The sequence below is a fragment of the Dipteris shenzhenensis genome, chromosome 17 (assembly GCF_047967505.1).
Source record: "Dipteris shenzhenensis isolate YYH24624 ecotype China chromosome 17, Dip_SZ_1.0, whole genome shotgun sequence".
NCBI lineage: Eukaryota > Viridiplantae > Streptophyta > Polypodiopsida > Gleicheniales > Dipteridaceae > Dipteris > Dipteris shenzhenensis.
This window is the reverse complement of record NC_141612.1, coordinates 53568194-53700974: the sequence shown is the minus strand read 5'-3', so window position 1 is coordinate 53700974 and position 132781 is coordinate 53568194. Positions and strand designations below refer to the sequence as shown.

At 44.6% G+C, this 132781-nt stretch overlaps 1 protein-coding gene across 2 annotated transcripts; it reads right to left on the bottom strand.

Annotated features, from left to right (window-relative positions):
• Nucleotides 1-22857: 22857 nt before the first annotated feature.
• Nucleotides 22858-127809, bottom strand: LOC147892298 (uncharacterized). 2 transcript variants are annotated; one of them, XM_087388875.1, is made up of 5 exons: nucleotides 127562-127809; nucleotides 110354-110643; nucleotides 89132-89387; nucleotides 48634-48825; nucleotides 22858-23132 (listed from the first exon to the last, which is right to left on the bottom strand). In XM_087388875.1, the coding sequence occupies exons 1-5, from the start codon at nucleotides 127784-127786 to the stop codon at nucleotides 23049-23051; spliced, it is 1047 nt and encodes a 348-aa protein (XP_087245001.1). In that variant the 5' UTR covers nucleotides 127787-127809; the 3' UTR covers nucleotides 22858-23048. The 2 variants fall into 2 exon arrangements, with proteins under 2 accessions (XP_087245001.1, XP_087245002.1); XM_087388876.1 differs by having other exon boundaries at nucleotides 110354-110633; nucleotides 127562-127734.
• Nucleotides 127810-132781: the final 4972 nt, after the last annotated feature.

Sequence of the window (132781 nt, the reverse complement as noted above, 5' to 3'; positions counted from 1 at the left end):
TCAGTAATTCTCGACAATGTCCGAGTAGTTAATGGATTGATAGTTTTATTATAATTTATCTGCAATGCAAGAGTATCTGATAGTATAGCAGTATGCATTGAAAGAACTTTCAATAGCAAAATTAGTGAAGTAACTTTCCTATCTCTACTTATCAATGGAACATCCATGATTAAGAAGCTCTTTGGAGGAGCTTCGCCAAGCAAAGAAGTTCTCAAGTAGAGGAGAACTTGCAACAACCCATGCTCTAAAGCATGAAGGGCCACACCTGCTAAAGAATATGGGATTTCAAGCACCAATTCTAGAAGAGAATCATGAGTAAATGAGCCGCGCACCAAGAGGTGTGAATGTATAGTAGAAGCTCCAAGCTGAAGTCGGAGAGGCAACATAATGGAGTAGAACATGACCATGAAATCTCCGCCTCTCAAGAATCTACAGTCCTTCGCAGACCTTAAAGAGCCATGTACCTTAAGTGAAACATCACCGAGAAGAGACGATATAACGTCTAGCAGTGGGTTGGTTAGACATAAGTGAGATATACACAGTTCGCAAGCAACTAGGGAGGCTGTGCATGTAGAAAGGTCATAGCACCATAGATCATCCACCAAAACTGGCTCGCTAGCTCCTCTTTGTCCACTAAAGAGCTCATGGTCATTAGGGAGCCATCGGAGGACCTTAGAGGGGGAGCCCTAGTAGAATTGAGACATGCTACAACAAACTAGTGGTTGATTATCCACGGATAGAGATCTTGACTTTGTGTCAATAGTCATCATAGACTATTGCTTCGTATGGGTTGCAAGCCAAGCCAGTAAGCCGTTGGAATGATGTGTGAGAAGGACCTAAGGCTTTTTTTTTGGGTGAAGAACTTAAGCAAGGCGAGCATGTAGTCATATAAAAGGTAGAACCGTGGTCGAATCCTACTTGTAGCTAACCACACTGCTCAAAAGGGTCATAAGCACACACATGAATGTCTTGAGACATGAATCTCGATCGTGATCCTTGACGAAGCAGAAGCAAAGTCACAGAAGATGCTTATGGAGGCTTCAATTCAAGCATTCCTGGACTCGCATTGTGAGTGCAGGCATGATCATGAGCCCTCAATATGGAGTATACCAACGTTTAGCGCATGTCAGTGAAGGATTCTAGCTGTTTGACTCACATTGATGTACCATGCAGGCCCTTGCTGCACTATCAGTACTTGAAACAGGGCTTGAGGTTGTGGGTAATAACTATCCCCAACAGCTCTCTGCCCCTTCCCTCATGTGCCCAATAATTATGAATATACACCCTTGGTCTGCATTGATGTACCATGCAGGCCCTTGATAGACTATTAGTACTTGAAACGGGGGTAATAACTATGCCCCAACAGCTCTTTGCCCCTTCCCTCATGTGTCCAATTATGAATATACACCATTGGCTCTTGATATTATCTTAGCCATGGTTTTGTATCAACTTGGGTAAGTTTTTGGCCTGCCCTTTGGGTAGCCTAAGCGTTTGCCTTGATTTTGCAAAGCAAAAATTAGTGGAATTCCTATTTTTTATTTGCGTTTGTACACGTGGCAAGCGCTGTAGTTGCATGTGTACATGTGGCACGTTCGCATGGCGCCATTTTGGTGTTTTTATTGTTGGGAGTATTGCATGCTTCGTGTTTAGGCAGTGCCAGCTACTTTGCTAGTGCATTATTTATTTGTGTCTGGATTTAGCTTTGTGAGCGACGAAAGTTTGCTATTATTCCGCTCATATCAACAAAACCCTGTCCTTTCATCTTTAATCGTGGATTCATCTCTCGTCTTGCAGCAAACAAGCTAGCCTCCTCTGTTCGGCTGTTCATATTTAATCGCAGATTCATCTCTCATCTCGCAGCAAGCACACATGGGCAAGCCAGTGTCCTGTAAAAAGCCGGTTTGCAGGCGTTTGCAAGCATAGCTTTGTGGCCCGGACTTGATGGTGGAGCTTTTGGGCTAAATATTGTCTCTCGTGTAATTCGTAGCAATTGTTCGGTGCATGTTTCTCTTCTCCAGACAAATTTGCAGAGCAATTCAATGCGATTCAGCGCATGTTTGTCTTTATGCATTGAAGGTTGTGCGCGTGGGATATTCAGAAGTTCCTCGTGATAAACGAATGTTTTCTCTGCACACTCCTTTAATTAGGTGTTCGTTTCCCTTATACAAGTGATTATATATCATGCAAGTACGTATCCGCTTTTGTTCGTCTGCTGAAGTTTTTTGTCTCTGTCTCTCACAATGGATGCTCTGCAAGCTTGCTCTGATTAGATGGAGACTGATAGCAGGACTTTTGAAAAAGGTCTTCAGTAGCAGCGCTTCTCTTCCTTCTTTCTTTCGTTTAATCCTTCTCGTTTTCTTTCGTTGTTGAATATGCAGATTTATTTAAATCCTTAAATTACTCTCTTCATTCATTCCCCAAAGGCGGCCTACCGCAACCTAGTTTGTTTAAGTGGTGAATGTTGCAATGGTTGATACACATTAGAGGATAATTTGTAGTGTTAATCATTCAAACACATGTTCAACTACAAGAGGCCACTATGCAATTAAACTCACAACAATGACACCAACTTGCCATTCACCTCTTCTCTAATGCATTTTCATAGCATTCCACTTTCTCAAAGACCTTACACTTTTAAAATTTGTGATCATAGCAAGCAAGCAAATTGTTTCAAAGGAAGAGAACGATGAGATCAACTCATACAATGGACCTAATGAGGGTAACTGTTTGCAACAAACACCCCATAACTTCCCATCTACCACCAAAGCTTTGATTGCAACAAAGGATAATTTCGTAGGGGGTAGAAATTCCTTAGTCCTTCTAAGCATAACTCAGCTATCGGAGTGTGCACCACATCGTCTTGTGTTCTAAGGAAAATTGCTTGCCAAGTAAGGCACATATAAGGTCCCAAATGCAAAATATCCTACATATTTGAAAACAGACTTAACGACAAGTTCTGCTCCTGCACTGTTACACTGCTCATTCCTTCTACCTACATACACCAGTTTTTTCAAGTTGGAGATTCTATAGGATAGAAGGAGAAAGTGTAGTACCCAAGGGGACAAAGGAAGGTGGTACTTCTTGGTTCTCTCTATTAGTTGATGCAACTATATGCATCATTAGAGGTGAACCTTTTGAAGGAAACCTGCGACTTGTTCCAGACCACTCGCTCAGTACCTATGTTCCTTGGGCTGCTACTATTGTGAACTACAACAATGGAACCGTGTCTCAAGTCATGGGCACAATTGCTATTGTCATCATAAAGGTTGCAAGTGAGGAGGGCATGGTTGCAAATCATCATTGCGAATGGCCCACGCGATGAGGATAGAGTTGCAGTAAGCCCACTTTTCCTTCTCCTCCTTGGTTTGTTTTTGTTAGGCAATGTGCTTCCACTCTAATTTTTCATTTGGTTTGCCTTGAAGCTCTCCTTTATCAAATGAATGAAAACCCACTCTCACTCAATTGACTCAAGAATTCAATGAAGAAGGTGTGGTCATGTACGTCCTCAAGAATGTATCATTTTTGAAACCAAAAGGCACTATTTGTGTGTTTGACTTCACAATATTGGCCGAAGTTCTGAACTATCTAGTGAAGGATGACTTGCAAGTTGCTTTCATGAGCCAAGTCTCTCGCTTAGGTTATGGGAACAAAGTAAGCATTTTACCTTCCAATTTGTTGAAGCTTCTTTGTACGTACATATTCTAACTAATAAATGTGTGTTGTGGTGCAGGTCTTCAGCATCCTCCACTTCACCAACATCAATGCATATTTGATTGAGCACGAGTGTGAGACTTGTGGTGGCACCTGCGTAAGCCGAGATCCTGTGCAATCTTACTGCTTCTCCTGCAAGTGCGCACAAGCTATTGTGCAAGCTCCTTGCTTGTGAGAGTTGATATTGTCAAATGTGGGGGTGACCAGGTGCAAGTGCTTATTAGCGGACCCTATGTTGACATTGTACTTTGCTTGGGGTTTCCATTTCTTCAACTATATGAAGAAGATCTTATGGTGGCACCTAGCAAACTAAAAACAATCAAACCTAGTGGAAGCTTCACCGTATAAATAGCTCTGGGTTTGTTATTGCTTTTGAGCCCAATGCTTGATGTACATATTCTGGCTCATAGCATGTTCTTTGCAGCTTTCATGGTTGTAATAAGGAATGGATTAGGGAATGCTTGGTGGGCTAATGCAAGGGTCTTGGAGGGTCCCAAACAAGCCTAACCAACCCAACCTAGGTGGGTTAAGCCTACAATTGAGCCCACCTCTCCCCCCATCAATGAGGGGAGGGGGCCACTTTTTGAAATTTGAATTTCAACTTTTGAATCTCCCTCCCTAAACAACATCTAGGGCCTAAGGGAGGGATTGGAGCGGATGTGCTTAGCGAGTGCAAGGTCCTTGTCCATCACTGTTACTCTTTTAGTGTGGATAGCGCATAAGTTTACATCTTCAAAAAGACCTACTGCCATCTACTCTATCATCTCCTGAATTGCTCCCATAGTGCCTAAAGTGAAACACATAGTACAACACGCTGAAAGGGTGCATGGGGAGGAATGAGATTGTCCATAGTGGTATCAAACGTGTGGATCTCTTGAAGTGCCTTCATGCTTAATTTCTTGTGCTTCTTAATCTTTGGGGGACCTTGCACCAGCCGAGGCTCCATGGCCGTTTGCCCGCTTTGAACTTCTTTCACCTCTCCTCCCTTGCAACCTCCTCTTCAAACTCCTCTTCCTGTGTCTAGTGGGCGTGTCAAGGTGGCCTCTCGTGCTTAGGGGTCTACTTTGTCCTTGTTCCCTTTCCCTTTTGCTGAGGGCTGTGAGTTAGGGTTGAGGCTCTTGTTTTTAATTTATACCAGAGGCTTCTCATATGCGACAATCTTGAGGCATAGAGGGTTGATGGTGCTCTTCCATGTGGTCTGCTTGGTTGGAGGATTGGGGCCAAGGTTCATGATATCTCCGAGCCCGCCAAATACTTCCTCTTGTTGTGGCCCCTTTAATCTCTCCATCTCCTCGCTTTGCCTTTCTTGCTCCCCTTGTTGGTCTAGATGCTCCATGCCAGGATCCCACGGAGGAGGGAGGGGGAGTTGTGTAAGAAAACAATACGATGTCTGTGCTCAACAGATAATAGGATCTCGTATGCAAGAGAGAAAAGCAGATAGTATGGAGAATCAAAAATTTGATTACTGTAAAACTGATACAATAGATGGCGCTGCCTCCCAGTCGTGTGCTCCTGTGTGAGAAGCTTCGATGGCGTGCTGGAAACAGTAGAGGACGGAGGCTGGATGCTAAAGAATCAAGGTTGCTATAGCCAGTGATGATATGGGCTTAACGGGCTTGCTCTTATATAGCCACCAGTCGTAGTCGGTTAGACCCAATTGGGAGACCGACCCAGTCGGCCCAAAACGACCGACTGGAGGTCGATCCTGAAATAGGCCACCGACCACACGTTAGAACTCTGGCGCAGAATAGAGCAACTATCCTACGGTCTCCGTTCAGCCCAGAGCCATCTGGGATCATATGGGGCTCCAAACGGGCCCCGTAACCCGAGAGTGCACTGCCTCGAGAAATGCTCCGTCTACCCTCAGTGCGGTCAGTCATGGGATGCCTTCCCGCACTTGCATGTAGCCTAGTTGGTAGTGTGCCAACTCTATCTAAAGCTGTCCAGCCATTAAGCCACACATGGCCCCATCTGATGTCCAAACCAGGACCTACTGGATAACCTAGCTACTCAAATATGGAGGGCTTATAAGTAGATTTATCTGGTTCCCGCGTAGTTACACGAGAGTGGAGCATTGATATCTAACAAGTTGATCATGATTGATTGGACTATTTTGTCCCTCTTGGGAGAACTCTCTACTTCCACGGTTAGTTGTGTGGAAGGACTGAGAGGACCCCTCATCATGCTAGGATCCCTCATTGTGCTGAGATCCCTGGGATCCCCTATGAGAGTTGGATGGTGGAGACTCACATTGCTAGGACTCTTGATGATGAGAACTGCCTCAGATCCCTACTGATCATTGCCCTGTTGGCCACTGGGGCTCGTAGTGTGTTTGGAGGCCATGGAATTGTGAGGAGGAGAGCGGGTAGTGTCTAAACGACATCCAGTGGGTCTAGTAGTTTGTTTAACTCGTGCCATAGAAATGAGGGATTTTAGGGTTTTGAAGTGCTTTATATAGTCTTTTTTTAAGCACTTTAGGGTTTTTATTTATAGACCCTTTTAAATTAGGGTTTTTTGAGTGCACCCCCTTTCCCCCCCGTCTTTCGTAGCCAGCTCGGTAATGCTAGATCTTCACCACCCTACCTCCCAACCCACCCACCCATCTGCCCTATCATGTCACACATGCACATGCAACTCTGCAATTTCCAAACAAATTTGTGAATTTTGGAAACTGTAATTGACTCAAAATAGTGTTAACTTTATTCATCAAACATTTTACATTTAGGGTACTCTTAGGACCCAACGCCTCCCTTGTCTGATCCTATGTTGCAACCAAAGAGCAACCCCTTGACTCTCTGTTGAGGACTTCCAAGCAGCACATCTCTGTCTCTTCTTGACATGTTGAAACTCTTTTGTGAGACTGGAGACCTCTACCTTGTCACGCTTGAGAGTCCTGGCCTCTAGACATCTATAAAACTAGTCGAACATTTCATGTAGTGCATTGCTTCACGCGATACTACCTCCATGCCTTGTATTCTTGAAGTAGGTTGCCTTTGATTTGTAGTGCAATTTCTCCATTCCTTGAGTATTCCAAATGGACAAAGGGCCCCATTGCACCACAAACCACGGTGCATGTGCATAAAGAATATGCTGTAAAGAAAAACATCATATTAGAAACATAAACTTAGTTTAAAGCATAAAATTTCAACCTAAGGAGGATTACCATGTAATTTGTAATATGTGACTCCCCCCATGCTTTTGCCACCATCAATGATATTAATTCTCCCAATGATGTCCTGAATCTCTCATAATAAATCTCATCTATTTGACCTTGTCTAAGAAACTTTATAAATGCATCAAGCTTTATCCACACTTTTGCTCTCAAAATAGCAATTTGCAGATGTGAAGCTTGATTCATAGTGCACTCACACAAAGCTTGATTCATAGTGCACTCATACAAAGCTTTCCAGTACTCCCAACCTAAGGTGCTTTGAGCTAATGTATGTTTTTCTTTATCAGCATTGTGATTGGACAAGAACCTCGTTGCCTTTCCTCCACCCATGGACACTTTAGCAGGAAGATTTTGTGTCTTTCTTGATTGTTTCTTGTCCTAATTAAGCTTCACATTGCCTTCGTGAAGTCCCATTAGTGAGAGTAGTTCTTCAGCTTTTGCAATGCATTGTGCAGAGACTTGCTATGCCCTCAAATTCCAAGCATAAAGTAGATGGAGATAGAGTAACTTATCAAGTATACATAGTTTAGCATGCAAAGTACACACGTATGCTTGCTCCAATAAAATTGATAGAATGGGGTCCCACTTAGGATTCTTTTTGTGACGATCAGGGGTTATACTTTGGTTGAAAGAAATTTTCCCACTGTAGGCTTCCCTTTTGCATCTTTTGAGAGTGGGTGCAATACAAGCATGTCCATTTTGCATCTACACCTGTATCACAACCATACAAGCACTTGAGGGTCTCCAAATCACCAGCTAGATGCCATTCAACTTGAAACGTGCCCATCCACTGTTAATGTTTTCTCTACCTCTCATCTTTGTATAATCAACAAGATGCCGGTTCTCTCCAAAACCCACTTCAATGTCTCGTGGCACTCCTTTGGGGTCTCAAAGAATACAAGACACCATATGTCCTTCTTAAATTGGACTGAGAAACCCTGATCAAGTTCCTCATCCCCTTGAGAAAAATGAAAGGCATCGTTCAAATACAAATGCTCACCCTCTCTAGCTTCTGCTCTTTAACCAACTGAGCTTCATCCATTTTTATAACAAATACTAGCTTGCCATGTGTACAATGAAAGAGAAATAGTAAGGATATAGAAATGAGAAGAAGTAAAGTTGAATGCGAAGATGGAATTTCTCTTACCTTCTTCTCTCATCCCATAGAGTTTGACCATGGCTCTCTGCAATTTCTCTACATCCACGTAAACATTATTAAAAGCATTTATCTCAAACGTTTAGATGCTAGATTTCTTTTTACTCTTCCAAGTCATTGTGCCACTTACACAATTGTATCCTCCAAGCTTTCCTCTAGGATATTGGTTGGTTTCTTGACACGCAAGCCTTACAGACCAGGGTGTTGGCAATGGCATTGTAGATATCTTATACTTTTCCTCCATAGCAAACTCGGAAATTTTAAAAATAGAGTTGTAAGCTTCACAACTTACACTAGCAGCATCACAAGCTCCAAGCACCTCCTTTGCTTGCACGAGGCCCTTAAAGTCCTTCATTACCTCTCTAGCAATTTGTTCACGTAGCCCTTTTTGTCTAGGGTCCTTTAACACTTCAATGACATCACTTAGCTTTATTAAACTTCTTAGAACATATGAAGGATCACTATCATCCATTTCCATTGTTCCCATCACATCCTCCATGAAATTCCTAAAGTAGAGTACAAATGAGTCTTAGTGGAAACAATGTAGCACCACGAATATTTTAGAGTAAGAAATTTTATTGAAAAATTGGGGAACTAACCTTGCAGCTCGTACTCTCCTCTTTCGGGCACCACTATTGGTTGACAATGCATCATAGATTGTAATTGTCTTTTTCTCTCCTTCAGTCCCAAAGGTGTTCCCTTCAACTTTTATACTCGTTCGATCGATTTCTCTCGTTGCTTCTCCACAACACGTTGAACCAGGCCATACATAGACCTTTCCAAATCTTGTTTTCTTTCAGCGAGCTTATGGATTGATTCTTCCAATTCATGCTGTTCCAAGTCCAGTGCACGTGCTTTGTCACTGAGTTCCTTCTTTTGCAATTGGAGATCCTGCATACTACTATGCATTGCTACAATAATAATATTTTCCAAATGTGCTAGTTCTTCTACTTGGGCTCTCTGCACCTCGCTTGCTTGCATAGCCAACGTCTGAGAATGGTTTAATCGATTGCAATATCTGAGCAATCCAACATGTCCATTGCCAACAAACCGAACAACATCATGCACTGTATGAAAAGGAGGACTCTTTTGGGTGGCAGGGTCTAAAGGATACAAGGTTCCATCCACCCAAAGGTCAAGATTCTTCTTCCCTTGCAATCGAAGACTGTGGAGCACACTTTGAGGAGTTCCACTAAATCCCAAACAGCGTGTGCTTACATATTTAGCCTCCAATTGTAAGTTCACATGGTACTTGTTGGATATGTCCTCGAATGGTGCCATGAGTACTCAAGGAGAGGTATCAATGATGCAGATTGAAATGTAGGAGAGAGCTGGTAAAGATGGAGTAGTGAGAGGGAGAGAGTAGCAAGGAAGAGGGAGGAGGAGAAGCAGGACAGGGAAAGAGGAAGAGGAGGAGGAGAGTAGGGCAACTGGTGTAGAAGGGAGTGAAGGAGATGATGTAGAAGGGAGGAGGAGGGGAGAGCTACTGTTGCAAGAGGGAGGAGTAGAGGAGAGGGAGTAGGAGGAGGGGAGAGGAAGGAGGGAGGAGGAGGAGCCAAAATGAGTAGGAGGAGGGGAGAGGAAGGAGGAGGAGCAAGACGGAGGAGGGGAGAGGAGGAGGGAGGGAGAGGGAGAGGAAGAGGGAGAGGGAGACCCCAATTAGCGTGAAAGTAGGAGCCAAAGAGTGTCCCTTAGACACAAGGTCCTTGGTCCACCTCCATATGGGGAGATCAAGGCTTAAGAGGAAGGCTTAAGAGGAACATGATTCCTTTCCAAGAGTTCCCTTCTTAGGGACTTTATAGGGGAGTAAAGGCACCTTGATGGATCGGGACATGTAATTGTGGCTTTCACGAAGCTTCTACTAGTGGTGGTTTGATTCTAACATAGCAAAGGCTGGGTTCTAGGGAAGCCTCATTTTAGCATTAATGGTTCTTGTTGGTCGGATGGTTCAACATCTTCCAAGTTTAGTTGTTTGCCTGTTGGGAGAATGACTGTGCCCCAAAAGTCGTCCTTCTCATCTAACGTGAGCAGCTTTGGGTTTCCTCTTAATCTTATCTTCCCATTAATGTTTGCTTAGTAGGGAATCCCTTGTCAGGGATGGCCATATCCAACCATCTCCACTACAGTAATTGCTCTTTTCAATCACATGTAAATAATAAGGGCCTCTCACAATTTGAATTCGGTTACAGTTATACCCAATGGATATACAACCTTGGGAATATAGAGTCCTCATCCCTTCTTAAATAATATTCCCCTAGGATATTATAGAAGTCATATCTCATTGTGAATTCATATGGGGTTAGCAAATATACACCCACAAGAAGTGGGGTCAAAGTGAGAGTCTTGTCATCGACACTCTCTTTTCTAAAATAAAAGACAACTGGTGCATTCTTTATTAATCTATAGGTGCATCGTAAAGCTTGTCCCCCTTTATCTTGGGTGTCATTCAATAATTCATGAAATACATCTACATGTCTGCTATACTCTCAACCCCTTTCCATGCATTACTTCTAGCACCTTCAATAATATATTCTAGGGAAAGCATGCCATTGACAAAAAAAAACTAAAATCCCCTCAAGGGGCCTCTCCATTTATACGTAATCCCTCTTTGTAATGCAGGTCTAAGTAAAGGGGGAAGGGTTAATTACTCTAGAGCCTTCCTATGTACCCTTCTTTAAAAAATATAAGTTAATGGGGAGATTATTTCAACTTCTTTATGACAAATCAAGGCTATCAGGAGAATCTTTTCCATCCATACTTTTTAATATTATAGTTTTCACTAGTACCAATGTCTTGTCCTTTTTCTATGCATAGGCTCCTAAATGGCCCTATGTTTGATGTTTACTCCTATAAACACCTTTTTGGGAATATTGATACATACTCTCGTGTGTGTGTGTGGTAGACAAGACAACAACCCCTTTTGCATAGTTAAAAGACAAGGAGTCAAGGAAAAGGATAGAAAGAGAATATTATGGAGTAAAGGAAGTGCTTGAGTGAGTAGGTAAAACACCTACAAAATTGTATAAAAAAGTATGTAAGAGTTTAATTAAAAAGGAGTGCCAGTAATGCTTTAGCAAAAAAACAAAAAAGCCGGTGAAGTCCTGATAAGCATCTCTTTTATTGAAGAGAGGAATATGCATACCTGCCAGCATCTAACAAGAAAACATGGTAAGAACCAGCTTAGCTTAGGTTGGGAAGACAAGGGTCATAAACAATCCTCCCTTATTATCGGGGTCACAATAAATTAGAAGCATACACCAAGAACTTAAATCACTTGATGTAGTAAAAAGTGCAACAAGATGTGTTTTATAAATTGTGGAATGAAGTGAACCAATCTTGAGCTTCATATAAAGTGAAGGGGAAAGAGTAAAAAAATAAACTAAATGGAGGGTGGGGGGAGGATTAAAAAATACATCTTTACTTAACTTAGGAAAGGAGGGAAATACATCTTAACTTAGGAGAGGAGGGAAATTAAGTGGGAGAACTAGGAAAATAAAAAGTGGAAGTGAAGTATTACGATTAATAAGAGGAAGAAACATTGGTGGAAAAGATGGGGACATGGGGGGGTGAGAGGGGGGGGGGTTTGGCCTAGAATCATAACTAAATAAGATAAGGAAAGGAAGAGGATTAAAGTACGGTTAGGTTTAAGGTTTAAATTAAAAAATCAGAAAAAGGGGAATGTATGGTGAGAGAATTTGCTTGGATTGGTAGGTTTATTTAAAAATTGGGTGAAAAATAAAGGAATGTGGTAAATGGAAACCTGAGAGGGAGAGAAAAGGAAAGAGGAGGACAAGAAGGTCAATAGAAGGGAAAATTAAAGGGGGGATTTTTGGGAGTTTATATCTATAGAGATCTAAAGAGAAGGGGAGGAAAAAGATATAGAGAGATCTATAGAGAGGGGAAAAAACTTTTGAGAGACCTATAGAGAGGGAGGAAAAACTTTGGGTTAAAGCAATTATATAGAGAGAAATTTAAAAAAACATTAAGGGCCATATCTTAAGAAGAAAATTAAAAAAAGGGAGAGGGGGGGGGGGGGGGGGGGGGGCGCGGGGGTTTGGTATTGTAAGAACGCCTAAAGAAATGAATGAACTTGAGAATCCATGGTACTGAAGTCAAGTGTGGGGAGAGAAGGTGGTGTTGACCATCGCAGACTGTGTGGCAGCTCCCAGAGATCGAGATGTACTGAATCTGCAAACTTCGAGGAATCAAAATGGGTAGTTTGTCAGAGCGCTACATTAAGGCAGGCATGAGGCGGTAAGGAAGCACAAGATATGGGAACGGGTACAAAAATCGAAAGTAGGGGCAAAGCATGCACAACGAGTGTAGATAGTTTTGCAAGAGGAGAAGTGCGCAGCTAGTTCGATGAGTGCAAGTAGAGGGCTGGAGAGGTAGGTAGGATAGTACAAGGAGGAGGGGGGCATATAAATCACCAGAGTGTAGGTAGTAAATGAGTAGTTGGGGTCAGTGAACAGCCAGGGGGTCAGGAGATGGACACAGAAGGGCAAGCAATGCGACACCAGTCCAGGAGGTGGAAATGTGGGGTAGTCGGGGATAGCGCACATGTGGCAGTGGGTTTCGAGAGGGAAAGAGGTGAGTAGCTTGAGGAAATAGAGGCGGTGGGCTATGTACAAGGTGGCGTAGAGTGCGTAACGAGGCAATGACAGGTGTAGAATGCGGTATGCCACGTGGGATCAATTAGTTAAAGAAGGGATAATTACATGGGTAGAACCAATAAAGATAAGGAAAATAGGATTGTAGAAGATAAGAGAAAATAAGTAGGAAAAAAATAAGTAAAATTGGAAAAAATTAAACAAGGAAAAAATTTGGGAAAGGAGATAAGAAAAATTAAAGAAAAAATGAAAAGTAAGGAGAAATTTAAAGTAGGGAAATTTTAAACTTAAGGATTGTTGCTTCTAGCAGGAGAGAATAGGTGTAGATGGTATCTTGAATCAACATCAGATCAAAAGACTTCCTTAAACAGTGGTGGGAGTTATATAAAAACCTGTTAAGTGGGCTCCGTAGAGCAGTTATATTCGTGCTAAATTCAGGTTTGTAAAATGAACCGTGGAGGACTAAACTTTTTTTTGGCGAGGGGGCAGAAACAGAATCTTACAAGCACAGCTTGTGAGATGGATCTCCCACTTATAAGACAGAACGTATCCAATGCTACATACCTAGGGGTCTTGAGGAAGAAATGTTTTGAAAGGAAATAGAAAAAAGGGGAGGGGGGAGGAATTTGGTCGGTGCTGAAGATTTGGTGGGACTGGCTAGTTTGAGTTGATGGTTGGTAACCTAGGGGTGCTTATTGTGATTTTGGAAACTGCAAAGTTTGTCCCGTTGTTTGGGCACATTGCCCCATTCATCTTCACTTTACGACCTCCTTTGCATGACACCTTCCTCCTGCAGATCAGCACACAACTTACAGCCCAGTTTAGCATAAAGGCAAAATTAGGGAGAAGAGAAAATGAGTGATGATAGAGCAAAACCAGAGATAAGTAGGGATAAGGGAAATTACAAGGGATTAATGAACGAAGGTCATAAGAGAAATAATTAAAAGTTAGAGAAAGGAAAAATAGGGAAGTATAATGTGTGTGCTAGTGGAGGGGGGGGTTGTAAGGTGGGAAGACAAGGGATCCAAGGTTTAAACAAAAGGGAGGAAGGGGTAGGAAGCGTGTGTGTGTGTGTGTGTGTACCCGCCTTTGCCCCAGTAGGGTACATCACACTAGGTGAGACAGTAAGTCATCACCTAGTGTGATGACCTACTATCTACCTAAGAGAGAAAAAAGTGTCAATAAATCAAGTTTTAGTTGAGGGAAGGTATTGGAAGATATGTAATTATGGATAATATTTCTAATTCTAGCGAGTTGGAAGCCATTGTCTTTGCAAATGTCTATGAGAGTGGAAATGTGGAGGAAAGCTTTGAAACTGTTAGAGCAAGAATAGAGAATGGGAATGAGGAAGGTTAAGCAAACTTTATATGAGGAGGCGAAAGGGCTGTTACTATGACAACAATTGATGAGGGAGATAGTGGGAAATTTGAGAAGTTTTTTCTTCCAAACGAAAGTGGTAAAGAATTCTCCTAGGAAAGGAGGCGAAAGGGTAATGTGTGTGTTAAGAAAGGTGGTAGCAAGGCCGACAAGATTTTGATTAGAGTCAACAAAAGAGGAGGAAATACTACATTTCAGGGAGATAATGCATAGTGGATGGATGGCAAAGGGGTCATCATCTTGGAGTGGTCTAGAAGGATCAAGAAACTTGGTGATGTAGGGATTATTTATGAAGAGGATGTCATCGAGATATCTGAAGGTATGGAGAAAGTGAGAGAGGAAATGGGGATGACCAAGATGTACAAGTTTTTTTATGAATTTGAATTCGAAAGAAGTAAGATTAAGTGGCACCAAAGTGGTGAGCATGAGAAACCCATGGGAATGCCTTTAGATTAGATCTAGCAATGTGGTCCAACCTAAATGACACAAAAGTCGAGCAAGAAGTGGTTGTAACTCAAAAAAGTAGTAAAGGAGTAAAGGGTTTTGACTTTGGTTGATTTTGTGAGACAAAAACAATCGTTTTTTCGGAAGAATCCTTTGAAACCTAGTTTTGTAGCAAGTTTACATAAATATGATAGGGATGCCATAAGAATGGAAGAGCCATGGTGAGGAATGGCTTCATAACAATTTGCAATGTCAGCAGAGTAGAGAGAGTGGATTTCATGGGATAAATTGATAAGGAATTGTACGTTTGAATCTATACCCCATAGTAAATTGGTGCTTACATTGAGGAAATTTTTATAGGTAGCATGGAGTTAATCTCCATAGATGGAGATGACATTTTAAAGCTCTTTTAGTCCTGAAGAAATAAGGTTAGTGAGAGGAGAGAAGATGCAGTCTCGAGCATTAGTGAGCCAACGAAAGCTGTGTTTGTGTGCTTTATAAGTGCACATGAGATAAGGTTGTTGGAATTGTAGGGAATTTTAAGGGTGTCAAGCATGTTTGCAATGGATATTAGTATATCAAAAGGTAAATCAGTTTGGGGTACAAATTCGAGAGAGTTTATTTAGTTAAGGGTGAGTTTTTGAACTAAATATTTGCAAAGGACAATGGGAGTTTGGGATGCTTTGTCCAAGCTAGTGATAAACACATGGTTAGAAAGCCAGTTTATTTCATCAAGAAGAATTTTGTTCTCCAAAATAAATTGTTGGGTTTTTAGGTTGGGGAAGTGAATGAGGAATCTTTTCCAAAAAAGGTGGGAGAGAGAAGCTTCGTAGGTTTTGTGGTCTAAATTAAGACAGAGGCAAATTTCTTGAAAGATAATCGTAAGTGCTTGAAGTGCTACATGAGGGTCTAAGGGGGTAATGGAAATGTGATTGAGGTAAAAAAGGAAATGAGATCTAAGACAAGGATGATGAAAGAAGTTGGGGTCCGAAGTGCAAACATGCAATTGATCATCAAAAGTTTTAAGAAAGGGTTTAAACCTCTTAAGTGAATACATTGTTTTATTGAGCAAAGGAGTGTTCTTTGCAAGAGCCTCGAGATCGTGCATTCTAATGAATGAAAAGAACTCAGGTTTTTGGAACCATGAGAGTACCGCTTGAGTCGCGGGAGAGGGAGTTGGGAGAGGAGTGTTGAGTGACTTGGACTGGAGTGTAGTATCCCAAGAGTATTTCTGCAAAGATAAAAAATGAATTAGTAACAAGAAAATTGTGTACAATGTTTAGGGGAAAAAAACCAATTTAATGAGAGGAGTCAAGAATTCTTGATAACTAAAGTATACTATGTGCAACCATCTAGAGTTGCAAGGGAAATAGACATATGTGTGGTAGACAAGACAACAACCCCTTTTGCCTAGTTACAAGACAAAGGAGTCAAGGAAAAGTATAGAAAGAAAACATCATGGAGTAAAGGAAGTGCTTGAGTGAGTAGGTAAAACACCTATGAAATTATATAAAAAAGTATGTCATAGTTCAATTGAAAAGGAAATTAAAGCCAGTGGAGTCCTGACGAGCATCTCTTTTATTGAAGAGGAGAATTTGCATACTTGCCACCATCCAACAAGAAAACATGGTAAGAACCAGCTTAGCTTAGGTTGGGAAGACAAGGGTCATAAACAATCCTCCCTTGTTATTGGGGTCACAATAAATCAGAAGCATATACCAAGAACTTAAACTACTCGATGTAGTAAAAAGTGCAACAAGACGTGTTTTATAAATTGCGGAATGAAGTGAACCAATCTTGAGATTCATAAAAGTGAAGGGGAAAGAGTAAAACACTAAACTAAATGGAGGGTGGGGGGAGGATTTAAAAATACATCTTAACTTAGGAGAGGAGGGAAATTAAGTGGGAGAACTAGGGAAAATAAAAAGTGGAAGTGAAGTATTAGGATTAATAAGAGGAAGAAACATTGGTGGAAAAGAAGGGGAGATTGGGGGGGGGGGAGGTTTGGCTTGGAATTATAATAACTGAATAAGATAAGGAAAGGAAGAGGATAAGAGTAGGGTTAGGTTTAAGGTTTAAATTAAAAAAAGTGAAAAAGGAGAATGTATGGTGAGAGAATTTGCTTGGATTGGTAGGTTTATTTAAAAATTGGGTGAAAAATAAAGGAAGTGGTAAATGGAAACCTGAGAGGGAGAGGGAGAGGCAAGGAAAGAGGAGGACAAGAAGGTCAATAGTGATGAGGGAAAATTTAAAGGGGGTTTTTTTTGGGAGTTTATTTCTATAGAGATCTAAAGAGAAGGGGAGGAAAAAGATATAGAGAGATCTATAGAGAGGGGGAAAAACTTTTGAGAGACCTATAGAGAGGGAGGGAAAACTTTGGGTTAAAGCATTTATATAGAGAGAAATTTAAAAAAACTTCAAAGGGCCATATCTTAACAAGAAAATTAAAAAGGGGGGGGGGGGGGGGGTTATTGTAAGTATGCCTAAAGAAATGAATGAACCTGAGAATCCATGGTATTGAAGTCAAGTGTGGGGAGAGAAGGTGGTCTCGACCATCGCAGACTATGTGGCAGCGCCCAGAGATCGAGACATACTAAATTTGCAAACTTCACGGAATCGAAACGGGCAGTTTGTCAGAGCACTGCGTTAAGGCAAGCATGAGAGGCAGTGAGGAAGCACAAGACATGGGAGCGGGCATGGAAATCGAAAGTAGGGGCAAAGCGTGCACAATGAGTGTAGATAGTATTGCAAGAGGAGAAGTGCACAGCTAGTTCGACGGGTGCAAGTAGAGGGTTGGAGAGGTAAGTAGGATAGTACAAGGAGGAGGGGGGCATATAAATAGCCAGAGTGTAGGTAGTAAATAAGTAGTCAGGGTTAGTGAATAGCTAGGGGGTCGAGAGGTAGACACAAAAGGGCAAGCAATGCGATAGTCAAGGAGGTGGAAATGTCGGGTAGTCGGGGCTAGCGCACATGTGGTGGTGGGTTTCAAGAGGGGAAGAGGTGAGGAGCCCGAGGAAATAGAGGCGGTGGACTATGTAGAAGGCGGCGTAGAATGCGTAACGAGGCATTGATAGAGGTGCAGAATGCGGTACACCACGTGGGGTCAATTAGTCAAAAAAGGGATAATTATGCGAGTAGAACCAATAAAGATAAGGAAAATAGGACTGTAGAAGATAAGAGAAAATAAGTAGGAAAAAATAAAGTAAAATTAGAAAAAATTAAACAAGAAAAGAAAAATTAGTAAAGGAAATTAAGCAAATAGTAGTAAAAAAGGAAAATATTAAGGAGAAAAGGAAAACATTAAGGGAAATTTATAAGGATTTAAAGAAAAAAATAGAAAAAATGACTAATGAGAAGGGAAAAAGGTTTTTTTAATCCTAGATAAAAAAGGGAGAGGAGTAGAAGATGGGAAAAAGGAAAAATTCGTGAAAGGAGATAAGAAAAATTGAAGAAAAAATGAAAAGTAAGGAAAAATTCAAGGTAGGAAAATTTTAAACTGGAAAGCAATGAAAAAAGTAAATTTGATAAATAAGAAAATTAGGGAGAAGAGAAAATGAGTGACGATAGAGAAAAACCAGAGATAAATAGGGAAAATAAGGGAAATTACGAGGGATTAATGAATGAAGGTCATAAGAGCAGTAATTAAAAGTTAGAAAAAATGAAAAAATAGGGAAGAATAATGTGTGTGCGGGGGGGGGGGGTTAGGTGGGAAGACAAGGGATCCAGTGTTTAAACAAAAGGGAGGAAGGGGTAGGAAGTGTGTGTGTGTGTGTGTTAAGTGAACTCGCTTATGCATTCCTTTATATTACCAAGGGGGAGCGTGAAAGTAGGAGCCAGAGAGTGTCCCTTGGACACATAGTCCTTGGTCCACCTCCCTAAAACATAGATATGGGGAGATCAAGGCTCAAGAGGAACATGATTGCTTTTTTAGAGTTCCCTTCTTAGGGTCTTTATAGGGGAGTAGAGGCACCTTGATGGAATCAAGACACATAACTGTAGCTTCTACGAAGCACTGGTTGCTGATTCAAACATAGCCTCGTTTTAGCTTTGTTGGTCGGATAGTTCACCATCTTCCAGCGGATAAACCAAACGCATGCTTTATCGATACAAGACTGTGAATCAACTTGACTAAAATATCATGTGTGAAGAACCAATAATATCACGCATTATAATGGATTTCGCTAATGGACAAGGAAACTATCCTGCTAAGTTGTGGATGACTCACATACTCCTTCTCATATGATTTTTCCATATATCATGTCATCCAGTAAGTCCATTAAGATTGAGGATCTTAATTCTGTTAGTTTTGTTGTGCTTTATCATGTGCATATCTACAACTCCTCTAGCCATTGGACTATACATAAGTACATAAGCCCAAGGGTTTCCATTATGGTATTTGATCACCATGTGTTAATCAAATATCTATGGATCAATTGTCTAATTAAGCTAATTTCATAGCTTTTATTGTCTTATGTTCTACCTATCAAATGTGTCTATTGTGTAACCATGACTTATTTTTATACATCTACATTTGAGAAGATATTATGTAGACCCTTCTGTAGACCCTTCTTGAATTCTTTAATTTAGAAATCCTCCCCACTCAATTGACTGGTCCAATTGCCTCAAGTGACTATGGTTTGTCTTTCCTTTGACTGCTATCATTGGATAAGAATTCACATAACCATTCATTAAAATGCAAATGACTTTTATTGTCTATTTAGTTGGAAGGTTGGGGGGGGGTGAGGGGAGGGGGCGTAAGGGTGGGTAGCACATGCATAGAGATTAAACATTTGTGATAACATGGGCATAGAAGGTCTGGGATGCCTTTGATTCAAAATTCTACCTCCAATCACCTATCAAAGTTTTCTTTTCTTGTTTTGTAAAATGTTTCCCCTTGTCAGAGTCATTGATAAATAACTTTCTAGGCAAGCATTTGTCTAGGCAGACCTAATGTGGATGTCTTGTAAACAATGATGTCAATTTTTCTTACAAAACTGGAAGCTTGTGGGGGTCATTTAAAGAAATAACTAGTACATTTTCTACCCTTTTGAGGACCCATTCCATCCACCTTTTGTAAAGAAATGGGGAGTGGGGGATGGGTTAATAAATATTCTCTTTGGCAAAACCAAATCCTTTGTGGGGGCCTTGAAAATCTAGGACTTTTATCATGTGCATAAAGTGATACTTTCAATCTTGGTATTCTAGATTAAAAAAGTAAGTTTGGATAGAACAATCCAAAACTAAAGTTTTTCTTTGCATACTCCTAAATGAATGAATGAGATGTGTATTCACTTGTACTTTAGGTGGAAAAAAGCTTGGATAGAGCAATCGAAAATTGAAGTTTTGCTATTTATAGTCCTAAGTAATAAATGAGGATGTATTCAATTGTACTTTAGGGACCTCTACAATGTGCATGCTTGGACCACAACAAAACCATAATGTGTATGGAGTGACTCTTTAAAAAGAATACCACGTTAGTATATTATACACATAGATATGTGGTAGGAAGTTGGAAGAAGTCCCCTTGTATATAGCCTACTTTGAGCTCAAAACCCCTTTCCTTTCAATCATCTTGTTAGTATAAAAGTAAGAGGGAGCCCTAAAGTTAGTAATTAATCATGCCCAATTCGCAATCTAAAGAATAATTGTGCAAAACAAGTTTACTTCGACAGAATGATATTTTCTTTTGACGAGTAAACTTTAGGATGAAATTGCAATGTTGCAAGTGGTCCTCATGCCAAAATAGTGCTTCTTATGAGATTGAAATCTGACTTGAGTGGCATTAAAGATACAACAAAATAATTAATTAAAATAAATTTCCATATATTAGCACAAGAACTTCTGAGGATCTATTTGAATAGTAGAAAATCATAAAAAATAATTGTCAACTTCTATTATTGGTTGTGGGATGATGCACATTGAGAGAAGCATTTTATAATATACCAAACTTCACCTATATCTATGGAACCCATCTTAAATGTGTTCTTAAATTGTCATCATAGGCAATGCCCTCTTCATTTTATTACCTAAATTTATGCTTGTTCCACCTATAGGGCATAAATGAAGAAAGAAAAAAGGATGCAAGACAAAGGTCCCTTCAACTATAAAACTCTCAAATGTAATTATGTAGAGGGGGTCAAAAGAGGCATGGATTGGAGTGTTGATATTCAATGACTTTTTGAGGAAACGTCTCAAATCTTCACCTCATTTGTCAAGGACTAATTTTGAAAGGAATGTAGGATTAGCACAGACACACAATAGTGAAAAACTCTTAAATATGATTATTAACTTCATCATACAAAATCTCACTACCTCGATGGTTAGGCCTAAGTCAAGAAAGTCAAAATCTCATGAGCTTCATCGTACAAAATGTCAATACCTTGATGGTGGTTAGGCCTGAGTCGAGAAAATCTACATACTTGTAAGTTAAAACACAAGTTAGTTTTTAAAGCACTTTACAAGTGGAAGCCACACTAATATTACAAGCTTAGTAACAAAACTTTGATACTTCACAAGTTACATCTTCTTAAAGCACTAATCTCTATCCCAAGCGCTTGTCCATCAACTAGTGACCTCTAGGCATGATTAGAAAAAAAAACCTGTTTCCAAAATGATTTAGGCAACAAATTTTGATGCAATGTACCCTTATTAGGATCATGGGGGAGAATTTCCTTGTGGCATTGTAATGTCAAAAAAATTCATCTTCACCTCTTAAGTGTAGAGAAATCCTTATTTTTCAAACGTCTTTAGTCCCAAATAGGACTTTGTTGCATGTACAAATATCATCTCATGATTGATATTGGTATAGTTGTGTGTGATACTAAAATGGCAATCATTGGGACCTTCATGCACTTGAAAGTATACTGTAATGCATGTTTTGGTACCAAATAGAGGCTATTGAAAGGACACCCAACCAACCACTATGTGGCAATGCTATGTAATACACTATCTTATTTGTCTCAAGTCGATTAAGGCAATTGAAGTTAAAAGGTATGTCTGAATTATTTGTGCATAATTAAGATGGAACATGGAAGTTTGATAGATATGAGGAACCAAAGAGTGCACATTCGAGATTTGAATTAGTGCCCATAATATCCTCAATTGTTTGAGACAAGGGTGTTAATATAGACAACAATATCCATGTTCTGGTGAGATAAAGATTGAAGGCTGCAACACCTTTGTTTCTCTAAGATTAGGATGAAAAGTAAGAATCTTATGGCTGATTGGCCAAAACACATTGATTAATTTAAATGAATTGGTATGTCATATACCCTTTGAGGTGCACATGCTATTCTTTGAGATCCTTTGTGATTTTTTCTTTACTTTTATTCCCAATAGAACCATAAGATAATGGATTGACCAACTTTTTGGAGAGTCTAGATAGATAGATGAGACTAATGAGTTGTCGAATTGATCCAGGGATGTTACATATAAGTTGTTTAAGAAAGGGGTTTTTGTATGTAAAATGGAAAATTATACAAATAGAGCCATGTGTAAATTGAAGTGCATGACACAAAAGTGTGTATACAATTGGAATAGTAGCTTAAGCTAGAGCAGACTCAATTCATTTTTTCACATTTGTTCTCCGCACTACATGGAGTTATAAAATTTAACAACTATAGTGGGTAAATGAAATGAAAAAAAAAGTTTGATAACTATAGAGTCATTAATAATGCCATTTGTTCTTAGAAATGCTATTCCTACGCTTGGCATGTTGAGGAAAGATGTCTTATAGCCATATAATGTCAAGTTCATAATACATTTTGTTGATAAAGTTCTTTCTTGTGCATGGAGAACACATGTAAATTTTGTTGCATGCTTTAAGTGAGGCCTCCCTATATGCTATATGAAGAAAACTAAGTTATCATTGGATAGATTAAGAACCTAGACTATATGATAACAATATAAGGGTGGAGATGGATCCTCAAATAGGTAGCCATTGTTACTATCATGCCAATTTGAACATCATTGATTTAACATCATGCTTAGTGTTTGCATAATTTTGATGAATCCCCAAAAGTTATGTTCTAGTTTATTACTTGATTTTGGATTTGAGGTTCGACAAACTTAATGAAATATATTAAAGGTATACCAATGATAGTGCTAGCATGAAAAAGAGAGCTTCTATTTGGGAAAAGAATCAACAAACAAAAAAGAACTGTTATTTCAGGATAGAATGTTAAAAAAAGATTTGAATAAGGAAGGCAATCATTGAAGTTCTTTCATTAGTTATTTGTTGATTCTCTCAAATTATTTTTTAAACGATTTGTGGTAGTGATTCTGTGATAAGAGTAGTGTTAGTCGGAGAGGAAATGCAACACTTTAAGAAATTCTGTCAATGAAATCGGTGACTCATGAAAGAAGTTTTAACACGTTGTTCATGCTTTAATGGCATGGATATTTTATTTAGTTTTACATAAACGTTGATCACGTTACAATGGAGCATCTTTGCAACAACCTAATTGCAGGCCCTACAAATTAGGTGAATAGAGTACATGCAAAAATTTCCTATTGTAATAACATGAAAGGTTGCTATTCATACTTTGCATAACATGATGTGGTACAAAGCAAAGCAACCTTATTTTCCATCAACACGTTGATCATTTCCATCAAAATGTTTTGCCAATGGAAAGAGAAAAGAATCAGTCAGGTGCTCACTCCACTGGTACAGAAGCGACAAACAAGAGGTCAGCTTGTCACACATGCAAATATTGATACCAGAGGTATTACAGGTCTCATCTGATACAAAAACTATATCTAAGAACGTAAAGAGTGCCCTTATTATTCAAATAATGTAATGCATGTTATACAATGGGCAACCTTTTAACTTATCAGACTACTTGATGTAAGAGTATTGACAATCATGCATTATTAATCAACATTTTATTCACTTTTACAACAATGTATATTTCTAGACTGAAAATCACACTGTGGACTGCAGCCTGGGCTCTCCTCCAACCACTTTTAGTGTGCTCCCATGAAAATATTCTTTCAAGATCCAGCCCATGCCTTAAGGCATATCCTACAGAGAGCCCCTGTGTGTGTTCTATTACCAAGTCAATTTGATGATTTCAAAGGAAATCATTACAGAGTTTGGCATTAGTAAAGTAACCAGGAGAAATAGAGAATGGAATGCTCTTATAAAACAAGGCACTGCACTTATCATCAACTAGGTTTTTGGATTGAATACAGCTATTTCACTAGACTGGAGAACTCCTATTGCAATAGCTACATAGACTTCATTGTTTGAGTAGGTTTCTAAACTAACTAGCAGGCTAGATGTGGGATAGGAAACTTGAGCATATGGCATTCCCATCGTGTTGCTTTCAGCTGAAACTGAACAAATCATCCCCCTCCCCAATAAAACATTCTTACATATAACTCTTTTGGGCAAAGCTACATGTTACTCCCCTGTAGATATTCTTACTGCATCACATTTTCCCTTCTTAGAATCCATTAAAAAAGATATTGCCAGCTGCAGTTTAAGAGCTGACCCTGAGAAACTTTCTATGACATGTACGACTTGTCCAACCGACTGTCTCAGCAGTGCACACAGATCGTGTCTTCAACCTAGACACATTTCAGTAGGGATCTTATGGCGCTGCACTTTTTGGAAGACGAGTATGTATTTACACAGGTTGTTTGAAAACTCCAAAAGCATCGTTAAGTCACTAGCACAAACCTCCCTGCACAGGTCACCACTATCACTAGAGGTGGTCTTGAAAGATGAGAGACTAATGTAACTTCACGTCACGTTCCTAATGATTCACCACCCAACCTTCGAGTTCTTTTCATGTGTTTGTGTTTGTCTAAGAATCTTAAATCTCGCTGCTCTTTCTCTGAAAGAAACCTATACTTGTGTTCCCTTTTGAGTGATATTGTTTATATCATTTTTATACCATTCAATTTGCAGTATTTCCTTCTTGAGGCATGCAATTTTTCCATCCAATTATCCCTCCTCATCACCAAAGCAGCCATCTTGCAGCCCCCCAATGCATAGGATCATCTTATTGTTTACTCTGGCTTCCTACTCCTTTACTTCCATATAAAGATCAGCTTTATTTTACTTTGTTGCTAGCATCAGCAATCATCTCTTGCTTGATTGAACACAATTGATTGGTGATCATCTCCTTGACTATAGAGACAAGCTGTGGTGCTGGTGGAGATGCATTGCATTTGTGTAGTATTTCTTCAATGAATTCCTATTTTCCACTGCTCTCCATTTCCAGCACTCTTCTTGCAAGTTGGAGTGAGCTCTCGTATTTCCTTCTGTAAATAATAAATATGCTCCTGCGGATCTGAAATGACCTTCAGCATAGGGAGTAGGTGCCAATGCAGCTTCAATGGCTGAATAAGAGCTTGGGTCGAAGCAGCAAAATTTTTAACCTTTGGGAGCTCCATGGTGGCCTGCATAAACTAAGGACCCCTTTGCTGAGACTTAACCCCAGGTTGGGCCAGGTGATCAACCCAGCCTGTGGTAAGATGATGAAGATGTGACCCGAGGTATGGTGACTGAACAGCAGCATGCAAACTCTCTGTGTGTGTGTGTGTGTGTGAGAGAGAGAGAGAGAGAGAGGCGCTGCCCTTTGGCCTGCGACCTATGACAAAGTTGGAGCAAGAGTCTGAAGGCGGTGTTGTACCCGCGAGCTAGACTAGGGGCAGAAAGTCACAACGGCGACCTGGGGCCTGGGGAAAAGGGCTGAGTGGCGATGGCAACCTGTAGAGCTAGCTGAAGCAACTATCTGAGACTAGAGCTGGCATGACGTTTAGCGACCTATGAGCTCGCGCGAGAGAGAGAGAGAGAGAGAGAGGTACAAGTAGAAGTAGAATTTATTATTGTCCTCGGGGGGCCAAAAATGACCCATGGGACCTAATCCTCAGTACAAAAAATCTCCTCCGATGTGGAGGGGTCAAGAGTTTTCAAGTTCTTGACGGTACAAAAAAAGACGAGTGACAAAAGACCCCAACGCTGCCGAAGAGGCAGTGGAGAGAACTGATGAGAGTTGTGTGGTGTCTACCAGTATCTGCTGGTAATCATCCCTGATCTGTGCATATTTGGGGCACTATAGGGCTACATGTGCCTCTGTCTTGACTGTCGGTGTATCACAAAATCTGCAAACTCTGGCATGTCGTGGCAAATTCAGCCAAGCTCCTTTCTCTATGGCCAAGGTATGTGACCGTGTGTGGAATCTGGCAATATTCCTGCGATAGAGAAGAGGGATGGGAGTGCTGATGTATGGCTGGGCAGAGGCATCTTATTTCATGAATGATGGCCAGCATAGAGGCTTTATTTGATCTTGGTAGTATTCTAACTTGGTCTTCCTTTCTACTGTCAGCCAATGAGCCTGTAGGGTGCATAGTAAGCACAACTGAAATTCCTGTAGTTTCACCTTTTCAGATGGCATAGTTAAGTATGGTTCCACTTTCCATCTGCTGAACCATTTCCTTATGTCTGTCCCCCATCCTGTACATATGATCTTGCTTTTATGGTTCTTTTGAAGTTTCATACTTGCTGTCCATGCTTTGTGTGGTAATCTGTCTGTCGGCATTTGTTGCACGTCCACTAGATATTGCATCACTCTGGTCAATGCATGAAACTCAATTGGCCTCCTCCCTATTTCCAAAAGGAGCACAGAGTACGGGGTAGTAGCCTTGACTCCTAGATGTCGTCGTAGCAATGCTTTTTGCATTTTTTCAATCTCATTCCATGTAGATGGAGAGATGCTGCCTCCCCATACTTCTACTCCGTAGAGCACTGTTTAGACCACATATGCATCAAACAACATATTCCGGATCTTCCAATTCCAGGTGTCAGTGTGCCTGCAATCATTTTCAAATTGATAGTATTTTCCCCAACCTGTATCCAACCTTCTTTGTACACATTGCCACCATCTGTGGTCGGCTGGTACGTCGATGCCTAAATATTTAAAGCTGTTGACATATTCAATGGGCTGCCCCGCAAAGCTGATAACAGGAAGGTGTTCAGGTTTAGTGGTGCATACTGCCATCATTTTGGTTTTGGTGACATTAACTTGCAGCCCACTTTCATCGCAAGACCTCATGGGTCTATGGGACAAAAGCACACTCCAAAAAAGAACCACTTACAACATCTAGATAAACCAGAGGGTCAAGAAGTGCACATGGCATCTCAGATCGAGGTTATTATAGCACATATCTAAATTCTAGTACTATGATAAAGTTGGCCTTCATTACATCAGTTTAAGACTGCGGGTCTTTGGGTTTGGATTTGAAGTCTCTAATGAGTCTTCATGGTATCAGAGCAGGTTGTATCTGCCCTAATCTATCCTACCAAGTCATCTCCCTCTTGAGCTTTAACCCTAACTCTGCTTAAACCTGTCCTATGCTGTCTTCTCCTAGCCGGCTCATTTCGCCTCTAGCCGCATTTCGCCTCTAGCCGCCTCCTTTCAACCATTGACATCTCCTTAGAGCCTCTCCACAGCCTGCCACCTCCATTCGGGATTTGTTGGACCTCTAAGCGCTCTTGGCAACCTCGTTGCTTGCTGGTCAGCTCACTTCCCAAGGCGTTCTTCACACATGTGACCACTTGGGGCTTCTCCAAGCATTTTGGTTGCAAAAAGACACCTTCTTGGTGCTCCATTTGGGATTTGTTGGAGCTCTAAGCGCTCTTGGCAACCTCTTTGCTTGTTGGTCGGCTCACTTCCCAAGGCATCCTTCACACGTGTGACCACCTGGGGCTTCTCCAAGCATTTTGGTTGCGAAAAGACACCTTGGTGCTGCTGCTGCATAGCCACCTACATCAGATGTGCATTTCGAGTGTTTACTGATCTGCTCTAGCATTTTGATGCCCTAAGTCACATCAAAGCTGCATTTCCAGCCACCTCCAAGCTGTTTCAAGGCCTCCAGCACACCTATACTAGCCAATGTTCACTTTGGTGACCTGCTGCAGCAGTTCGTAGTGCCTTGGACAGCCGCTTGCACATTTCGGACCTGCGTTTGCATTTTTGGAGTACCTGAAGACATCGACTAGCTGCTGGAAACAGCTACAAGAGCATTTCATTACCCGCTTTGCACATGGGAATTCCAACAAGAGTCTCTTTATGATAGAAAAATTCAATGGAAGCAATTTTCCCACATGGCAAACATAGATTGGATTGCTTCTCATGCGCATTGGTTTGTGGAACATTGTCAAAGGCATGGAGCCTTGTCCTCATGGGGTGAAGACAAATCAGCACAAGTCAAAGCTAGGGATTAGAAGAATATACCTTTGTAAGACTAGAATGTACCCAATCATACAAATTTAGATTTTTAGTTGTTCTAAAGTCCAAAAATCTACACAGAAAATAAAAGAGAAAACGAAAGAGAAGAAAAAAGAGGTAATAAAAACTTTTGGAAAAACAAATGGAAGACATAAAGCAAAGCAACACTTATGTTACCATCAATGCCCAAGCATAAGCAGCTAGCTATACTGGGTTTCTAAAGACCCGCGGAGTCTCTTGGGCAAACCCAGTGCTTACTAAAATATGTCAAATAAACAAAAGAGAAAGAAAACAAGAAAGGAAGAAGGTGACTAAGCAAAAATAAACAAGCAAATTAAGAAACAAAAACTTTCAAAAAACAGGAATAGAAACTCTCTCTCTCTCTCTCTCTCTCTCTCTCTCTCTTAAAACAATACTTGAAGCAAAAATCAGCAGTTGGGCAGAAGAAGCCAAGAAAAGGGCTATTGGGCAAGTAGGCTTCCGTAAAGAACACAGAACTGCAGACCACCTCGTTACACTGAGGGTCCTCATGGATGAAAGCAGATTACACAGAAACACTCTACTCTGTTGCTTTGTTGATTTCAGAAAAGCATTTGATACAGTACCACGAGGAGGTTTATGGGATAGAATGCACATCCTGGAGGTCCCTCTGACACTCAGAGTGGGCATCTCCCGGATATATGAAAAAGTTCTATGCCGATTGAAGCAATCTCAGGGACTATTGACTGCATTTCAAAGCAACATGGGAGTCAAGTAAGGCTGCCCACTCTCACCCACTTTATTTGGGATATGCATTGACAGGCTAGAAGAACTTGTAAAAGAAGCTATGTCAACAGAAGACATACAAGGCCCCAAAATAGGAGTGTGGGTAATATTGTTACTGCTATATGCAGATGATATAGTTCTTTTTGCATATGATCCCGACCACATGCACAAACTATTATAGATATTGAAGACCTTTTGTCTAGAGAGCGGGCTGCAGGTAAATGTCAACAAAACCAAAATGATGGCAGTGTGCACCATTCAGCCTTTACATCCCCCACACATTATATTCGATGGACAGCCCCTCGAATATGTCAATACTTTTAAATACCTAGGAATTGATATTCCAGCAGATCATAGATGGTGGCAATGTGTCCAAAGAAGACTAGACACAGGCTGGGGCAAATACTATCACTTTGAAAATGACTGCAGGCACACCGACACTCGCAATTGGAAGATTCGGAACATTTTGTTTGATGCATATGTGGTTCAAACAGTACTCTATGGAGTGGAAGTATGGGGAGGCAGCATTCCCCCATCGACATGGAATGAGATCGAAAAAATGCAGAAGGCTTTCTTACGCCGCCACTTAGGTGTAAAGGCAACTACTCCATACTCGGTGCTACTATTAGAAACAGGCAAGAGACCTATCGAGTTCCATGCTTTGGTTAGAGTACTGCAATACTTAGTGGAGGTACAACAAATGCAAACAGATAGATTACCTCACAGGGCATGGATGGCCAGCATGAAACTTCAAAAGAACCATAAGAGCAAGATCATTTGCATAGGATGGGGGACAGATATAAGGAAGTGGTTCAGCAGATGGAATGTAGACTCATACCTGACTATGCCACCCACAAGAATTGATATCCAAGAGTTTCAGATGTCCCTACTGAGCACTCTACAGACTCAATGGCTAACAACAAAGAAGAGGGTGAAGCTGGAGTATTACCAAGATCACATCAACCCCACATGTTGGTCCACATATATGACAAAAGAGGCCCCTGCTCAGGCATACATCAGCACTTCCATCCCCTTGCTCTATCGCAGAAATACTGCTAGATTCCGGACTAGATCTCACATGCTTGCAATTGAGAAGGGAGCGTGGTTGAATCTTCTGCGACATGCCAGAATATGCAGATTTTGTGACTCTCAAACAGTGGAGACAGAGGCACATATAGCTCTGCAGTGTCCCAGTTATGCACACATTAGGGAGGACTACCGGAAGTTACTGGGAGACTCCACACAGTTAACATCAGTCCTTTCCACTGCCTCGCCGGCAACATTAGGATCTTTTGTTACTCGCCTCTTTTTGTACCGTCAAGAACTTGAAAATTCTTGACCCCTCCACACCGGAGGAGACTTTTCTTGTACACCGTTCGGGTCCCATGGATCGTTTTCGGCCCCCCGTGGACGATAATAATTTCTACTTCTACTTCTACTTCTTTTAAAACATAAAAAACTAAATGGACCCCTTACACTTATGTACCGCTTCCTACAAAGAATGACAAGGCATTGGCGCATATTGGTTTGAGGCTGGCTCACAATCTAATTCCTCATCTTGACTTCAATAGTTCAGCCAAGGAGCCATGGGACAAGCTCGAGAATCTTTTCGCCACATCTGCTGGACTTGAGGAGCAGCCCTTTTTTCATGTTCTTGTACATCCTCATATACTTGTGTGAGAGAAAGAGAGAGGTAGACAAGCAGAGGGACAAGAGCCGGAGTGCAAAACATAGAAGATGCAATAGATAGGATAAGATACAAAAACAAGAGTGGAGGTGGTTTGGTCTAAGTGACAAAACCACACTAAGCTACTAACTGTGGTTAGGGGGGAAAACCTCTAGTAAGGGGAAAGTGCCCCTAACTCACTTATGGATTACATTGGTCATTGCCTAGAGTTTTGACAATAATTCTAACACCCCCCTGCAGTGCCAATATGATGATGTACAAGGAAGTGATCAATCACCAAAAGGAGATAAGTTTAGGGCATTGCGAAATGCCTGAAACTTCTCACGTGGAAATGCTTTGGTGAAGATGTCTGCAACATTGTCATGTGTTGACACATAGATCATACTGATCGCCCCTGCATGCAACTTCTCTCTGACATAATGATAATGAACCTCAATGTGCTTCGTGCGAGCATGAAACACATGATTCTTTGCCACTGCTATAGCACTCTGACTATCAGTGAGAATTGGAGAAGGACCCTCCAATGAGAGATGAAGATCAACAAACAAACGACGCAGCCAAACACATTCAATTGTCGCTCTGAAAGCTGCCCTGTACTCAGCTTCACATGAAGAAGTAGCCACAGTAGATTGTTTCTTGCTCAGCCAAGAAATGCAAGCTTTGCCCAAAAAGAAACAATTACCACTTGTGTACTCCCTAGTGTCATAGTCTCCAGCCCAATCTGAGTCACTGTAAGCATGCATCTGCAAGTCCCCCCTCCTTGGAAACATCAAGCCATAAGACTTTGTGCCTTGCAAGTAACGAAAGATGCGTTTTACAGCCTGCCAATGTGTTGTCTTTGGGTTGTGCATATACCTGCTCACCTGAGATACTGCATACTGAATATCGGGCCGTGTATTGCACAAATAAATGAGGCATCCAACAGCCTGGCTGTAAAGTGTGGCATTCACCTGCATCATACATAGTAAGCTTCAGCCCTGGCTCCATGGAAGTGGCTGTAAGCATACAATCTTGCATGTTGAATCTATCCAAGAGCTTTTGCACATACTTGGATTGAGACATAACAATGCCACGCTTGTCTTGTATGAATTGAATCCCCAAATAGAAATTAAACATGCCCAAATCTGTCATGTCAAATTCAGCTTTCAATTCAGTCTTGAAATCTGCAATTATTTCTTCATTTGACCCTGTGAGCAGCATGCCATCTACATAAAGAATGATGACTAAAATACCCCCCCCCATCCTTCTTGATGTAGAGGGTGCTTTCAGTGGGACTATTGTGTAGCCCCTTGCTTGCCAGGAAGGCATCAATCTTGGCATAACATGCACGTGGGGCTTGTTTCAGCCCATACAAAGCTTTATTCAGCTTGCAAACTTGATGTGCATTGCTCAAAATTTCAAAGCCAGGAGGTTGTTTGACATAAACCTCTTCTTGCAAGTCCCCATTAAGGAAAGCTGTTTTAATGTCCAATTGATGAACATTCCAAACAAAAGTTGCAGCCATGGCAATAACTGATCTGATAATTGTCATCCGGGATGTAGGAGCAAAAGTCTCCTCATAATCTATGCCTATGCCCTTTTTCTGAGCATATCCTTTGGCAACCAGCCGTGCCTTGTACCTATCAATGGACCCATCAGGCTTCCTTTTCACTTTGAAAACCCATTTGGTACCAATGGCATATTTTCCTGGTGGTAAATCCACAACATCCCAAAGTCTGATTTTTCTCAATGTACTACAATTCATTGTGCATGGCATTCATCCAGTGCACATTATCCTTGGCTTCTTCAAAAGCATCAGGTTCTTCTTCATCAAGAAGAGTACCTGCATAATCTGATTCAACAGAAAGAGTCCCCCCTGCGTGCCTTGCTGCGACAGGCTGTGGGTGTGCAAGTACGGATGTTGGAGCAGGTGGTATGGACGTTGGACGAAGCTATATGGCAGAATGAAGATGTACGGACGAATTAAGCGACCATCTGTACGGACTGACAAAACGTATGGCGCGGGTCTGACAGAGTGAACGGACTGACAAAACGTACAGCGCTGTCATGTAGGACTTGTGTAGGAATGTACGGACGAAACCCGCAAGCATGTACAGACAGTAGAGTTGTATGACAGAGATGATGCGCAGAATTGTACAGTAGTGTAGTTGTACAAGCGCATCAGTTGTACAACTTGTCGATCATACAACGTATGTACGTAAGCAAAGGGTTGGTGAAGAAGATAATGATGGCGGGCTGGAAGGGCAGTGAGGGCTGGTCCAGGAGCTGCCTGCTCTGATACCAAATTTGAGAGAAAGAGAGAGGCAGACAAGCAGAGAGACAAGAGCTAGAGTGCAAAACGTAGAAGATGCAATAGATAGGATAAGATACAAAAACAAGAGTGGAGGTGGTTTGTCTAAGTGACAAAACCACACTAACCCACTAACTGTGGTTAGGGCTGGTGAAGAAGATAATGATGGCGGGCTGGAAGGGCAGTGAGGGCTGGTCCAGGAGCTGCCTGCTCTGATACCAAATTTGAGAGAAAGAGAGAGGCAGACAAGCAGAGAGACAAGAGCTAGAGTGCAAAACGTAGAAGATGCAATAGATAGGATAAGATACAAAAACAAGAGTGGAGGTGGTTTGTCTAAGTGACAAAACCACACTAACCCACTAACTGTGGTTAGGGGGAAAAACCTCTAGTGAGGGAAAAGTGCCCCTAATTCACTTATGGATTACATTGGTCACTGCCTAGAGTTATGACTATAATTCTAACACTTTGCATTTGTTGATTTCATTGTCCATTGTTGCTGTAATTCCATGCTTCACTAAATTTGAGCTGAGTGGTGACTATGTCCTAGAATTTGGTCACGAACTGTGGTGCCTTTGTGTATTTGCAATACTTCTGTATTATTTCCGGTTTTCCCTTGTTTTCCATGTTGAAAACTTTCATTTCCAAGGAGGCAAACCTAACCTTAACCTCTCTGAGCTCCTGCTGTAAATAGTAGACTTCTTCTTGCGGGTCCAAACCCATGAATCTGCTCCTTTGACTTTGGTAATCAAAGCATAGGTGGAGGGAGTCACGGTGAAGGTGGTGGTGATGGCAGCATAATATGGTCTCTCTATTTGAATTGGGGTGGCAAAAGAAGAGATTGGTTGCTTCTTTTCCGTATTGGTTGAGCTGCAAAGTTACCTCCCAAGCTGTTCTTAACCCCCTAAGTAGGACTGGGGGATCAGCCCTATCACAAAGTGGAAGAAAAGAGGGGTTTTCCCCCCACAAATATTCAAGATGCCCTAACCTTCCTGTCATGCAACCTTGCTGACGGTTCCTGCGCGCGACTCCCCCAAATTGAGGTGTTTGTGCAACGGACTGAGGTTGAGGGTGGCTGAGGCAAATCTGAGGCGGCTGAGGGGTCTAAAGAGTGGTGGTGCTGACCTGCTGCTTGTTGAGGCGCCAACCTACTGCTTGTTGAGGTGAGAGGGCGGGACTACAAGTGAATACAAGCCAGGGCTAACGCGGGATATACAGCAAGAGCTATGTGGCGGGATCCACATGGGGAGAGAGAGAGAGAGAGAGAGAGAGAGAGAGAGAGAGAGAGAGAGAGAGGACACAGCAAAAAGGGAGACTCCCTTGCCATCTCGAAGACGTCCACCCTTACCTTCATTACTTCTTGAAGCTGGGTTGAGATTGCCGAGAAATCCCAAAAAGGATTCTCAGAGAGAGAGAGAGACATAGGAGATTGTGTGACTTTGGTAGAACAAAGGCAATTGAAGCAGTCGTCTAGGGCCCTATGGGGAGGAGGACTTAGCACTTTGCACACACACAACTGATACTCTTTGGAACGGGCCAAGCAACTTGGCCAAAGCAGAACAGGGGCGATTGGGAGGGTGACATTCAGACATAGGTCTCAAGTGAGGAGAAAAAGTTGACTGCTGACTAAGAACTCGTCCTCACTTCTGTGTGTAATGCATTCGTTTCCTTGTTCATGATTGTAATTCGAGGCAGGTTTTTGGCTCAGCCCAAAAGTTTGTGGTGGACTGGGTGCTTAGATTGCTCTTTGAAGATGGATGAATTGATCCAATTATATTTTCACTTGTTGAATGAAATTGTAAACTTGCAGGATGCCTTGCCTAGTCTCCCAATTGGGGGGACCAAACTAGGCCACCATGGAAAAGGAAGATTTTCATTACTGTTGTTTGCAAAGCCTCTGTTTGATAGGTTGGGGAGTAGAGCTAGAAGGGTAGTCACTTGCTAGTCGCCTTACCTCTTACATGTGTTAATAGTACAACCAAAGATAAACTCGAGGGTGCCACTACATGTAGAGATTACAACAAGCTTCATTTCATTTAAGACCATTGTTGAATCATTGATGTGCTGGAAAAGGTGTAAAGGAAGAGGGAGATAGTGGTGTGGGGCTTAAATCCCAAAAGAGAAAGGTATTATATGTAGAGAAGTCATCCTCACAAAGAACATCTGCATGCTTGGAAAATTGGACAACTAGAAAGCTCATGATTTCTAGAGTGACATCTAATAGGCGGCATCATATCTCCAGGACAATTCCCTTGACGGTGTGTTATTAGGACTGCATGATTAGCTAATATTTATGCATAGGTAAAGAAGCAATGCCCTAAAACAGTGATCATAGTAAAGAAAAAGCGCCGTACGGGTACGAAAATTAAATGCAGGCTGCACGAGAAACGAGAGGTGGGTTGCCTTCCTCGCTAAAGCCGTACAACAGTACGGACGGGTACGACATGCGCAGTCAATGCATTGGTACGGATTATTCAGGCTACCTTCTACGAGCTGTACCGAGCATGCCATCCATTAAATGCAGGCTATACGGAGGAGTTTCTTGATGTTGTACGGGCAAGTAATTACAGGCTGTACGAGCTGCTTGACCGTCATGGGCTGCAAGACCTTGTGGGCTGGTACGGGCTGCTCAACGCCCTTTCCGTTGTGTTTGAAGTGGGCTGCTGCCAAAGAGGCTGAGTGAGAAGATTCTCATCAGCTTGAGGACACCCACTGAGTTCGTGACTGGTGTGCATTAGCTCGTTAGTGAGCTTGGCTGAGGTTCTGGCTTGTTGAAGAGGACACGCAAGCTTTGATGGGAATGCCTTCAGCTATGAGCTGTTTTGAAGAGCCTTGCTTGGCAGGGTGATCAAAAAGTATGCTTACAGATATTGTTTGTGCTTTTGAGCATCGAGGGCAGCTCAGTTATGCTATCACCCATTGTTTGGGTATCCCAGTGGATCAGTGAACACTTGTGATTGATTGGGGAGCGTGTGGCCTTGCTTGGGCTGTAAATAATGGCTCCCATGTTAAGTGGAGGTGTTTGCACTGAGTATGGATGCTTATGGTCACTGGGGGTGATAGCAGAGCCCCGTAGGGCTAATGTGTTGTGATACTGATGCATACAAAGTGTGGGAAGAGCTCTGAATGCAAGTGGGTTTGAATCCATTGTGTCTCTTATTTGCTGGCTTTGGCTGGTCACATGTTCCATGGGGGAATATTGTTTTTTGTTTCTCTACGAGATGGGTCACTTGTTGCAGGCAGTGGTTGCTAGGCAGACGGCACATCTTTGGTACATGAAGGGTATCACGAGGACTTGAAATTATGGGACTTTTGATTTGCGACTCCCGTAATTTGTGTGTGACTGCCTTGAGTCTTTGGGGCGCGAGGCTCCGGCCATGGGACGGGACTTCGAGAATTAAAATTCCCTAGTGGGCCCTTGGAAATTGTGAATGTGCACCCAGTTACTAGGAAATTAATTCCTAGGCCCAAAGTGTGCAACAGGGGGCCAAAAGAGTGGTACAATTGAAAATTGCTATTTTAAGCACAGGGTTCTAAAAAGAGGGGCAGAGCCCTTCTTTTGGACTCAGAAGACCAAAATCAGTTCCAGAAGGAGCCAGACCAGTAGTTGTGAGATGCCAGAGCCTACCAAGTGCTGTTAGAGCCAAATCGTCATCCGCCAAGAGCTTCAAGAGCCTGCCAGGGAAATTTGCCATCAGCCAAGGCCAGTTCCAGTGCATCCAAGGCCTGCCAGAGGAAATCACACTTAATCCAGGAGCCTGTTGCAGATTGCGATTTCAGCAAGGGTCTCTCTTCCAGATTGCAATTTCATCTGCAGGTCTCTCGGGCTGTGCTAGGTGACAGCGTCTTGTTCCAGGGCTGTTCCAAGTGTTTCCAGGCTGTCCAGGCTGCTACAGAAGATTGCGATTTGCTTCCAAGCTGTCCAGGCTTTGCAAGGAAACTTGCGATTTAATTCCTGGAGCCTTCTGGGAGTTGCTGCTGATTTGGTAACTTTCCAGGCGTGGGTGTTCTCTTCTAAGCTGCTTTTGGGGCTGTGCCAGAGCAGAATCAGCTTTTCTCTATAGGATCTAGGGTTTTCCAGCCCTGATGACCTATCTTCTGTGGATACTGGGTAGAAGAAGGCTTGTGTTTTGCCTGCTTTTGCCGTTCCCTGATTGGTTGCTAGCTAGTTATTGCGTTTGGGTTTCTTTCCTCGCAAAGAAAGGTTGATTTATGATGTTGGGCAGTGGCGAGAGAGGCTATAGATTGAGGCAACCTGTTTGGGAGTGCTTTGTAGATTGATTGCACCAGAGTTTGGCTGTTGAGGGCTTTGTCTTGCAGTTGTTCAACCGTGTCTGGCTGGTTGGGCACTTGGTTGTGCATCTAGTAATTGGATGCCATTCACCATTTGGAGTTGAGCAGGGAATTATAGGGTGGGCTGGACAGGGAGTCTGCGGGCGTCAGTTTGCCTGTGGTGCAGCTCCCCAGAGACCTTTGTAATCAGTCGCTTGGCTTCAAATGAATGTTAAATAAACACCGCAAGGGGTGCCAACGTTTGGGGCCAATCGGTGTCCTTGTTTCTGAGTAGGAGCAACTGTGAAAGCGTATATATGCTTTCTTTCTCTGCATTGAGCAGATGGATGGGATGGCTAATTGGGCACTCGTGACAGCTATGGGGAACTATGAGGCCAAGTGTGGTTACTAGCGACAGCTTCGGGCTGTGTGCAAGCTTCCTGGACTAGGGATGGAGACCTACTACCAGGAGTAGTGAGAGTGGTGAACAGTATGGGCTATGCAAGGTATGTGGATGCCCATTGGGATGTGGAATGCCCCAGTTGTACGGAGGAGTGTATCCTTTATGTAGCCTGGATTTCAGGGCCTCTCACTTAATTAAAGAAATACCGAAAGGGGCGCGGAGCGCCAAGGTTTGGGGCCAATCTGTGTCTTTGTGGAATGGAGACCTACTACCACGAGTAGTGAGAGTGGTGAACAGTATGGGCTATGCAAGGTATGTGGATGCCCATTGGGATGTGGAATGCCCCAGTTGTAAGGAGGAGTGTATCCTTTATGTAGCCTGGATTTCAGGGCCTCTCACTTAATTAAAGAAATACCAAAAGGGGTGCCAAGGTTTGGGGTCAATCTGTGTCTTTGTCTTGGTGCAGGGGCACTCTAGCTCCCAATCTGCTGAAAATACTTTTGCTGAATTGTTAATGTAACAGTGTTGACTGGTTATTGGTTAGTTTTACTGCCCTTTTAATTCATTGAAGGCCGGTTTCAGTTGCATATGCCCATGTGCCTATTGAGTTTGGACATAAGCTGTCAGGAAAGGCAATTAAATGCATATTTCTGGTATAGTGCAAAGAGCAAAGGTTACCATCTCTACAATCCTGCAACACGCAAGATTTTTGTCAGCAGAGATGTTATCTTTTCAGAAAATTCAACACATACACAACCTGAATTTAATATGCCAGCTTCTTCCACATCAGATGATGTTGTTGAGGGATTACTACCCATTGCTTTGGGTTCCACATCTGAAATCCCTGCTGAAAATCAGCATTTACAGCAAGCTCCTCCTGTTCCACATGCCCCGGCTGATTTAGTTCCTCCACAGGGAGTGGAAGATGCTGTCAGGCAAGAGATTACAGAAATATACGCAGCCAAAACTGTTCCAAATTGGCTTCTCCAAACTCTCGGGGAGAGTAGGCTTGATGCTCCTTTGCATGGCAGAACTTGACGTGCAGCAAGACATGAAGGGGGGGCTCTTTCTGTTGAATCATCTTATGCATGTACTCTTATTGATGAGGAAGAGCCTGATACTTTTGAAGAAGCCGAAGACAATGTGCATTGGATGCATGCCATGCGAGATGAGTTGCAGTCTATTGAGAAAAGGCAGACCTAGAATCTTGTCGATTTGCCACCAAGAAAGAATGCCATAGGTACCTGATGGGTTTTCAAAGTCAAAAGAAGGACATATCTGTCTATTGACTGGTACAAGGCATGGCTGGTTGCAAAAGGCTATGCTCAAAAGAAGGGCATAGATTATGAGGAAACATTTGCTCCTACTTCCAGGATGACCACTATCAGATCAGTTATTGCTATGGCTGCACATTTTGACTAATGGAGACTTGTTGGAAGAGGTTTATGTCGAGCAACCTCCCATGGAGCCAGGGCTGAAGCTTACTATGTATGATGCAAGTGAATCAATAGATGTCACACTCTACAGCCAAGTTGTAGGATGCCTTATTTATTATTCTCATTTTGGTAATTCTTTGTAACTAAACTCTTGCAATCTCAAGCATAGTTAGCAGTGAATGGCGTTCCACCTTCCACAATGTCTAGAACGTCGTTTCTTGAAGGTACAATGCACGGAAATGTCTAGAACATCACCAAAACATTCCTAGACAGGGAACACCATGGCAACGCAGACATAAATCTAGCTTCCATACCTAAATCTGGCATTTCGGACCAAAATTTGGCGTTCTAGACCTATATCTGGCATTTTGAAAGCTGAAATGGAAAGTTTAGAGCTCCTAAAAGTGGTTCTCTTTTCATATTTTGGTATATTTCCATGTGATTTGATGACGTGTCATATGATGTGCTATTGAAGTTCCCATTCTCATTCCCATTTCCCCTTCTCGATACATTCCCGTTCTTCTGATGTTCCCGTTTCCTGGTGACTACATTCTCAATATAATTCCACATTTTGGTGTTCTCCGCTCACCCCTAAGCCCAACAAGGAGAAACAAGCTTGTACAAGATTCATTAGAGCCAAATTTGCTAGAAAAGATGAGTTAACAAATCTTGTGTGTGCATATAGACATTGGAACATGTAATGAAAGTAGCCAAATCTTCTCCACCCATCACAAGAGAGTTAGTCGTCAAAGTTATCTTGGAAGGACATCAACCCATTCTAGCTTGAAGAGGTATTTTGTCTCTAGGTACTTTCTGCCAATGTCTCATCCTCACTTTGACTGGCCAAACAACCCTAGAGCAAGGCTAGCCTCAAAGCATTCAGAGAAGGCCCCTCTATGGCCCACAAGAAATTTTCAAATCATAACCATGTTGCTCCTAGCGACTCGATCAAAATTTCAAATTCTCCATGTTAAACTTATGTTGAATACAAGCATCACACGTTATCAACAGTTTCCTTTTTTTCTTTCAAGAGAAATGTTATTTTTATCATGTGGTTTTTAGGCTCTTAAATGGAGTTCTCAAATCAAAAGATATATTGATGCTCTCTTATTTTAAACAAGGAAATTCAATTCCTTGAACTTAAAGCAAGTTCACTCTAGATATGTAGATTTATTTATTTTTTTGAGGCGTATCGTTCTTGAAACTAGAGAGCTGCTCCCTGCTCCCAAGCTCCTCCTCCCACTTATCCTTCGGCGCTCCCTCCCGCCTTGCTCCTCTCCTCCCCCCCCGCTGCGCTTTGTTCTCTGGCCCCCTGTCCACCATGTCACTCTACCCCCCCATCAAGGATCATAGCGCTGCTAAGGGATGATTTTAGGAATCCAAAAAATTTCAAGATTCTAAATCCTGTAGGCCTTGTGATCATCACTATAGCCAACAAATATACCTTTAACTGATTTATTATCCAGTTTCTTTCTGTTGGCATTAGGGATACAAGCATAAGCTTCTACGACCCTTAGCTACCTGCACTCTCTCTCTCCTAGACGATCCTTCAGTGGTATCAGAGCCACGTTTGACTTGTCTTCCTACCCCGGACTCCCTGTTGTACCTGTCCGTACTAGGTTATGTACCTGCGTCGTACAGATCTGTACATGCGTCGTATAGATCCGTACCTATCATCGTACTTACATAGTACAACTTACGTACCTACGCTATACTGTCTGTCCCGTACTAGAGCCACGGTACCTACGCCACCATACAAATCAGTACTTGCATTGCCGTACTGTCCGTACTTACCGATGTGCCTACGCTGTACAGAGGTGAACCTGCATCGCCGTACTTGTCAGTATGTTTCCGTACAGGTATCGCACCTGCATTCGTACAGATTACTTGCCATCGTACTTGCACAGTATAGCTCTGTACCTGAGCAGGTGTACAACTCCGTACTTGCCCTGCATACTTGTCCGTACTGCAAGCCGTACCTGCACGTGGGAACGTACTGTTCCGTACAATTTTCGTACCAACGTACCATTGTACCTATACCAGCTCCGTACTTCAACCGTACATCGTACGGTGCACTTTTACGTGATCCGTACAGTTATTGTACACTGTACTTGAGCTGTCCGTACAGCTAGTACATCTTTCAAGGTCCCCGTACAGGTGGTTGCACGTGCAAGGTTACATTCTAGACACTGGTATTTTTTGGGGCTTTCAGTTCATTTCAGCTTCTTTGGTTGCAAATTCCTGCAAGAACATTGGGGCTTTGGGATTTGGTCTGCAATCTCTTGTTGTTTGCAGTACATTGGGTCAGATTGCAGGACATTGAGTCACTTTTGCAGGACATTGAGTCAGATTTGCATACATTGGGTCACATCTGTAAAAATTTCAGTAAAATTTGGGGCTTTTCTGTATTTGCCCTCTTTTTGGCCTATTTGCCCTCAATAAATTTGGGGTTTTTGCAGTGGACATTGCCTGCCACAGTCACATTTGAGTCAGATCTGCATTTGCCCTTTGTTTTGGGTCAGAAATTTGCAGATATTTGCTGTCATTTTTTTGGACAGTCAGCTTTTGCAGTGATAGCCTTGAGGCTTTTGGGTTTTCAGGTCTTTTTCAGGGTATCACATTTGCTATGGCTGGGAACAATCAAGATTTATTGGATGTTCTTCGTGAAGATGATAAGTTGGATGGCACCAACTATCCGATGTGGTCTTATCTCATGAAACATATTCTAGTTGCAAAGCATTTGTGGAATATTGTTTCTGGGGCTGATCTAAGGCCAGCCAATGCTACAGTGGTTGCCTCTACTACTAATCCCTTTGCAGGGGGTACTCCTCCTGATGCCTCTTCCTCTAGCACTCCTGCTGCTGCTCTTCCAACTCAAGAACAGTCAAGATGGGATGCAAGAGATGCAAATGCACATTCATGCATTGCTTTATCATGCAAGAGAATCATTATTCCACACATTTGGTCTTGCAGGACAGCAAAGGATGCTTGGGATAAATTGGCTTCTCTCTATCAGATTCGCAATGAAGCTCGTGTTGCATATTTGAGAAGGCAATTACAGGAAGTCAGTATGAATGAAGGTGACTCTATGGATGCATACCTGACAAAGGTCAAGGACCTCATGGTACAGCTTGCCAACATTGGTGAGGTGGTGCCAAATTCACAGCTTGTCAGTACCACATTGAATGGATTACCAGATACATATCAAGGGTTTGCTACAACCCTTCGATTAGTGGCCATGGGTGATCCAGACCACTATTCTTTTGATCAGCTAGTTACTTTGCTTTTGCAGGAAGAGTAAAGTAGAGCTAATAGACAAGCCATTATTCCTGATCATGCATTTGCTTCACAGCAGACAGGAAGAGGCAAGGCTTCCAAGCCTATGGGCAAGCCAAAATCTGCGCATAGCAGCTGCAATTCCTCCCATGCATCTAAAAATACAGCAGATAAGTCAAAGAAGAAAAGATGCAACTATTGTCGCAAGCCTGGACATGACATTTCAGAATGCAGGAAGCGCATTGCTTCGGAGAAAAAGAAAGCAAGATTGACAGTTAATGCCTCACATGCTATTGAATCCCATGAGCTAGAAGATGCTTCACATGCACATGCTCTTCAGGATGATTGGGCATGGGCTGTCCATTGCTCATTTGATCTCTCCAAAGCTGATGCATTCTTTACTGTGCTCAGTCCTGGTACTTTGATAGTGGTGCTTCCAAGCATGTCACATCTTGCAGACGGTTGTTTCATTCTTTAGCTGATGCACCTTGAGGGGGGACTGTTACATGTGCTAATAATGCTTCATATGCTGTAAAAGGAGTTGGAGATGTGCAGGTCACATCCATTTCAAGCCATCCTGTCACTCTTACAAATGTTCTTTTTGCGCCTGGAATTGAAGTCAACTTGATTTCAATTTCAGCAATTGTTACTTCAGGTTTCAGAGTGATTTTTGATGGCTACAAATGCCTAGTTTATGATCTTCGTGATGACAATGCCATAGTTCTCACTGGCACTTTGCAAAAAGGGCTTTATCACCTTGATCATCATTCAGCTGCACTTTCTATTGAAGCATTGGCTATTTCAGATTCACAGCTTGCTGAAACTCATCTTTGGCACGAGAGAATGGGCCATCTCAATTATAGAGCTCTTGCAAAGCTACATTCACAGCAGATGGCAAATGATGTACCTGAGACTCACACAGTTTCCAAACATGTATGTGAGGGTTGTCTTTTGGGTAAGATGCATCGATTTCCTTTTCAAAAGAATTGTCTAAAACTCTCACAAAGGAAATTGCAGCTAGTGCACAGTGATGTCTGTGGCCCAATGAGGACAAATGCCATTGGGGGGTACAAGTATATCATGACTCTCAATGATGATTTCACAAGATATTGCTGGATATATCCTTTAAAAGCCAAATCTGAAGTTTTCCTATGCTTTCAGAGATGGCTGAATATGGTTGAGAATGAATCAGGATGCAAACTTGTCACCCTCAACACAGATAGAGAGGGAGAGTATATGTCAAAGGAGTTTGATGCATTTCTGTCTTCACGGGGCATTATTCACTCATGTACTACTCCTTACACTCCTCAGCAGAATCCTGTTTCTGAAAGGAAAAACAGGTCCACAATGGAGATGGCCAGATGCATGCTTAAGGCCAAGTCTTTGCCCAATAAATTTTGGCTTGATGCAGTAATGTGTGCCAACTATGTGCTGAATAGATCACCTACACGGGCATTGAAGACTGTTACACCTTATGAAGCATGGAAAGGCAGGAAGCCTTCACTTTCACACATGAGAGTTTTTGGGTCTCTTGCATATGTTCATGTACCATCTCAGTTGAGACATAAGCTTGATGACAAGGCAATCGAATGCATATTTATTGGTTACAGCCAGGAGAGCAGAGGGTATTGGTTATATCAACCAAATACTGGGAAGATTATTGTCAGTAGAGATGTAATCTTTGCTGAACATCCAGCTTCTCCTCTTGTGGACTGCAAAGCAAAAGCCAGATGTTGACATGTTTGATGCCTTTGAATCTTGGTTACCTCTGCCATCATCAGAAGATGATTTTGACCAGCAACATGAGCCTCCTGCAGGCCCTCCACTAAGCAATAATCAGCCACAACCTCATGCTGATTTGCAGGTTTCTCTTCCGGCACAAAATGATCCCACCACTCATGATGCAGTCATTGAAGAAAGAGCTGTCAATAGACAGCAAAGGCAAGTTTCCAGATGGCTTCTTGATACATTGAGGGACAGCAAACAAGATCAGCCTTTTGCTGCCCGGACAAGATCAGGGAATAGACAACATGGTCACTTTCTTGAGTTTGCACTCCTTGCTACAGCTTGCAATGAAGAGCCTCTGTGCCATAAAGATGCTTTTGACAGCAAAGAGTGGATGGATGCAATGAGAGCTGAGCTACATTCCATTGCTAAAAATGACACATGGGAATTAGTAGATCTCCCTCCTGGCAAGCATGCCATTGGAACCCAGTGGGTCTACAAATTAAAAAGGAAATCTGATGGCAGCATAGATCGATACAAAGCCCGTCTTGTTGCAAAAGGGTATGCCCAACAACAAGGCATTGACTTTGAAGAGACATTTGCTCCCACATCCAGGATTACTACCATTAGATGTGTCATTGCCATTGCAGCCCATCATCATTGGCAAGTGCACCAACTTGACATCAAGATTGCTTTTCTTCATGGGGATCTGCAGGAAGAAGTATATGTCACACAACCTCTTGGCTTTGAGGTTGTTAATTCTGAAAATAAGGTATGCCGGCTTAGAAAAGCCCTTTATGGTTTGAAGCAGGCACCCAGGGCATGGTATGCCAAATTCATGCACACTTACTATCCCTTGGTTTTCAGAATAGTCCCACAGAACCCACTCTTTATGTCCGTGGGAGTGGATCTGATTTTTTAGTGCTGATTTTATATGTGGATGATATGCTCATCACGGGCCCAGATACTCAGCAAATTGCAGCTTTCAAGGCTGATTTGCAGCAGGTGTTTTGAAATGTCAGACATGGGACAGCTTCACTATTATTTGGGCATTCAGTTTGCTCATGTTGAGGGGGGTATCATGATGTCTCAGTCCAAGTATATTGGATAGCTCCTTGATCGTTTTCAGTTTGAGGATTGCAAGCCAATCTCTACTCCAGTGGACCCTGGCTTCAAATTCTCAGCTCATGATGGGAGCCCACCATGTGATATCACTCTTTATCAGCAGGCTGTTGGATGCCTTATTTATTTATGTCACACTAGACCTGACTTGTAGTATGAAGTATCTCAGCTCAGCAGATTCATGCACATGCCCAATTCACACCATTGGCAGGCAGTGACGAGAGTCTTCAGATATCTCAGAGGCACTTAGGATTTAGCCCTCTTCTATGGTGATCAGGGTTCACTTACCATGCATGCTTACACGGATAGTGACTGGGCAGGATGTTCCGACACCAGAGTGTCACATACTCGCAATTGTTTTTTGCTTGGCAAATCATGTATCTCTTGGCTCAGCAAGAAGCAACCAATAGTTCCACATCTAGCTGTGAGGCTGCGTACAGGGCAGCCTTCACCGCTATAGTAGAGTGTGTCTGGCTTCGACAGTTACTTACAGATCTTGGTATTCGCCAGACATCCTCCACTATTGTCTACACTGACAACCAGAGTGCTTTGGCCATTGCGCGTAACCCAGTGTTTCATGCGCGTACCAAGCATATTGAAGTTCACTATCATTATGTTCGGGAGCGGTTGTCAGCAGGAGACATAGAGTTGTCCTATCTTCCCACAGCGGACAACATAGCAGATATGTTTACGAAGGCACTTCCTCGTCCCAAGTTCGAAGTCTTTCGACAGGCTTTACACTTGGTTCCCTTTGTTACATGATTTGACATCCCTTGTACATTCATAGGTGGCTATATCCTTTTGGATGAACATGTGCCACCATGACCAGAAAAATACCAGGTATTTTGAGACGTTTCCAGAGTACTTCAGTCCATCCCATGGAAGGGGGTTTGTAGGCCATCCTCTGGTGGTTCTAGTGATGCCCTATAGGCCATGGTATGAGCCTTGTAGGCATAAATAAAGACACCTCTAGTGTTAGTGTCTTTTAGGCCACATAGAACACTTAGTCCTATGTATTTGTACCTTGTACTCCTTTGTTTTTGTTTATCAAATCGACGTGACGGGTGTTCTTCTGCGATCCTTAGCTACCTGCACTCTCTCTCTCCTAGACGATCCTTCAATCTCGCTGGGGAAGCGACTCAGCACACTCAAACAGCCACTCAGCAGCAGCAGGGCCCAGGAGGCACGCGGGACCCCGATCGACAGGCCGATAGACTCGCTACAGTGATGGAGGAGGAGACTCTGGACGCCCAGGCCAGACCCCAGAGACTGGTTTTGGCCACATCTCTGACCTCTTCCTCCGCGTCAGAGGAGGCTGCCTCCCCCTCCTGACCCCTCTCTACCGTCACTTGCCGTCTCTCCATCCCCCACAATCCTCCCCCCCACCCTCTCGCAGCTGTCATCACTGTCACCACCTAACCCCCCCTCCCCCCCCCTCCAACCCGGTAGTCCCTCTTCCCACCCCCACAGCACGTGATCTCCTTCTCAATCCATGCTCGACCCTCTGCCCACTAGCAAGGGTGAAACCCCGCAGACAGGGGCATCTTTGTCCTCTCGCAGGTATGGCTCTGCCTCATCGCGCTCCTCCCCTCCCTTCTCACCCCTCAGCTTCCAACAAGGCCTCCGGGGGAAGTGGCTTCAACCTGTGCGTCCTCTTCTGAGGGAGTTTTGGAGGTTGGCGCCCTAGAACTACCTTGAGATTTCGGACTCCTATCCTATGCCATTGGAGGTGACACTTTTGGTTTTGCAGCCTCGGAAAGGGGGTTCGATCAGTGGAGTGGGCTCCCACACGCATCCAGCTGAGAGGTTCCCAGTTCGCTTCCATAGGGTAGAGAATTGGTGCGTCCTCTTCTGAGGGAGTTTTGGAGGTTGGCGCCCTGGAACTACCTTGAGATTTCAGACTTGTATCCTATGCCATTGGAGGTGACACTTCTGGTTTTGCAGCCTCGGAAAGGGGGTTCGATCAGTGGAGTGGGCTCCCACACACATCTAGCTGAGAGGTTCCCAGTTCGCTTCCATAGGGTAGAGAATTGGACTCCAGCTATGTTTGATGCCATGCTTGGTGATCAATTATCACGCATGACGGAAGATTGAATGGGTCCGCACGGTTTGGATCTATAGCTTGTCATGGTGCCGAACTTAATTTCCAGCTGGGCTTCACGGAGGACAAGCCAATCTGTGGCTTGGCAGTAGGAGTGATCAGACTGCCACTTGAGTTCAAGCTGGATTAGTCGCACTACTCACCACTCCACAAGTGTACTGAGTTGTTTGGAGTCGACGTTTCCTTTATGTTGCAATGGCCACGGAAGGTATGCATGGAGCCGGTAGCCACTTTGGTACGTCAAAGGACAGATACGGACTACTCGCCTTCCAAACCCCCATTGACACTCTCCTCTCTTTCCGCCATTGTTTCTATAGGGTGGGACAAGGTGGTCAGCTACAGGAGGAGTCGGAGAGCGACGACGACAGTGTGGGTGACATGTGGGGGTTGGAGTGGCAGCAGATCCGAGTAGTAGGCCGTCTAGGCAAGGCTTGGCACATTGACCCGAACACAGTTCTCTCAGGCCTCGAGGGAGAAGTGTGGCGCCTCTCGCTCTAGGAGGGTCGGCCTCTTCGCGACTTACAGTGAGACCCAAGGGAGTGGCTCTAGCTTGGCACGGGTAGGAGAGTCAGACAGAGTGGAGGAGGTGCCTTTCTTCTCTTACACGACGAGCATCGGCAAGTGACAGGTTTAGTTAGAGGCCATAGCTTGGACCTCATCTGGACAAGCGTGAGACCACGAAGATCTACTTTTTCTGGTTAATGGCTCATGGAGGATTGCCCATCGGCCCTTGGCTAGAGCATATGCGAGTCGACGGCAGGTGCCTTTGTTGTGCAGAGGGCGTGCTAGAAACGATCCCCCATTGCCTGTGAGGTGGTGCAGCGCCGAAGAGGATCTAGCTTGCGGTTTTGCGAATAGTGGCCAGTACTCAGCAGATGCAAAGGGACTTCACTTGGGGGATGGTAGCATGGCTCACGGAGGACGGGGATGCGTTTTCCATCAACCCAATGTCGCCAACTTATAGAATCCATGGCCAGCAGGTCTCCTGGACACATGCCTCTAATGCAGTAGCGCCTTCTCGCTCTTGTCCCTCTTTCTCACCAGAGGACAATGTTTGGGAGACAGTGGCCAACATTACCGCCTGGAATATTTGGGTTACTCAATGCAATCAGGTGATGGGGGGACAGACGACGACTCCGATGACCACCCTAGTGGCCATTTGGCAGGACATCGTCTTCACGCTTCCTCGGAGCACGACACTCCAAGATCGAGAGGGACCGTTGAAAGGCGGGACTGCTTCTACAAGGCTTGGCCTACAGGGATTTTCTACACTCTCCGCGGGTAATATCCATTGGATGCATAGACCACCTCCATGGCTGTTAGCCCCTGTTCTCCAGGCAACCTAGGCAATGAGCCGATGCCTTGGAAACAGGTTGTGTTGTTTTCTAACAACCTTGCATTGTATTTACCATCTTTAATCCCTTTGGGAGGCTAGAAGCACGGTTTTTTTAATGCCTTAATAGAAGTTTTCTTTTCTCTGGAAACAAGATATGTAGATTTTTAGTTGCCCCATTCACTCTAGGAATCCAATGAGAATTCTAACTATCGATACATCTCTCCGCAAGGGGAGATATTCCAATGAATCCTCCAAGGCCACTTAAATGGCTTTCACATAAAAAGAAAGAATCATGAGGACATGAAAATGCATCATCGGGTTGATTATTAATTTCTTATTTTATTTTCATTCTATTTACCATTTTTCTTCTCTCTTTTTATTTGATGGTGGTGGTTGGTTTTTTTTTTTTTTTGGAAGAAGAAGGGCGGGGGGGAGGGGCCCACACACAAAAAAGTGAGCTATTTCACATTTTCACATGAATGCATAGGAAAAATCAAACACAAGGGCTTTTATACCTTTTCGCCAAAATATGCAGAGAATAATTTGATCGCTGGATCTCGTTCAGAAGAATATTTATCATAACCAGCTTGTCTACTTTGAACAGATGCTATAAAATCTGGGTCATTTTGAGGGTCCAATAAAGACAACGAGTCTAAATAACTCCTCACGTAGGCCATGTAAACTTTGAAAAACGAACCATTTGGCACCTGTAACACACCATGCTTTAGGGTTAGAGCCTAGAAATCTTCTTCAGTCATCATCACCCTTCCTTGAGAAATTTTTGTGAGTTACAACACATTTTCTTTGGTTGTGGCATGTGTGGGTTCTAAATATATGATGTGAAATATTATTGGCTAAGGGAAGGACAGAGTCACTCTAGTCTATAGTTTCCAAAACTTCTAAATGAGAGAAGTCGCCTACAAAGGAGCAAGCGGTTGAAGTATATCCACCAAAATTTAATAATAAATTGTGAGTATTATATATGCGCCCTCTTTGATGCATGCACATTGTTTATTTTCAACGCCTCACGGATTGTTGAGAACCCTTATATTGTTTTCTTATATGCGCACACACGCAGGTGCACATATTTTTATGTTTATTTGTTTTTCCTACATACCCTAAAGCCATACCATTTTTTATAAAACTATGTCACAACATGTAGTACAAAAATCAAACATGTCATTTTGTAGGTAAATTGAGAGTCTTTCATTGTTTGAAGCCACCTCAACTCCATAATATCTGCTTAGGGATATTTATTTTTATTTTTTTTTCAAGAAAAGTACAATAAGTATGAATAAAAACCGCAGAACAAGCTCAAGTGCGGTAGTACATCATATCAAGCATGAGAAAAAACAGCTCAGAATGAGCAAACAAAAATCCAGGGTGGTGGCTGAAAATGCCACCTCATCCCTGAAGGAGAGTCAGAGAAGAAAGGACAATCCTTCCAGACGCTGAGAAAAGCAACTCTCCTACCAATAGCAGTCCTGGAGGTTCCCTGTATGTTCGCCCAAATGGCCATCAAAGTGTGTATAGTATCTGCCCAGATACTAGCCATAGTCTGAGAAGGGTGAACCTCGGAGTCCTCCAAAGCCTCTGTACATCTGGCTCTCCAAATATGCCATGCTGTGATACTAGCCAGAATCTCCCAAGATGTGTCTACAGAAGCGTGGGGAGCTCTGAATGGAGTAAACGGAACATCCCGAAGGGAGCATGACTCCACAAGATGTCGTCGAACAAAGAAAGCTATGTCCGTGTCATGTCCCTCAAAGAAAGCCTGTGGACCAGTGAGTGACAACCAAGCAACTGATCCCCAAGTCATGAAGAAGGGTGCTCTATGAAAAGTGCAAAATATCCTAGCAACAAACTGTCCTCGCCTGAGTACACTCCCAAAGGCAGTGCTGCACTGACTCAACTGTTGAGTGGCATCGAGGACATGTAGGGTCAGCCCCGAACCTGGATCTCCACAGGTTCACTGCAATCCCTCCATGAATAGTAAGCCAGATGAATAGCGTGATTTTCCTATTCCTGAGGAATTTCCAAAGCCTCCTCCAAAAGTTTTTCTACATCTCTGTAGAAATTTGAAAAGTATCCCAATGAGGAGCTCTAGAGGGCCTCCAGCCCCTACAACTGAGCTGGACTCTGACCGTGTAACGAAAGAAGGGGATGCTCTTCTCTCGGTGCCCTGCAACTATCCACTCCCATTCCCCTGGATCCCAATGCAAGGATCTAATAGGGGAACCTCCATACAACCAAAGCCTCCAAGATCCAATAGCCAGGAGTACGGGGTCTGGATCAAGATACCATTGTGAGTCTCTACCCATCTCCATGTATCATGCAATCCTGACACGCTGAAAAGGAGCCTCCAAAAGAATGTCATCTGAAGATCTGTGGAGTTTGCCTCCTGCATGAACCTGAAAGACAAGGGTATCCTCATGTGCATCCCGCAAGGCTATAACCTGTGGAGGGATACCTGTCCTTGAAAAAGCCCCCAACCAGGTGGACTCAGAAATAGGCAAATGGTTTGCATCCATCCACTCCATTGGTATGGCTGCATCTATCTACTGCATCCTGGCTGCACTTCCTCTGAGGTTACTAGCTAAACAAGCTCTCTGATCCTCTGGAAGCATCCTAAAAGCTTTCCAAGCACCGACCGTGGATGCAGGTCCCAACTCCCATCTAGACCACTGCATATAATGTGACATGCCCAGTGATCTGCCATGCTCATCTAGTATGCGATCATTCCACATGATGGGCTGCCTGTCGATTTCTTCACGAGAGGAGGGTGGAACTCTCCGCTTAGGGATATTCAATGCTAGAGAAAATACTAATGCCTCTTTGGCTAAATGAGAAATAAATATTATAATCTTGAATCTTGCTTGAAGAAACAAAGATTACATTGAGGAGATAGACTAGTCTAGGAAAACTAGGATGGTGTAATAGACCCTCCAAATCATGTGTAATGTATGCTTGGTTCAATGATAATTTTGCCTAGAGACGCAGTCATGTGACAGTAGTCTCGCGGGACTTATGCAGCAGACTTGAGGAGCCTTTCATAGATGAGGAGCTCTGGGAAGCCCTCAAGGCTCTCCCGACCCACAAGTGCCCGGGGGAGGATGGCTTAACTCTGGCCTTCTTCCGAAACTTCTGGGAGATTATCTCCAACCCCTTCCATTTAGCTTGCCAGGAGATTTTTGACACACGCCTTCTCCCCCAGTCCTTGAGCAGGGGGTGGATCTGTTTGATCCCGAAAGGGAGAGATAGGTCAGATATCCGGCAGTGGAGGTCGATCACTTTGCTTGATACTGCATACAAGATCCTCGCCAAGGTCTTGAGTTTGCGGTTATGGTCTCATCTTACCGACATCATCCATGATACACAAACTGGGTTTGTCCGAAAGCGCAACATCCTGGACAACATCTTCACGTTCTGGGAGGCAGTGGATTCGTCCAGGGAGGAGTCACAGCCACTTGCCATCCTTCTCTTGGACTTTGAGAAGGCCTACGACAGGGTGGAGTGGTCTTTTCTGGAGGGCACCATGAGGAGATTGTGTTTCTCAGACAGATGGGTCAAAGGAGTTTCAGCGCTTTATGCAGGGAGCTCTAGTCAGATGCTTATCGGAGGACACACACGCGAGGCCTTTCCTCTCTCGCGCTCGGTCCGCCACGGCTGCCCACTAGCTCCCTTCCTCTTCTCGTTTGTAGCGGAGGCTCTGGGCTACTATTTGAGATCACAGGTGGCGGGTCTCACAGGGTTGAGGCTCCCAATCAGGCAAGAGGAGCTCCTTGACTCGGAGACACGGCCTTATATGTTGAGAGCACCACAGCGAGTCTAGAGAGAGTCAGAGGCGCCCTGGCTATCTATTGTGAGGCCTCAGGGGCACGGATCAACTGGACGAAATCCATAGGCTTCTTCACGAGCTTTGAGGAGACACAGGAGATCCGTGAGTGGGGGAGTGACTTTGGTTTTAGATGGATTCCATGGGGCCAGACAGCGAGATACCTCGGATGCCAGGTGGGTATTGACATCACATCAGAGCAACGGAGAGACAACACATGGTTGGGGCAGTTTTCCCGTACTGGTGTTCCCTTGAGGATTTTGATGCAGCGCGGCAGCACGCACCCCGACTTCTTCCGTGTAGGACCTGGAGGCCTACTTCAGCCCCTCACTAGGAGCGACCCTAAGATGGATGGGAGTCTTGATGGGATACATTGGCAAATGATCAGAGTGGTAGGACGCTTCGGCAAGGAGCGGCACATTGACCCTCCTAGTATCTCAGAGCAGGACGCCTCTAGATGGCGCCTTTCGCTGTGGGAGGGTAGACCCCTGAGGGAGGTCCATTGGAATCCGGGGGAGTGGTTATGGCCCTCCAGGGGCGGCCTAACTGAGATGGTAGATGAGGTGCCTTTCTTTAACTACACCACACGGATTGGCAGGAGACTTCAAATGGACTCGTCGAGGTGGATCCCCTTGAGGGAGAGACACTGGGTGACCCAGAGAGTGCCTCGGGATGTTTGCTCCAGGTTGTGGACGCGGTTGTGGTCCAGCTTGCGGCCGAGGAAGATTTCATACTTCTTCTGGCTGGCAGCCCACGAAGGCAAGCCCATCGGCCCATGGTTGGAGCAAATGTGAGTGGAGGGACAGTGCCATTGTTGCTCAGATGGTGTCCTGGAGACTATCCCGCATTGCCTATGGAGCTGTTGTAGCACAATGAGGATCTGGATGAGAGCCCTCCGGATCATGACACGTATGCAGAGTCTTCATAGAGACTACACCTGGGGGATGGTGGCTTGGTTGACAGAGGGAGGACACACGTTTCAGATTGATGAGATCTCCCTAGCCTACCGGATACAAGGTCAGAGCATTCAGAGGATTGCACTCCATGAGGTAGTCCCCCCTGACACCCTATTTAGCTCCTCCTCCTAGGGAGGACAATGTTTGGGAGGTGGTAGCTAGCATCATGGCTTCGAACATTTGGGTGGCTCGCTGCAGTCTTGTGATGGGAGAGCACCCAGTTCCACCCTCGGCTACCTTGGTTGCCATCTAGCAGGATATCATTTACACTCTACGGTCCACCGGGATGCGCAGGACTCCAAGCTCCAGGGCGACTATTGAGAGGCATGCTCGTTTCTACAAGGCTTGGCCTACAGGTGTTTTCTACATCTTCACTCCGCGAGGGATTCGCTGGCTGTATAGTCCCCCCACTTGGCTGTTAGCCCTAGTTCCAGAGATCCCCTAGGCAGTGAGCTGGGCTTCTCTGGAACATGCCAGTTTCTTTCTTTCAGCCTTTTCCGGTTTTTTCATACTTAGCACCTTCGGAGCTGCTGTCTTGTATGAAATCTTTCAAGCATTAATAGAAGGTTCCTTTCTTCGAAGAGAAAAAAAAAGAGGCTCAGTCCCGTACTAACTAGTTCTACTTAAAGAAGGCATATTCTGTACCATTCCATGTCTCTCCAATAACTATCGATTGCAATAGTTTGCAGGACCATACTTGCATGCCATAATTCTGCATTCTTCATTGCTGAAGTAACTGATGCCAACAAATCCTTATTTAAAGTGTCTATAATGACTATGCGATAGTCCTTTTCTCTATGCCTGACAATGCACTTATTGATACAAACAAATCCGCTACTTGCGGGGCACTAACAGACTCTCTAGTTGGAATGAAGTGAGCCATCTTGGTAAGACGATCAACCACCACAAGGATAGAATCATATCCACCTTGTGTCGTAGGCAGTCCTACAATAAAGTCCATGGAAATGCTCTGCCTTACTTACCTGACACGAAAAACAACGTGTCACATATTCATGAATATGCTTTTTCATCTTTGGCCAAAAGAAATCTCGTTTCACGAGATCATATGTCTTCTCGACTCCTAGATGTCCCGCACATGGGCTATCATGGCATTGTCGAATGACTCTCTGCCTGAGATCATTCTGACTAGGTACTACTACCTTGCCATTTCTTTTTAGCATACCATCCCTTATGGCATATCTTGCATAAGTTTGGCCTTTTCTGGATGCCAGGTCATCCTTTTCCCAGGGTTTTAACACATGAGCCTTAGGCCAAAGGCTCTGGACGAACTCGTCCACCTTTTGAGTTTCTCTAATCTCGGTCATTAGAGCACTCTCTAACACCGTGAAACTCATGTTATGCATAATGCGTGACAACTCATCAACAACTTTATTATCCTTCCCTCTTCGGTACCGAATCGTCAAATTAAACTCCTGCATGAGTTCTGCCCACCTAGCTTGGCGGCCTCTCAAGTCAGGTTGTTTACAAAAATGTTTCAGAGTATCATGATCAACATCCACATAAAACTCTGATCCATACAAATAATATCTCCATGTTTTCAAAGCATGGACAACAGCATACAACTCTAATTCATGAGTTGGCCAATTTCGTTGAGAGGCAGAAAGCTTCTTGCTTTCAAAGGCTACTGGCCTTCCCTCTTGGAGGAGAACTGCTCCTACCGCAATGGCACTTGCATCGGTTTCCAAGAACAACGGATTCTGGGGATCAACTATTTTTAACACCGGTCCTGTGACCACAGCTTGTTTTATGGTGTTAAAACTTTCTTGTTGATTCTGTCCCCATATAAAAGGTACTTTATCTGAGGTCAGATCAGTCAATGGCGATACTATTTTAGAATATCCTTTGATATGCCTTCGATAAAATTGGACAAATCCCAAGAATGATCGCAAAGCGGTCAAACTCTGAGGGATTCGCCAAGTCAGTATCGCAACCACTTTCTTTGGATCCATTTCTACCCCCTTTGGAGTAATTATGAATCCTAAATATTCAAGTCTAACCATACACAGTATAGTTTTCTTCTTATTTACATAAAGACTGGCTTTCCTCAAAGTACTGAACACTATTCTTAAGTGTCCATGATGCTCAGTAACACTTTTACTGAATACCAGAATATCGTCAATAAAATGTACTACAAACTTTCCGATATACGGACGTAGTAAATCGTTCATAAGCATGACGAATGTAGCTGGAGCATTGGTAAGTCCAAAGGGCATTACCAAAAACTCATAATGAGCAAACCTGCTTCTAAAAGCGGTTTTATGCACATTCTCGGCTCTAATACGGATTTGATGGTAGCCACATTTAAGATCTATCTTATTGAAAATTACGGCCCCATGCAATGCATCTAGCAAATCATCGATCCGAGCCATCGGATACCTGTGCTTAATAGTGATATTATTCAATGCTCTGTAATCTATACAGAGACGAAAAGTATCATCTTTCTTCCTTTTTAATATCACAGGGGAGAAGCAAAAGGTGAAAAACTGGGTTGAATCTGCCCCAGCTTGAGGTATTCTTCCAGTTGTCTTCGCACCTCAGCTTCTTCTGTAAAGCTTAATCTACAGGGAGGTCTATTTACAAGTTTTGCCCCCGGGATGAGCTCAATTTTATGCTGAACATTCCGCTCTAGGGAGGTCTATTTACAGGTTCTGCCCCCAAGATATCTCAATTTTATGCTGAACATTCTGCTCTGGAGGTAACCCATAAGGTAACTCATCCCTAAAACAATCAGAGAACTCCTCCAATATCTCTTTAGCTAACTCGGCCATTTTCCCATCTTGGGTAGCCTCAGTGCTAGCCGATGCATCATCAATCGACTCTACCGATGCTATACACAGACACAGAAACTCTTTCAGAGTCTTCCGAATTTCCATGGCTGAAATCAATGGTCCTCGAGATAAATCCTTTTCACCTCGCAAAACATATTCTACCCCGTTCATCTTGAACTGGTAAATATGCTTTTTCCAATCAATGGCTGGATTTTTCCAAAAATGCCAAGCCATGCCTAGGGCTATATCTGCGTGAGTTAGCCTGGTCAATTCAAAGTCCAGCTTCTCAACATAGTCCTGTATTCGAAGTTCCAACTGGGTAACCCTTTGGTCCCATACTTTAGTTGAACTTCCGTCCGCCATCCTGACCGTATAAGCATAGTCAGACGAACTAGTTTTCAACTTGAGCCTCCTAATAAGCTTTGAGTTAATTACATTGTGTGTTGACGCTGAGTCAAACAACACAATCACATCATGATTGGCTACTTGCCCTTTCATTTTAATCAACTCGGGCTCATTGAAAACTGTATACCCGTTGCTGCGGGCTTTGAAAGGATGTTATCAGGTGCACCGCTTACTAACTTAGTAACAGACACACTTAACAACACAGGTACTAACCTCTGAGAAGGTCCCGCCAATTGCATCTGCATATATTCCGCATTGGGACTCTCCTGCATTTCCGCGTCGCATTCAGATATTATCATATTGGCCGTGCGACGGTCTTTGTTTAGTGGACAATCTTTCCATTGATGTCGTTGAAGGCAGCCGAAGCACAATCCTTCTTTTCTAGCTTTTTCTTTTTGCTCAGGGGTCAACGAGGACTTTGACCAAGCCCGGGCTGCCATTCAAGTTACTTTTCTTTTCACCCCAACGGTGGTACTTGTCTTTGTTTGTCCCTCAACCGGCTTCACCTGCTTGGTTTGGCCACTTGCTGCAAGACACTTGTCTTTGAAGTCCATTTCCTCTGAAATCCCCATTTTCTCGGGTACTCATGCTGAGTCCCTGCCTACACAAACCCACTAGGTCTGCCTCTGGCATCCTCATAGTTCAGGGCTACTGCAATAGATTCATCTAATGTAGTCACATATTTAGCCCGAACTTCCATCGTAATCTTGTCGTTCAGTCCATAGATATAGTCTTTCAACTGAACCGACATAGGGAGAGGATCTGTTATTTTCATAACACATTCCCTGAACTTGTCAGTGTACTCTGCCACCGACAAATTCCTCTGGCGAAGGTTTCTGTAAGCATCCCAAGCTCGGGACTCTTCGTCAGGTGGAAGAAAGTGTTTCTTAAATTCAGCCTTAAACCCTTCCCAGGTGGTAGCGGCAATTTGATCTTTCTGTTGCTTTATCCACCACCTATCCGCTGCCTCAATAAACAGGTGAGTGCTCTCGCAGATTTTCTTTAGATCAGATCTGATTTCACAAATGGCGAAGGCTTCTTTCCACTTGTGTAACCAAACCTCGATCACATCATAACTGCGCTCAGTCATCCGACCAACGTACTTTTCCGGTCTATAATTAGCAATATTAGGTACCTTGACCTTCGCACGTTCCGACGAGTGTATACTGGGCTCTGGCTCTGCTGGAGCTTTGCCCTTTTCATTTCTAGATGGTCTAGCCGACAAGGCTTGCACCATCTCTCTAATTTCATTTTGACCAGCGTTCACTTGAAGCTGCTGGTTCATGATCTGTTGTAAGGCATCTTCTAATACAGAAATCCTACCCACCAGAGTAGGCGTTGTGTGATGGGACACTTCTTGCGTAGATCGCGCTCTAGATTCACCAGGATTTACCCTGGAATCTTGTCCCTCTGTCTCCATTCTTTCAAAAGGGAAAATAGAATTTTTTATTTTTATTTTTCACTTCAAATTCCCCTTTGCTGTACAGGAATAATAAACTGCAAATTGAAAATTTGTATAGAAGGGAAAAGAACTGCTCCCTGGAAGCTCCACGTAGCTCGAATTTGGACGCCCTTCTTTCTCAAACGTAGTCGATGTTATTTGAACCCACGCAGTTGACTGAATATCAGAAAACTACTGTTCTGCAGGTAATCGTGCCAGCTTGGTCTCCATTTCGAAATCAGTCTCAGCCCACGGGCTAGTTACGTGACCACTGGTGTTGACTCTAGCTCGCCCACGTTCACGACTAAGGCATAAAGACTTGAGCTCTAAAGCTTTTTTTTTTTTTTCCCCAAGCTAGTACAATATATTACATCAGCGCCGGTCGTATGCCTAGCTTTGGAATTGAAATTGCAGCAGTCTCAAGTGTAACTGCCATTTCCAATGACATAATCGATATGTTTGTGAGCGAGGCTTCCTCCCCTTCACCAAATTCTCATAACCAAACTGAGAGCGTCAAAGCTTGCGCGTCTGGTAACTATGACGTCGATGTAGCCCACGTAATTGAAAGGCTTGTAATAAATCTCGACCTGCTTATGCACAACGTTCACAGTCATAGCTCTCCAAGGTCAGACAATAAAAGCCGAGCGACAGCCTCGCTATTAGAATTTAACGTAGCTTGCTTTTGCGCAACGTTCGTCCACCTTCATCCCTCCTTTTCCGATAACCAGCGCTCTGATACCAAATGATACGAACAATTTCTAATCTCTCTGGTTTTCGTTGATTCACTGGCTAGCTCACAGGCAATGGCATCCATTTTTCCTCCCAGCCTCTCTTGGGGATCGCATGTGTATACCAAAGATACGTAATTTCATTCCTTCATGCTTATCCACAAGCCCACAATTCCCTAGATGGTTCTCCCCTGCCACATGTCATCATTTTAGACCTTTAGCTTGGTACACCATTTACCCCTCTCTTGGGGCACAATTAAACCATTTGCCCCTTGGCATTCTTACACATTTAGGTGCACCTAGGCCTGAGCACTCAGAGTCTTTGACTGCAGGAGAGTGCTAAGTTATCACCTCGATATTGTGGGCCATGGTTAATTCTAAAAAGAATAGGCAAGGTAGCCTATAAATTAGAATTACCACCGGGGTGTAAGGTGCACCCAGTGTTTCATGTTTCTCGTTTAAAGAAATTTTTGCATACTGGTGACTCACTAATCGAAGGTGTTGTTTTGTTTCAGGAGATAGAGGATAATGCAAGACGCAAACCAACAAGAATCCTGGACCGAGGATCAATGCAAGTGCGCAATCGGAAGATACCCACGGTGTTGGTTGCATGGCATGGTCTACCTCTATCGGAAGCTACCTGGGAATCCGTATACTAGTTACGGAGAGTGTTCCCAGATTTCATCATCGAGGACGCTGATGCTTGAAGAGGGAAGGAATGTTATGCTCTAGCCGAGATAGCATGACCTCGGAAAGATCGGTGGGCATTCTCTCTTAGATGACCGACTTCTGTAATATTTCATGTGCGTAAATTAAATGGTCAAGGAAAGTAACTGCCAAGGTCCTAGGTGAGGGTGTATTGGCATCGACTAGGTGGTTCTGAGTGCTCAGGCCTAGGTGCACCTAAATGTGTCAGAATGGCAAGGGGCAAATGGTTTAATTGTGCCCCAAGAGAGGGGTCAATGGTGTACCAAGCTAAAGGTCTAAAAAAAAGACATGTGGCAGGGGAGAACCATCTAGGGAATTGTGGGCTTGTGGATAAGCATGAAGGAATGAAATTACGTATCTTTGGTATACACATGCGATCCCCAAGAGAGGCTGGGAGGAAAAATGGATGCCATCGCTTGTGAGCTAGCCAGTGAATCAACGAAAACCAGAGAGATTAGAAATTGTTCGTATCACTTATTACCCTAAAAAATGATCGTAGAACATATTTTCCCAAAAGAGGAAACTGCAGCACGTTCTTCTTGATCCCTAGCACATAAGGAGATCAGGAAGGCATAAATCAATCTCATCAACTGATAACAGCAAAATCCTTCCAACTCCCTTCACAGGTATGAAGAATTGTCGGCACAAGACACTCTCTTGTCAACTGGAGCACGCTGTAAATCAGTAAATAAATTCTTCCTTAGAGTGATGTGCCTGGAAGCCCCACTATCAAACCAAACTGCAGCTGAAAACATCACTCACACTAAGTGAGGTAATCTCATGGTTGGCATCATACTTGGCATCATAATTGCTAACCAAGAAGGACCATTATTCAGCCACATAATTTGCTGAAATGTGTCCCTTGCTTGCATCTCTTCAGCCACATAATTTGCTGAAGCACGTCCCTTGCTTGCATCCAATGCATTGGATCTGAAACTATCATTCCAGCATCCTTCTTTTACTTTTCTATCTCTAACCTCTTCCTGCATTCATTGATATAATGTCCAGGCTTCATTGCGCTGATTCTTCTTTTGGGCTATCAGAATTTGTTTTTGATGGCTGAATTGAATCGGTCCTAGATTGATGGCCACCAAAATGATGCTTTTTCCAACAAGGCTTGATCCCCAAGACATGTTCTTTCTTGTCTGTTCTTACTGCAATAACAGTCCCATTATTTCTTTAAAATTGAGAGGGCCTGTACTGCGGAGAGATTTAGAAGAAGTATGAAAAGACAAATACAAGTCTAGCAATGAGTTTAGAGTAGTGGAATCTGACAGTCAGATATCACCTCATCAATATTTAACAACTGTTCTCTATGATCTTAGATCTTGTCAAGTGATCTGAAATTGAACTCACTTTTCTGCATTTTGGCACTATCAAGCTGTCTTTAAAAGAAGAAACCCGGGCCTCATTCCTTGCCTGATACGTATACTCCAAAGTATCCTAAGCTTGGTTGGAAGTCCTCAAGAAATGGATGTGAGATACAATAAACCTTTTACAGACAGGGTAAATCAGAGACGCATGGGCATCTCTGCCATCTGGCATCCCATTTCCTTTGATCTTGAGTAGAAGCAGCATGTGTGGCTGGCTATTCCGGAACTTGCTGCCTACCATGTGGATTACGTCCTTCCTGAGGCGTGGCAGGAGCAACAACTGCATCTAATGGGCGGACCTCATCACCTATGACAAAGCCCCAATGACTCTTTGCAGGTAGTAGATTTTTCACCATAAAACTCCACATGAAATAATTGGTGCCACCCAATTTATCCTCTTGGCCCAAAACCCAAAACACATCTCGGATCATGATTCTGAGCCATCTCAGAAGTATGCATAAGTAACTGCCCTAAAAAAATCACCTGCTATGAATAGTGTTGCACCAACAAAATTTCACTGCCCCTGCTTGGCCAACCTCTACATGGAACCCATTGAATTCCAATTGTGCTTGAAAAGGAAATTCCACTTGGCTGTGAACAAAAGGGAAGCAAGAGGGAGCAAGAGAGTGAGCTGAACGTAAGTCTGCTGAATAGTGGACTAAAATGAAGTAAGCAAGCTTTCTCGAGGACAACAGTTCCTCTTCAGGTGATCGCTCTTCTAGGTGTTGGGGAGGATGCACTTGTCTTTGACGTTGGGGATGGGGGTATACTTTCTAGATCCACGGATGATATTCTTCTAGAGGTTGCCTTTCAGCCTGTCAAGATTGCTGGCTTTGTGGATCATGGAGCGGGCTTGCAGTGGTATTTAGACCCCGACCCTTTGCTCTTGGCCCTGGGATCCTGGAGATTGTGGTTATATGGAGGTGCACCTATCAGGTGCTTACAGTGGGACCCTGGAGAGTGGGAGTGGATAGATCATGGACACCGAGAGAGGGGGATTCCCTTCTTTCGTTTCACGGTTGGTAATGCCAGGAGATTTCAGTTAAGCAGTAGGGGCTGGACCCTCCAGAGCCCCCCATTGGGACAGCTTCTTCATCACTGCAGATTTGCGTAACTACTTCTGGAGGAGGCTTTGGAAATCCCTCAGAAATAGAAAAATCACTCTTTTCTTTTGGCTTTTTATTCATGGAGGGATTGCAGTGAACCTGTGGAGATCACGATTTGGGGCTGACCCTACTTGCCCTCGTTGTCATTCTGCAGAGGAGTCAATGCGACATTGCCTTTGGGACTGCAGTTGGGCGAGGACTGTTTGGAAAGGGGTTGCTCGGATACTCAGCATTTTTCATACCTCCCCTTTCTTCATGACTTGGGGCTCGGTCGCCTGGTTATCCCTTATTGGGCCCCAGATGTTTTATGAGGGTGAGCCTTCTTGGGCACTCTCGGTCCGCAGGCAGATGATAAAGACCTGCTCTCTTTAGGATGTACCACTTACTCCCTTCAGAGCTTCTCATGCTTCAATGGACACTTCCTGGGAGATTCTGGCTAGCATTTCCTCTTGGTACATCTGGAGAGCCAGATGTACAGAGGCCTTGGATGGCACCCAGATACACCCTTCACAGGTGTTCACACGTATTTGGACTGACACGGTTCATACTTTGATAGCCATTTGGGCTAGCATGCAGGGCCCTTCACGGGCAGCCTCTTCTAGGAGGACTCTATTCCTATGAGTTTGGAGGGGTTCTCCCTTTTTCTCGGAGGGTTCTACAATATTGAGATGGCACTTTCTGCCCCGATCCTTTCTTTTTGGCTTTTGAGCTTTTCATGCATTGCATGGTGTATCCCGTATGGAGCTTGCTCTAACAGTTTTCTTTAATACTTAATAGAAGTCTCTTTTTGCCAAAAAAAAAAAGAAGTACAAAAGAGAGATGAGGGATTTTGTCTAAGTGACAAAACCCTATCTTATCCACTAACCGTAGTTAGGGATTACACTGTGGTTAGGAGGAAAAACATCTAAGAGGGAAAAGTGCCCATAACCCACTTATTACATTACATTGGCCACTGCCTAGAATATGATAATAACCCCCCTGCAGTGCCCATGTGGTGTACAAGGTAGTGATCAATCACCAAAAGGAGATAAGTTTAGGACACTACGAAATGCCTCAAACTTCTCACATGGAAGTACTTTGAAGAAGATGTCTGCAACATTGTCATGTGTTGATACATAGATCATACTGATCTCCCCTGCATGCAAGTTCTCTCTGACATAATGAAAATGAACCTCAATGTGCTTCGGGCGAGCATGAAACACATGATTCTTTGCCACTGCTATAGCACTTTGACTATCACTGAAAATTGGAGAAGGACCCTCCAATAAGAGACGAAGATCAGCGAACAAATGTCGCAGCCAAACACATTCAACTGTCGCTGTGAAAGCTGCCCTGTACTCAGCTTCACATGAGGAAGTAGCCACTGTAGATTGCTTCTTGCTCAACCAAGAAATGCAAGCTTTGCCCAAAAAGAAACAATTACCACTAGTGGACTGCCTAGTATCATAGTCTCCAGCCCAATCTAAATCACTGTAAGCATGCATCTGCAAGTCACCCCCCTTGGGAAACATCAAGTCATAAGACTTTGTGCCTTGCAAATAACGGAAGATGCGTTTTATAGCTTGCCAATGTGTTGTCTTTGGGCTGTTCATATATTTGCTCACCTGAGATACTGCATACTGAACATCCGGTCATGTATTGCACAAAAAGATGAGGCATCCAATAGCCTAGCCGTAAAGTGTGACATCCACTGATTAACTTGCATCATACATAGTAAGCTTCAGCCCCGGCTCCATGGGAGTGGCAATAGGCTTACAATCATGCATGTTGAACCTATCCAAGAGCTTATGCACATACTTGGATTGAGACATAACGACACCACGCTTGTCTTGTATAAACTGGATCCCGAAATAAAAATTTAACATGCCCAAATCTATCATGTCAAATTCAGCTTTAAAATTTACAATTCTTTCCTCATTTGACCCCGTAAGCAGCATGTCATCTACATAAAGAATGATAACCAAAATATCCCCCCCATCCTTCTTGATGTAGAGGGTGCTTTTCGTGGGACTATTATGTAACCCCTTACTTGCCAGGAACGCATCAATCTTGGCATACCATGCACGTGGGCCTTGTTTTAGCCCATATAAAGCTTTGTTAAGCTTGCAAACTTGAAGTGCATTGCCAGAAAGTTCAAATCCAAGAGGTTGTTTGACATAAACCTCTTCTTGCAAGTCCCCATTAAGGAAAGCTGTTTATATCCAACTGATGGACATTCAAACAAAATTTGCAGCCATAGCAATAATCGACCTGATGGTGGTCATCCGGGATGTAGGAGCAAAAGTCTCCTCATAATCTATGCCCTTCTTCTGTGCATAGCCTTTGGCAACCAACCTTGCCTTGTACCTGTCAATGGACCCATCTGACTTTCTTTTCACCTTGAAAACCTACTTGGTACCAATGGCATGCTTACCTGGTGGCAAATCCACAACATCCCAAGTCTAACTTTTCTCAATTGGCTGCAATTCATGGTGCATGGCATGCATCCAATGCACATTATCCTTTGCTTCTTCAAAAGAGTCAGGTTCTTCTTCATCAAGAAGAGTACCTGCATAACCTGTCTCAACTGAAAGAGCCCCCCTTGCGTGCCTTACTGCACTACGAGTTCTGCCAAGCAATGGAGCCTCAAGTCTACTCTCCTTGAGAGTTTGTAGCAACCAATTCGGGACTGTTTTGGCTGCATGTATCTCTTGGATCTCTTGCCTAACAACTTCATCCACACCCTGTGGAGGTACAAAATCCACTGGTGGCTGAATCGGGGCATGTGGATCAGGAGGAGGTTGCTGTAAATTCTGATTTTTAGCATGAACCTCAGCTGGGGAACCAAATGCTATAGGAAGCATCCCCTCAAAAACATCATCTGAAGAAGCTCGAATATTAAATTCAGCATGTCTATGTGCTAAATTCTCTGAAAATATAACATCTCTACTAACAAAAATCTTGCAAGAAGCAGGATTGTAGAAACGATAGCCTCTGCTTTGTGCACTATACCCAACAAAAATGCAATTAAGTACCTTATCTGACAACTTGTGTCGAAACTCCACAGGCACGTGGGCATATGAACCACAACCAAAAACTCTGAAGTGATCCACTGAAGGCTTTCTCCCATGCCATGCCTCATAGGGAGTGAGTGTCTTCAAAGCCTTTGTGGGAGCCCGATTCAAAACATAGTTTGCATACATGAGGCCTTCGAGCCGAAACTTGTGAGGCAACTTTTTACCGGTAAGCATGCATCTATCCATCTCCATAAGAGTGATTCTTTTGCTCAGCTTTGCCATTTTGCTGAGGTGTAAGCCTCATTGTAAGCTGATGCATGATGCCTTTCTCCTTCAAAAATGCCCCAAACTCATGAGACATATACTCCCCCCCTCTATCTGTGCCAAGTGTCTGTACCTTGAGTCCTATCTCATTCTCAACCATAGCCACAAAGTGTTTGAAACACTTAAATACTTCTGATTTTGCCTTAAGACCATAGACCCAAGTGTAGTTGGTGAAGTCATCTATGAATGTAACATAATAGAGATAACCCCCAAAAGCAGGTGTCCTCATGGGACCGCAGACATCCCTATGAATGAGCTGTAATTTGCGTGTAGCTCTAATTGCACCATCCTTCTTGAAAGGAAATCTATGGATCTTGCCAAGGATGCAACCCTCACATGCATGAGAAGGAGGTAACTCCAAAGGAGGCAATGCATCAACCATAGCATGCTTCTGAGGTGTCATTAAGCTGCCATAGCTCATGTGCCCATACCTGGCATGCCATAACTCCGCATTCTACATCGCAACAGTGGGAGTGCTCACTGAAAGTGCAAGATCGGATCTTTTCTCATATATGTTAAGCTGAAAAATACCCTGATACAAAGTGCCAAACAACATCAAAGCATAGTCATTCTCTTTGTCTCTGATTGCACACTTAGCATCATCGAACATAACCTGAAATCCTCCTCTATTGAGAGAGGACACTGAAAGCAAATTCTTCTTTATACCTGGCACATAGAGAACATCTGAAATTCTGAAATCTGTGCCATCAGTGGATGTGAGGATAATGTCCCCCACTCCACACACTGAATAAGAAGAATTATCTGCACAAGTCACCTTCTTTTTAGTAGGTGGAGGATGCAAAGATGCAAAAAGGCTCTTCTTAGAAGTGATGTGCTTAGAAGCACCACTATCAAAATACCAAGTATTCAGTGTCTCATTGACACTGAGAGAGCATGCAGCATCCTTTGAAGGATCATAACTGCAAGTCAAGAAAGCATAAGGATCGTCCTCAATAGTGGCTGTAGCATCTAAACTACCCACCGAAGAATCTGAAATGCAAGACAAAAAGGCATAGTGCTCTTCCACAAAGTTGGCTGTAACATCGCCCCCATCATGTGCATGAGCTGATGCATCTGACACAGCCATACCTGAATCCCTTTTCTTTTCTTTAGCTATGCGCTTCTTGCATTCACCAATATAATCACTTGGCTTCTTGCAGTAGTGACAAATGCCCTTCTTTCTAGGCTTATCTGCATCACCCTTAGCCTTATAAGAGGGCTGTCCTAAGTCAGCTTTATGCTGATGTGCGGACTGATTGGCATGTTGCTTTTGCTGCCCTTTTCCCTTAGGCTTAAACTTAGAAAGCATGGCATGCTCGCCAGCCTGTGTTGCCATATTTCTTCGTGTTTGCTCAACCTGCAACAGAAGTCCTACCAACTCGCCTCTCAATGACAAATTCAACGAGGTGTGGAAACCAAGATAGGACTCAGGAAGAGAATTCAGAGTGGTGGTAATCATCTCTGAATCCAAAATAACTTCATCAATATTCAGCAATTGCTCCCTCAAATCCTGAAGCTTTGTGAGGTGAGTATTCATGGAATCTCCCTCATCCATATGCGTATGAGAAAGCTCTCGCTTCAGGAAGGAAACTCTCGCATCATTTCTTGCTACAAACATACTCTCCAATATCTCCCAAGCTGCCTTTGAGGTCGCTTTGTTGTGGGAGCCCCTGGAGCAGCAGCTCCAATTACTTGTGCTGCATTTTGACCTCTACCCCCTGCCTCCAGCTGTAGGAGTAACAGGTGTAGCCACAAAATCTAGCCTTGCTTCATCTCCATTGACATAATCCCAAGGTGTCTGCCAACCGAGATGTTGTGAACCATGAAACTCCACAAGGAGTAGTTGGTGCCATCCAAATTATCCTCCTGTGTAAGGACTCCAAACATCTCATTAGGGTTGTTCTGAGCCATTTTTGCCGGATAAACTCAAAAATACAGCAAACTGAACAAGTAAAATCCCAACCTGGGATGTAAAATGCACAACCAGAATCTGCCAAAGAAAATTTGTCCCCAGTGACAAATACTATCACAACCTATCAAAGGCTCGAAATGCACCACAATGCTCTGCAAATGCCCAAAAAACTGCAAGAAAATTCTGCAAAAATTCCCAAATGTCTGTAATGTGACTCAAACTGAATCCAAAAAGGGCCTGCAAAACTCCCAAATTGCTTTTTCACTGCAAAATTGCAACCCAAATGCAAAAGCCCCAATTTCTTGTGGGAAATTGCATACAAAAGAGGTCAAATTTACTGAAAGCCCCAAATGTTGCAAAAATTGCACTCTTCCTGCAAAAGCTCCAATTTCTCTGCAAAAATTGCAAGCAAAACCACAAAACCCCAAATTCTGGAGTGGATCTTGCAAACTGATTGCAATGTTTGCAAAAGAATAAAATGCCCAAGTGCCTGACTCCTACAAAAGGGCACCTGCAAAGACTTCCTGGCTGTAGTACAGACGACACACGTATCTGTACAGCAGCATGTACATAACTGTACGGACAACCTGCAACAGGTACGGTACGAACTTGCAACAGGTACACAACTGTACGGACTGATAGGCGTTGGGCAAAAATAGTTGTACGACCGTACGGCAATGGTACGGACAGAAGCGTACGGACGGGAGTAGATAGCAGCTTATTTGTTGTACGAATCTCGTACGGAACGGCCACGGGAGCCTGCAATACGGTACGGATGATCACACTATTGTACAGCAGTACATCAGATAGTGGTGTTGCAGGCATACGGAGTAGACTAAGGTACGGATGGGGTGCAGGTTATATGGTGCCATACACTTGTACGGATGGAGTGTGGGCCTGTCTGCGGCACTTGTACGAAATGTGTAGCTTGGGCTGCGTGCAGACACTGAGCGCGCAGTTGTACGAAATGCGCTGGGAGCTGTACGGACGGGAGCTGGCTGAGAGAAGGGAGTTCAGGAGTAAAGAGCTAGGTGAGGCGCAAGAGCCACAATCAAAAAACAAAATCACATTTCTCACAAGAGATCTAAGGGACTCAACAAAGAGAACCTAGAACTCCCACAAACAAATTCCATAGACACAAATAAAGACCAAAAGCACATTTCTCACAAGAGATCTAAGGAACTCAACAATCCATAAGAATGACGAATGAGGCAAACAATTAGACAACCAAAAGCAACAAGATAGAGTTGCGTTTGATGCCAACTGAAACACCGCTTACAAGGTTAGCCTCCACTAACCTAGAGGTATTGTAATCCAGATGGTGGTATAATATGGCATTATAAACCACCGTAGTGGTTATTTGTTCAGCACTTTGTACAAGGTATCTCCCATAGAGCTGCTAGCCTGCAATACGGTACGGATGATCACACTATTGTACAGCAGTACAGCAGATAGTGGTGTTGCAGGCATACGGAGTAGACTAAGGTACGGATGGGGTGCAGGTTATATGGTGCCATACACTTGTACGGATGGAGTGTGCGCCTGTCTGCGGCACTTGTACGAAATGTGTAGCTTGGGCTGCGTGCAGACACTGAGCGCGCAGTTGTACGAAATGCGCTGGGAGCTGTACGGACGGGAGCTGGCTGAGAGAAGGGAGTTCGGGAGTAAAGAGCTAGGTGAGGCGCAAGAGCCACAATCAAAAAACAAAATCACATTTCTCACAAGAGATCTAAGGAACTCAACAAAGAGAACCTAGAACTCCCACAAACAAATTCCATAGACACAAATAAAGACCAAAAGCACATTTCTCACAAGAGATCTAAGGAACTCAACAATCCATAAGAATGACGAATGAGGCAAACAATTAGACAACCAAAAGCAACAAGATAGAGTTGCGTTTGATGCCAACTGAAACACCGCTTACAAGGTTAGCCTCCACTAACCTAGAGGTATTGTAATCCAGATGGTGGTATAATATGGCATTATAAACCACCATAGTGGTTATTTGTTCAGCACTTTGTACAAGGTATCTCCCATAGAGCTGCTAGCCAGGGGGATATACTTGTATTTTTTGTACCCTTCATTGGGGAGTTGTATTTTCCTTGGTGTCCTTATCCTAAGGAGTTTATTAATAGAATATTCTTTTCTTTGGAAAAAAGTCTTGTAGATATTAAGTTGATTCCTATACTCAAGCTACCTGCAAGATCAACAAAGGTTAGCACACAAGGACACACATGGTATAGGCTAGCACATTACCAGCTTACCGTAGATCCTTGCAAGGATCCAACCTCGAGCTAGAGCCCAAGCAACGGGGGACCACCGTACTCCCAAGTGGAACCACGTCTCATATCACGTAGTCCCATCTACGCACATATGTGTTTAGCATGACATAGGCCTAGATGAGCTCCATCCTAGTTAGGTATTTTCCAAAGGCCCCATTCCCAAGAATATACCTTTGTAAGACTAGAATAAGTCCAATCATACAAATTTAGATTTTTTGTTGTTCTAAAGATCAAAAATCTACACAGAAAATAAAAGAGAAAATAAAAGAGAATATGAAAGAGAAGAAAAAAGAGGTAAACAAAAACTTTTAAGAAAAACAAAAGGAAGACATACTTAGCAAGCAAAGCAACACTTATGTCGTCATCAGTGCCCAAGCGCAGCTATACTGGGTTTCTAAAGACCCGCGAGTCTCTTGGGCAAACCCAATGCTTACTAAAATACGTCAAATAAACATAAGAGAAAGAAAACAAGAAATAAAGAAGAAAGGAAGCAGGTGACTAAGCAAAAATAAACAAGCAAGTCAAGAAACAAAACCTTCCAAAAAGCTAAAATATTGCTCTCTCACTCTCACTCTCACTCTTATTTAAAACATAAAAAGCTAAATGGTCCTTTACACTTATGTATTGTTTCCTACAAAGAGTCAAAAATACATTTCTAACTTAGAAAGCACAAGCATACTCAAACAAACTCTCTTTTAAAACTAAAAGAAAAACGGGCTATTCAGCTCCCCGCTTTTTGTTTTCAGCTTATGTTCAATCATTCTAAACATACCTAAGGCCGATACACCATAGATAAAAGACTTCATATCTAAGATTGTGCGTGCTTTTTTCATTATTTTCCTTGGATTATACCTCGTGTAATCGTAAAGTGATAAAAGACTCCTTAGTTGTACAAAGGCGGGAAAATCTATGGAATTGGGAAGAAATCACTCCATAATTTGCCAAATCAGAAATGTTTGAGTCAATGTGAGGCATTTTTATAATGTGTAAACCACTATATTCAGGTTGTTCATGTTTATCGTATACATCAACCTCCCAAGAATGCCCCAAATGAGCTAAGGCTCATGCTTATATAGGCATAGGGTGTCCTAGGTGTCTCAACCCTATGACTGCCCTAACTGTTCCAAGGACCAAAGTACAACATGAACCTGCAAGATCAACTCAGGTTAGCACACTAACATAGGGATACACATGGTGTAAGCTAGCACATCACCACCTAACCGTAGATCCTTGCAAGGGCAACCCTCAAGCTAGAGGCTTAGCAACAGGGGACCGACGTACTCCCAGGTAAAACCACACTTCTCATAGGATGACACAGGCATGGATGAGCTCCATCCTAGCTGGGTATTCTCCAGAGGCCCCCCATTCCCAAGAATGCCCCAAATGAGCTAAGGCTCATGCTAATGTAGGCATAGGGTGTCTTAGGCGTCTCAAGCCTAACACTCTCCTAACTGTTCCAAAACTACGGCATGTGCTAACTATCCCAAGGTAAGGTTATATGACCCTAGGCTAACTAGCTTGACCTCCTTACCAATAGCCATACAAATTTTCATCCTCATTTATATCTACGCATTGGATTCTTGATCTTTGGTGATTGATTGTCGTTGCAGGTTTCATCGCCTGTGCTTAAGTTTTTCTTCGTACCTTTTTGTTTTGCTATTTGTTCTGTGGGGTTGATTAGCAACTTGGTCTCTCTTTTCATTGCCTATCTCCTTCAATTTTTGGAGCTGGACAGACAAGTTCAAAACAATCTTGATTGTTACTCTCTAAAATTAGCAATATTGTATGGATTTTGTTATGTGACTTGTAGTTTCTTCTAGGCACAACTTGTACTTTAGGTTTCTTTTAATCACTCATTTATTGGTTGCTTTTAAGGAGTCGTTTTTTACATAACTATTCAAAATAGGGCCATTTGGACAAATTTCATCTGTACCAAATGATTCGTCTAGTTGTTTGTGTGTTTCCTTAGTACTTACTCCCATGCAGTTTTGCATAAATCTGCAACAGAATTGGTCTTCCCTCTTTGTTGGTGTAAAGAGCAAACAAAGCTTCTCTCGTATCAGACAGGTGTATTCTCTTTGTAATTCAAGTTTATTACTTGAACCGATTATCAACTCAATGCTATTCAAACATTTTCATTAATATTACCTTGGTAATCAATGCATAGTACAAAGTTTTGCTTACTTGAACTCACTTAGGCCTCAATTTGAGGCTTGGACCAATGCACACATGCTGGAAGAGCAACAAACCCCTAGTATAAGAGCCTACTTTAAGGCAACCATGGGGGCAGATCTAGGGCAATAGACAGCCAAACTAGTCGTCCAGTCAGTTTATTTGCTACAACGAGTCAACCTCTGGCCTATAAGTAGAGGTATTATATTCTCACTGAAGCCTTCACAGGAAGCACAGGAATAGAGGGAGAGGGAGAGTTCAAGATGGAGCAAGAAGGATGCAAGGGAGCAGAGAGCAAAACGTAGTGTGCAGTAGATAACATAACAAACACACAAGTGTGGAGGTGGTTTTGTCTAAGTGACAAAACCACACTAACCCACTAGCTGTGGTTAGGTGGAAAAACCTCTAGTGAGGGAAAAGTGCCCCTAACTCACTTATGGATTACATTGGTCACTGCCTAGAATATGCCAATAATTCTAACACCCCCCTGCAGTGCCAATGTGATGAATTCTGCATGGCAGCGATGGGAGTGTTTACTGCAAGTGCAAGATCGGATCTTTTCTCATAAACATCAAGCTGAAAAAGACCCCGATACAAAGTGCCAGACAACATCAAAGCATAATCATTTTCTTTGTGCCATCTGTGGAGGTAAGTATAATATCACCTACTCCACACATCGAATAAGAAGAATAATTTGCACAAGTCACCCTCTTCCCAGTGGGTGGTGCATGCATAGATGCAAAAAGACTCTTCCTGGAAGTGATGTGCTTGGATGCACCACTATCAAAATACCATGTGTGCAATGTCTCATTAGTGCATGCATCCTTCAAAGGGTCATAGTTGCAAGTCAGGAAAGCATAAGAGTCATCCTCAAGAGTGACTATAGTATTTGGACCAGCCACTTGAAAATCTGAAATGCAAGACAAAAAGGCATAGTCCTCTTCCACGAAGTTGGCTGTAACATCCGCTCCTTCATGTGCATTAGGGGCTGATGCATTTGAGACACCCATACCCGAATCCTTTTTCTTCTCCTCTTTGCTATTCTCTTCTTGCATTCACCAATGTAGTGACCCGGCTTCTTGCAGTAGTGACAAATACCCTTCCTCTTTGGCTTCTCTGCATCGCCTTTAGCCTTGTGAAAGGGCTGTCCAGAATCAGCTTTATGCTGATGTGTAGGCTGATTTGCATGTTGCTTTTGCTGCCCTTTCCCTTTGGGCCTGAATTTTGAAAGCATGGCATGCTCGCCAGCCCGTGTGGCCATGTTCTTCCAGGTTTATTCTTCCTGCAACAAGAGTCCTACCAACTCGTGAAAAGAGAGAGGATTGGCACCCCCTCTCAATGACAAATTCAGCGAGGTATGAAAACCAAGATACGACTCAGGAAGAGAATTCAGAGTGGTGGTAATCATCTCTAAATCAAAAATGATCTCATCTATATCCAGCAATTGTTCCCTCAAATCCTGAAGCTTGGTGAGGTGAGCATCCATGGAATCACCCTCATCCATATGTGTGTGAGATAGCGAGCATGCAATCTGCTATTCAGGAGACTTCCAGATGGGTTGACGTGGCCAAACGGGAACCCGCAAGGATCACCGTTTTGGCTACCCTCATGGAGCAGCAGCAGAGAGCCAGTAAGGCTCTCAACGTCAGAGTACGTGGGATCCCCCGCACTGAGGCTACACCGATGGTAGATGCGACTGCGTTCGTGACCGCTATTCTGGGTGTGGCTGAGCACAGGATAGAGAGGGCATCGCGAGTGGGGAGAGATCCCAACTGAGAGCAACCCCTGATCATACGATTTCATGACACTCAGGCACGACTTTCAGCTCTACGACGCAGGTCAATCCTTCGAGATCAGCTAGCGATCTCTATGGATGAGGACCTCACACCTCTACAGGTTGAGGAGAGATGCTCTTTGCTGCAGCAGCGGGATCAGGTCCACCTCCTGAAACCGTACCCTGTAATAGTTGGTACGATGATGAGTGTAAGGCCTTACCCCATCAACTCAGATTCGAAACCAAAAACAATCTTCCGAGCGCACCAGATACGCTACGTGAATACCATAGACTGGTACGGAGAAAGAAACTAGACTTCGTTCGTCGAAACGAGGAAAAGCTACTCAACATTTTGTTTAGTAACAACTCTAAGGACTTCTGGCGGAGATTTCTAGAAGGACGGTCCCCTCCGCCACTCACTGACACCCAGATCTGGTTTGATTATGCACGCACACTTTATGACATCCCAAATCAGCCAGTCCCTAGCCTCTCACACATGCCTCGTCCCACATCCTGCACCCTCTTCACTAGAGGAGGGGTAAAGGATGCTGTAATGAAACTTCATAATGGCCGAGCAAAGGATCATGAGGGACTATGCACTGAGTTCATTGCATATGGGATTAACCTCCTAGCCCCGATCTTAGCAAAGCTTTTTAATGAAGCGGTTTGTTTGGGATTTCCACATACTTGGACCATTAACACTATCTCACCCATCCACAAGGCAGGGGATCCCATGAGCCCGGAGAACTACACGACCATTATGATTGGACATGTCATGTCCAAGATTTATGCATCAGTACTTGACTCCGAGGTTAGCAGACTTGCAGAGTGTCGAGGACTCAAAGGAAGGAGGAGTCACAGCCATTGGCCGTCCTTCTCTTGGATTTTGAGAAGGCTTACGACAGGGTGGAGTGGTCTTTCCTGGAGGGTAATATGCAGAGATTGGGTTTCTCAGACAAATGGATCAAAGGAGTTTCTGCGCTTTATGCAGGGAGCTCTAGTCACATGCTTGTCGGAGGCCACAGGGGCGATGCCTTTCATATCTCTCAGTCGGTCCGCCAGGGCTGCCTCCTCGCTCCGTTTCTCTTCTTGTTTGTGACGGAGGCTTTGGGCTACTACTTGAGATCACAGGTGGCGGGCCTCACAGGGTTGAGCCTCCCAATCAGACAAGAGGAGCAACTGCTGGACTCTGAGTTTGCAAATGACACGGCCTTGTATGTAGAGGGCACCACAGCAAGTTTGGAGAGACTGAGGGGAGCCCTGGCTATCTACTGTGAGACCTCCGGTGCACGGATCAACTGGATAAAATCCATAGGTTTCTTCACAGGCTCTAAGGAGACAGGAGATTCAAGAGTAGAGGAGCGACTTTGGCTTCCGATGGATACCACGGTGCCAAAAGCGAGATACCTTGGATGCCAGGTTAGTATTAATATTACAGCAGAGCAGCAGATCGCCCCGGTCCTCGAGAGTGTTCGGTGTAAGCTTCTGTACTGGAGCTCAGCCAAACCAAGTCCTTCTTGTCACGGCCTGGTATATCGCCTCCTGCTGGTGTTTTCATAGAGGGTGCATTGGGTGGCTCCGACAGTTGGTTTGGAACTTCCTTTGGGCAGGATTGGACAAAACGAGGAATACTAGAGCCCGAGTCGCTTGGCAGACAATGATCATGCCACACGCATTGTGAGGCTTGGGTATCATTGATCCAGAGATACAGAGCAAAGCCCTCTTGGGCAAATTGGTTGTTCGTGGCCTCACCCTAGATGCAGAACCTTAGAAGCTCCTCTTACAACGAGGGCTCTATCAATTCAGACAACCGATTTTGCAGAGGCGTTTGAATGAAATGATTGCGAGTTGCCAAACACATATACTTGAACTTAAGAGTTTGCAATTAAGTTGGAATTAAGACTTATGCAGCTTAAACACAAAGTGACATCATTGGAAATTGCAATATGATTGAGGGGCCAAGACGCCCCCCCCCCCCTTATCCAAGCTCACTTTATTCTTGAAAATGGAGATACAAGACCAAGGTGCAATGCACCTTCCAAACTGATGAACTCAGTGAAAGCCTAGGACCTAGATACAAGACTCAAGAGCAAATGTACAAGGTAGACAACAAAAAGGAGGACTCCAAGCTCAGGTTTCAACTCTTGGCTTGCCCAATCCACAAGGAAGAAGCCTGCAACAATCACCACGTACATCCAACATTAGAGGCAAGCACTAGTTTCTAGAAAGATAGTAGAAACAACATGCTGAAGCTACCTTGGGTGAGGAGAGTGTGGAAAATGGGGCTGGAATGAGAACAGCTTAGAAAAACAGCTTGTAGGCTAGAGAGAGAAAGCCTTTATGGAGTGATAGCTGTAGAGAGAGAGTGCCAATGCTGATCCCAAGGGAGGGGATGTAAGAGAGGAGCTGCTGCTGTTCCAGAGGTGCACAGAAAGGCAGATTTCTGCAAGGGGAATGGGCTGGAACAGTAGAGAGAGAAATTCTGCAGTAGAGAGAGAAAGACTGCAGCAAGAGAGAGAAAGGGGCTTTGGCTGCTCCAGGCTAGGAGAAGGAGAGAGGATGCTACTGTTGTTCCATAAGAGCTGAGAGGGGGTAGATTTCTGGAGAGGAAGGGCTGGAGCTGTAGAGAGATAATGAGCTGCTGTAGAGAGAGAAAGTGCTGCTGAGGTGAGAGAATGGCCTGGGGAGAAGCTGGCTGCACCCAAGGAGCTGGAGAGGTTCTGCTGCATCATCCAAAAGGAGGGAGAAGAAAAGTGACGAATTTTTCATGTAGGGAATGAAGGGGAGAGGCCTTCTTTTATAGGCTCAGCCCCCCCCCCCAGGCTTAGAGTGGAAGGTGGACACTTGTCCCAGATTTTTGGTGGGCTGCAGTCCCAAAGAGGACAGTCCACAACCTGCCCCAAATCTACCAGATTTGGGGCCAGACACTTGGCCTGCATGCCTTGCCACTTGCCATGCATGCTGCCACATGTGTGGGACAGGTGGACTGACCTGCCAGCTCAGATTCCATGTGGCAGTCTGCCACGTGTCAACTGCCACGTGTCACTCCCAAAAACCCTAAAATTTCAAAGTTGTCAGAATTCAATTCTGATCGCACCCACGGGTTCCTAACAGCTTGGACTATCTATTGACGTACTCTAAGGTCATAATTGAGCCACACTGAGCTCATTTGTTTGTCGTCTTATCTTGTATCTCCATTACTCTTGGCATGTTGCCAGGCCCACACCCAAAGCTCAAGGAACATTCTCTTGAATGGTTCCTAGGTCAGTATGCAATCTGTTGTCATGTGCACGGATTGGTATCTGACGTGTACTAGGTACACAGAACTAGCTCAGGTTAGCCTGGGGAGGCTTAGAGCTAGGCAGGCTTGATTCTCGGGTTGAGTGGCAAGGGTACGAACTATTTATAGGTCTTCGCTATTTTTGGCGCCAGGGCCCGAGTCTATAAAAGAGGCCTAGGGGGTTCAGTTCTCAGTGTGCAGTTGGGAGCAAGTCTCGTTCCCAGGTGCCAGGTCTGATCCTGGATTGAGTCGCGGACGCGCGCCTGCATCTTAGCGTAGCCCAAGGCCCAGTGGCAGATCCAGGGCTTCACAGCGCCACCTGGTGGTATGGGACACCAGGCTGGTTTGGATCTGATTGGGAGTTCGTGCCAGTAGCTCAGCTCGTGGCTCGAAGGGGACATCTTCTGATTCGGGATCACATCCCGTAGATGTCATGGTTGGGTGGTGAGCAGCCTGCTCAGATTTGATGTTGTGTGTGGTTGTTTTGCAGATCAGGGGTTTCAAGAGTGCTGGGACGTGTCAGTTGGTATCAGAGCCAGCTCCTGAGGTAGGAACTTCTGATGCGGGAATTTTTGACGGATTTTTCCTCCAGGTATGCCCTAAATTTCGAAATCTGTTGCTGCGTTTTCTGCTGGGTGCCTGGGATAGGAGGGGTGGACAGTTATGAGGGAAAAGGAGGAGGAAAAGGAGGGAGAGATTTCGAGATCCCTGAAAGGGCCTGTGAGAGAAGGCTGTAGGAAGTGGAGAGAGAGCAGAAAGGTAGGAGAAAGAGGCGAAAAAGGCTGCAAGGGAGGTGTAGAGGTGACGCCCAGGGCAGTACGGTAACAGGTGGGTGCAAGGAGAGGCTCAAAGGGCAACGAACAGGCTGTGTACAGCCTGCGTAGAGGGCTGTGTGCAGCCTGCGTAGAGGGTGCTTTTTTCAAAAAAGCACCCCCTCCAAAGCTAGGGGAGCTTGGCCTTTTTTGGAAGCAAAGCTTCCAAATAAGGCTGCCCTGCTCCCTATATAGATGGGGCAGGGTACCAGCCTACCCACAGCCTAGCCTAGAGCCTTGAAGCAGCTCCTCGAATCGCGAGCCAGCCTGCGTCATCCGTACACTGCCTGCGCCAGCTCTGCTTCTGCACCGTACAGCCTGCGTCAGCCGTACTTTGCTTGCGTCAGCAGCCGTACACTGCTCGCTTCCGTAAGGTACCTGCAGCAGCGAACCGTGCCTGCGTCAGCACCTCCTGCTCCGAGCCGGTACTAGCAGACTGTACGGACGCCGTACAGTCCACGTTAGCATCTGTATGGCCCCCGTCAGAACCTGTACGGCCTGCGTCAGCAGACCGTACAGCCACATCAGCAGCAAGGTTGCTGCAGGATTTCGCACGTGCATCCGGTAGCGGGTTCAGCGAGGTCTCGGAATTTGTGGGCTTCCGGTTCGCCATGTTCCAGCATCTCTTTCTGTCGGCATCTCTTGGGACGGTTTTCCTCTGCTCCATTCTCCTTTGCGCTTCGTTTCAGTCAGTTATTTCTCTCAGTTCGTATTCAAATCAGATTTCAGTCATGTCTGATGCTGCAAATCCCGAGTTCAGCATGGGAGAGCAGGATTTGGATTACACTCCTGTGGGAGAGGAGGATCAGGGTCTCTATGATGACCTGATAACCAAAAAGGCCTTCAGTGAATTTACGACTGCTCTAGATGGCAAATTCGAGCAGGTCAATGCTAATCAAACGGGGTTGACACAACAACTCCAGGGCATTCAAGCTACTCTCACCCTTCTGGCTAGCACTGTGCAGGCACTCACACATGTGGATGCTATGGCTTCAGTGCTAGGCCCGAATATAACTCCAGACCCTTTTCCGGGCGACCAAAAATCGAGAACAAAGGAGGTAGTTGACACTTGGTTACACAAGTGGCAGGTACACTTCCAATTCCACCCATACCCAAATGAGAAGAAGATCCAGCTTGCAGCAGGGTTCATGTCAGGTAAAGCCTTGCTATGGTGGAAGGAACTCCAGCCTAAGCCCGATACATGGACAGATTTTGAAGGGATCTTCAGGAAGGAGTTCCTGAAGAAGGAGGATGATTACGATATCGTTGGCAAGCTCAAAGCCCTCGATATGTCAAAATTAAACTTGACCTTTGAAGTTTATCTTCAAAGATTTCGGGATCTGCAAACCAGGGCCACTAAGATGGATCCAGTGACCTTGTTAGGTTTCTTTGTGGATGGTTTGCCAGACTCCTACAAGTTGCAGATAAAGAACAACAAATGCACAACGTTGCAGGAGGCCATGACTTATGCGCGCATATATGATGATACCATGGCCGGTACCAAAGCAACCACAGTTACCAACACGAGTGGAAAAAACAAACGCAAGTTCTTTCAGCATACGACTGGTATTGGGGAGACGAAGTCTACGGACAACGGCTCCAAGAAAAACTTGACTCCAACAAAGAATGGTAAAGCCCGTTTCCTTCGCACTCTGAGGCTCAAGAAAGAAGGACGATGCTTCTATTGCGAGGAGCGGGGCCACACAAAGAATGAGTGTCCTAAGCGCAAGAACCAAAAGTTGGTGCTAGGACCGAAGCTCCAGGCGGGTCCACGTACCGCAACCAAGGGAGCGAACCAAGTCGCGACGATAGGTATTTCAGTAAATGTCATTACCTGCCCACTCTCTTGTAATTGTACTTTCAATACTTCGTTGTTTGGTTCCCATGATCTTTTCCGAGTTTATGGAGAAGTTAGGGACCAACAGGTTCACATTCTCTTTGATCCGGGCAGCTCTCACAATTTTGTTAATTACAAATTTGTGCAGAAGATGGGGCTGTCCACAGTACCTAGCGACCACACCTATGAGGTGCAGCTTCCAGCTGGGAAGCAGTTTTGGGATCGCAAGGTTGAAGCGCTTCCTATCCGGATTCAGGCCTACACGGGAGCTCTTACATGTTATGTTATGCATCTGGAGCATGTAGACTTGTTGATCGGGATAAAGTGGTTTAAAACCCACAATATTCAGATCGGATGGACGGAGCATACGCTCTCTTTTGTAGATAAGGATTTGATATATACAGATGTATGGGGTTATGCCCAGACCCGCATCATCAATGGTTCACTTTACTACTCGACTTTCATCGACAATGACTACAACAGATATTGTTGGGTCTACTTTCTGAAAGAGAAATCTGAAGTGATTTCTAGATTTCAAGAATTCAGAGCCATGGTAGAAAACCAGACAGGGAGAAAGATCAAAGTCATGAGATCAGATAGAGGAGGTGAATACATGTCTTCAACATTCATGAACTTTTGCAGAAGTCACGGCATTCGAAGACAATTCGTTGTAAGAGACATGAATCTGCTTATCCAACAAATTCCTCGAGTGTACGTGTCTATCCAAGAGCTAAGACGACTCGTAGTATGGGTCTAGCTTATTGATTCATTGGTCAAGAAAGAGATTCAAGAATCGAATCATTTTCTTTCCAACTCATACTCAAAGATTCATACCTAATTCTATTGAGTATGAGTTGGGGTATTAAGATCTCCCCCCCCAAATAGGGCCCTGGATGCACGATGTTGGATATCATGCTTCCAGGGCATATTTGGGGCTAAAAGTCAATATACATGCCTGGTATGCATCAGTGTGTTTTGATTCCACTTTCTTCATTTGTTGTTTCGGTAATTAACAAGAATGAATTAAGTGTGTTTGAACACCGTGAATTGAGAATGTAGTTAAATAATTTTAAGGACATATTCCCAGCTCAACTACCGGAAGGTTTACCTCCAGAATGGGCAGTAGATCATCGCATAGACTTAGTTCCAGGGGCTCAACCTATCAGTGTACCACCTTATAGGATGAGCCAGGTAGAGGAGGATGAGTTAGCTATCCAGCTTCAGGATTACCTGAATATGGGCTATATCCGCCCAAGTAAATCACCTTGGGGTGCACCTGTCCTCTTAAGAAAGAAGAAAGATTCTTCCTGGAGAATGTGTATAGATTATAAACGATTAAATAAAGTCACAATTAAGAACCGCTATCCTTTACCCCGTTCCGATGATTTGATAGACCGTTTGGCCGGAGCGAAGTATTTCACTAAGATTGATTTGCGTACGAGTTATCATCAAATCCGTATCTATGCTAAACACATAGATAGGACCGCATTCCGGACTAGGTATGGTCACTACGAGTTCCTCGTATTACCTTTTGGTTTGACCAATGCTCCTGCTACTTTTCAGCAGATGATGAACGATTTGTTCAGGGATTTTCTAGGCAAATTTGTTGTAGTGTTCTTAGATGACATCTTGGTATATAGTAAAACGCTTGAGGATCACATAGGACACCTCCGGGGTGTCTTAGTTGTTCTAAGACAGCATAAGCTTTATGCCAAGATGAGTAAATGTGACTTCTTTATGAAGGAGATCATTTACTTAGGACACAAGATTTCTTCTGAAGGTATTAGCATTGATCTGGATCGTATCCAGAAGGTTTTAGAATGGCCTATCCCTCAGACTGTGAAACAACTTCGTTCTTTCCTAGGATTTACGGTATTTCTTCGGAAGTCAGTGCGTGATTATTCACGTATCACGGCACCCTTGACCAACATATTGAAAGGTCGTGGACGCAGGTCTACCCAGCCGATCTCTTGGAATGATGCAATGAACAAGGCTTTTGAAACCTTGAAGTTTTCTATCAAGGAAGCACCCGTTCTTGCATTACCCGATCCTACCCGGCCTTATGTTTTAGAGGCCGATGCGAGTGATTATGCGATTGGGGCACCTCTATTCCAAGAGGGTAGACCTGTAGCTTTCGAGAGTAAGAAGCTAGACGACACTCAATATCGTTGGCCCACACTCGAGAAGGAACTTTATGCTGTAGTGTATGCTCTTAAGGTTTGGAGACACTACTTGTATGGTTCAAAGTTCCTTGTATTGACTGATCATCAGTCAATTAAGTATGTGTGTGATGGATCAAAATTGAGAGGAAGGAAAGCTAGATGGGCAGAATTAATGCAGGATTTTGATTTTGAGATACGTTTTCGTAAGGGTTCGTTAAATAGTGTGGCGGATGCCTTAAGTCGAGTTAAGTTTGTAAATGCTTTGTCATTTACGGAGATATCCTCAGACTTATTTCAATCCTTGAGAGGGCTATACGCAACTGATAGTCATTTCAGTTCTTATTGGCAGAGAGTCCACGATGGGAGCTCCATGGTTGACTAGGACTCAGGGATTGTGCCACCTATGGTACAGGCGGTGGGAGGTCAGTGGATGATTAGGAACGGCTTGCTGTTCCGGAATGAAAAGATTTGTATGCCTGATGTTCTGGACCTTAAATCCAAGATTCTCTGGGAGTGTCATGATGCTCCTAGTGCTGGCCATCCGGGTATACATCGGACTCTGTCTCTTGTGAAGCATACCTTTTATTGGCCTAAGATGCATGCATTTATTGAGAACTATGTAGTAGGTTGCCGAGTTTGTCAGGTTACTAAGGCAGAACGCCTTAGAAGCGCGGGTTTATTCCAGCCATTACAGATTCCAGGTAATAAATGGGAAAGTATTTCCATGGATTTTATTACTGGTTTGCCTTGAACGCGCAAGGGTCATGACTCCATTTGGGTCATAGTTGACCGTTTGACAAAAATGGCTAGATTCTTACCTACTAGAACAACTATTTCAGCTGTTCAGTTGGCTCACGAGTTTGTGGACCACTTGTTTAAGCTGTATAGTTTGCCATCTGACATAGTCTTAGCGTAGCCCAAGGCCTAGTGGCAGATCTAGGGCTTCACAGCGCCACCTGGTGGTATGGGACACCAGGTTGGTTTGGATCTGATTGGGAGTTCGTGCCAGTAGCTCAGCTCGTGGCTCAAAGGGGACATCTTCTGACTCGGGATCACATCCCGTAGATGTCATGGTTGGGTGGTGAGCAGCCTGCTCAGATCTAATGTTGTGTGTGGTTGTTTTGCAGATCAGGGGTTTCAGGAGTGCTGGGACGTGTCATCTGTGCATTTGATTGGTCCCATGTTTGGGTACTCAAGTAGGGTGTGGTTTCCAGATGTCCCTCTCAAAGAGAGGCCATCACTCTTGTGGGTCACTAATGCCCATAAGCCCAAGCAAGGGGGTCCACCCTCAAATGCTAGACCTAGTCCCCATTGTCTGTAACTGAACAGTAGGAAAACATTTCATTTCTTAATAAGCATACTATTGAAAAACAAAAAGAAATAGTACCAAGCAAGTGGATACATGTTGACAGCATTCACACAAATGGATCCTTGATGAGGAGCCTCCATAGGGGCAGAGATTAGCAGGGGGCCTCATTCGTCCTCAGCCTAGATGCAGAGAGGAGTTCGAGGGTCAGTCCCTTGTTTGGCACCCAGAGATTAGAGATCAAGAGGGACGTATGCTCGGGCAACGGACTCAAATTGGTTGGGCACAGTGGGACAGTGGACTGGCCGGCTCCTTTGGTGGATGGAACAAATTACCCATGGAGGCAAAGGCGAGGCTTGGCGCCTTAGCGCATTTGCAAGGGACCGAGCAACGGATGAGAGAGATTGACCTAGCCATCCCTGAGTCCTGGTGGGAGGACTTCATGTGTAGATGGACAGCAAATGGTTGGGCTAGTTTTCTCAGACTAGTGTCCCCTTGAGGATGATGATGCAGCGAGGCAACATGCAGCCCGATTTTTTTCATATAGGACCTAGAGGCCTACCCCAAGCACTCACTGAGAGAGACCCAGAGATGGATGGGAGTCTGGATGGGATTCATTGGCAGATGATTACAGTGGTGGGACGTTTGGGGAAGGAGCGGCACATTGATCCTCTCCCGGTATCTCAGAGGGATGTCCCCCAGATGGCGCCTCTAGCTTTGGGAGGATAGGCCCTTGAGGGAGGTCCAGTGGAATCCGGGAGAGTGGTTCCGGTCCTTCCAAGGGCAGCCTTGTTGAGCAGGTGGACAAGGTGCCCTTCTTTTCCTACACCACACGGATTCGCAAGAGGCTTTAGATGGACTCTTTGATGTGGACCCCTTCGAGGGAGAGGCTTTGGGTGATCCAGAGAGAGGTCCGTTCCAGGTTTTGGACGTGGTTATGGTCCATTTTGTGGCCGAGGAAGATCTCCTACTTCTTTTGGCTGGCCACCCACGGAGGCTTGCCCATCGGCCAGTGGTTGGAGCAAATGCGGGTGGAGGGGCAATGTCATTGCTGCTCTACTAGTTTTCTGGAGACGATCCCTCACTGCCTCTGGAGCTGTCGTAGCGTAGCGAGGATTTGGATCGGAGCCCTCAGGATTATGACCCATATGCAGAGCCTTCAGAGGGACTACACATGGGGGATGGTGGCCTGGTTGACTAAGGGAGGACACGCGTTCTAGATTAATGAGATCTCCCCAGCTTACCGGAGACAGGGTCAAAGCATTCAGCAAATAGAGCTCCATGAGGCGGTCACTACTACTCCTTCGGAGGGCAACGTATGGGAGGTAGTAACCAGTATTACTATGTGGAACATCTGGGTTGCTCGATGCAGTCTGGAAGCGTAGGACCCCAGGCTCTAGGGCGACTATCATGAGGCGTGCTCGATTCTGCAAGGCTTGGCCTGCAGGAATTTTTTACATATTCACTCCACGAGGGATTCGCTGGTTGTATAGTCCCCCCTATCAGCTGTTAGCCCCAGTACCAGAGATCCCCTAGGCAGTGAGCTAGGTTTCTCTGGAGCAGTGCTGGTTTTTCCTTTTAGCCTTTTCCCGGTTTTTTTGCATACTCAGCACCTTCGGAGCTGCTGTTTTGTATAAAGTGTTACGAGCATTAATAGAAGGTTCTTTGCTTTGGGGGGGGGAGGGGGGGGGAACGTCCATTGGAGACCAAAAGGTCTATGGGACGGCAAGAAACCCTCTTAGTACATTTGCTTTAGGTAGGGCAAATGGAAGCTCCCAAGGAGTGCAAAAGCAACCCTATTCTCTCTCTCCCAAGGAGGGAGAGAGAGAGAGCATAGAAATCTGCCTCAAACTCTGGCAGTCCGTACGCCAGCCCTTGCTAGGCGGTTGTAATCTCCTGCTTTAAAATCAATGTTTGGGAGAGTTTTAAGGATCCCTCTACTGCATGTAAAGCTGAGATTTCACTGCACATGGTATCAGAGCCAGCAGCGCAGTCTATGAAGAGACATGGAAGCTAGCTAGACTCTAGAAAGTCACAATGTCTATGGGATATCTCCCAATATGACACGTGGCACATCTAGAACTCACTAGATAAAACACTACCTAGACCACCTAGAACACACATTTTTGACTCACTTTGGCTTCATATTCCAACAGTCTACATGGTTGAGGCACATTTGTTCTACTCTTTACATGTATCATCAATGGATCAAAGCCAATCTTGGGCTCTCTCCTCTTCAAAAACTACGCACACACGCGCACATGCACACACACATACCTTTTTCTTTTAAAGAAACTATTTCATTAAGAAGAATGTACATTCATAACTCTCCAAAAGTGAAACAACTCCTCACACACTAGAAACACTAATAAAACACTTCCAACTTGGCCAAGAAAGGTCTCCAAGAGAATGCGCATCTTGGAGAGACCGCAAGCATGGACGAAAGAAATGGTAAACATCAACAAAAGAATACCCGTACACTCAAATGTTAGGGACATGGTGTAATGACCATAGAGCCCAAAAGCGACACCAGGAAAAGAGGTGAGCATAGTCTGGTCAAGAGGCATATTCATAGAGGCATTATTTGTATGGTTCAGAATTTTACACAGATGTGGACCATGATACTCTGAAGCATTTTTGTAAACAACCTGACTTGAGAGGTCGCCAAGCTAGGGTTTAGGGTTTAGAGTTTAGGGTGGGCAAAGCTCATGCAGGAATTTTATATAGACGATTCAGTACCGAAGAGAGAAGGAGAACAAGGTTGCAGATGCGACTTCGTGCATTATGTATAATATGAGTTTCACGGTATTAGAGAGTGCTCTAATAACCGAGATTAGGAAAACTCAAAAAGCGGACGAGTTTGTCAAAGCCTTTGGACTAAAGCTCATGTGATTAAACCCAGGGAAAAGGATGACATGGCATCTAGGAAAGGCCAAACTTATGCAGCATATACCATAGTGGATGGTATGCTAAAATGTAATGGCAAGATAGTTGTACCTAATCAGAATTTAAGGTAGCAGGTCATTCAACAGTGCCATGACAGCCCATGTGCGGGGCATCCAGGTGTCAAAGACATACGATCTCGTGAAGTGAGATTTCTTTTGGCCGAAGATTAGAAAGCATATTCATGAATATGTGAGGCGATGTTTCTCGTGTCAAGTGAATAAAGCAAAGCCGGTGAAACGACCTGGCCTTTTACAACCCTTGGAGATACCATCAGGTAGATGGGAGAGCACTTCCATGGACTCTATTATTGCTCTGCCTACAACACAGGGTGGATCTTGTAGTACTTGACCTACCAAGATGGCTCACTTCCTTCCGTCCAGGGAGTCTATTAGTGCCCCGCAAGTTGCGGATTTGTCTATTAAGCATATATTTCGTCTGCATGAACTACCTAGATCCCTAGTGTCGGATAGGAATGTTAAATTCACTACTCCTATTTGGACTGTAGTGTTTGAGGGACTAAGGACTGAGTTGGGAATGAGTAGTGGGGATCATCCTGAAACAGATTGTCAGATAGAGATAGTCAATCAAACTTTAGAAGATATGCTCATACCATATGTTTCATTAAGGTAACATACATGGGACAACTGATTACCATTATTAGACTTTGCCTACAATGATAGAAAACATTCCTCTACAAGAATGAGTTCGTTCGAGTTGAACTATCGTTATAGACTAGCGAATCCAACCACGGTTGCGATACCTTAGAAAGTGACTAGTGCCGCAAACTATGTTGTTTAGATGCGGGAGATGCTAGCACTTGTGAGAGTTAACATCTGCCAAGCTATAAATAGATCTAAGACGTATGCGGATGAAAATAGACCTTTCAAAGGATTTGAGGAAGGAGAAAAAAAATGTCTTCACACTCCAAGTCTTTGACTGGAGGAGAGTGTGCTAAGTCTTTAACTCCAAGTCTTTGATTGGAGAATGTCACCCCAATATTGTGGGCCGTGGTTAATTCTTAAAAGAATAGGCAAGGTGGCCTATAGATTGGAATTACCACAAGGTTGTAAGGTCTACCTAGTGTTTCATGTTTCTCGTTTAAAACGGTTTCTGCACCCAGGTGACTCACTAATCGAGGGTATTGTTTTGTTCAAGAGATAGAGGATATGCAAGGTGCAAACCAACAAGAATCCTAGACCAAGGAACAATGCAAGTACGCAATTGGAAGATACCCACGGTGTTGGTTGTATGGCATGGTTTAACTCTATCTGAGGTGACCTAGGAATCCGTGTACCAGATGGGCGATGATGCTAATGCCTGAAGAGGAAAGGAATGTTATGCTCAAGTTGAGATAACATGACCTTGGAAGGGCCAATTGGCATTTTCCCTTTAGAGGACCTATAATTGTAAATAATATGCAATGCACTTTAGGTATATGGTCAAAGGGATTCAATGTCAAGGTCATCGGTGAGGATGATTTGGGTGACTAGGTGGGTTTAAAGGACTAAGTCTAGGTTTTCCTAGTTATGAATTGTGCCTAGGGGCAAATGGTCTAAAGGAATCCCAAGAAGGGGTCAAAAGGAACATCTAAGTATGGCCTTACAAAAATGGACATGTGGCAATCTAGGCCCATCTAGGGAGATTGGGGGCTCTACTGAAAAAAAACCCCACGTAAAATGTAACATTAGAAGATTCGTATCATAGGAAAATCCTGCAAATCACCCAAGATTCTCTTGCTTGTGTCTTCAGAATTTTTTTTGGCCTTTGTCACATTGGTTGTCACTAGGACCGAGACTCATGTTCTAGTGTAAGGATCCAATAGCCCTACATAGAGCCCTTTGATTTAGATCTGAGACCGATCGAGCTAAGTTGTCTAGGGTCCTCTGGCTTATTGAGCTAGCCTATTTTCAGGGCACTCTAGGCAGTGAACTGGCGTCCTTAGAAGCAGGTAGCATAGCAGTTAGCTGCCCCTTTTTTACTGATCAAGTGTCCCATGGATTGCTGATCTACAGCGTTTTCTCAAGATTTTTTATTTGGGGGAGAAAACCTTGTCACTCTAGGATGAAGGATTAGGAATTCTAACAAAAGCCCCACTATCTTTGTATTTCCAAGTGTGAATTCACATCAGCTTTGTTCTTTAATCATGTACTCTCTCCCTCCCTCTTCATACGTGTATGTGTGTGTTCTCTACCTGTTTTTGAGTTCTTCCATTGGGCTCTTTTTTTGAGTCTCATGTCAGTGAGTGGGAGACTTCCCATCTTGTAAATTTATGATAATATAAATACACTGGATTTTACCAAAAAAAGTGTGTGGGGGGGGGCGGGGGGGGGGGGGAGATGCCGCGTAATTTACACACAGTTATATGCCAAATCATCGAATTGTGAGTAGCTTTGGGGACTCTTATATGCCAGTCATAAGCAATCTTTTCAAACAATGTCCTACACGTGTTGGAGCCACAAAGTTTGCATTTTCCGGGTATCAATATTTTAATTATAGGATTACATCATCTTTCTCCTTTTCTAGGGAGAATGCCAAAAAAGTGGCTTCTTTGTCTTGAGATATATCAATAAATAGTCATCTATTACCAGATTTGTTTTAGGTGTTCCCCAAAATAGCCTGATAACGCGGAAGAATCCAAAGTCATGTGGGTTCTTTTAAGCAACTTGATTGTCTAAGCCTTGGAGCCCCTGTGCAATAATGGACCATACAAGCTTGATGACTAGTATGACAATGCTCATCAATTTCAGGCTTTACGAGGTGAGATCCAGCATCATGATGGCAAAAATATGTGTCGGCTGGTCCTTCAGGCTTAAAGGGAGAGAATATCCACATGGATGAAACAAGTGTTGTGGTGCCTATAGAGCTTTCAAGCCTCGTGCATATGTGTGTGAAGTAGGAGGCTACAACATACATTTTTAATTAGATTCTTGACGTGTGTACACGCGTGTCCATGTGCGTGTGAAGTAGGAGGCTACAACATTAATTGTTAATTAAATTCTTGATCTGACAGTAAATGTTGATAAGTTCATGTTGGGATCAAGACAAATGAGATTATGTACGGCCAATAATAAATTTGGACAATCTCTAGCACCTTAGATAAGTGGTCAGTGCAATAATATAGTTATTACTAACCTGCCAAAGGCAAGGAAGGCCTTTCAAATGGCTGGAAACAAGACTGAAAATTAATTCTCTTCTCCTTCCTTCCCAATTTTGTAAACTTTTGAGCTTAGCTACAAGTTAATAGAATATCCACTTTAGCACCAAAGTGCCTGATGAAAGAAAATATATATCCCACTCATAAGATGTGATTCTGAAAGAATGTTTATGACCCAAGGGGGCTGCTCATCAGTTTGTCCATATTAGATATGCCGCCAATCCAAACATTGCACTTATGTGACAAATTAGATGCCTTGAAGATTACAACATAAACCACAAACTGAATCTGTAGTATTTGCTTTGCATAAGTTCATCTTCAAAGCTTTAAACTACCAACTTTACTACAAAATAGTTAGAGTACATGCTGTTATGTCTCCCATTACATCCTTAACACTTAAAAGTATGTGCAGATCGCATGCATAAAGTACAATACACATTAGTTTGTGCATAGAGCTGCGAGCAGCATTCAGAATTTCTACCACTCTCTATTTACCAAGGGCTGCATATGCTAGTACAAAACCCGATAGTAATAAATAGAGTTATTCGGAACCCAATATCTTGCTACAGGACAGCCCTGTGGCCAGACCACTTGAATGGCTTGACTTTAAAATGTCTGGCTCAGAATAAATGACTTAAAAAATACTAATCACTCATTTACATGTTAATGACGAGAGCACTAAAGCATCATCAGATTGAAATTACATTGCACTCACCTGCAGAGCAGACTCAGCAGCTCCTTTATCTGATCGGAAAAAAATCAGCTGTTTTGAAAAATAGCTGTTCTCATCATAGATGCGTGTTGACATGCGACCACAGAGCTCAGCAAATTCCTGCCGCATAGGAGCAAGTCCAGCCGTGTATTTCTCTAGATATCTTGGGTCCTGTGAAAGGGGCTGGAAATCTACAACGCACAACAATTTCCTCCTCCCAAACAAAAGAAGATCAATCCCCAACAAAGGAAAATCGTACCTGCAAAGAGAATAGGTAATCTGAGTGTTACTTTCCATCAGAACTACATTCTTGGTACCTGACATTTGCTCTTGGTACATAGCATTCGTAAATCCTTCAGAAACTGCAAAGTTGCGAAAGGGACAAACAAGACAGACCCTTAGGATACCTTACATAGTATGAGACTTCCACAAAATAGTAATCCGTTTTTTTGCAAACTTCTCCAAGCAAGGTAAAACCCACTTGACAGAAAACAGAGGATTGTAGCAGTGATACAAACCCTCTGCAACCACAAAAAACTTTCACAAGACTACAGAAGAAATTACAATCATACCAACACACTTATGAAAGGTCATAGTGTGTGGCTTGAAACAAGTAGGCACGTTTGAAACCATACTTCGGAACATGCAATGTGCTTTCTAACATCTACGCTAATATGTTCACTGTTTGAAGGAGACCTAGGACCACTTTTGTAGAGTTACAGAATTTTCCAAATAAGCTTTATTGCAGTTTTATACATTGTGTCCAACAAAATTGTATGTACTTATCTGAGCAACGGATGTGTCATCACTTAAGGCAGGAGAGGTAGTGTATCCCAAAGTCCTTATCCCAAACACAAAGGGCGATCAAGTTGCATCAGCAGGCTACCACAGTACGTTTCTTCACCAAAACCTGAATGATATTGCCTACCTGATAGATATTGTGTCACTAATGGCCAAATAACAAGGAAGTGTTTAGACTGCTCCAAATGGGAGGAGAAGAAAGGCAGATCTGTTTATCAGGCTCAGGAGAAAGGAGAAAGGAGGGAGCAGATATAGGACACGAGAGATGGGAGTTTCCCATATTGTAAGCTGTAGGAATCTGAGAAGAACAGCAGAAATATTCATAGAAGGGTCAAGAAAGCTAAGCATAGCCCGCCAAGCAGCCAGCAGATGTCACGAGGACGTGAAAAGTGATGTAAAGTATCTTCGTAACTCAACCTACGCTTAACCCGAGGTTAACCATGGTTAAGTGTTGTAATGGTTTGGCCGTGAGGGACTAGCTAGAGGAAGTGCACACTTCCTAGAAGTTTTTAAGGGCAAAGTCTAGGTGCACTACTAGGTCCTAGGGGCAAGGCAAAGGCTTTAAAAGAGGGGTCTAAAAGTTGGGCCCAAGGACAACCAACTATGGGGGTTAGGACTTTAATGAAGGGGCAAATGGCAAGGAGGAGATGCCATTTTTCATCCATGTGTATGCATGCCCTTCCCCCACCTTCCATCTCTCTCACCTCACTCTCCCAGAGGTGTTGGACGTTTTCAGTTGTTCTTGTGCAGTTTTTGAGCTGTTTGAGCTGTTTCAAGCCCGTTTTAAGCCGTTTTAAGTCTGTTTTGACTGTTCCAAGGCTAGTATGCACTTCTAGGAAGTGCCAGAAGTCAATTTTTAACTTTCTGAAAAATTTCGTACGGACTGTACGGACGCCCATACAAACGTGTTCGGCTACCTCTAGCAGGTGCCCGAGGTTGTCTTTTGCTGTGCTGGACCTTTGTGCACATGTTTCTGGCTGCATGGTGGCTTCTGGAGCTGTTCTGGACCAGTGCAGGCTGCAGGAGGAACTTTCCCTCTTACTTTTGGCACCCTCTCTTAGGAGGACTCAAGCACAGATCCCAAGGCAATCATTTCGGACCAGATCTATGAACCATCTTTCCTCTACAGCTCTTTCTTGTTCACCCTCCGCTCTCTACCTTCATTTCTCTCTTCTCCTCATTGCTGGAAGACACCTGCACCCTACGGGGAGCCAACTGGACAGAGGATAGGTGCGAGGAAGGAGCTCGCCCCTCTACCACAGACAGCCGGAGTTGGTTCCAGGTTCTGTTTTTCCTTGTTCTTTCTTGCTTTGCAGCTTTTTGCAGTGCATGCGTGTTGTGTGCAGTCCTTTCAGGACTCCTACAGGTTCTAGCAAGCATCCAAAGGCAAGGGTGATCCTGTGGAAGGCCTAAGGACAGTGTGGATGCATGTGATAGCCTTGAGGCTGCCTTGAGCTCAGTTTGCCAATGGTTTGGATGCCTAAATGCCTCTAAGTTGTGTCAGATCAGAAGTGAATGCCTGAGTATGCCTTGCCAGTGGGAATTCTAGTGGTGCACTTGGATTAGATGCCTTGAAGACAAGTAGAGGATTTGCAGAGAGGAACAGTACAGGGTTGAACCCTTGTTGTAAAGCATTTTCCATTTAGAAGCATTAAATAAATACCGTAAGGGGCACCAAGGAATTTGGGGCCAGTGGGTGCACTGTGTACTATTGTCATTGAGTAGGGGCATTCTAGCCTCACCTTTGTTGTTGTCGAAGCTTGTTTCTAAGTTGTGCTAAGTGATTGAAGTGACTGAAACTTACATTGTGGCCATTTTTGAAGTTTATGACTGAGTAGAAGAAGATCACTGCCCTTTTGTTTATCGAAGGCCGGTTTCAGTGGTTCCATTGCCGGGATCGTCACCATCTTCCTACAGAGATGAGCCCTGGTAGTGTTGGGTGAAGGACACCTTCAATGCAATTGTTGCTATAGCCATCAATCTTAGCAAGCATGTCATACCGTGAGAGGTCATTGACCATTTCAGAGCAGGAGGGGCAAGACGAAGACAGAGCATCAGAGTGCTTTGAAGAGGAGCACAGTACCAGCGGGGGTGATGACCAGCAGGACAGTGGGGCTCATCCAGTCTCTCCTGAGCATGCCACAGAGGACACACAGGATGAGGTAGATAAGGCAGAGGAGCTTGATCCCAATGCACTTTTTCAGCTACGAATGCAAAGTGTAGCAGGAGCCCTGTCGCAGTTGCAACATGCTGTTACGGAGATTATGCAAGCTCCTCCCCCTATGGTTGCTTCCCCTGAAAGCAAAAAGTCATCTCAGAAGAAACATAAGAAGCATAAGAAGACTCCTAGGCATGTTTCTTTCGGTGGACAGCTGTCAAAGATGCCCTCGATCACCCCTGTAGCGGGTAAAGCCAATAACTTTCATTCAGTCAATCAGGGACAGCAAGCCCTTCCTCAGCCCACGATGCATCCAAGATATTTCGGAGGGGGATCAGTTTTTCAAGCAATGGTGGCACCATCCGCAGAGGCACCCGGAATGCCAAGTAGCTTTAATGGCAGCACGCAACCAGGAATGCAGAATTTCCAGCAACCTATGATGGGTGGAATGCCCCCTGCAAATGCCAATATGATGTACTCAAACATTGGGATGCAGCCTGGAATGCAAACAGGAATGCCTAGGACAATGGGCAATACTTGGAATATGCCGCAGATGCAAGGAGTGGGACCTGGAATGCCAAACCCCACCATGGGTATGGTTGGAATGGCTCAGAATGCGGAAGCAGTGATGCCCCCACCGTGTTTACAGCCGCCCGTTTATGACAATCTCACCCCTAAAGGCAAATTGAAAGATTACAAGGAGGGAGGGGCAACTATCAAGTTTGAGACTTTCAATGGGATGCAGGACAGATTGAAGGCTTTGACATTTGTGCAACAGTTTGATGCTGCCTACTCAGGTGGACACTTCACAGAATCCTCCAAAGTCCGAAAGGCAGCCACCTTTTTGAAGGACAATGCGCTCCAATGGTGGACCAACCTCCTCTTGCAAGGCAGAGCACCTACCACTTGGGTCAAATTCAAGCAGGTCTTCTAAGCAGCATGGCTCACTACCACTTTTGAGTTGGATATCATGACCGCCTGGTACAGGTTGGATACTGCAAATTGCAAAAATTTGGAGGACTACAATAAGAAGTTTTGGGAAGCCCTACTGCCAGTGAATTCTTACAGACATGTACTGCTGTCCGAGCAAATTGAAAGATATTGCTGCGGGTTGCCAAAGGAGATTCAGGACTACAGCACGAAGACAAGGGTTTCCAATATGTCTCGGTTAAGAATGCCACTACAGCTTATGCACTAATGCAAGGGAAAGTTTCTGGGTTCAAAGGAAGCTCACAAGAGACATCAAGGTCAAAGGGCAGCAAGACGGAATCCCCTAAGAAGTTCAGAAAGTTTTCGTAGCCCATGAAGGCAAAGTTTGTTGGAGGACAGAGGCGAGTACCGACCCGCATGTCTGATGAGGAAAAGAAAATTCTTTATGATGCCAACAAGTGTTAAATTTGCAAGGAGGAAGGCCACAAGGCTTTTGAATGCCCACATAAGAAGCGGAAGTTCCCTCCTTCTGAGCAAGGTGAACACAAGGAGGAAAGGAGGACTGATCAGAAGAATAAAAAGCCCAAGCCCACTGCTGGTCTTTTGCCAACTTGATTGGGGCTGTTCAAAACACAGATGCTACAGAGTTATGCCGAGCATGGGGCAAGATAAGAGACCAGACAGCTCTGATGTTTTTGATCTTGGAGCCAAGGCCAATTTCATCTCTCCAGAGCTGGCTGGAAAATTAGGAATAAGGGCAGAAGACATGGGTCCTTTGTGTATTGCAGATATGGCTTGTCCGGGACTCAGCCAGTCAATTACTCCGGTGATAGGCAAGCTGCGGATGCATATTCAGAGCTACGTGGACACAGAAGAGTTCTATATTATGCCATTGAATGGTTGTGATGTGTTACTGGGGATACCTTGGCACTTTCGTGTTGGGGCTGTTTTGGATACAAAGAATAAAACAATCACAATCACTCACCGTGGCAAGACCCACGTTCTGGATGCTAAATTGAAGGGAGAATCCATCCCTGTTGTATCTGCTTCTGCCATTGGCAACGTAATGAAAAAGCATTTTTCAGCATACTTAGTGTTTGCATCTGAAAAGAAGTTAGTAGAAGAAGAGTCTCATTTTTCTAAGCTGGAAAAACAGTGGACATATTTTCTTTTTCAGTTTAGGGACTGTTTTTCTGAATCACTTCCACAGGAGTTGCTCCCTGAAAGGCCAAAAGACCACACGATAGATATAATCCCTAGTAGCAGTCCTCCTAACTGACCTCCTTACAGGGTCAGTGCAGCCCAGCAAGAGGAAATTATGAACCAGGTCAAGGAAATGCTGGAGAAGAGGCTGATTCAGCCCAGCTCTTCACCTTACTGCTCACCCATGCTCTTGGTCCACAAGAAGGATGGATCCTGGCGGATGTGCATTGACTATAGAGCCCTCAATAAGATTACCATTAAAAACAGATTCCCTATATCTCGGATAGATGATATTTTGGATAGGTTACAGGGGTCTGGAATGTTCAGCCGCATTGATCTGAAGAGTGGTTATCACCAGATCAGCATTCAGCCAGAGGATGTTCACAAAACAACATTTCATACCACATTTGGTCTGTACGAGTTTCTTGTCATGCCATTTAGGTTAACCAATGCACCTGCCACCTTCAACAGAATGATGGACAGGATTTTTAGAGAGCACCGAGCCTTTGTTGGCACTTTCTTCGATGACATCATCGTGTTCTCTCAAGATGAGGCTGAACATAGGAAGCACCTGGCAATTGTTCTCAAGGAGCTACGGAAGCATAAGCTGCTTGTCAATGCCAAGAAAAGTGAATTCTTCATGCATGAGATCCATTTTCTTGGGCACATTGTTTCCAAGGATGGACCCTGCCAAGGTAGAGGCCATCAGGAATTGGCCACACCTGAAGAACATCCATGAAGTGGGATTGTGCTCGTACTACAGGAGGTTCATTCGGTATTTTGCAGAGATTGCATTTCCTTTACATGCCTTATAGAAGAAAGGGGTCACTTTCAGATGGGGTCCCAAAGAAATTGCAGCTTTTGACCTAGTGAAGGAGCGACTCTACTCAGATCCTGTGATTATTTAGCCAGATCTTCGCAAACCCTTCGCTGTCCAAGCAGATGCATGTGGGAACAACGTAGGAGGGGTACTTATGCAGGATGGAAGAGTTGTGACATACGAGAGTAGAGTGCTCCAGAATGCTGAAATGAATTTTGGCATCTATGAGAAAGAGATGTTGACTGTCATCCATGCTCTTTCGACCTGGAAGCATTTGCTGATTTTCATGTTCAGACCGATCATCAATCACTGCGGTACTTTCTCACTCAGAGAAAGTTGTCTAAGAAGCATATGAGGTGGGCAAATTTTCTTTCTATGTTTCATTTTCAGATTGTGCATGTGCCTAGGAAGAAGAATGTTGTTGCAGATGCACTCTCACGCAAGCCCACTCCAGATGCAGTGTCTGTTAAGCCACAAGTTTCAGTAGTGACCATTGCATATCATGATGAGCTTGATGCCATGAAGGATCAATATGCCAATGATGCTGATTTTTCACGGATTTATGATCAGTTGGTTGATGGACAGAGGCATGAGCACTATACTCTCAAAGACGGATTTCTGATGATGCATGGCAGATTGTGTGTCACGAAACAGTTGAGGCCCAAAGTATTGACAGAGAGTCATGCTCCACCCTATGTCGGACACAGAGGCATTGATGCCACCATCAAAGCTGTGGAGCACTATTTCTTTTGGCCATCATTGAGGAAGATGTCGAGGCATATGTCAGGACATGCATCACCTGCCAAAAGGTGAAATATGACACGCAGAAGCCGGCTGGACTGCTGCAGCCTCTACCTATTCCCAATCGACCTTGGCAGAGCATTGCCATGGATTTTATCTTTAATCTTCCTCATACACCATCTGGACATGATGGGATATGGACCATTATTTGCAGATTCAGCAAGCAGGCCCACTTCATTCCCGTCAGAAAGAAAATTACAGCAGACCAGATGGCGAGACTCTTTATGTCTCATGTGTTTAAACATCACGGGATGCCTCAATCAATTGCCAGTGATAGAGACCCGTGGATGACAAGTCTTTTCTGGAGAGTTATCTTTGAGAATATGGGTACCACGCTGAATTTCTCATCCTCTTTCCATCCTGAATCTGATGGGCAGTCCGAAGAAGCCAATTCCACTGCCCTTGATCTTCTCAAATGCTATGTTTTGGATCAGCAATCGAAATGGGAGCAATTTTTTCCACTAGTTGAGTTCACGTACAACAACACTGTACACTCATCCACGGGGAAAGCCCCCTTTGAAATTGTGGCAGGAGAACAGAAGGTACCTCCCATTCTGCATACAAAAGAGAAGATTTTTGAAGCGGATACATTTGTGGAAAGTTTAGATGTTGCTTACCAGAAGGTCAAAACAGCCCTCCAGAAAAGCCAAGCGAAGCACAAACGGGCAGCCGATAAGCATCGCCGCGATGGAAGCTACACAGAATCACAGATCACAGGGAGGGAATGAAGTAAATGGAATCTTGGGGTATGACAGCTGCTGATATACCAGAAGATGCATGTGAAATCAGAATAGTGACGCAGAAAATGCTACAGAAACTATGGCAAAACCCGGGGACAAAAATGCAGTTCTACAAATAGGAAATCAACTTGATGGACAGCTACAAAATGCAGCAATACCTCGGGGAAGACATATCAATAATTAAAAGGCATCTAATCTGCAAAATCAGAACCAGAGAAGGCTATGGGGACAGCAAAGTTAACTTGAAATCTGCTGGAGCAGCCAGCCACATCTTTAGGGAGCTACTTAAAAGAAATTTTGGAACATCGCAACAAGGTATTAGGGCTGGCACACAAGTTACCTCAACAAATGCTGACTACATAACACTTGATGTAAGGGATCACTTTTAGTTAATAGTGATGTAGGATCTCACGCGAGAATCAAATCATCTCCTGTGACCATGCTCTTGATACAGTCTACATGAGTCACCTATCCCCTCTCAGGCTACCAACCTCTATTGGGGATGATGCAGACCTCGCCCAAGTCTCAAACACTCTGGTATCGGTGGTACAGGATGCCGCTACCAGATATTTCCCTACTGCTCGATCCACTACACGTCCCCTAGCTGGGAAGATGCCCCACAACCCATGGTATGATGAGATCTCGCCTCACACCTTAGCAGGATTTGGGACACCTCACGAGGCTTGAGGCACAGCGGATCTCACAGCACTTGGCATGCTGTAAGAGATGGGCCTTCCTCACACACAAGATGGATGAGTTGATCGGTTCTGTTTTAGGAGGGGACCCCACCATTGGATGGGGACTCTCTCTCTAAGGATAAAGCCAACCGTCCCCATCATAAATCCAAACATATGACACACTTACGTGACCTCACTCTACAACAATCTGATCCAGGCACCACTCGACATGTCGTCTCTACTTAGGCCCAGCACATCCATCCTATTCAACACGGAATGGCGAGTTGCACTACGCCAACTCCACAACCGGAGAGCCCAAGACCATGAGGGGCTACAGACTGCGCACTTTGCACATGCGCATGAGGTTTCGGCTCCTATATTGGCGCCGATGTTCAACCATGCCAGTATGCAATGGCTTCCTCCCTACTTGGAGTACCACCACCATTGTGCCGATACACAAAGTAAGGCACCCCATGGGGGCACAAGAAATGGTAGCCTACTACACCCCGAGATATAATCCCCATATTCCCTAACTCGGTACAGATACGTGATTACCTGAAATGCAGCATCTAGCTGTAAAGGAGGTGACCCAAACTCAGCCTGAATGATTTGGTGAGAAACGGATTACTTACCACGAATCATCCGTGATAGCATGAGAACCTGTAGCCGCTCCACACGGGCCCACTCAGTATCCAACAAGTCTGGCCCCCAACAAGGACTGTCGTACATCCCACTGGTCGAACCAGGGAGTCAGAAAGCAACCCCTTGGTGCGTGGATCCTGAAAGTGCGAGCGGAAGCACTGCCTCTCTAGTCTGGCCAATGAAGTGAACCCTCTACTCAAGCGTGCCTGGGTCCGAAGAAGATAACCCCAAGATAAGTGTATGATGAAACTATCTCAACAAATGACCGCACAAATGTGAACTGCTCCTAACGCATGATGGCTCGAGATGTATTGAAGATGATGACCTTGGTTTTACCTAGGTTGACCTTCAAATCATGAGACTCGCAAAAGGACTGTAGTGCGTCTAGGTGTCTCTGAAGCCCCTCTGCTAAGGAAGACAAGAGAGCCACGTCATCTGCGTAGAGCAAAATCTGGATCAGTGTGCCCACAAGAGAGCAACCTACACCCCCCAGTGTCTGCATCATTGTCTCAAGCTCGTCAATGTAGAGGCCAAACAAGGTAGGCGACAAAGGACACCCTTGTTTGACCCCGATGGTGCTCATGATCTCGTCTGTCCATCCGGATCCTGCCCAAACTCTGCCTGAAAAGTGCCATGATAGCCCAAATGATCTCCTGGTCATAACCCAAGTCCTGTAGGCACCGTATGAGGCAGACTCTCGGAACCATGTCAAATGCCTTGCGGAAATCCACAAAGCAACAATAAACCCTCTGCTTCCATGACCTCGCCTCCTCGATGATACATCTGAGCGTGAATGTGGTCCATGGTTCCATGATCACGCCGAAATCTAGCCTGTCCTGCTGCTCAAGTCCTCGACACTCTGCAAGTCTGCTAACCTCGGAGTCAAGTACTGATGCATAAATCTTGGACATGACATGTCCAATCATAATGGTCTTGTAGTTCTCCGCACTCATGGAATCCCCTGCCTTGTGGATGGGTGAGATAGTATTAATGGTCCAAGTGTGTGGAAATCCCAAACAGACAGCTTGATTAAAAAGCTTTGCTAAGATCAGGGCTAGGAGGTTAATCCCATATGCAATAAACTTAGTGCATAGCCCCTCATGATCCTTTGCTCGATCATTATGAAGTTTCATTATGGCATTCTTTACCCCTCCTCTAGTGAAGAGGGTGCAGGATGTGGAACGAGGCATGTGTGAGAGGTTAGGGACTGGCTGATTTGGGATGTCATAAAGTGTGCGTGCATAATCAAACCAGATCTGAGTGTCAGTGAGTGCCGGAGGGGACCGTCCTTCTAGAAATCTCTGCCAGAAGTCCTTAGAGTTGTTACTAAACAAAATGTTCAGTAGCTCCTCCTCGTTCCGACAAACGAAGTCTAGTTTCCTCTGCCATACCAGTCTACGGTATTCGTGTAGCGTATCTGGTGCGCTCGAAAGACTGTTTTTGGTTTCCAATCTAAGTTGACGGCGTAAAGCCTTACAATCAACATCGTACCAACTATTACAGGGTATGGTTCCAGGGGGTGGTGGGGGGGTGGAGCGGGTGGTGTGGGGGAAAGCGTGAATGGCAGCCTCGTGTAGTGAGCGGGTGACAAGGGCAGCACGATCCTCTAAAAGAGGTATGAAGTCAATATAAGCGAGAAGTATGTACAGATGGCCAAAGTAAGAAGGTGAGTGATCCCGATCAAGCATATATCGTGGTAGGTGGAGTAAGCACTGAGTGGGGTGGAAGGTGCTATGCGAAGGGAGGTGGAGATGTTAAAGAAAGGTATGTATGATCAGCCCCTGGGAGGAGAGGTGCTACAGTGAAGTCAGTAATGCGAGATGTGAAGACAGGGGATCCCATGATGTAATCAAGAACACTAGAGCCCCCCCCCTTGTGGAAAGCATGTGAAACCACCTGAAGCGGGCCATCTGTCAAGACCATTATAGATAATGAGATCATGTATCCTGCCGAGGTCTAATAGGGCCTGCCCATAAGATGAGAATGGACCTCGCCTGTCAGCCGAAACCCATAGCATACCTACCTCCTCAAGGTCAATATCTGGCAGTAGAGTGGAATCATCTCTGAAGTCAAGAAGTAGTACCTGACGGGCCCTTGCCTCGCATTGAAGTCGCCCACTAGGAGGTCTTCTCCGCAGCTAGAGAAGTCAACGATGGACTGACAAAGGGCAGCAAATGGGGATGTCTCATCATCTCCTCGGATATCTTTGGCAAAGTGGGAGGTCTCACGGGGGCAGTAGCAAACTGCGACAAACAGATCCCGGCTGTCCATGTGTCGAATCCAGATCCAAATCCGGATCCAAAGAAATCTGGAATGTGTATCTCTCTACTCTACTGAAATGGTCCCCCGGAGTGTGGATCTGAAAAGGACTGCAACTCCACCTAAACCTCGAACTCCTCGTGTACCCCTCGTCTCATCTCATCAGAATACATAGCCAGGTGTCGTGGTGGCTCTCCTATGGGCTGCCAAAATGCCTCGTATCTGTGTCTGCGGGGTCATCTCTCTCGGTGGCGGGAGACGCGGCCTCTGTGATCTCTATATCCGGTGGGCCATGTCAAGGGTGACACCTCTGGTCGAGCGGTCCCCTCCAAGAAGAGTTGTGATGGGCTGAGCCTCTTTCGTGTGTGTCCTAGTCTGCCACCTCTGTATCTCTGGCTGCATCTTTGCTCGCCATCCTCTCATCCCGCTTACCCACGTGGCCCTCAAATCATATCTCCTCCTCCTCCACGCCGTCATGTCCGGGGGCAAACTCAAAAGTGTAAAAATCTATGACGTCACTGATCCCGATCTATCACAGCGGATCTATTACAGCCTCATGTGTCACTGCCTCCTCTTGCTGTCTGATCTAGCGCAATAGGGTCTCTCTATGTCGTCGCATCTCCATCAGGTAGAGACCAACACAGATCTGGTCTTGGAAGTGGATCAGATGGGAGAGAGGCTCAAAGCCAAGTCCAAACTGGAATAGGCAATATCATCATCCTTGGATTTCATAATAGACGAGCCAAGTCCCTCCTAGAACAGGCAATGGTATCATCCTCGGATTTCATAATAAACGAGGCAAGTACATAGGAAGTTTTCCTCTGTCTCCACCGCCTCCAGTATGCATAGTCTACAAATTGATGCTCTCCCTGCCTCAATCCTCAGCTAATGGGACAAGGCTCGCATCTCTCCGCTGGCGATCCTCAAGGCGTGTAAGACTCGTCTATCCTCCAGATACTGAGGTCTGATAATCACTCCGTCCTCCGCTACTCTCAAGAATTGATCACGGTAGAAGGGAACTCCTGGTCCCCTTCCCAAGTCCGTGACGTATGGAGCTAGAGTAGGTCCAACCATATAGTGATGTTGATCTCACTTGTGGGAGCAAGTAATCAGGGACATCTAAGCTATACTGGAAGGGGGGGAGACGGTCCATTTGAATGCCCTGACCATGAAACCACTTGATTATGCATGCATACCAAGCCATGCTAACCCCACTCTTAACTAGTCGTATAGACAACTCTACTGCCCGTCTCGGTAATCTCCATCTCGGTAATGTCCGAACCGTGTGAAGGTAAGTGACAGTCTGGAAGATCGCATCAATCTAAAGAGGTGTCATGCTGACATCTACCTGTATGATCAAGAGGGGGACCAAGGGCTTGCTTCGGATCATCCTAGATCCCATAGTCACTTGCAACCTCTCGAAGCGTCGCCACTCAATCGCCGATAGATCACCCCCCCAAAAGAGTACTACATACATCGTTGTCGATCTCACTAGTGTGTTGAAAAGTCACCCCTTCGTCGGGGGTCCTGGAAATGTGCCTGAAAGCATAATCTCTCTAGACGGGTCAGAGCTCCCTGCCCTCGTCTAAGACGTGCCCTGGTTGCGTGGGCCATTATAAAGACTAGACCTGCAAAGATTGCCTCTAGATATGTGTACAATTGTACAATCTCCACTAGCTCCCCCTTATACGTGAAGCCGTGTTGGTGAAGCACTACCCGTGAGGTGTTGAAGATCATGACCTTGGCCTTGCCAAGGTTGACTATCAGGTCTCTCTCTGTGCAAAACACCTCTAGGGCATGTAGGCATGCTGCTGAGGAAGATAGGAGAACTATGTCATCTATCTGCATACAACAGTATATGTACCATTAAACTAGCCAACAGTGACCCCTCACCTCCTAGGCGGTCAATGAAAGCCATCATCTCATCAATGTATAGCCCAAATAGTGTCGCTAAGAGAGGGCATCCCCTCTTCACCCCTATCGTGCTCTTGATCCAAGCTCATAGGCCTCCACGGGCTCGTGTACTCTCCCTCTGACTGACTCATATAATCTCATATCATGACTCTTGGGATCTACATCTCTTGAAGTCATTTGACCATGCGGAATCGTGGAACCATATCAAAGGCCTTCCGAAAGTCTACAAAACAAGCATCGACTTTCTGGGATCTCAATCTGAAGATGTGGTGTGGAGGGTTGTCTCCGGCGGAATCCAACCTCTAACCCAGTGCCCGTTGTCTTTGTGTCTCCGTATATGAGCTGATCTCTCTCTCCAATATGACCCATACATCTTGGCCCTCGTATGACCAATCATGAGTGTGCGGTAATTTCCTATATCCAGGGGATCCCTTGCTTTGTGTATCGGCACAATGGTGGTGGTACTCCCAAGCAGGGAGGAAGTCGTGGTACACAGCATGATTCAACATTTATGCTAGGATCAAGGTCAAGACCTCATTTCCATGTGCGAAATGCTCATTGTGTAGCCCTTCATGATCATGGGCTCTCCATTGTGGAGCCGTTCCATAACGCAGCTCACACATTCTATGCTGTAACTGCAAGTGGTGGATCGAGGAAGGGTGTACATACCGGGTGGTGTCTACATCCAGGCATCATAAAGGGATCACATAAGTGTGCCACACATCAGGGTCCATGATGAGGATAGGTGATTTTCCCTCAAATAAGAGTCCCCCCATGCAAAGGTGGAATCACCTCCTCGAAAGGATCTAATCACCTCATCCCATCCTACGTAAAAAAAAAGATCTCCTCTTGCGCCGAAGCGCGCTGATAGATCCATTGTGCCTCTAGCTTCGTCAGGTGTCCCAAAGTCTACTCTGCTATAAGGTAAGATCTCATCTCCCGGCACTCATCATCAAACCCATCCTCTTGGCACTCACCATCAAACCATCGATTATGTAGCATATTCCCGACTGGGGATCGGGCTGTAGAGCGAGTTGTGGGAAAAGACATGATAGCGGCATCCCAAACCACTAAGACAGAGGTATCTGAGGCATGGGCAAGGTCTGCATCATCTCCCAAGTAGGCCAGTAACTCATGAGACAAGTGGCTCATGTTCAGTGCATCCAAGGCATGATCAAAGTGTATCTGGGTACGGGTGGAGGTCGGCGGGTCCCGTCCTACTGCAGGTATGGAGATCGACATACTAAATGCCAACTAGGAGTGATCCATATCAAGTTAGGGGGGGGACCGTGAGGTCATGTACATGTGTCACAAAGGCAGGGAAACCCATCAAGTAATTCATTGTCCTCCGTGCGGGAAGCAAGTGAACCCTCTAGATGACGGCCATCTGAGAAGGCCATTATATATGATCAGATCAGGTATTGCTCCCATTTCAAGTAAGTGTCTGCCATATCTAGTGACTTGTGTATCCGCTGAGTGCCTCACTATTTCAAGCTCTATTGGGTCAATCTCTGGTACTCTGAGAGGATCAGTTCCGAAGTCAAACAGATTAACTTGTCTGCTCCCCGTACGGGCATTGAAATCACCCAATAGGAAAGTCTCCCCTTGGCTAGAGAACTCCGTAATGTCGTCACACATCATCTCATATGGGCTGTGCCCCTCTGTGATGACCTCATGGGCATATGATGATGTAAGTAGCATACTGCAATGAAAATGGCCCGTGCATTCTGTGACTGGATCCAAATCCACATATATGGTGCATGATCCTCCCTATGCATCACAGATATGAGTAGTCTCAAGTGTCATTTGAAGAGGACAGCTACACCTCCCGAGCCTCGGACTCGATTATCTCTCCTCAATGCTTTCCTGTGTGCCCTATTACTGTAGGCAATCCTCTCTCTAGGCTTTGTGTATCTCAGTGTAGAAAATGATATCTCTATCCGTGTATGTCTCTGAGAAGCCTCCTGGGTCATACCAAAAATTCCATTGCAGTACCACAGCAATCTTTACTATGCTTTGTGGCACCATCCTATCAGTCCAACACCATCATGTGCTACCTGCATCCCCTTCTTCTCTTTCCTCCCTTTCTGCCCTCTCCCTTATGATGACTTAGCTATCTCTATATACAGCCCACTTCCCTTCCTGCCTTGCTGCCAAAGCTCGAACCATTCCTTCTCTACAATGTTCTTGCTGCAAAAGAGTGAGATCATCATCTAGATATGTCCTTGTCCCCTTCAAGGCCGCCCTTATGCTCATAAAAGTGGACCTATCCACCGCTGTCCTAAATCTCATAATCATAGGTCTCCATGGTGCGTCATCCTTGTCTTCTCTCCAAGCTCCTTCGAAGGTGAAATTAACACCCATCTTGGTGATCAATGCCTCATCGGGGTGTCACCCACTGGTAGCCCTTTAACCAGGACATTCAATGCTTTATGCTGTCTTCTTTTTTCCTCTTCTAGAGATAAATTCCTTTTTTGGGGCTGATGTGCCCCTCTTGACCACTTCGGTCCAATTCTTCATTTTGCCTTCCCCTCATTTATTAAACTGAGATATTTCTGCCTGTTTCTCTTTGCATGCTGGCTTGTAAGGCAGCCATATCTCTCTGAGTTTTGCATTCTCTGCTTTGAACTCCTCAAGTGCTTTGCATGCATTTGCCTCTTTCCCTTCTTGTGCTTCTAGAGTTTTCATTTCTTCTTTGATCATGCTCAACTCCTCGTTCAAGAGGGGCTGGATCTCACCTTCTTCCAATTGAGAACGTGCCTTTAGAGTTTCATTTTCTGCTTGTAGGCTGATAGCCTTAGCTTCAAATCCTTTATCTTCAGGGCATATTTGCTGGTCTTAGCATCCACCATTCGAGCCATTTCTTCCTGCACTTTACCTGTTTGAATTCTGTACTTGTAGTTCAGTTCCATTTGCTCATTTCCTCTCCCATATAGGCATGCAATCTATGCATAATTTCATCATTGTGTTCCCCAATTTTCTTCTGCACTCTCTCAATGTCAGTGTCCTGCATTTTTTAGATTTCTTTCATTGTGACAGGCATGTTTTAGTATGTTGATCACTAATCTTCTGAGTGCTCATCCAAATAGAGCTGTACTTTCTCTCCTCCCCTCTGGTCTTTTTTTCAGGTGAGTTATCCATTTCAAAAAGGATCTTCCCCTTCCAAAAGAAATTCCAGATTGCTGTGTACCTATAGATTCTAAATAGCCTCAATTCTCTGCTGGTCTGGCACAATTTGCATCAAATACTGAGCTATTTCTTTGCTTGCAGCAGCCCTTAGGCTCTCTCCTTGGCTCTAAACAGAACACACAGCAGTGGAGGGGTGCAGAGGAGTCATGGTTGGTTATGGGGGCTGTTTGGGGCAGCGTGAGCTGCAACAGCCCTTAGGCTTCCTCCTAGGCCCTATGCGGAGTACACAGCACTGCGGCGGCGAGCAGGGAGGTCGCACCCACAAGACATTAAACCATATTGTGCAGGTACAATCCCATGTACAAAAAATATGATATAACACAAAACCAACATTTTTACGCAGCAAGCCCTTTTTCCAAGATGAAGGCAGATGACCAAAGAGCCAAGAGGGGCTTCTTTGGAATCTAATGCAGCAAGCCCTTTTTCGAAGACGAAGGCAGATGACCAAAGAGCCAAGCCCTGTTAATTATGAACAAGAGAACCGGGTTCAGCTGATCCCAAAATTCAGCAAAAAAAGTCAGCTGCTAAGCCATAGAGCACCCTAACTTGGATAGTGCTGTTTTCATTTCTAATCTGTAAAAGGCAATTCCAGCTTATGTGCATCCTCCTCGGAGAGAATGGGTCCAACATTTTGCAGAAAAACCCTCCGGGCATCATTCTCCACGGGCTGGGGAGGAGGCATGACTGCAAACTAAACAAGTATGCAGACGAAATCCTTAAATGATTTAAACGGAGGATCGCAAACTTACTAATACACCAATGAATCCAAGTGAGAAATTATCAAAATGTGAAGAGAGTCCTAGAGTAGATGGTACTCCATACAGGCAGCTAGTTGGCAGCCTGATATATTTAGATGATACTCCTTAAACGATTTGGAATGGAGGATTGCAAACCTCTTAATACACCAATGCATCCAAGTGAGGGATTATCAAAAGATCAAGAGAGTCCTGGAGTAGATTGTATGCTATGCACACAACTAGTCACATATTTAATCACCACGAGACCAAACATAGCTTACCCAATCAATGCAATGTCCCACTACACAGATGAACCAAAAGAATGTCATTGAAAGGCAACTAAGAGAATTCACATGTATGTCAAGGGAACCCTGACTCATGGAATGGAATATGAAAGAAGCGATGATCTAAAAACTATCAAGATTTACTAATAGTATCTTTTGAGAGCAGTGTTTGATGCAACATCACCAACAAATAATAACTATAGCAAAATAGGGTAGCTAAAAACAGATGGGTAGAGCAATCATTATAGGCAAAGGATGCTTTCAGCAGAGGCAATGATGTTATAGCATGCATTGACAAAAAATGTCCCATTAAAGCACAACTGAAAGAAAACATGGTGGTAGAGGCCTTCTAGATTGAAGTGCCTGCCACACACTTGCAAGGTTACACAATGAATTGCTGCAATAGGAATGCCAACACTGGTTAGAATGAAGCCATACAAGGTGCAACAACTAAGCTGCAGAATCAACAATAAACCAATAACACTGAATGAGGGCTTCATACAGAAGCCAAGGCTTTTGCCTCATCCTATGTGGCACACTGAATCATATGTGAGTATCGCATCTAGTCTATGTGTTTGATGCATCCTATGTGGCACAATGACACAGTGTGCCTAATTAGAATGCACCAAACACATACACTAGATGCCAGACTTACATCTCATTGGCTGCCCTAGAATGTGACATAGTGAGTGCAATGCCCATGTGGCAAGTGACAAGATAGACCAGTAAATTGGTACCATGTGGCACCCATCCCCTTTATCCATGATGGATGTATGATATGCCAAATCATGTGGCCCTTAAAACTTTTCACCATCGTTCAGGACATAACATCATAAGTAGGCTAGCCTAGGACCTAAGGTCTACCCGTCACACTTTTTGACCTTTTTAATTAATGAATTCTAACCCAAAATTACCCCAAACGTACTTTAACGAGTAACCCTTAAATCATCACTTTTTCCAACACATCCCTGATGCACAATGGATAGACTTTACACCCATCCGGTTGGAAATCCTCTCTTGCTTGATTGTGGCAAGAGGTTGCAAGAGATGGAGCTAGGATACCAGCCACCTGATCTTTTGTTAGACAATAAAAAAGCTCAATTTCGAACTTTTTCACCTATAGAATGATGTTGGCCAAGTTAATAGAGCTTTAGTTATCAGTCAATAACAGAGTTGGATCCTTTTGAATAAGTCCAATATCATTTAAGATACTTTTTAACCAAACAGCCTCACAAGTTGCATTTGTAGATGCTCTATATTCAGCTTCCAAGGAGGATAAGGTAAAAGTACTTTTTTTCTTACTGCTCCACGATATCAGGCCAGATCAAATGTGGAAAATTATCCAAAGAGCAACCTGTGGAACACAAAACTCCTGTGAGAGGTTGTCAATACCCTGAATTGTCTGGAGGATCTGCAGCTTTCTATCATAATAGGCACCTTGAATTTTCAAAATTCATGTCGTATTTTTGTTTGATGGAAAAGAAGTCATTAACAAAGAAGACAAAGCCTGGATCCACTAATGGAAGCAGTGTGCACGGGACACAGCATCAATATGAGCAAGCGTGCTAATAGATGTTAGTGTTGTTTGCAAGACCAGAAACCTAGCATATCGTGGGGTAGCCGACCTTTCACTGGCATATTTTGAATCTGGTCCATTGTCTTCTAATATGACTACCTCCTGTAGTTTATGATCCTCTGTCTCATACAGAGATAGTGGGATGAGTCACGACTCATCAAAAAGTGCATGCTGCAGTACACGGATGCATTCTGCAGCGTCTATGGCCACTACTTTCTTTATCTTTATAGGATCCCTGTTGCCATTAATTGTTCGTTCTCACTGTGATTACATTCTTCTTCAGCTCATGTGATGCTATTATTAATCCCTCCTTTTTGTAGCTCCCTAACTTATCCTGTTCATCAAATATATTGTCTACAAGCTGTACTCACATTCTGTTTCCATGGGCTACATGCTTGGGAACAGTCATTTCATAGAGTTATGTAATTGAACTCTGGAGGCACCACCTTCCAAATGCCATAAGAACTGTCGTTTGCAATTCAAAATGGCATCCTGCAAAGATGTCCATCATCCAGGACAACATCATGGACTGAAGTGGTCATGTGAACTTTAAGCATCTTCGAGATTAAAGAGAGAGATAGAATACTCTTCATTTCATGTTCATCATAATGTGCCTAAATGTAATATTCCACAGTATTCACCATGTCTTTCTTGTGTTTTGTTGAGAGGCTCTTTCAAAGTCACTAATGTAGTGCCCATCGTTATGCTATAACCTACACTTGGCTTTATTGGCTTTGATTGCATCATGCTTTAAATGCCTGTGCAGTACTGTTGGAGACCATCTGGCAACCTCAATTGGCACATGAACAGTTGCAGAGAATAATAAGCCTTGTCAGGCTAACGCCAGAAGGCTTCCAAGCACGCACTCACAATCTGGGCTTGAATGTCAAGGGATTCGGCTTGTTATAGTAGTGCTTCAAGCAACTGATTGGGCATCCTGCAGTGGTGTTCAGCAACCCCCACCTCTTGAGAACTTAGAGTACTCACATGTTTGTGGCCGAAGGCTCTCCCTGCTGCAATAAATGCACTAAAAACCTTGAACACATCCACTCTTTACCAAGTAAAAAAGGTGTGAATAAATTTAGGATAGTTCTGTTCTAGCCTGAAACTTGTTCTCTAACACAGACATTGGGCATGCAAGGAAACTAGCACCTAAAGCCGATGAAGCATACCATATTTCAGGAACAGGACTCTCTGAGGAACAAATACTATGCTAGTGGACCTCCTGTCCAGAGTTCATACTGCAGGCCAGGAAGCCCACTTAGAACCCTTGCTGGCTGAGGAGGAGAACCACGAATAACTGTAAGGGCTGATCTTTACAGGCTCCACTGCAACCCCCATTTCAAACAACTAATTGGCTCTTTTGTCTGGCTGTCGATTTGCCATGCTCAACTGGCCAGTTGGCCACCAAACAGCTATCGGTCGGCCCGCTCGTCAAACGGGCCAGCTGGATTGCTGGCCTTTCTAGTTGCTACTTGAGCCCGGGGAAGGACAGTAGGCTCCTCACAAAATCTGATATTCATATCATTCTTATAGGTTCAGGAATGATGACTTCGGGTTCAAATTCTGCAACTAACCTCGCCGTCATATCATTCCATGCACATAGGCCTGCATGCAGCAGAAATGAACCATCAAATCTCAAGCCTCAACTCCTTTAACTTCTCCTCGATCCTCTCTGAGAAGACGGAAAAGAGGAAAATGCTTTAACTTTTCAAAGCACTTCAATTAGGTATCAGAAATCTATATATACCTTTGTAAGACTAGAATATATCCAATCACACAAATTTAGAATTTCTGTTCTAAAGTCCAAAAATCTACACAGAAAATAAAAGAGAAAACGAAAGAGAAGACAAAAGAGGTAACAAAAACTTTTTTGAAAAACAAAAGGAAGACATACTTAGCAAGCAAAGCCACACTTATGTCATCATCAGAGCCCAAGCATAAGCAGCTATACTGGGTTTCTAAAGACCCGCGGAGTCTCTCGGGTAAACCAGTGCTTACTAAATACGTCCACACAAAAAAGAGAGGAAGAAAACAAGAAATAAAGATGAAAGGAAGAAGGTGACCAAGCAAAACTAAACAAGCAAATCAAGAAACAAAATCTTCCAAAAAACAGGATAAAATCTCTCTCTCTCTCTCTCTCTCTCTCCATGAAAAGTTGGAATGAGCTAGAACTTATATATACCTTTGTAAGAAAAGAATATATCCAATCAAACAGATTTAGATTTTTGGTTGTTCTAAAAGTCCAAAAATCTACACAGAAAATAAAAGAGAAAACGAAAGAGAAGAAAAAAGACGTAACAATTTTTTTTTTGAAAAACAAAAGGAAGACATACTTAACAAGCAAAGCAACACTAATGTCGTCATCAGTGCCCAAGCATAAGCAGCTATACTGGGTTTCTAAAGACCTGCGGAGTCTCTTGAGCTGGAACTTATACATACATATCAGATTGGAACTTTTGATCAGTCAACAGCCAAAAAAATAGAAGATTGCCTGTAGTCAGGGTAAAGCAGACCATTAAAGGCTTGGCCAGCATGTCCAGCATCAAAATATGTGAGTCGAATGCGGCGCAATTTACTACTGCAAAGAAGCCAATTGTGCACCTGAGCTCCCTGCTGACCCTTCTTGCTCTTGCGCAGCCTTAACTCCAGGTCTAAATTTTGGCATTTCAATCCTGAAGCTTCACTGACTAAGGAGCTCCATAAAAAATCCATGTAAGGCTTGTAAACTAATTCAACCCCTTTGCCTGCTATCGATTGATCCATCTGCATTCCTGGTAGGAACTGCCAAATATTTAGCCAAACATTAAATTTCTTCCAACTTGTAAGGCTTAAGCTGCCGTTTTTTAATAAGGCAATTTTAGAGAGAGGAGAGCCACACTACAAGAAAACGGTGCATTTTATCAACCTCATCAAGCATGGATTCGAATCAATCATGCAATCTCTCTGCCAAAGTCCTATACTTGCACACCAAGGTTTCCTCTTTAACCTCGCTAGCTGCAATGTCCCACATTTACCTGTACTGCCTGCAGCCCCAAAGCAACTGAACAAAATCACTTGTAACCACTCTTCCCCTCAATAATGCGCAATTATAATCATTCATTCTAAGACCACAACAGATCCTTAGATGACAACCATGCAAAATAAGCTTCAATTCTAGTTATTCATTCCAGGAAAACCTTTATCTTCTTTTTCATGTATAAAATTCATGGACTTCCACTTTTTCACTGAAACCCGGTTTGGACTTCTTCCAGTCAGTCTGGAAAGGGAGTGCTGCATAGACAGGCCACAACTCCCCTCTCAGTCTGCATTCTATGATCCTCAACATATATAGATAGATGCATCCATCAGGCAGATCGGCTGGACACATCTATCTGCTTGGTATCAACTAATGAGAGCATGCCCCAATGTACATGAGTCACATTGCACCACCCATTGCAAATGGTTCCCTTCTCCCTGAGCTTGGACCTAGAGAGTGTTTGGGGCAGTTTAATGCTGGCAGGCTTGAATAGTTTGGAGGCTGCTGCTCGCTGAATCCGGGATACCGCTCATATCCCACTCACCCTTAATTGCATTGCGAATGAATAAAACCATCACCGTGTCTTGATTGTGTGGTGATTGCACAATACAGCATAGTGTAGCCAGATCGGCAAGAAAGTGAACCTTAAGGGAAGGGAATGTTATGTCAACCATAAGATTGTAGTAAGGTGGGGACCATGAGGACTTTCCAGTGCTTGCTTTACTGAGGCCTAGAGGGCTTGGGTCTAGTGTCACTCCGAGGCTCAGGCATTAGCGAGGAGGTGCATAGAGAAGCCCATGAGAGGGCTTTAACGAAAGGGTCCTTTGTGGGACACATGGCACAAAAGTAAAAAGCCAAGTGGCAATTGCTGGGCATGGAGGAGGGCTCTAGAAAGATGAAGCTCAAATTAGAAGGAGCTCTCGTAAATGAGAGCTAACACAAGAAAGAAGAAGAGAGAAGAGCAGGAAACCATGGCTGGGTGGAAAGAGATTGCTGAGCCTTCATCTACTTATTTTGATTGTAACATTGCAGCAGCATGGGCCTCAACTCATTTGGTGCCATAATCTGTTGCCACCAAGATGCACCTTTTTCCTCCCTCCCTTGAAATCATTAGAACTGCTCGGCATAAGCTCTCTCCCATTGACCCCTAAGACCCTAAGGTGTCACTCCACTTGACACTCCTAGAGTCCCATTGTGATTGCCAATATAAATTCTGAGGTGGGGGGCTTGTTCTCTTCTGAAATTATTACCGCTGGCCTAGGGTCACCGGAATCTTGTAGACGACCTGCAGCTCTGATACCATGCCAATGTTGCATATTGCAGAAGCATAAACGAGAGAGAGAGAGAGAGAGAGAGAGAGAGAGAGAGAGAGAGAGAGAGGGAGGGAGGAAGGGAGGGAGGGAGGGAGGGAGAGTAACACTGAATGAGGCAAGTTAACTTCATCATAGCATGGAAACAGTGCCAACCAAAGGTGTGTGTTAACGATGAAATGGAACAATCCAAATGAGGGTAAGGAGGTCCTATTTATTGTGCGAGGATAGGAGCTGCAGACAACCGACCCAGTCAGGTGGGTCTGCTTGACCCCACCCAGGTTAGGTCGGGTGGCCTGACCCACAGCAGGTTGACTGACCCATCCTTGGTCACCCAACGCACTCCATCTTAGTCAACCATAATGCGGGCCTAGTGAGCCCCAGCAAGCTAGCACAAGGCCAGCCTTAACCAGCTCTCTAACCTGCCCCTAACCCTGGCTGAATGCCCTGGTAAATGGCCCCCGACTAGCATAGTAAAAACTCCTTTCTAGGGTGGGCACACACACATATAAGCCCTTACTCTCCACACATGAGATGCTCTAAATTCTAACACACCCCTCCCCGCCCCCCTTCTCTCAGCTGCCATACATCCATCCCTGCACCTACTGCCCCCCTGCAGTTCTGCGAATCTACCCCCTCCTTCCTACTCTTGGCTCAGCAAAACCCACCCCCTTTCTGCTTCTTACAGCCCCCCCTACCCTACCTCAACTACCAACCCAGGGGACCCCCACCTACAGCTGCCAATCTACTCCTACTCTCAGTTAACCCAACAGTCCCTCCCCCTTCTCTGATTCCATACCTCCATTCCACTACCCTATCTTGACTGCCCAACCCCCCACCCCTTCTCCTCAGCCTCCACATAGCCCCCTACCTATTTCCTTCCCACAACTCCCGTATGGCCCTCTCTCTCTCTCTCTCTCTCTCTCTCTCTCTCTCTCTCTCTCTCTGTACGTAAGGGATCACTACTAGTTGGTAGTGATCGCCAGTTCCATAGATCCTGAAGGATCTCCTCCAAACTTTAATACTATCATATCATCTCTCTCATCATTGAGGTGGACTTACTCTGTGCATGCAGTTCCCTGCTTCAATTCCTCTCAGCCCCCCGCTCAGCCCTCCCGCTCTCAGCCCCCCTGCTCTCAGCCCCCCCGCTCTCAGCCCTCGCTCAGCCCTCCGCTCTCAGCCCCCCGCTCAGCCCTCCGCTCTCAGCCCCCCGCTCAGCCCTCGCTCAGCCCCCCCCGCTCAGCCCCCCGCTCAGCCCTCCCGCTCTCAGCCCCCCGCTCTCAGCCCCCCGCCCTCGCTCAGCCCCCCGCTCAGCCCTCCCACTCTCAGCCCCCCCCCGCTCTCAGCGCCCCCCCGCTCAGCCCCCCCGCTCTCAGCCCCCCCGCTCAGCCCCCCCGCTACCCCCCGCTCAGCCCTCCACTACCCTCCCCCCCGCTCTCAGGTATGCTACGGGTTTCGGCTGACAGGCGAGGTCCACTTTCATCCTATGGGCAGGCCCTATTAGACCTGGGCAGAATACATAATCTCATTATCTATAATGGTCTTGACAGATGACCCGCTTCAGGTGGTTTCACATGCTTTCCACATGGGGGGGCTCCAGTGTTGTTGATTACATCATGGGATCCCCTGTCTTCACATCTCGCATTACTGACTTCACTGTAGCACCTCTCCCCCCAGGGGCTGATCACACATACCTTTTCTTTCGCATCTCCACCTCCCTTCGCACAGCACCTTCCACCCCACTCAGGGCTTACTCCACCTACCACGATATACGCTTTGATCGGGATCACTCACCTTCTTACTCTGGCCGTCTGTACATACTTCTCGCTTATATTGACTTCATACCCCTTTTAGAGGATCGTGCTGCCCTTGTCACCCGCTTACTACACGAGGCTGCCATTCACGCCTTTCCCCACACCACCCACTCCACCCGCCCACCACCCCCTAGAACCGTACCCTGTAATAGTTGGTACGATGATGAGTGTAAGGCCTTACGCCGTCAACTCAGATTCGAAACCAAAAACAGTCTTCCGACCGCACCAGATACGCTACGTGAATACCATAGACTGGTACGAAGGAAGAAACTAGACTTTGTTCGTCGAAACGAGGAGGAGCTACTGAACATTTTGTTTAGTATTCCTTGAGGAACCCATACCTCAAAGCTTGGCTCCCATGTTTTTCCAAATTGTATTACCAAGGTGAGTTTCCATATGTTATTTCGGGCTCTCGGGACTGTGTCAAATGCCTTGCGAAAATCCTCAAAGCAACAATAAACCCTCTGCTTCCGTGATCTCGCCTCCTCGATGATACATCTGAGCGTCAGAATGTGGTCCATGGTTCCATGATCACACCGGAATCCGGCCTGTCCTGTTGCTCTGAGTCCTCGACACTCTGCAAGTCTGCTAACCTCGGAGTCAAGTATTGATGCATAAATCTTGGACATGACATGTCCAATCATAATGGTCCTGTAGTTCTTCGGGCTCATGGGATCCCCTGCCTTGTGGATGGGTGAGATAGTGTTAATGGTCCAAGTGTGTGGAAATCCCAAACAAACCGCTTCATTAAAAAGCTTTGCTACGATCGGGGCAAGGAGGTTAATCCCATATGCAATGAACTCAGTACATAGTCCCTCATGATCCTTCGCTCGGCCATTATGAAGTTTCATTACAGCATCCTTTACCCCTCCTCTAGTGAAGAGGGTGCAGGATGTGGGACGAGGCATGTGTGAGAGGCTAGGGACTGGCTGATTTGGGATGTCATAAAGTGTGCGTGCATAATCAAACCAGATCTGGGTGTCAGTGAGTGGCGGAGGGGACCGTCCTTCTAGAAATCTCCGCCAGAAGTCCTTACGAGAGTTTCTGGCAAAGTTTGGGTAGGATCCGGGTGGACAGACGAGATCATGAGTACCATCGGGGTCAAACAAGGGTGTCCTTTGTCGCCTACCTTGTTTGGCCTCTACATTGACGAGCTTGAGACAGTGATGCACACACAGGGGGGTGTAGGTTGCTCTCTTGCAAGCACGCTGATCCAGATTTTGCTCCATGCAGATGATGTGGCTCTCTTGTCTTCCTCAGCAGAGGGGCTTCAAAGACACCTAGACGCACTACAGTCCTTTTGTGAGTCTCATGATTTGAAGGTCAACCTGGGTAAAACCAAGGTCATGATCTTCAATACATCTCGAGCCATCATGCGTCAGGAGCAATTCACATTTGCGGGGTCATCTGTTGAGATAGTTTCATCATACACTTATCTTGGGGTTATCTTCTCCGGACCGAGCTTCACTATGAGACCCGCAATGCAGGCACGCTTGAGTAGAGGGTATGCCTCATTGGCCAAGCTAGAGAGGCAGTGCTTCCGCTCACACTTTCAGGATCCACGCACCAAGGGGTTGCTTTTTGACTCCTTGGCTCGCCCAACGGGGATGTACGGCAGTCCTTGTTGGGGGCCAGACTTGTCGGATACAGAGTGGGCCCATGTGGAGCGGCTACAGGTTCTCATGCTATCACGGATGATTCGTGGTAAGTCATCCGTTCCTCACCAGATCATTCAGGCTAAGTTTGGGTCACCCCCTTTACAGCTAGATGCTGCATTTCAGGTCATCACATATCTGTACCGAGTTAGGGAATATGGGGATTATACCTCGGGGCGTAGCAGGCTACCATGGATAGCTTTATCCTCTTCTATGGCACTTGCAGCGGGAGGAGATCAGAGGTGCTGGTATGCACGTAAAGAGAGATGGTTTGAGCGACTCGGGCTCCACATGGATAGACTACCTCCCTTCCAGTATAGCATGGATGCTCCGTTCTCTCCCCTCTTATCACACGAGGTCAACCAGGTTATCCGTGAGGATCTACTACAGCTACACATTTTCGGACCTGGTTGGAACCGAGTGAACTCCCAGTGAAGCTTAGCTTCTACAGAGATCACTTCTTACATATCACAGCGGAGGGTTTCATTGACCCACCAGGATACACACAGATTCACCTACCCCACTCGATGAGGATCTCTCTTGGGCAGTTCCGGGTCTCTTCACACAGACTTCGCATCGAGAGCGGCAGAGCAGAGCGACTACCCAGGGAGCGGCGCATATGCACACTATGTGACATACAGGAGGTTGAGACAGAGGAGCATTTCATCTTCACGTGTCCTGTGTACTATGAGATCCGAGGACGTTTCCACTGCCTCTTCAGAGATAGTTATGGGATTTTAGCCCATTTCCTCTCCTACCCAGACCAGCGGTGTTTGGCAGGTTTCATTCATGAGGCACTTAGACACCGCGAGAGGATACTCCGAGCACGGAGACAGGAGCAGACTTCTTCCTCGGTTGATCCCTCTCAGAGCTCTATCACGGAGTTCTTTCAACTAGATCACATGGATCCCAACGAGACGAGGCCTCGACATGACCGTGACCCAAAACCCGTGACCCGACAGCTCAGACAGAGGGTCGACACACAGATCACACTTGGAGACATCCCCTCCTTGTTTAGAGTTGGAGCCCGACCGACGGGGGTCACTGTAGCCCTGGTTAGACGTAGAGCTACGACCAAGAGACGTGCCAGGACCGCACCTCTGAGTGGCCGACAACACTCTATTGCCGACTTCATGCCTCCACTGCCTCATCCATCCTGATATCTTGCTGTTGCTGGGGATGATGATGATATTGATGATGATGCTGAGATTGATATATAGTCGACCACCGACATCACTATGTTGTACTTAGGACTTAGTACTGCCATTCTGCATTTTTGGCATTTTGCATTTTGCATTTAAATGGACACTCGTTTAGTAGCTCCACTACCACAGCTCGTTGTATCAGGATTTTCACAGTCTCATAGACCCATGGGTCTTTCGAAGACTTTAATAAACTTTCTTTCTTTCTTTCTCTCTCTCTCTCTCTCTCTCTCTCTCTCTCTCTCTCTCTCTCTGGGGGTGATGAGCCTATATGAGTCATTCATAGGGAGTGAAGCAAGGATGCCCCCTCTCTCGAACGCTCTTCGGACTATGCATTGGTGAGATCACGACTTCCATTGATCGCCTAGGAGGGAAGGATCCTTGCTTGCGGATCTGATGATACAGATACTGCTGTACACAGATGACATAGTCCTCATATCTTCTTCAGCAGCAGGCCTACAACGACATTTAGAGGCCCTAGAGATGTTTTGCAGGGAGAGTATCGGGAGGACACACAAGTCACACACGCACTAAGGATTGCTATAGGACAGATACGGTTCTCGTCCCACCAGCTGAGGATCGAGGCAGGGAGGACCGTAGGCACACCTAGAGAATATCAAAATTTGCAAACTATGCACATTAGCAGCAGTGGAGAAAGAGGAACCTGTGCATTTGCCCTACCTACTACAAGATCCGAGGATGATACCATTGCTTCTTTCAAGAGGGACACAGTTTCAGACCACTCCCCCGACTGATTCATTTCCATGACCAAGTCTGCGTTGGCCTCTTTTTAATGGAGATCCAACGACCCAAAGAGACCTTGCTACAACAGGAGATGACAGTACAACAGGAGACTGGCCAAGCACAGAGGCATAGTCACACGTTATCAACTTCTATGCCTTTAAGTCGGTCCCAAGACACACTGGGATAGAGGCGGAGAAAATAGCTGACATGAGGGCAACATGGATCACCACGAAGAGACAACACAGAGTGGTGGAGCCTGCAGCACAAAGGATGACTAGAGCATGCACCATAGAGGTCCATCCCATTGCCGCTCTACTCAAAGGAGATCACCCAACCCAAGTTGTCACCCTCGATATGGCCCACCGAATATAGAGGTCACAGAGACCAAGCCCAAATGTCTTAGTCAAAGAATTAACAGTGGGAGATACCCCAATGTCAGATGCCAAAACCTTGTTCACCAAGATGGGATCAACATCACATGTGAGACAGCATGGAGAGTTGCCAAAGCTGAGGCTCCAACAAGACCTCTTGTAATGAAGCTCCGGACAGCAATGGACAGGTCCACCCTCATGAGCATGAGGGCAACCTTGAAAGGGACGAATATACTTGGATGATGACCTCACTTTGCTACAACAAGAGCACCAAAGGGAGGAAATGGTGCGTGTAATGGCAGTAAGAGATGCAGGAAAATGGGCTGCCTACAAGGACGCTAAAGTCATTGTTAGAGAGAGAGAGAGAGCACAGAGGGAAGATAGGGAGGAGAGAGAGGAAGGGGAGATGGCCAGCACATGACAGTGTCAAGCCCAGGAGATGAGTGCACAACGCAGATTGCGTATAGCACTGTGGAACTCTAATGGTATCCTCTGGTCCAACCCCGGGGGTTTCTCAGAGACCCTAAACCAGTAGAGATATGGTTTTCTACACCGAGACACATGAGAGTCCAGAGAGAGGGATGCCCACGGTGACAGGATACACCTAGGAATTGGCCCATAGGAGGGAGATGAGGAGAGGGATACGAGGATCTGGAGGTGTGGCAGTCCTATTGAGACCATTCACATCCGTGATACGGAAGGAGGAGCATGCACATGTGGGTTCGAGTTCATACACACAAGACCACTTTTCATTCGCAATGTGCCACTTCCCCCCGGACACATCATCATATGAGCATGAGATCACCATAGAGGGTCACAACCCATATGAGACATTATATGGCGATATCACGAGGTTCTCTAGGTAGGGGGAGATCCTCCTCTTGGGTGACTTCAATGAGATAGGTTAGCTTGCTTGACTTCGCAATTGACCCCCTCAAAATATCAGAGATAGATCCAGCTTACCTTGGGATAGCAAGGCACCCAGAGGATGCACCACAGGTTACAGGGTATGGCCAACACCTACTAGAGATGGGAGATGTACATGACTTCTTTTTTTCTAGTAGACTCTACTCTATTAATGCTTTCAAAACAACCATACAAACAGCTTTCAAAAGGAGCTGTCTATGCAAACACAAAGGAGAAACACGTTGCTATCTCTAAGAAAGCAGACTGTTTTCGGATCTCTTGGCTCACAGCCTACAGAGATTCTGAAACAAGAGCTGGCAACCAAGGTGGTGGTCTATACATCCAGCTAATACCCTTCGTGGAAAGGGTGTAGAAGATTCCTGCCGGCCATGCCTGGCAGAAACGCTCCCACCTTTCGACAGTCACTCTCAAGCCTAGAGTACCACGCTCCCAAATGGCGCACAGCGTGAAGATCATATCCTGCCAGATGACTACTATAGTAGCCGTCGGAAAGATTGAATGGTCCCCCATCACTCGATTGCATCGAGCACCCTAGATGTTCTAGGCAGTGATGCTGGAAACTATCTCCCATACACCGTCCTCCGGTAGAGGTGGTGGGCGTAAACGGGAGGGCTGAACTGCATCATGAATCTCAATCCAGAAGACATGCTGTCCATGTACCCGGGTCAATCACGAAGGCGTGTCCTCCCTCCATGGGCCAGGCTGCCATCCCCAAGTGAAATCCTTGCTCATCCTTTGTGTACTAGCCACAATCTTAAAGGACAATAACCATATTTACTGAGCAACGAGGCAACCCTATAAGTAGTGAGGGATCTCGTCTCCAAAACTCCATCCGCACAGCACAGCATCTGCCGTCTACCCGCATCTGCTCCAGCCAAGGGCCGATGGGCCGACCTCCGTGAGCCATCAGCCAAAAGAAGTAGGAGATCTTGCATTAGCTCATCCAAAGACGAGGCCAGAAAACCTCTCTCGGGACATCCTGCTCTAACCAATGGCGTTCCCTCGAGGGAGACCATGCTGCTGTCTCGAGCTGTAATTAAGTAGCGTCCAATGCGAGTAGTGTAAGAAAAGAAGGAGACCTCCTCTACCCGGTCCTAGTACCCCATGCGGACGGGCCATAACCACTCTCTTGGATCCCACTGAATATCACATATGGGTTTACCCTCCCAAATCCATAGGCACCATACTACTCCCTCCGGGTTCGATAAGACTATGGAGGGATCAATGTACCAAGTCCTGCCCAATCGGCCCACTATCCTGACTCGCTGCCACTCTAGGTCCGTACAGAAGATCCAACAGGACTTGTTACAACTACTAAACCAGTTTCAAAGTTACAGGGAGCAGAAAGAAGAGACCGAGAAAAAATTCATGGATCAAATTGAGCGGCAACAAGCATGTTTACCTACTATTAAGCAATGGCTGAAGGAGATGCAAGTTGAGTTTTTTAATCTTTTAGAACTGCTTTCTAAACGCAATACAGAGTTGCAAACAGATAATTTGTTATTGCAAGCAAAAATAGAATCTTTGAAGTATGTGGAACATGAGCTGAAGACACTTCAAGACCTTCCTTCTTTCCCGCTCAGTGAGGCAGGGCTGCCCGTTGGCCCCTTATCTCTACCTCTTTGTGGCAGAGGCCTTGGATATTTTCTACGTTCTCAGGCGCTTGGCCTCACAAGGATGCAGCTTCCGATCAGACAGCAGAAGGATCTCCTAGACTCTGAGTTCAGAGATGATATAGCGTTCTACGTGCATGGCTCTGCAGCCAGTCTAGAGAGGGTCAAAGGGCCCCTATCCATTTATTGCAAGGCTTCCGGAGCTCGCATAAATTGGACCAAATTTGTCGGTTTCTTCACAGGCACGGAGGAGATCCAGGAGGTTCGAGATTGGGGAGCTGATTTTGGCTTTCAGTGGATCCCAAGACGGGAGACGGCAAGATACTTGGGCTGCCACGTAAGCATCCACATCTCGACAGAGCAACAGTTCAGCTCAGTCCTAGAGAGTGCTAGGCAGAAGCTCTTGTATTGGAGCTCTACCAATCTCCTAGCTACAGCCTCGTACAACAGTACGTGACTTGATCATATACAATGGTCTCCACAAATGGCCGCTATCAGGACTCACCTGTTCCCGCATGGAGGGGGATCGAGTAGGGCGGTTGGCAGCTCGCAGGCTAGGTGGCTCATGTAAACCGTATCAAGGGCATGGTTGAAGTGTATTTGAACATAGGTGGGGGCCGGCGGGTCTCGTAATGTTGAGATGCCGAAAGCTAGATAAGAGTGATCAGGTTTCAAAAAAAAAAAAGAACACACATTTTTGACTCACTTTGGCTTCATATTCCAACACCCCCCCATGAAGGCAAGGTGAGAGACTACTGGAATGGAACCAAGAACAGAACATGACAATGATGGTCTAAGGTGAGGGACTATTGGAATGGAACCAAGAATAGAACATGACAATGACGGTCATCAAACTGTGCACCCTATGTAACTCAGAGGCTAAAGTCTGAGCGTGTTCAGAGGTTGATCCAAGCACTCTCATGGCTTGAGACTCAACATGCTCGGCGGGAAACCGTGACATGTGATACAAAGGTTGGGGAGCCCATCAGATAATGCCATCAAATGTATATTTGTTGGCTACAGTGCAGAAAGCAAGGGGTACCGTCTCTACAATCCTGCTACACGCAAGATCATAGTAAGTAGAGGTGTGATATTTTCTGAAAATTCAGCTCACACTCAGGCTGAATTTCAAATGCCTTCGTCTTCAGAGGATGTCTTTGTGAATTTCAAATGCCTTCGTCTTCAGAGGATGTCTTTGAGGGGTTGCTACCCATTGCCTTGGGTTCCACTGCTGATTTTTCTGATGCAAATCAGAATTTACAGCAACCTCCAGATGCTTCAGTTCCGCCACAGGATGTCTTGCCCCCTCCACAGGCAGTGGAACAGGTGGTGCAGCAAGAAATTGCAGACATACATGCAGCAAAAACAGTCCCAAACTGGCTGTTACAGACTCTCAGGGAGAGTAAAATTGATGCTCCGTTATCTAGCAGGACTCGCAGTGCAGCAAGGCACATGGAAGGTGCTAATTCAGTGGAATCAGCATATGCAGGTACTCTCCTTGATGAGGAGGAGCCTGCCACATTCGAAGAGGCAAAGGATAATGTGCATTGGATGAATGCCATGCACGATGAGTTGCAGTCCATTGCAAAAAATCAAACTTGGGATGTTGTAGACTTGCCACAGGGTAAACATGCCATTGGCACACGATGGGTTTTCAAGGTCGAACGGAAGCCAGATGGCTCCATTGACAAATATAAGGCAAGGCTGGTTGCTAAAGGCTATGCTCAGAAAAAGGGCATAGATTATGAGGAGACATTCGCTCCTACATCCTGGATGACCACCATCCGATTAGTTATTGCAATGGCTGCACATTTTGAGTGGAATGTTCATCAGTTGGACATAAAAACAGCCTTCTTAAATGGGGACTTGCTGGAAGAAGTGTATGTCAAACAACCTCCGGGCTTTGAAATTACAGCAAATGCACTTCAAGTATGCAAGCTCAACAAAGCTTTATATGGGCTGAAACAAGCCCCTCGTGCATGGTATGCCAAGATACATGCCTTTTTGACCAGCAAGGGGCTGCACAATAGTCCTACTGAGAGCACCCTCTACATCAAGATGGATGGGGGGGGAATTTTAGTCATCCTTCTTTATGTCGATGACTTACTGCTCACAGGGTCCAATGAAGACAAAATTGCAGATTTCAAAGCTGATTTGCAGACCAACTTTGACATGTCAGATTTGGGGCTGCTTCACTTTTATTTGGGGATCCAGTTCTCTCATGAGAGACGTGGCACTGTTATGTCTCAGTCCAAGTATGTTCAGAAACTCTTGGACAGTTTTAATATGCAAGAGTGTAAGCCCATAGCCACTCCCATGGAGCCGGGGCTGAAACTCACAATGCATGATGCACGAGAATCAGTTAATGCCACACTTTACAGTCAGGCTGTTGGATGCCTCACATAACTCTGCAAAACTAGACTTGATATTCAGTTTGCAGTATCTCAGGTGAGCAGGTACATGCACAGCCCAAAAACTATGCATTGGCAGGCAGTTAAGCGCATCTTCCATTATTTGCAGGGCACAAAGTCTTTTGGCTTGCTATTTCCCAGGGGGGGTGACTTGCAGATGTATGCCTACAGTGATTCAGATTGGGCTGGTGATTATGACACTAGGCAGTCCACTAGTGGCAATTGTTTCTTTTTGGGTAAATCTTGCATTTCCTGGCTGAGCAAGAAACAATCTACAGTGGCTACCTCATCATGTGAAGCTGAGTACAGGGCAGCTTTCACAGCAACAGTTGAATGTGTCTGGCTGCGACGTCTATTTGCTGATCTTCCTCTGTCTTTGGAGGGTCCTTCTCCAATTCTCACTGATAGTCAGAGTGCCATTGCAGTGGCAAAGAATCCAGTGTTTCATGCTCGCACGAAGCACATTGAGGTTCACTATCACTACGTCAGAGAGGAGTTGCATGCAGGAGAGATCAGTATGATCTTTGTGTCCACACATGACAACGTTGCAGATATTTTCACCAAAGCACTACCACGTGAAAAGTTTGAGGCATTTCGCAGTGCCCTGAACTTATATCCGTTTGGTGATTGATCAGCCTTGTACATCACATTGGCACTGCAGGGGGGTGTTAGAATTATAGATATAATTCAGCAGTGACCAATGTAATATAATAAGCTAGTTAGGGACACTTTTCCCTCTTTAAGAGGTTTTTCCCCCTAACCGCAGTTAGTTCACTAACTATGGTTAGTGACTACTAAGGTTTTGTCACTAGGACAAAACCTTATCTTTCTCTCATTGAGTTGTACTCTCACACTCTTCTATTGCAACTCAGCTTTCAGCTTCCAAGCTTCCAGCTCTCACTCTCTCTTGCTCTCTCTCACTCACCATCTTCTCACAAGTTCCCCAATGGGGGCCTTCATATAGGGCACGGAAGCCCTCTGATCTGACTGACGAGATCCCTGATCAAGCCAACCAGGCTCCTGTCCAACCTGTATGGCAGCCTGTCTAGTGACTGCCCAGACTAGGCCCGATCTGGGCCAGCAGACTGCCAACTCAGTCTCCTCTGCAGCACTAGTGGCTGCTGTACTTGCTGCTATTGCAGCTCCAGTGAATGCCCAAGTGGCAGCCTACAGTCTGCCCACATGGCATCCTTTTCATCTCTCTCACTTCAGCTCCTTCAAGACCAAAAACAAAGCCTAAATTTGAATGATCCAGATAAGACTAATACCTTTACATGTGAGAGAGCTAAAATATGACCCCAAAAATTGGTGATGCTGAAAACTGGATAACACACCAAAAAGGGTGGTAGGAATGCATAAACATTCAAATCTTCATACATCATCTCCATAGAATATCCAAAGCATATAGCCTATAGCTAACTGGGACACAAACAAATGGAGTTGAGTGCCTAAAGAGATTTTGAAGAGATCCATAGGATATAATGGATTTATATTTAGTTGAATTCTGTTGTCAATCTAGCAGATCATTTAAAATAATTGCCACCCGTAAAGCGAATCACTTTACTTTGACTCATTGTTTCTTGTGAATGTAGTGGAGCTCACCCAACATGATTGGGAGCCTGCCAAAAAGAACCTGTTTACCTGTGAGGTACTTGGTATTCAAGTAATCGAAAGTTAGGATATCTCAGATTCGGGAGGACACCTCTATGTTATGTCTTGGTATGGGATGCCTAAGTCTCACTATTGTTAATAAAAGGCTGATTGCCTTGATGGTTTAACACCAGTGCAGACAGTGCGGAACAGTTGCTATGGATAAGTAAAGTCGATGGAAATTAATCAAATTTGAATGCTGGAATTTTTTGTAGAGCTCATGAGACTGTGCATGAAAGGTAAATTTGTCTCACTAATTGTACAATATGTTGTTGCAAGTGGAAGTTTTAAAAGTCCGATCACTCCTCTCAAGGAATGATAAATTATTACACGATCCATAGTTTTAATGGTGTGGAGGAAGACTGAATTATTTCTAGGCTCTTGTGATTTCAGGAAAAAGAGACCCCAAGGAGACTCATGTATAATACATGGGTACCAGAGATAGGAGTAGATGGACTAGAACTGGCTCAACCAGAAGCCAACCAGCCAGGCAGATTGCATGAAGCCAACCCAGTGTGGCTTTGCAATCATCAAGTTCTCAGAGAATACAACTGGAGGGTCTCCCACAATGAAGAAAATGTATACATCATCAGGATCCTCAATGGAGAGGCTGGATCTTGCTAACCGTAGAGGCTAGATCTGGCTGTTCGTGGCTAGGGCTGGCTGTATTGGAGGGAAGGGTACATGAGCTACATAACCAGCCACTTATGTCCATATGTGGTCATCAGAATCTGTCAGCCCGTGGACATCTATTCAACCCTAGAGGAGCCTCAAGGGGTGCCAAACCATCAGCCAAGGTTAGGCAGTAGAGCATAGGACACATGGCAGCTAGACTTAGGGCTGCCTCAGTGCCCCAACAATGGCAGAAGACCCACGTGCAGCCGTGCAGGTTTTTTTATCATCGGATCTGCAGCAACAAGCAGGGCAGGGCAGGGCAGTGCCGTACAGGCTACTACGACATCAGTGGCAGCAATTCCAGCAGCATCCAGGGCAATGTGGAGTCTGGACTACAATACAGCCAGGAGGGCTGTGACAGCCCAGATCAGGTGCAGCTAGCCCCTGGCGACATGAGCAGACATGTAGGACATCGAGTGCGGGGGCCAGCCACCAGGTCTGGTGGTAGCAGAGGCAGTCAGGCAGGTCCAGAGCCATCAAGAAGTCCTCGGCTAGTCTGTTGCAGGTCGACCTATACCACAGACCAGGTCGGCCAGTATCAGCAAGGGTACGCCCCCCTCCCCCCCCCCCCCCCCCCAAAAAAAGAAACACTGCACGATTCTAGCCGATCAGAAGTTGCAGCACAGAGTCCTCGTGCCTCAGTGGACAAATGGCCCCCTCACAGCAGCCCTTCCAGCCCCCTCAGCCTCCCCATGCTTAGTTCTCATGTGGAATAAGGCATAGATCCTAACCTTGGGAAAGTGAGGACACGTGCATTGGTACGCTAAGGAGAGTAAAGACGTTTAAGACACCCTATGCTATAAAAGTAAGAGCTTAGGCTCGTTTGGGGCATTTCGGGACTGGATCTTCCCAAGAGCACCCAACTTGAAAAGTTGCCAAACGGCACCCATGCGTGGGTGGAGCTGTGTGGTATGAGACGTGCAGTCTTTACCTGGGAGAGCTGCCCAATGACAACCATGCATGGGTGGGGCTGTGTGGTATGGGACATGCATTCTTACCTGGGAAAGCACTAACCTCTAGCTCAGGGGTGATCCTAGCCGGATCTCCGGTTGTGTGGTGATGCGCTAGCCACACCAGATCATGTTTCTTTCTAGCTACTAATTGTCTTGCAGGTAGGCTTACTACGAGAGATCCTGTTAGAGGTAGGTTTCGTTTGGTATCAGTAAGCATTGAAGTTTTGTCAAGCCATGGATGTAAGACACAAGCTATCCCATGTCAGGTATATGTGTCACTTGCAAGTGTTCAGTAGGTGAATATTGCTCTATTTTATATTTCGTTTTGGTAAAGATCACTATATGGAAGCCTGCTGATATAGTATGGATTGTGATTCTTGCTGGAGAAGGTTATGCCTAGATAATATGGCGACAGAAACAGGTAAAATGGTGAATTGTGAGTGGATGAAATTGCTACGAGGCTGTGTGAATTGTTTCGTAGCTGTTTTATATTCTTCTGGTTGATGGCAATGTGTCACATTGTGTTATATTGGCTCAGGCACGGTGCATTTGGGTGCTCGGGTCGAGATCTTCCCCTGAAAGCACATGCGTGTCCATGCATGCGGATTTGGGGAGCATGCAAGCAATGCATATTGACACGCGTGTCCATGCAAAGCTGGAAGTCTCTGGGGTCGACATGTGGGTGTTGAAGTGCCCACCTGGCAGACATACAGATGCATGCAGGACCGTGAAGCTGATGCAAGCTTGTTGCCAAAATGGTAGAAAGTCACAAAAGCTCCTACCTTTGGGCACTTTGCATAAGCTTTTACTCTTGTGAAAAGCACTATGTGCAAGTATCTCGCATGAAGTATGAGCTCCATCCATAATGTCAGCTCCTATCTTATGCATGCTAGCTTCTGTTGCATATTCAAGCTGTCCCCCAGCTTCTTCTACCCGCTTTGAGCTAGAGAGGCTACTCATCTGCCTCGACCTACAGTTTCTGCACATTTCACCCCAAGGGATTTTTCATAGCTGGGACAACCCGTTGAACGATCCATACACACGGCGACAACGCGCTTCGGTCCCTTGTTTCTATTTTCCAGGCTTGTCCACAAGTAAAAGAGAAAACATATAGTAGCAGACTAAATAGGCTAAGGCCTAGTTTGAGGCGAAATTGGGACCCTCGAGATTTCTGCATAGTCTCTAACGGAACAGGGGAAATCCAGGACTTTGGGTGCGTGATGCAAAGAAAGAGGGGGCATAGAATTTGGGGCGAGAGCTTGCAGACAAAGTTGCCTTCCCTTTCAGGACTTTTGCAGCAACCCGCGTCGAAAAGGCAGAGGGAGAGGGAGAGAGAGGAAAGGGAAGGAGAGAGATACCGAAAAATCCAAATGACCGTTCTCCGCAAGTCCACACCATGAATCATAAGAATCAGTGATGGAAAGGCGACAAAGACGGCGGACGCGTCTACTGTATTTGATGCGCAAGTATCCAGTAGTAAGAGGTGAGGTTTCCAAGGATCTCTCAGCATCGACTCGTGCTCGCCTCTGCCCGCACATCACATCTCCAAAACCAAGGAGCATCGACACACTCGACTCTGCCATTGCCTTCGTGAATTGCCCACGCCTTCGCGTTTCTTTTTATTTTTCACTCGATCACCCTCCGACCTTCGACCGGTCGGGAAAGGCCATGCGTCAGCCTTTCCGGTCCGAAGCCAATCGGATTTGGCTGCCGGCACCCTACCCAATTCCTCCTCCCCATGGCCCTCCCCTACCCCTTAGAGCCAATCCCCATGCATCGGAAGAGCCCGGCTCAAAATTTCCACGCGGCACAGTAAATGCGCAAGTTCGCTTCCTAGCAAGGCCTCGTGCTCAAATTGAGGACTCGCCAGCATATTTTGCACAAGTGAGACAGAGGTGCTACAGAGGCCGAATTTGTCACCCGGAAGGTGGGGACAAGTTGAAATCACCTCCCAATATGGAGCAAGAGATGAGGAGCAGGTAGGGAGGGTTGCCACACCACATGGAATGGTCCAGTTCTTGGGGTCCTCGAAATCTAGGGCACTCAAAATCAATTCAAACGCTTCCAAATAGTCTACAGGGCTGGTCCATGGAGCGCTGGTCCATGGGCTGCTGGGTGGTTGTCCATGGTAATGGGCCCTTCTAATTTTAAGGAGCCTCTCGTTTTTACTGAAAGCCACTAGATGTTTTTGGCTAAATGTATAGTTTTTTGGCCTGGCCTTTAGGGAAGGTCTTAGTGATGGTTCATTTTGAAAGCTATGGGATTTCATTTCCTCCATCCATGGAAAATTAAAATATGGGAGTCCTTTACATGTTTACGATGTTAGGGGGCTTTCTTTAAATGTGTATGACATCAAGAGCTTCCTTTAAATGTTTCTCATTTAGAGGGCAAGCCCAAGGAATGCTATCCATCATTCTTTCCTTGTTTTTTTGAGGAGAGAAAGCAATTTCGTTCACTTGGTCACACTTTGAAACAAATGCAACCCTTTTATCTCACAATGCAACTTTTTTATTTAGTTTCCTTTGGAAAATGAATACAAGGGTTAAACTTTGGGAGAATTGCTCGAAAGTTCGACAAAGAATTCGACCGGGGAACAATAGGGAACCGAGATAGAGGGGGGAGGGGTCGGCGGACCTTCCCCCTATCAAGGACATTAAAAAGTAACGCCACGTTACACCTAATTCCACGAGTTCCTCGTATGCTCCTCTCTCCAAATTGCCTTCCATAGTGTGCTTTGGACATTAAAGGAGCCAATTTGTGAGTTGTTTGAGGGCCAATCCCCTCGTGTGCTATAGCAATCTTCTTGCATCTCAGTTCCAATCTACAATGGCAGCTTTATACATTAGTATCACAACCACCCCAATGGCTTCCAGAAAACATTGAAGCTAGAGAACAACATTGAGAAGTAATGGTTATTGTTGCCAGCTCTTTCCTAGGGAGGAGTAGACATTTTAAATGCTTTGTAAAATCTATGGTTGCTCTCATGGATGCAAGCCTCCCCCCTACTCACTCGATAGACACCTTGTCTTACCACGGCCCTAGCAAGAGACTGTCTCTCATGCCATGCCTCAAAGGATTGTCCTTGACTAGTGTAGCAGTACAAGTGTTTGTAGCAGTTGCAAGCCCCACCAAAATAGATTAAAATTTTTCAATGTCAATCATTTAAAAAACCAATAAAACTTTGGTATAGAAATTGATATAAGCACCAGAGAGCATCATGGTCGGATTAATTATATCTTTTGTGAAAAAAAAGTTTGAGGTTTTTGTTAAGGCCTAGGTTGTCTTGGTGCTATGCTCAAGTCTAAGGAACTCACTATATTACTTTGATTAAGTTAGATGAGCTTCGTGCTTCCATCTAATCCTTGCACAACTTTGATTTTTGTGGCCTCCTCCACTTGATATATTACCAATAATTCTTCCACTTCCATAGTCTAATTTTGGGCATTATGCTAGCTCTCCCAGCTAGTATTGCTACTTTATTCAACAAGTCATAGGCACTTGTATCTAGATGCAGCGTCTCCATGTTGACTAAATACAGAATCTCCATGTTATCTCCCTCATCTTGGGCTAGTGGTCTCTCACTAGGACTCTTGCTTCCTCTTGCTATGCGGTAAGGCAAAGGTACTTGCATTACATACACTATCTCCATGTCATCTCCCTCATCTTGGACTAGTGATCACGATCTCCATGTTATCTCCCTCATATTGGGCTAGTGGTCTTTTGCCAGGACCCTTGCTTCCTCTTTCTATGCGGTAAGGCATAGGCACTTACATCTAGATACACTAACTCCATGTTATCTCCCTCATCTTGGGAAGCTAATGGTACCTTGCTAGGACCCTTGCTTCCTCTTACCATGCAAGGCCTTTGTACTGCTCATGCCATAGCAAGTACTACTGGGATCGGCAAGGCTTTGGCTATATTAGCTTTGAGTCCCAATGTTGGAACATGCTCGTTTTTTGTTACAAGACCTCATGTTCTAAGTATACTGCATGCTCCTATTGTTTAATCACATGGAAGTTTGTTGAGAGTTTGTTAGAGTTGATTGTTATTCATGCTTGTTTTGAGGATGTTAGTACTGTACTACCTAATTTATATTGCATTATGAATTAGGCAATAATGTCTTTCGAACACATTGGAATTGAGGGAAACTAGTCTAAAGTTCAAATCTATCACTACACTATATTTATTTGCATACATATGTGGGGAACAAGGTATTGTACAATAGCATTTTGCTTCTGTAACATCAACACTTAGCGTGCTTTGTTTTAAGGTAGGACTATCAAAGTAATTGCTATATTCCCTCTACACCTTCACCTATGTCAATGAAGACTTATATGCTATATTAACTTCCTGAGGTGCAAATTCTTATTGAAAGGACAAACAAATTTGAGGTCGCACTCTTGAATTAGTTCTACATACCTTTTATATATGCACCTATGTCCAAGCTTTGTAGCCTACAAGTCTATCCCCTGGATAATTCTTGGCTACATTCATTTTCTTATATTCAACTATTGTTAAAATGCCAAAAAAGTTTGGCTTTATATCTTTCTTATTATATTTTATTATCTCTCTTCATTTTATCCCATGTCATGCCCATTATCTCATCAAGAGTAAGGCTACTAGTTCCTAACATGATAAAAATCCCTTATTAAGATAAAAAACAAGAGTCACAATAGTTGCACATACATACATACTAGGTTCTAACTCATGGAAGATTGACACACCACCACTACAACAAGTACAATCGCCGTCTCAACAATAAGAGAAAGGTTTAATGTTGTTGGCCTTGAGAATGTAAATTGCATGTATGGACAACTTGTGAAAATATGTCAGGAACCTATGCATTGCCGAAACTAATCGAAGGTGGATGAATCCTAAGTACAAACATGATGAAGAGCTAGACAAAATAAGCATAGACTCTAACATGATAAAGAGCTAGACTAAATAAGCATATACACATAGACAGGCTTGGGACGTTGCACATATTATTGCATGAAACCCCCGTTTATAGGAATGATGTACATCCTTACATCGGTTACTCACATTTGGGATAAAGCCTCCTTGTACATGTCCTTGTCTTATCTTGTGCCCAAGGCACCAGATATCTCAACACCCCCCCTTGGTGCCTTGATGTATAGGCTATTGCAAGGTGGTTGGATGTGAGTTACAAAATATCCATCACACCACCTCAATACAACATGTTATTGGAGGTGGTAAAGTGTGGTATTACAATATGTCATCATCTACCCTTTTCATTGACATTGCTACTTAGGTGGTAATATGTGACTTGAGACAATAAACTTTATCTCTACTCATTGGGTGACCCTTTTACAAATTCACAAGCAAACGTGGAAGTTTGTCTTTGGAGCTCTTAGAAGATTGTATCACTGTAAGTCTCCCCTTTGCTTAATGAAGGCTTCTTGGTGCTGACTTCATGCTTCTACTTTTTGCTTTATTGATACCCTTTGTAATTCCATCTTCTTGTGGGATGTTGCTTGGCTCATGGTCTTTAGCAGAACTCTTGGCTCATTGGTAGCTCCTTAATGTGGACTTGATGCTCCTTGTTACACAATGCTTTGTTCTTTATTTCCTTATGTGCCTTTGCTACATATGTGTGGATGTTGTGGTCAAATCATGCACTTTCTATTTAGGCATGATCATACTTGATATGAATGCCCTACTCGATGCTCATGATGTGTATGCTCACTCATGTATCCACATGTGAGGTACTTTGCTTAGTGTGTTCCTTCCCCATTGAGCCTCTCAATAGATGAGGTGCTTAATGCAATTTGCAAAGGTCATACCAGTTGAATTAATGCAATATTGATAGTTTCTAATTGCTTATAAATGTGATCAACATGTAGAGATTAAAAAATCATTCACTCTTCCTTTCTGGACCACTTGGAAATTCCTCTTAGAACAAAAGTTATGGCTTGCGAAACTTTGATCAAGAAGAGGGACCAAAAGGGTAGAGTGTGGTAGTTACATGCATAAAGAAAGTGTGTGCCTTTGAAGGGGTGTGGATCATAGATGCTAATGTGGATTATGTGTACACGTGCAAAATGTAAAGGTGTACTTAGATAGTACTATGTCCTCATCTGGCGTGCATGTGTCGGCGGGTGGCACTATTGACTATGTAGTATTGTCTACCACATGGATGCCACATGTGCTGCTACCACATGCCTACTTATGTGGCCTTACATATGTGGTAGTTTTCCATGTATCACTTCTACTCCCTACCTTATCTACTACACGTCGTCCACATGGCCTTATCATATGAGCTCGTCGATTTGTAGGGTTGGAAGCTCTCTAGAGGGGCATCATTGTTGCCATGCCAATGTTGCTCATTGTGTTAGTATTCATAGAGAGACTTGAGAGCTTGTATATATTACTACATGAAAGTGACCTCCTTATATAGGAGTCAAGTATATTCTTGCATTGATTGTGGGATAAGTGCAGTTGTACATGTGGCAACACGCCCTTCCTTCCAATCTTCTACTTATACCTTGCCCTTATCTGTGCCCAAGGCAACAAACATCTCAACACAACTTGTATCCAAAATAGATATAGTCCCAATT

Bases quoted from the DNA above. Each gene is read 5' to 3' on its own strand.
- LOC147892298 (XM_087388875.1), bottom strand. From the start codon at position 127,786: ATGGCAGAGTCGAGTGTGTCGATGCTCCTTGGTTTTGGAGATGTGATG. The intron at 89,388-110,353 runs GCAATCTTCTAT...TTCTCTTTGCAG, and splicing joins CTGCTTTACCCTGACTACAG to GTACGATTTTCCTTTGTTGG. The intron at 48,826-89,131 runs GTGAGTGCAATG...GGTGTGTTACAG, and splicing joins CTGCTGAGTCTGCTCTGCAG to GTGCCAAATGGTTCGTTTTT.